The sequence below is a fragment of the Condylostylus longicornis genome, unplaced genomic scaffold (assembly GCF_029603195.1).
Source record: "Condylostylus longicornis isolate FDR11 unplaced genomic scaffold, ASM2960319v2 ptg000009l, whole genome shotgun sequence".
NCBI lineage: Eukaryota > Metazoa > Arthropoda > Insecta > Diptera > Dolichopodidae > Condylostylus > Condylostylus longicornis.
This window is the reverse complement of record NW_026577978.1, coordinates 3673754-3817932: the sequence shown is the minus strand read 5'-3', so window position 1 is coordinate 3817932 and position 144179 is coordinate 3673754. Positions and strand designations below refer to the sequence as shown.

Here is a 144179-nt window from a genome sequence, read left to right as displayed (position 1 = left end):
AAAAACTCTGTATTTTACTTATAAAACGTAAAAAACGATTATTTTACTTATAAAACGTAAAGAATTCTGTATTTTACTCAAGAACGTAAAAAACCCTGTATTTTATTTAAAAACGTAAATATCCTTACTTATAAAATGTAAAAAACTTTCTAATTTGGTTGAAAACATAAAAAACTCTGTATTTTGCACAAAAAAGTAAAAAAAAGGTATTTTGTTTATAAAACGTAAAAATCTTTATATTCTACTTATAATACATAAAGAACTCTGTATAATCCCAATAAAACGTATAAAACTTTGTATTTTGCTCAAAAACGTAAAAGACTCTGTAATTGCCTTAAAAAATGTTAAAAACTCTATATTTTTCTAGTAAAACGTAAAAAACTCTGTATTTTACTTATAAAACGTAAAAAAAGATTATTTTACTTATAAAACGTAAAGAATTTTGCTCAAAAACGTAAAAAACTTTATATTTTAAAAAATATAAAAAACTCTAAATTTTTCTCATAAAACGTAAAAAAACTCTACACTTTTCTTTTAAAACGTAAAAAACTTTGTATTTTCTTTATAAAACGTAAAACAATCTATACTTTTCTTTACAAAAAATTCAAAAATAAAGAAACAGTGAAGTTTAACACTATTGCAAAAAAAATTTGTTATGTCGCCTTATAACAAGGTAGCAGTTTGAACTGCATAATCCCAAAAATTTGAATTTAAACTTCAAGAACTTCAAAAATTTACACATTATAACCTATTATTAACAACAGTATAACACATATACTTATATGGTACTCGTATAACATTACTAAATAATTTTCTTTTCAATTCAATTAATTCATTTTACTAAACAGAAAAATTTGCTGCGGAACTAAAATTACTTATTATTTTTACAACAAATTCCTTTCTTTTTGGAAAAATTAAGTATACATATTATATTTTGTAATTTATAACCCACGTTGCTATAAAACCAATAAGTTATGACAATATAATTTGCAATTTTAATTGGTAAAATAACAGCCAATTTGAGTGATTCAATTGATATATTTTTTTTTGTAAAGAAATTGAAATTGCAATTTATTGTTTGGTGTAGGTTCAATGTGCCCAAATACTTGAAGACAAATCAGCTAGCTAATGTAAAAGTTTTTTTTTTGTTTTTTTCAATTTTCCACGATTGTTTCTAATAACTATTAACATCATTTAAAAAATTTCGTAGGAGAACACAATTAATTATTATTCCACTTTGAATTGGGTGGAATTGAGAAATGAAAATGAAAATCTAATTTTTTTCTCTCGGAATAGTACGTATTATATAAGAGTTTTAGTAATCTTAATAATACCGAAAATAAACAAAACAAAATTGTAATTTTCATTTACGTATTTTTCCACTTACTTGTATAGTATAACAATATTGACGTGACTAACATAAATTGAACTAAAAACGGTTTGTACACTAGCTATAAATTCTATTTAATAAAAATTTTTTTTCTACACAGGAATTTCTTAACTTTTGGTATTACATTGCAATTGCAATTTTTAATATTATTTTCTAATTTTTTCAAGTGCTTTCAACAATAATCATAAATTTGTATAACATTTTACTAAATTGAAATGCAAATTGAAGACAAAAACACTTAGAAAAGTATAAGCTATATACGATAAACTAGACTAAATAGCTATAACTATGTTATTCATTTATAGTTCGGATGATAATGAAAATATTGCCAGCTCTAATATTTGTAAGCAAAAAAAATAATTGGAAAACAATAGTTGACAAAAGTGTAAAACAGCAATTTGAAATAAATAGAATTGCAGTTTTCCTAAAAGGATTATGAAAAATATTCAATTCCTAAAAAGAATGTGTAGGAGTTAGAAGATATTATATTGAAAACGATGATTAATTTCCCAAATTAAATTACGGTACGATCTTAGTATAATTTAGCAATATTTTGGTAATTTTTGTATATTTGAGATGCTGTATTATGAATGGAAAATCGAATTTACTTTACAGAACGCTATATGAATAAATTAATATTCAATATTCTATACTAGGTGCATTTCAATAGCCCTAAAATAATTTTGGTTAGTAAAATGTGCACCAAATTCATTGATTTCAAAAGCATTGCTATGAGCATTTCAAAAATCCACGATTTACCAAATTCAAAAGTTCAAATTATACCCTGAATCAGATTTTCAAAAACCATTTTCAACACATTTTCAAAAACAATTCCTGCTGGGGTTTCAACTGCTCTCCAATAATTCATTACGATTGAAGAGTACATTGATGATTTGTCGATTTTCCCCCTTGATATATGTATAAGCCTCCGTAAGAAGAAGGTACAACATATATAATATGTATATCATGATACGGCCGATCGTATCTAATAGATCATAATTTTTTATAATTTGCCTTGCACAGCAGAATTTTGTAAGCAAACATAAAAAGTGTTTTAAGTAGCTTTAAATTTCACATCGCAATCGCAATCACTCTTTGAACTTTGATAAATTTTAGTTATTAATATTTGTTTATATAAATAAATATTTCTTGACAAGTTGACCGATTTAAACAATATTTTATAATCCAATTTTATATCTTCTAAGAAATCACATTAAAGAACGAAGAAATAAAACCCTGAAGGCATTCACTTTACTGAATCACAAAATTTATAATTTTTTTTTGTGTTGACAAACCAATTATTGAATGACATTTCAGTTGAATTTATTTTTTTCAAAAAAATTTCATGTTGTTATTCATAGCACTATTCTGAGTAAATTTAATTACCAAAAAAAAATAAGAAGAAACACAAATTAACTTTAATATTGAAAAAATTCCAATTGACTGATTGAATCGTTCACACTTTCGCATGTATTTTTCGCCCAAAATGAATTAAAAACGAAAAAAAAATGTTCTTATTTATAAGTTTTCTTCCACCCCCTCTTGTTTCAACCAAAAAAAAATTTTTACAATTTTTCATTCATTAGAATTTTAAGTACACACTTTTTGTTATTTTAACAATTTTTGTTTTTGTTTTTAGCGATTATTACGCTTACGGCAATAACAATAACAATAATGAGTAATGACGCTTAAAAATAGAAAAGTAATTTTTTGAGTACAAAATTTATTCTATGTTCACTATAAACTTTACGCAAAACCATTCTAGCATATTATTATACCCTGCACTTCGTGAAGGGTATATTAACTTTGGTATGGAGTTTGTAACTACTTGAAGGAGTCATCTGCGGTATGGACATATATATATATTCTTGCTCAGCGTAAAATTCTGCGTTGATTTAGACATGTCCGTCCGTCCGTCCGTCCGTCCGTCCGTCCGTCCGTCCGTCCGTCCGATCGCACGATAACTCAAAAACGAATAATGCAATCGACACCAAACTTTCACAAGTTGCTTCTTTTGTGCCAAGGACGAACCCTATTGTTATTGGACCAATTCGGACATCGGGTTCGGGTAGCTGCCATACAACTCAAAGAGTTTATTTTAATTATTTCAAAAACTAATAAAGGTACAAATATAAAATTTTGTATACATGTGTCCAATTATATTCTACATATGCTCTAAAAATTTTAATGAGGTAGCTACACCGGTTCGGGTGGCTGCCATACAACTCCAAAAGCAAATTTTTTATATTCGGCAAAATAATAAAGTCAGATTCATGAAACTTGGCAGTTGTGTGTCCAATTATAGGTCAAAGATATTTCTGAAGTTTTGGTGGAATTGCTTGACAGGTTCGAGTGGCTCCCATACAAGTCCAAAAGCTTATTTTAAATATTTGGAAAAGTAATAAAGTGAGATTCTTGAAACTTGGCAGTTATGTGTCCAATTATAGATCAGATATACCTGCGAAGTTTTAGTGGAATTGCTTGACAGGTTCGGGTACCTGCCATACAACTCCAAAAGCTAATTTTAAATATTTGGAAAAATGATAAAGTCAAATTTATGAAACTTGGCAGTTGTGTGTCCAATTATAGATCAGATATATTTGCGAAGTTTCAGTGGAGTTGCTTGGCAGGTTCGGGTACCTGCCATACAACTCCAAAAGCTAATTTTAAATATTTGGAAAAATAATAAAGTCAAATTTATGAAACTTGGCAGTTGTGTGTCCAATTATAGGTCAAAGATATTTCTGAAGTTTTGGTGGAATTGCTTGACAGGTTCGAGTGGCTTCCATACAAGTCCAAAAGCTTATTTTAAATATTTGGAAAAGTAATAAAGTTAGATTCTTGAAACTTGGCAGTTATGTGTCCAATTATAGATCAGATATACCTGCGAAGTTTTAGTGGAATTGCTTGACAGGTTCGGGTACCTGCCATACAACTCCAAAAGCTAATTTTAAATATTTGGAAAAATAATAAAGTCAAATTTATGAAACTTGGCAGTTGTGTGTCCAATTATAGATCAGATATACCTGCGAAGTTTTAGTGGAATTGCTTGACAGGTTCGGGTACCTGCCATACAACTCCAAAAGCTAATTTTAAATATTTGGAAAAATAATAAAGTCAAATTTATGAAACTTGGCAGTTGTGTGTCCAATTATAGGTCAAAGATATTTCTGAAGTTTTGGTGGAATTGCTTGACAGGTTCGAGTAGCTTCCATACAAGTCCAAAAGCTTATTTTAAATATTTGGAAAAGTAATAAAGTTAGATTCTTGAAACTTGGCAGTTATGTGTCCAATTATAGATCAGATATACCTGCGAAGTTTTAGTGGAATTGCTTGACAGGTTCGGATACCTGCCATACAACTCCAAAAGCTAATTTTAAATATTTGGAAAAATAATAAAGACAGATTCATGAAACTTGGCAGTTGTGTGTCCAATTATAGGTCAAAGATATTTCTGAAGTTTTGGTGGAATTGCTCTACAGGTTCGAGTGGCTCCCATACAAGTCCAAAAGCTTATTTTAAATATTTGGAAAAGAAATAAAGTTAGATTCATGAAACTTGGCAGTTGTGTGTCCAATTATAGGTCAAAGATATTTCTGAAGTTTTGGTTGAATTGCTCTACATCTACGAGTAGCTCCCATACAAGTCCAAAAGTTTAAATATTTGGAAAAATAAAGTCACATTCATGAAACTTGGCAGTTGTGTGTCCAGTTATAAATCAGACATATCCGTGAAATTTCTATAGAATGGTTTCACAGGTTTGAGTAATTGCTATACAACAATGAAAGGTGCAGGGTATAATTCAATCGGTTCATACCGACTGAAACGTTTTTACTTGTTTTTGTTCTTATTGGAACACGCAAGAAATGTGAAGAGCCAAAGACCCATTTGCTTTTTAAGAATATTGGCGTTTTAAAGCTTTGCATTTTTTTTTGTTTTTTGCTTTTTATTCAATAATGGATTCAGTTAAACATCATTTACGAGGTGTGAAAAGTTCTTTTTTTCTTTGGGAGAATATTAAAAAAAAAATACAACACGAAAACTAAAAACTTTCAATAAAACAGAACAAAAATATGTGAATTTAAAGAGAAAAAATTTTTTAAGAACTTTAAAATTAATGAAATTGTTAATAAGCAAAAAAATATGTATACAAAATTTTAGTAAAGTTTAAAGATGTTGACAAGTTTATTTGAAAAAACGGGATGTCCCTATTGACCGACTTGTATCTGAACGAACAATGACAGTCTGGTTTTTGTGAGAGAGTATTTTGAGCGCCGGTTGTCCGGTTGGAACGCGTTGACCACCTTAACCAACTAACAAATCAAGAAAATTCGAAAACTAAGTTGAAAAAATTTAATGTAAAGAGCTTCTTAAAGCAAAAAACAGGCATTTCTTAAGAATTTCGGCATATTTTTTTTCTGTGTATTTAAATATAAATATCTGATTATAGGATATAAATATCTGTAGAATGATTTCTTACAGAGTTGGCAATTAATTTTGTAAAGAACAGTTGTTATTGAATTGGAAAAAATTGGTTATTTTTAGAGTAATTGAATAATTCAATACAAGTTGAGTATTTGACTTCGATTATCAATTTGTACACATAATAATCAGGTAAAATTCTGGTTTAATCATTTATTGGAAATTAATAGAAATTTTGGGTACGTCAATATGGAACTAATGTTATGTGTGTAAGAAAATCTTGAAGATTTTTAAGTTAAGAAATCATGAAATTTATATCACGTACATAATATCGAAAACTAATTTGAAGTACCTACATATTGTTATAATATTAGAGTTTCACATGAAAACTTGTTATACTTATAAATAAAATTGAATAACTTTTGTAGTTGTAGCAATTTTTAACCTGTACATAATCCAATAATTGCAAAATAATCAACTTACAAATAATCTATTACATGTATTTCACATTGTAACATCATTGTAAACATAAACAGAACGGCATTAAGTCTTTGTGCGTATATAGGTACTCTCTACGCACTTTCATCTCATTTCATATACATATATGAAATACCTACACATTACATTAATTAATTTCAATCAGCAATAAATTAATATTAAAAATGTTTATTTTATGTATGCATGTACGTTGATGAAAATTCCTGGCTATATTTATAAAAATTAATTGAGGTTAAATTTTTCCAATGTAAATTATAAGTATATTTATTTAAAATAAAATTGAGTAAGATATTTTAAATTATAAACATTGAAAATTAAAATTTTGTTTAACTAAATTATAAAGTCTATATTATAGAATACTTGTGTATAATATTTTAAACTTACCATTTGTTGTTGATTTTTTGGTTTTTTAATTAAATCAGGTACTTTAAATGATGTTACAGCTTCAATAACATCAGCTAAAAGTAAACCATCACGACAATCAGCTGATAAATCTGTTACTTTACGTTTTGATTTAGCACGTTCTAAATAATAATTTGCCCAATCAGTATAAATCTGAAATAAACAATGAAAAAAAATGATTTAAATTATTTGAATAAAATATTAAAAATTGTTAGAATATCTAAATAATATTAATTTATTATTATTTTATGAGTTCCTGCAACTATCTCTAAAGTTAAAATGGTTCGCCTACTTTTATGAACCGGATCAATCACTGTAGGAATTTAAAGGGAGCTCATATCGGATGCAATTAATATGCAGTTAATCGTAAAGATCTCAATTAATTTTATATATAATCAAACCCCTTGGGAATATAATCAAAATTTGAATATATTAAATTAACCATTGCCTATACTACCTATCAAAAGTTTGGCAGCAATAAATCACTACAAGCCACTGAAAGAAGTCATTCAATAATTTTGTGATTCAAAGTTTTTGGTAACAAAACTATTTTTATAATACATGTAACTATACATATGTACAAGATATATACAATACTCGCATTTGTGTAATTCATCTAAGATAATTAATAGTCTGCACGGGAATTAAAATCCTTTTATTTAGGTATTTTAAAATGTTAATAAAATTAATTCCTTCTGTTTTATCAAATTACGATAATTTTTTAACGCTCAAATAAACACTTTTGCTTAATATAACAATAAAGTTTATATTTTATATAAGAAGAATAGTTTATAATAGGATATTGTGGTATATAATAATGACTCCTGTAACAAGTCATTTTATTCTTATATGTTTTTATTTATATATTTATAAAGTCACTGCCCTCTATTGTCGGGCCTGATGACATTAACCCGTTAAAATAACTCGATAATTAATAAATCTACTTCTTAACAAGTATATATAAATATATGTGCATATATACAGGCGTATGTATGGGTATATCACCTTCTCCCACCAGCATTTGTTATTTTCATAAAATTTTATCCTACGATATATAACACCAATTTAATCGATATCTACTTAGAAAACAGTTTTAACTATAAAAACATATATATAAATTTAGTACCGGGTGCTTACCAAAATTATTTCTATAGAGATTTTTGCTGACATTTTAATAGTTAATTTAAAGGAATATTAAATTCTAGAAAATTTTCGTAACTAAAAGAGAAGAATTTCAACAATATTTAAGAACTTCTAATTTTTATTAAAGATTTTTGATATTAATTTGAAGAATCTTTTGAATTAAGAGAAAAATTAAATAATTTTATATTAGTATTTCATATTATTAAAAAGGCTTAATTTTCGTTGACAGCCTAACCTAACCTAATAAGCCTATATAAATGCAGTCACTATGTTCTACCTAACGTTGAATAATTTGTTCATAAAACGTACTTGTAGTTCTTAATGGCACCTTTCTTTTCTCTCTCGATCGATCAACATTTTGCATTGTTAATAATGGCGTTTTGAATTTTATAAAATATATGAGATTTCGAAAATATACAAATAATATTCATCACAATATTATGCGTCCTTACGATGGTAACAACACGAATTCGGAAAATTGTAATTTAGACTGGAGATATTACCAAAACAAACTTCAACCTGTCATTTGTTAGATATGTATTGCCCCAATATTTCATTAAGCTATAAAACTTCGCTCATATTTTTTGAAACACATACTTGATTTTGCAAGAAATAAGAGCCTATGCAGTATTAGACCAATTTAACTGATTCATTTTACAGATTCCAGAGCTGTTATTGTATGAGAATTCTATTTTTGTAAATTGTTACTAGTATTAAAATTTTATAATAATGGTAATAACCCTGTACTTAATAACTAAATTTAATATTGTATACAAAACAAAAACAAAAAAAGCATACAATCATTTATAATTGTTCCGCCTGTTCCGCATTCTTTTTGTTTTTTAGTTCTTATTCATTAATTTTTATTGTGAATTCCATTTTTTTTTTGTGTTTTATTATAGGCTTTTTATTACCTATTACCGGTCTTGTTGGTTGTATATTATTTTCCCCATGTAATTAATGAATTTTTAACGTAATTTTTATTTTGTTTTTGTAAGAGTCAGAAAATATAAACAAAAAATTCAAGTATTTCGCGTAATCAAACTTAACTACATAATATATGAACATAAAACATACCATACTTTTGTGAATGAAAAATTGCACGTGGATATCAATTGCAGCAGGTTCTTTCCACCCTTTTCTTACAATTTTCACTATTAAGCGCGTATTAAATGAACAAAAATGTATAAAATTACAATCCAGGATATCCAAACCAATTTCAATATAATACGAAGTTATTTTTAAGAGGGTACAAATGTATGTTCAATTTTTTTATACTTGACTAAATGAATGTTTCCAATACCAAATACATAGTTGGAAAAAAAAAATGACAAAAAAAAAAAATTTAAAAATAAAATGTCGTGGTTAATCTATAACTAAGCATACGACAATTTAATCGCCTTAACCTAGATATTATTGTATATACTATAGGGTTCAAAGGAGCAAATAAATAAATTAGAGAGTGAAGTAAAAGAAAATATAAAAATATCTTTATATATTTATAGCACTTTTCAAGAAAAATATTTTGCAAAAAAAGTGATTAAAAATTTTTTTCTGTCCGTTCGTCTATCTATTCATGAACCCCGTTCACAAAACTTTTACATCTTTTAAGATAGACAACTAAAATTTTACATACAAATAGATCTTTACTAGAAACTTATTTCAGAAGAAGAATATTTTTACTCGTCCCCCTCCCTTAAAAAGTTATTGCCCTTTAAAGTCCTAAAAAAGCAATTTTTTAACTATTTATTGTATAACGAAATCAAAAATATTGCCATGCCATCCCAACAAAAGCGGCAAATATTTTTCTCAAACTCACGCTATTAACTGTGTTAAATTCAAGCTTTATGTTAACGCCTCTTTCAATTTTTTTTTTCCTCATCCTAAATGTATGCAATCTTAAAAATATTTTGGTATATGAATGAAAGTAATTTAAATAATGTAGTTTATCGGTAGATTGTTTTTAAAAGCAGTATTTTCAGTTGTTGAAGGGAAAAGTGCTACTTTACAAGCCATTGATTTATTCCAACTTTATTTTCCTTTCATGGTTTTTCTTTCCTCTTTTTTTGCTTTTAGTAAAGTTTATCTATTAACAGTGATAATCACCAAACGAGACAAAATAATATAAGAAAAATAATTGGTAAAAATTGTTCCATTGTGGGAAATAGAAAATTAATTAGAGGAAAATAAAAATTGAGTATATTTCTGCACTGCTATTAATTCTTTACCGCGATACACCAATAAATTACATGAATTTTTCAAAAGACAAAATAAGATAGAAAGAGTTTTAAGAGAGACTTGCATTTTGTTTTGTAAATGTAAAATTTATTTTGATAAGAAATGCGACGACTTAAAGTCTTTCAATCGATTGTAATTCCAAAAATTTTTCTTTTAATTCTTGGGTTATGTGATGAAGTTTTTATTTTTAATTTAAAGAAATTTTTAAATTTAATTTTTCACAAAGATTAAAGTAATTTAATATTATATAAAATTGTCTCATCATTGAATAAAGTGCAATGGATTTTTAATAAGATAAAGGATTTTCTTATATTGATTTTGTGATTCTTATATGATGGGGTCTTGAAATGAATTGGAAATTTTATATGAAAAGAAGAATGATTTTAGAAAGTTATTGAAAAATTCACGCAAATAAATTGGATTTAAAGACTATTTATGATATTTTAAGAGAAATGATTATTTTATCGGATTTGGAATTTAATTGGATTTTAATTTGTGAATTCAAAATAAATATTGTAGTGCTAATATCAGGAGGAATGTCTTTTATGATATTGTTTTCATTTCATTGAAAATGTTTTCATTATTATGAGAATAAAGCACTGGTGATCAATGTGATTACTCTTCTAGTAAACTGAAATATAATCAATGTATACCGTGATTATTCTTATTGAATTGAGGATCTCGCATTCTTTTCTCATTGTACATAATATGCTCATACAAAACAGTATTGAATTTAAGTGGAGGAGGACCAATTTACTTATATAATTTATAAAAAAAATCAGGGTTTTGTTTTAAATAAATTTTAATATACTCATATGAGCACAAGATAATAAAATTGTTAATGTGTTGGTGGTTCTAAATATTTATCACCATATTATATAAGATATTTAATATTTTCAGTGGAACAAATTATATTCAATTTAAAGAAAGCTATTTACTAGCATAGTTTATATGGACATCAATAAATAAATTGTTGTATTTTAAATATAAGCATATTGTACTTAAGGATCATATCTGTTATACATATAATGCAATAGTACTGCATGTGGTATTAAGCTATCGTAAATTCTATGTTATAATACCTATAGTTTGAAATTTCGATTTATATAAAATTCCCATATAAACAAATCATGAATCAATTATTTAATAAAACCATCGCACAATTTATATTTTGGACATAAAATTATAGTGAATATTAAGTTAACCTTCAAAATAATACCAAAATTAATAATTCATTTTAATATTGATTAATTTTCAGTAAAAATATAAAATTTATTCTACATAAATAATACAATAATTATTAAAAATAAAAAAAAATTAAAATTTTTAACATATTTTGAATAAGTTAACGATTATAATAACCGCATAGTATAATTACTTTTTTTATAATATTAAAGCACCGGGTAATAATTATAAAGTAATAAAGTCAGTACAGTGGTACTACCAGTATTGCGAAGCATCCGTTCAATATTGTTGGAATTCGAATGAAATTCAAAGTAGCGCAAAATTTGGGATGGGTATCTTTGGAAAGACATTATTTGTATATGAGTAAGTAATTTCCACTTTCATCTTCAATTTTAATTCACCATCTATAACCGTCCTAAGAGGATTTGTGATATGTCACTTTATTATTGCTATTAAATTTCGTTGTATGTTTTGGGCGTTTAGCGAATTTGTTCTGTGGAAAAATCTAGACTCTAATCTATTTATTGGGAAATTCGAATCTAAATATTGTAAACGTATTTTTGCTAACCCAAATATCAAATACCTTTAAAATTTTCATTCAATAATGAATTTTACATTTTATATTAAATTTCAAATGATAACAAAATAAATTTATTATCTGTTCCGTTTTTTCAAAACCAACTATATTTTACACAGGTGATATTTCATCGAATAAATTTTATCACTGATTTAATGAAATATAGGTGAATGATTTTTATTTAATTTTTTTTCTGGTTGTATGGCTTTTGTTGCTGTATGGTGTTACACAAGACCACAACATAAAACAAACGTAAATTATATAACAACAATTTTTTTTTTTAATTTCATATGCGATAACGGTTTGAAATGAAAAAAAAAATTGTATTATTACTTATTTATTACAAAACAAGAAAAAACAGATAAACAATAAAATAATTACATTTACAAAATTTTATGTTATTTACAAATATTTTGTGTACATTAATATTTTAATATTCTCATATTATATAAAATATTTATAGTATACAAACATTCAACATTGAATATTTATGGTAATAATCGAAAAATTACGAAAAAAAAAAAACGAAAGAAATCGTGTAAATAATTGGTTGATGTACAGGATTGTAGGATATTCGGATAAATATAAGATTGTCGGGTATGCATTCATTTAAATAAAATTGACAGAGGTGAGCTCTATTTCGAAAGCACTTCTTAAATTGTGTGTACGAAATTTCAATGAATTAGATCATGCAAGTTTGATTAGTTTTGGCAAATGTTATGCGTTAACTGCGATTTCGGTGGTATTATGGAAAATTCTGAAACAACTTGCTTTTAGTTATTTGTAAATTAGGAAAGCATTAATACATCAATTTATCTCAACAATTTTGTTTGATTAGAAGAAAATTTTACATGCAAAACATGTTTGATCTCAAATTTTGTTTGATAGCGAAAATTAAGTGCAACACAATTTCTATTTGGAGACTTTTGAAAATATTAAAATTTGGAAAACAAAAGTTTACTCTTCGTCACTTCTCTAGTCATTTTACTTGACACGAATCAAAAGTTTTATATGAAAGGAAATGTAGTGTGAAAATTGGGTACTGTAGCGGTAGTGAAAATAAAAAATATCAATTTTTTTTTCTCAATCATGTCCAAAATTTTAAATCCTTACATTCTTTATAAGCAAACCTTCGAAATTTTCAAAATTAACCTAGCTCTTCTGCAAAAGAGGAAAATATCAATTACATTTTGTGTCACCAATCAATTAATCTACATCTAAAATAGACAACATCCTCTTTAATACCATCATATGTGAAATTAGAAATTTATTATTACACAAATTTTATTTTAGAAATTTCAAAAAAATATTCATTAAACACACACAGCCCTTATACATAAAACATATATACTACATACGAATAGCTATATAAAAATAGAGTTTTCAATACTTTCACAATTTTGATAACACTGAAAATTGTATACAAAAATTGATGTTGTAATACAATATTAACATGGATACGAGCATATTTTTCAGATGTTCCAAAAAAAAGGAAAAATGTTGAGAAACATGAAAATTTACATGTGTAAAAACAACAAAACAAACAAATAAACAAACAAAAGAGTAAACATTCTGAGTGTGTATATCCGATATATAGAAGCATATAAAGAGGAAATTAAAATTTCATATTATAAATTTTTTTCTGTAAGAGAGAAATTTTAAATAAAAACCATCAAATTAGAAATTGTTATACAGGAGAATATGAAAATTACAAAATTTATTAGAGACGTTTTGCAAAAATAACTACAAAATCTTTTATAGAACTGATAATAGAATTATTAAGGTAAATATAATTATTGAAATACTTATACTAAATGGTGAAGCTAAAAATTAACAGTGGTGAATTCTGATGATCAGGACAAAGAATACCTTCTCAATACTAAAACAAAAATATAATTTCACTATAAATACGGATTGTGGTTATTGGTGATCAAAAGAAATCTGGCTGACCAGTACGAGAGTTTTTGGATAAATGAAAGCATACTTTCGATTATAAAATATTATGTGATTCATAGAAGAACTCAAAATTTAAAATTTTATATTGGAAACTAAACAGTAATTACGATTTTAATACATAACTTAATGTTAGTGTCGCATGTTATTGTTAATATTCGACAGAAAAGAGGATTAATAAAATATAATTCTTTTCTTACTCCCGATTGCTCATACTAACATACACAGGTATGTTAATTGCAATGAATTAGGCCCTGAATCTAAAATACATTATTACATTTAACAGATCTGTGGGAGCAGAAGGTATTAGTTATATGGTAAAGTGCAGGATTCATAAGGATTTACTGTTTATTATAGTAATACCTATAGCACAACGCAATATTAAAATGTACTCAATTGAAAATTTAATTGAAAATTCAATAAAATTTAAATTATTTGATTTAAATTGATATTTAACAAATATTTTATGCTTATAATGAAATTATTCAATTATTTAACTAAAATTTGTGAAAATTCCTTTACAGAATTCGTTCGTTCCTTTTTGTAAAACAGAATTCCTTTCCTTAACATTTTTAAAGAAAATTTTAGGAATTTTCAAATATTTCAAAATCATATTCATGTTAAAAAATTCTTCAATTCAGCGATTTTGCATAATTCTTCAAAATAATTCAATTTTTTTTTTTATGTTTTCATTTCAATTAAAGTCAAAATGATAATTAATCAACTGAAATTTTCTGAAATTTTAAGAATATTTTTCATGCTTAAAATACCAAAGAATTGCTATGCATTTTTATTATTTTTGTTATTTTTTTTTTTATGAAAAACCATCTTGCATTATAAAATTAATGCATTCGTTTGTTTGTTTGTCTGTGTGCACGTAACAGCTTGAATAATTCAAATTAATTTGAAAATCGATAATGGTTTCTCATTTATTTTTTTTTCTTAAGGATTTTCATCCTTTCATTAACTTTAAAATAAAAAGGACAAAAAGCAAAAACAGAAAAAAATTTATAAGATTCTTTTTATTCTTAGAGAATTTTTTTTTAAGAAATCTTAAGAGAAAGGATTTTTTTTTGTTGTTTTTTTTTTCGTAATTTTTTTCTTAACGTAAAATAATAATGAACGTTATCTTCCTTCTATTCTGTTTTAATAGCTTTTATGCATTATAAAGCATTATTGCACTATTAAAATTTCAGTATAAGGAATGAGAAACAATCTACATACTTAATATATAGAGAGTTTGCTTAGTTAATTTATATGCTCAGAGTTTATATCGTTCTATAGATGTTGCCACTTCTTGCCACCATTAAATTTTATCAGGAGGGAGAATGTTAAGTGAAGAATAGGAGGAATTATTCTCATACCCGACCGCAGTTTTAGATTGTTCCATATTTCAATTTTCAATTTAAATCTTTCTCTCTTTTAAAAAAAAATATTTCTCTTTCTGTATAAAATGAACTGTACAAATAAGTCAATACGTTGAGCTGAGCGGCGTGAAACAGTGTTATAGCAATTGAAATATTTTATATAGTAGTGTACATTTTTAAGTATTAGGTATAGAATAGGCGGAATATTTGGAGAATAATGAATTTGTTAATTGAATTTTTCTTAAATTTTTATTAGTTTTTTCTCCTGAATATTGGGGCGAGAATATATTATTATCAATTCAATTTCAATTCTCATTATTAATTTCGTAATAAAAATTTAATTTTAGCCGTAATATGCAAATATTTTCAAAATAAGACGATTTAAAAATATTCAAAATGCAGAAATTCATTTAGTTAGTTTTGGTCTTGTTATATTTAAAACTCATTCCATTTCGTTAAGAGTCTCATTATATTTTCATTGCCAATGAATTTACAGTCATAATAGTTCTTTGTGTTATGCAGTTTTTAAATGAAAATAATTCAAGGTTATAGACAAATAAATTTAATTACATATTGAAAATTCATTCACTCGTTCATATAGAAAGTGATGAACTAAGTGATGGTCATATATCTAAATAGCACGGAACCGCTTGCCGTGGTAAGAAACAGCTTATTTAATTGAAAACCATGACAAATTTAATTTAAATCAAGTATGGAAAGTAAGAATGACATAAACGAGCTCTAGCTCACCTGGAAAATCAAATTGGAAAATCTCAATTTCATATTCGGAATTTCCCAATATAATATTAAAATTTAAGAATCAGAATATTTAAAATATTTTAAAATATTTTTAAAAATGCCAAAGCAAACTTATAGTATTATTTTACGATTTCAAATATTTCAAAATCCTTTCAACACGTATAAAACACGTCAGTGTCCAAAAAATTCAAATCAAAGCAAATAAATTTCTATTTTTCTTTTTCTCAACTTTCATTCTTTCGCGTAAGTCCAAGAGAATTTCAAAAGAACCAGTACAGTAGAAGCAGAACAGACATACAAAATAATGTAAATTTTAGATAAGTGTGTACACATGTTAATGTATAGGTTACCGTGAATATATTATACCTTTTGATATTTCAAATATATCATCACTCACTATAATTATATAAAGACAAGTGAGTGCTGTCTTTTTTTTTTTTTTTTCAAAATCTCATCCATATCTCTGCTTTTATTCAACTATTTCGTATGTATATAATTTTTATAGATGAAGTACACGTTGTTTGTATAAGTGTATATAAAATGGATTTCAAACATACAGGAATAAGGTAAAAGGACTGCAAAAGAACGGGCTTTTGAAAATTTTATTTTCATTAACAATAAAAGCAAAAAAACAAAAAAAAAACTTATCCTACTATAATGATTATGACACCTTCTCAATCTACGCCCATCAAAAATCATTATCAAAACTTATCTCTATATATATATACATATACACCCCATGTTATAATAACAACCTTAATGCGACTTCTCACTCTCCATACTCTTAATATGTTTTTATTTTTCTTCAACATTTTATATAACACATAATACAGGTGAAATGTATTTACCTTTTCAATAAAATATTGTGTACACAATTATGTGTATACGGTGTACCTATACCATGCCTATAGTAATTCTTTTACAATTTAAATGACTCGCTTTATATAACACATAAGTAGGTATAATGGTAAGGTAACAAGAATTATAAGAAAGGGAAAAAGCAAAAAAAAAAAAAAATAACTGAAAATTTCCACGCGATTAGAATAATTAATGCGGTTATAATGCACAACTCTCTAATATAGTGTTTCCTATTCATATAGTACATAATACGAAGTACATACATATATACTAAAACAAGGTTGGAGAAAGATGTGTTAAGAATATTCACCAATATACAAAAAATAAACATAAAGGAAAAATATAATCGTTTAAATTTACGATAAAAGCGACTTAGACTTAGTTGAACCGGGGAGTATTCATATTATACATATAGATAATGGTTTATGTTTGTTATCGAATTTAATAAAAATAATTTTAACTGGGAAAGAAAGCCTATAATAATATTTTTATAAAATGTCTACATAAACACGGTCTATAAAATGGCACAGACGAAAAATTTGAATTCATAGCAGGAAAAATTTAATAAAGGAACACCAAGAATTTGAGTATAGGGCGAGAAGTATTTTAAGTTTGAAAATCACAGTTCAAACAATAGACTACGAAATTGCTGGATGTTTTTCGTGAAATAAATTTCTTTGCTGATTTCTTTATTATATTGTAGATGGTGGTGAAGCATACACAAATAATATGCAGTTATATTTAAAGGTACACGCACCTGATGATCAGATTATTTAAGAATTAAAAATATTTTTTTTCATAGTTAAAAAATTTTAAATTTTTTTTTTTTAAGTAAATGTTTAACTGTTACTGACATTGCTTTTAATGGTGGAAAGGTTGCCATCTTAAAAAAAAAATTTAAGGAGTTTTAATTTTTTTGCGAGGTTTATGATACGGCCAGCAAACTCATTCATTTGACTATATAAACAAAAACTAATTAAGTTGTTTAAAATATATCAATTAAATTATACAGTTTGTGCTTGTAGCCACTCCCGGCATTACGAATTAACATCCGAAATGAGTAAATACGAAATTTTCTTTTGAAAATCATAGAAAGGGTCTTCATCGTCTACTGAGACGATTTTAATTAAAATTTATTTCATTATACTTAAAATTTTCTGAAAACGTTTGCTTTCAAATTTTGTTAAGGTGGGAAGGAAGCATCAGTTGACCAAATTTGAAAGAAGCACAGCGTACCAAAAGATTTTTCATGAATATTTTTAATGAACTTCATAAAAAAAATAAACTGAACGTTTCAAAAACTCAAAGCCATTACAACTTCCATATAAAAACTCTGATAAAGAAACATAAAAGCCGGCCAATTTGACTTCGTATATGAGATATTTTCCTTGTAATTCAATTAGAAATCTTATAATTTCAACTGGGATTCGATAATTTTTTGTGCTATTCATTATATTCGTATGGAAATAAATATTGTATTTTGTCAAAATGTAATCCTGCATGACAAGCGAATTGTAAATTTGTGTAACAATATTTTATCATTTTATTGTATAGCCTATAAAATACAACAGTTTTGAATATAGAAGCCAATTTCTAAGTTCATTTTCATATTTACAGCTCAGCTAACTTATCAATTAAATTGCTGCATATGATGTCTCCTAAAGTGTATGCATAAACGCTATCAAAACAAGCACAGGTCAAAATAAATCATCAAGAACTGTAACAGCTTCAGTGCATTAACTGTTATTAATTATATAGGAGCGTTAAATTCACAAAAAAATAAAAATAAATATTGGAATTATTATTTAAAAAGCAAATGGCAACCTTAATTATATTTTTGTCTGTGGCTGAGAAAATTTTTCAAAAAATCTTGTATTAAATTTTTTTCTCCTTTTCTCAAAAACACACGAAAACAAAATAATTTTTGCATTTACGAATAACTAAAGGAACTAACGAAAAAAAAGCATTAAAATAAATCCTTTTGTAGGAGAGAAAAAATATTATTAAGTATAGAGGAAAAAAATATAGAGAGGAAAAATTGTTAAAGGATATAAGTTATATAAAAGGATTTTTTGTTAATAATTTTTTCATATTCTCAGTTTGGTTTTTTTTTTTTTTTTGCATATCTCAGATAAAGGAATTATGAAAAAATAATGGAAGCTGATGATGTTAATTTTTTTTTTTTTTTGGATTTTTCATGCCGTAAACTTGTAGGGTTCTATATGTTATGAACAAGTACATGTATAGTAGGTATTTTGTTCTGAATATTAAAACCACAATTTTTTTTAATGCTCTTATATTACCATAACAAACGCTATTATGGAAAAGGATTCAAATCTGTTAATTTATAAAAAAAAAAAAAAAAAAAGTTTAACATTTTTATTATATAGAAAATGTGTAAGGTGGATAATTTTTTAAAGAGTTATTTTAGTTTACTTATAAACATTTATTTTAAGCTCTAATTATGTAATCAGAAATCTATGTGAACGTATATATATAATTGCTGTATACGGGTATGAGTATGTACGTTTATATACTATGATATAAATGCTTATTATGCAAATATGAATAAAAAATGTTTACTTAGCATATTCATTATAAATATATAAAAAAAAAAATTAGGTTAAAAAGAATTACATAAGTATGTAAGTTAGCTACATTTTAGGTTTTTTGAAAAAATCATAATCTAAATTTAATGCAGCATAATGAGAATGAATAATTTAAAATGTATGAAAATTAAATAGTAAGTACATACATATATATATATATATATATATATGAATTTATTACAAAATTAGAGAAGATATAGAATTGACCCTGTCAACTCTGAGGTACCAGCAAGAACAAAGATACAATGAAGATGTGCCCCTATAATAGTGCAAGAAATTTTTATATTATAGATTCGGAGATAATTCCAAATAGCTTTTGAAGTTATATGACAACTATCGTGAGCGCTCTTAAAATCTCAAGAGCTGATAACTAAAATGGTGGACATGTTACTATATTTGTTAATACAAAATTTCAGTAATGTTCCTTCTTATACCTTGTATTGAAGTTGTATCGCAGCTACCACAAGGACTCAAGAAATTTCAACAATTTAAATCTCACATAACAGTCTCAAAAATATTATATTTACTTGTGTGAAATTTCAATATTATAGCTTCAATAACATCTGAGACATTGAGCCAAATGACTCTTAAAGTTGTATTTTAGCTACTTGAACCACTGCCACCGCAATTACATAAAATTTAAATAGGGTTTTGGTATATTTACAATCGTTTATGAAAATTTGATGATCTATGCTCAATTAATATTTGACTTATCACTGTTACGGACGAACAGACTGACAGACATGGTTAAATCGACTCAGAATTCGACGTTGATCAAAAATATACACTTATGTCTATGTTTCAGACCATTTATTTCTTAGTGTTACAAATGGTAAGACAAATTTATTATACGCTTCGAGCTTATACTTTCGTATGGGTATAAATATTTGCTTTCATTTGGAAACATATAGAAAATATTTTAAGAATTCAAGTGATTAAAAATATTAGTGCCCTAAAAATGAAAATTTTAAAAATTATAGATTATAATTAAATTATAATTAAATTTACTGTTTTCCAGTTTAGTACGATGGAAAATCAGCAATTATAAACGCGTGAAAAGTAAATCATAATTTTTGATAGTGTTTAATCTTTAGATCAAATTTTATTGAATCATAATTTTTGATCTTCCAATCTTTAATATTATGACTTAATATTTTTGTTAATGTAGTACTCGAATTCCATAATAATCAACAGAATAATATACGCTCAACAGAACAATTTACGTTCTGTTCAATTGTAATATTCAGGAGCTCAAAATGTTCTAAAATATGTTTCTTAAATAAATTGCATATCGCTTATAATTTAAATATTAAATTTTTTTTTATAATTTTAATCGCTATGCATTTCAAATTAATAACATATTTTTTTCTATAAATTAAATTTTACATAAAACTAAGCAATCACCTTACTCATATATTACCATATTGTACTTAAATATACATACACATACATAAGATTTAAATTTATTATTTTAAAATCAAAATTAATGTGATTTCAAAGAAGAAAAGGCAACCATTATGTCATAAAGTTACACTTAAAGTGTAAACTTATGAGTGTATATAAGAATTCTGTATAAATAGTGTATAACAATTTTTCATTTGATAATCTGATAATGTGTATAACATTAAAATTATGTTTTATACTATTTATTATTAATTATAAATTCATATTTACATTTCATATTTTTCATTTTTTATCTCAAAATTTATAAAAATTGCATTGCATTGCATGCAACCTTAAAAGCAAATATATTATAATGAAATTGGAGCAGAAAATAATAATGGAAAATGAAATATGAAAAAGAAATGAAAAAAAATTTACTTCGTATGCATGAATTTTTGTAGAAATTATATACACTCTCTATTTCACACATAATTTTATATAGTGAACCTATAGTTCACTATATTCATATTGTAATAAAATCAAATTTATTTTGGGCAATCACTTCTTGTATATAATATTGCATTAATATTGCAAAAGAATGAGTCTTAGATTTTTTGGTCACAGTGTTACTCATAAAAAAAAATTTCATAAAACACTAAATTCTAATATTTTTTAATTAAAATGTTATCTTGCGACAAATCTTGTCAAACATTGTAGCTAGAAATTAAACAGTATGACGTTTTCTTGGTTGTAAAAGCAATAATAAATTCAAATTAAATTAAATTTTTCTCTTAATTTTTTTTCTTATAAAAAAAGCTCTTTATCTCTAATTTCCTTTAAGAAAATCTTCTCTCAATAAAATTCTTATGATAGATAACATGAGAGTACAGTAACACATAGTTTCACTATTAAAAGATTAAATAGCAAAATACTCAAATTTTCTAACTATAATTAGCAGCCACTAACACCTATAATGTTATGACATTATTAAATATGTAAATATTTCCCATATGGTTTATGAATTATGCTATAACATTTTCTCATTTGCCATTTTTTTTTCATACTGTACGAATTTGTAATAGTAACGCTTTTATATTGTAATATTGAGAGTTTTCATTTTATAATTAAATATTATAGTATACAATTCAACTGTTATAATATGTGTTATACAGTATATGTGTTATAATAAATATTAACATACAGTATAAAACATATACTTCAAATAGTTTAATATTGTATTTAAAATTCTAAGTCCCATTTATCTGAATTTTTACAATAAATTTATAAATATAATTTAAATTACTATTGTTAATTTAATAAATTATCAATTTAATAACAATTAATCAAAATACAATTGTTATACTATTATTAGCACTGTTAGTTTTAAAAAACGATTAAGTAATTTTTATTTCTTTACCTTAGAATAATCAAATTGTCCTGTATAACAACCAATACTACTACGATTTGGATTTGCAATATTATCAGATGAGCCCTCATGGGCACTAACACATCTTCCTAACATTTTTGTAGTAAATCTTTTTATAATTTAATTTATATATTTAAAATTATTATATATTTTAAATTAATCATTAATAATTAATTTATTTATGCAACAATTCACATTATTTTTCATAAATAAGAAATAATTTTTTTTCATTTTTTAACATTAATTTAATATTAAATTGGAATTTTCACCACAAAATTTTATATGTATGTATATTATAATTAACATGATTTCATATACATATTTTATATTAACCATTATTAGGCCATTATAATAATTATGAAATATATATATATAGGATAGGATTGTATTATATCTTTAGTGTATTTGATATATCTTTGGTATCATCTCAAATATTTAATAATTTTTTATTTTATGTTATTTAAATATTATTTATTTATTTTTATATATACAAATATTTAATAATAAATTATTAATATTTTAATGATATGAAAATAAAGTTTTGTGTGCTGTACAAAGATAAAAATATTGTGTATAAAAGTTCGTCATTCATGTAAATTTTTTTATATTATTTGCATATATTTAGGCGACTCTTTTATAATACCATATTATACGTAATATATAGAATAACTTTTACAGACTTATTACAATTACAATTAATATTATAGCAAAAAAATATTTTTGCTTGCCACAAATAAAAAATCCATTATCCTTTTTAATCATTTTTTTTTTTTTTTGTTTTTTGTTTTTAATAATAATACGCTGTTATATGCCTATATACACATATGCACTTATGATATTTTCTGTATATAATTTCATTATTTTATTGAATTTATTATATAGATATAGTGTTATACGACACCTACATATACATAATATTCCGTTTAATTTTTTCACTGTTAATAATTTTAATTTTATATTTTTATTTTTTGTGTTACATGAATTTTTAATTGATTTCACACTCAATTTAATAAGTAAAATTATATTTAATTTCCTTTTTTGAATTTTGTTTTTTGTTTTTACATTATTTGCTTTGTGTAATTTTAATGTCCTCAATGTGGGTTGAATGCAATTACAGAAAAATTCATTATAAATATCTCAATTTTAAAATAATCATGTACGAGTATATAGTTACTATGGTTTTAATTATATAATAAATTGTGATATTTTTCCTTTTCAACCGTGTTTCTAGTGAATGATTTAATATTTATTCGAAAAAATGATTTACTTGATGAATTTACAAATTAATTTTATTTAAATTTTAAATCAGATTTTATTATAAAATAAATTTAATATTAATTTCGATTTTTTTTCTTCTAGATTCGAAATAGAGTGTTAATATTATTTTTATTATATTGTGTGTATGTCTTACTAGAAATTTATTTTAAAAGAATTTTAAAAATTGAATTGGATTATATAAAACGAAATTCTAGTTATTAATTATTAAGATTTGTATTAAAATATAAGTTTAATCAATTTAGAAATAAATTCAAGTTCATTTGTTATCCTTTAATTTTATATCATATAACCATAATTATTTAATATAGCAGAATACATAAATAAATGGGGGGGGGGGGGGTAAATAGCCGGAAGATACAATTGGTTTTTAATACACAAGTAACAAATGAGCATTGTGTATCTTACATTTGTACTTCATTCATAATTTGAAAAATTCTTACTTAAATTATAGGTTGCAATATTAAAATTTACAAATATTAAAATTTACATTATAACAGATATAGTTTTTATACAAATTATACTACATATTATTATTTTTAGAATAATAATAGTATGTGAGTCAGAATAAAATTGATATTGTCAAATTAAATTGATATTTAAAATTTAGCTATTTTAGAATACAATGAAATTAAAATTATAAATATCAGTAAAATCAACTCTAAATTTAAGAATATAATAATTAAATTCAATTTTATTCCTTGTGACGCAAAGTGACGTGACGTGAGTCGTTGCATCGGAATGACATATTCCAAAAAATTCGTAAGATCCTCCTAAGGAGGATGGAAGAGAGCTGTTCTCATTGAGTCGTCCAAATTTGAGGCTGGTGGTTAAGGTTCTCAATGGATATTGCCTGATCATTGTTTATCTGAAAATAATGGGCAAGGTGGGAAATAAGCTGTGTCGTTTGTGCTTGGAAGTCGGTTAAGGCTCAAGTGATGCGGGTAGGACTTTGTGGTCCCTTCGGAAGTGTCACTGTTCCAAGCATAAATAACACTGAGATTCGTACAGGTGTCTAGGAATAATGCTCATGTAACTGGATAGCGAATAATAAAAAAAATTTATCACTTCCGAATTGTATTTGCTAATGATAATTATAAGGATATAAGAACAAAATCCCAGTCCCTTGAATTATAAATCTACAGGTTTAATAAATTTTCACAATGATATTTAATGCAATTCAAAATTTTACTCTTTTAAATTTATGTTTGATTTGAAATCAGCAATTCAGACCTAAGATGAGTTGAATTACAAATACTCGTATATAACCGCAATAGCAGGAACTCAAAACTTGTATATTTTAAAATAATTTTCAAATTTAGCTCATACTTATATATAATTTTTTCCCTTTACAATTTTTTATATTTGATAATTAATTTAATATTGTTTTTTTTTGCTATTTATTTAATTTACTTTAAAATTCAAGGTAAAAATCCTTTTTATGATGATGACACAAATATAATCAAAAAATAAATATACTGTACTATCTACTATAGTATCTTCCTTTAACAATATTTAATTGAAAAAAAAATTTCTTATCTTTATATTTAGAATCATTAAATTCTAAATTTTATAGCTTAAAGTTTTGATCCAAAAATAAAATATACATATATTGTGCTTGGGTATGTGTATAGGTATGCAGGATATATATATGTATATATGTATACATTAGTGTGTGCAAAATTTTATTATCCTCCTTCAATTTTATTTTTAATTATTATAAATAACACAAGCTCTTTTATTTTTTTTATTTTTTATTTTTTAATGTCCCAAAATAATTAAAATAAAAAACATAAATGGTTTATTTTATTATTATACTAACGGTTTCTTAAACAAAAAAAAAACAAAAAGAAAATATAAAAAAACGGAAGAAAAACTTCTTAAATTTTTTTTTTTGCACTCAAGTCAAAATTAATTAACTTGATATGAGAAGGGATAAAATTTTAAGGATATAATATCCTTATATTTAATAATGCGCTGATAACGAGCGATATTTGAAATGGGTTTGATTCTAAAACCAAAAATAGGGAAAATATTTTTTGTTTTTCGTTTTCATTTTTATTTTGTTCATCATAATCATAAAATTTTTAAATACAAATGCAATGAAAGTATAAAATATTTTATGTGATGATTTTACACTCGATTAATGTCACAATATAATTATACAGGAAATGTTTCGGGGAATGAGATCTAATTGAATTCTGGGAGGAAAATTAATTGAATCGAAATTTTGTGGTCTCAAAATTTGTTGAATTTAAGAAATTCCAATTTTAAATTACTCTTCTAATTTAAAATAAATTATTCTCTAAAACTACTCTTCTAATTTAAACTACTCTTCTAATTTTAATAAATTTCATCTAATTGCCAATAATTATAATCAGGTTTTTAAAATAATAACTGAAAATCCAGATTAGTATAACTAGAGAATTCTATTGCCTATCTTTTTTATTACTAGAGACAAAAAAATACTCAAACAAAATAACCAGATAAGAGAGTGTTCTCTAAATTTGAAAATATTGTATTCGATTTATTGAATTCCTTGTGTCATCATAAATTATATGCTTCAAGTAAAAAGTACAAAATTTGAGGAGAGCACCAGTACAGTACACTTTAAATGGAATTTAATGAAAATAAAACGAGAGAGAGAGAGAGAGAAATGACATGCCACTGAACACATAAATTTATTGATATTTTTATTTTAAAATTTAAATAGCTACATTCTTTCGTGTATTGTGATGATAGTGGCCAGCTGATACTTGATTTTTTAAATATTTTTTAAGTATATTAAATTTCCCAATATTACAATACTTGAAATTAATTTTTATTATTTAATTCTCGTCATTTTTCCATTAACACATTCCATCCTACATTCAATATACAAAGAGAACGAAGTAAACAGTAGCGTAACAGCAACGCTCTCTTGTGTAGTTGTGCAGTAAACAATAAAAATTTTCATATCAAATGTACATGAAACCCATTTTAAATATAATAGGGAAAATTTGTAAATTATTAAAATAATAGACACCCTATTGAATTTTTTTTAAAGCTATTGAAACATAGTGATTATAATATTAATATTTTTGTTGGGACGAAGTGAGAGAAACGGTAGTGGTTTGTACACTTTGTAAATTAATTCTTATTATTTATTCTCCCTTTATATAAGTACCATTAATCGCAGAACATCCCGATTATTAATCCCGAAAAACAAAACAATATACTGGTTATCCTTCATTTACTCTCTGTATATCCTTTATATCCTTTATATTATTTAAAAATTTTGATTAGGAGAAATTTTTATGACATCCAGACAAACAAAAACAAAATTTCAAATAAAAACAAAATTTCTCTCTGACCCAATTAAAATTTTTTAGTATTCGTGTTTTTTTTTTTTCCTTTGTTTCGGGTTTTTATAAAATTTCAATTCATCCCTAAAAATCAAATGAGTTTTATTTTGTATTCTTTTCAACACAAATTCTATACAAGAATAGAAATCCCAAAAAAATTGTAAATGTTTTTTCCTATTCTCTTCTTCTATCTCATTTAACTTGATGATCTTACGAGTATGTCTTTGTCGCTTTATAGTGTAAATCGAAATTTTCCCAACAAAACTTGTCATCATTATAATCAACGGATTCAATGAAATTTGAATGAATCCTTCAATTATGTTTTTGATATTCAATTCAAAATTTTGGAATTTAAAAAAAAAATTATAAAATCTTTGGTTTTTCTCCCTATTTTGCATATAACGCATTAGAGCGTATAACAAAGATGAAGGACAAAAATAATTTGGTATATGATATGTGTACCCCAAAAATTCTTTATTAATTTCAAGGGGGCTATTATTTTATTTTAAATTTTTCTTTCGTTTTTTTTTTTGTTTTTGTTTTATAAGACAAAATTTCTATCATTATTAATATTATGACATCCTTGAATTTTCATACCACACTAACTGCGAGTATACAATATACATATACATAGTTAAATTTAATTTAATGAAAAAGGATATTCTAGATATTCTAGATAGGATAGAAAAATATTTTATTAATTTAAAAAAAAAAAAAATTGAAAATTTTCAAGAGGCTTTCAACGACGTCGAATGAAATGAAGGATCCAAATTTTTTCTTTATTTTATTTTAAATTTTTTCTAAAACCCTACACTACTCATATACACCTTACTCCTATATCTACTTTAGCAATTATTTTTTTTTGTTTTAACCAAACACAACAAAACTTCAAGTCACTTTGAATATTGACAAAGTATTCATTTTTTCTTATACTGTTTTTTTCTTTTACATTAGATTTTATGATGGAAAAGGAGAAAATTCAGTGATCCTTGATGATTCAATGATGGTGTAATTTATAGTAAAAAATTTTTTTTTTCATTTATGAGTGACAATAAATGGTTGGTTTTTCTTCCTTCTTCTTATTCCTTTTTTTTTTAATGAATGATTTTCATCCAATTCATTTTATTTGCTATAGGTTTGTGTGGTTTTATAAAGTAAGAAAATGTAAAAGAAAATTTGATTATTTCATTTTTGTTCCCGATACTAAGGGTGAAATACAGAAATTGAAGACTAATTTTAATAAAATTGTATGGATTTCAAATAAGACACTTTTCGAAGTAGTCTTAATTTTTCTAGAAAAAGCAGAAATTCTTTTGAAATAATCTATTGTAGTATTTCGCCCTTATTTCGCTTTGCAAAATATTAAGGTTCAAGTACTAACTAAAAATCGTATATTGAAGACCGATCAGAAGTGCTTTGTTACCCAAATGAAATCTGCCAGGTTCCATTCTTAAGAAACGAATAAAGCTCTTATATTTTGAGATATAAAATCTCGGTTCTAAGTGATATTAACGCAATTTTTGCCAAAATTAAATTATTCTAAAAATTAACCAAACATAAGCTTATTATCAAATTTCTTGTATTACATTGCCTTAATTAAATAATGATGATATTTTAAGGATAACATCAATTTTGATTGAACAAATAATGGAGATGATTGCAGTTTGACATTATAACTAAATAAACAACCTATTTAACACGTTCACGAACGTAAATGTTATAATAACATCCGAATTTCAGTTGCTGAAATTGAATGTTATAGGCCATTTGCCAATATATAAATAGGCCACTCGTCAATATTGCTACATATTTCTACTACTAGTTGTTAGAATATGTCATTTATATTTTGTACTAAATAGAATCTTTATTAAAGTATATTTAAATCAAATTTTCTTTCATATATGAAATTTGGAAAATTTATCTTAATTCCATTGGACATGAGTGCTGGATTCACACTATCTAATTTTTGAAACGAACCCTCAATAGATGGATTCAAATTTTATAATTCTAGATTTTGAGTTCAAAAGTAAGTTTTAAAAGAAATAAAGTTAAATTTAATGTACAAATATTTTTAATTTATTACTTTTAACAACAGCTTATCGGGAAAAATACGTCATTAAAGTCATTATATCCGTACGAACGTATGTTGAAGGGTATACTAAATTTGCCTTATTGTTTATAAGAAAAAAATAAAAAGAAATAAGTTTGTAAGAAGTTTACTAAGAACTAATAGTTTTAGACATAGACTCAAGCGTATGTTTTTGATCAGCATCGAATTCTGAGTCGATTTAGATTTGCACGTCCGTCCGTTCGTCCGTTCTAACGATAACTTAAAAACTAATTGAGCGAAGTTCACCAAATTACAAGTTCACAAATGTGTTATTATAGTAAATGCCAGAACCCTATTTAAATTGGATATGATCGGGGTATTGGTTCGGGTAGTTGCCATACAACTTCAAAATTTATTTGGCTATATTTCAGAAACTATAAAAGCTCTACTAATACATTCACACAAGCAAATATATTAGTAGGGCCGATGTATTTGATAAAATTTGTTAAAAATACTTGGCTCTTTCTGATAGCTGCTATACAACTTTAATAATAGTTTTGCAAACACAGTATTTTGAAAAACACAGTACTAGAATTTTGCATAAATTAATATGGTAATATGGCAACATTAAAGTCATAGTCTGTCCCATAGTCAGTTATGGCATATTTATTCGTACATAGGATAACAAATTCGTACGGGTATCACAGAGTTGACAAGGTCAACTCTATTTTTTCTCGTTTTTATTAAAAAAAATGCTGTTTTAAACTTTAATATTATTAGAATAGAAAAATTAATAAAACAAACAAAAAGCATAAAAGAAAGAAAATATTTTCCTAACTCAAAAAAATTTCATATACTTCAAAAAATTAACTTGACTTGACTTAAAAAAAAAAAAACATTCACTCATTTCTTCATTTCTTAATGCTTTTTTTTTTCATTTGTTTTTGTTTTCAAGAAAAGGATCTAAAGTATTTCCAGTTTTATTGCATTTTTTTTTTGTACATTTGCTGTTGGTGTCTACTTTTGTTGTCTTTCTTTTTAAATTAAGACTACAAGGACTTCTATATACTATCTTGATCCTTTTGATAATGATAAAATTTAATACGGGGATTTTTTATGTGATATTTTTTTTCTTCAATTTCTTAAATGTTTTGCATATAAACAGTTTTGACAGGAAGGAAATACTAGCAAAATAATATATGTATATAATATGTTCCACTGTATGTAAACAAATACATATTTCATCCTTAAAAAATCTTGAATCTTGAATGCATAAAAATGAAAGCTTAAAGAGGATTTTGTTTCTTTCCTCTGTTTTTCGTTTTTTTTTTTTGAAAATTTCTTAAATTATTTCAACGATTCCTTTTATACGTTTACTCAGTCATATTCAGAAAATTGTATTTATTTTTTTTTTGTCTCTACATTCTTGTTATTATAAATAATAAGACAGGCAGCAACTAGAAGAAGAAGAAGAAGTATGAGACATTAAAATAGTCAAGAATTTTCTACGAGTACTCGTTCCATTTTAAAGGTTCGTGTTTGTTACTGTCAAAATATTCTTAAATAAACATGGGGCCAGTCAAAACAAAATTATTAAATAATATTTGTTTTTTTTCATTTTCTTTTTTTTTTCAAATTTGTTTGTCGATTCCCTTAATATTATACAAAATAGATAGCTACAATATTTCAAAATATATAGAAAACACATTGAAATCGTTTTAATCATAAAATTTTACAATTTTTGATATTTCATTTTATTTTTTATTGAAATGTTGCACTTTACAGAAAAAAAAAAAATTTCATTCTGTAAATTGATTTTCTTTTCTATATAAATTTTTTTATTTGAAATTTTCTTCTATTTTCATTGTTTTGGTATTCAATTTACTTTCGGAAAATTTAATTCACTTTCAAGTTTTCTTATATGTTATTTTTGTGGTATATAGCTCGCATTTTACTACCTTAAAGTCAAAATAGTTGCAACGAAATATATAGTGAAGTTGTTCCTGAAGCTATAGAGCATATTTATAAATTTTTTTAATTGATGAACTCAATATTAAGGAGCATATTACATATAGGAAGTTTCATGTATAGTTACAATGTTAGTCATGTTTTCGGCATTTCCGACAATTAAAATGTTCTTTTTTTAATAATTTAACAGCCGAGCTGGTACAAAAAATGTCGTACATTATAATTTACGTACATTATTTTTACGTGAAAGTTGCAAGCAATTGTAGGAATACTTAATTGGTTTATATTTCGCCGTGTGAAAAAAATTGTCGAAATTAATGCTACAATAAATTTTAAATGTATCTAGATTTATAGATGATTGGTGTAAGCAAGAACGGTCGCAAATGACATAAAGATATTATGCATTACCCATTGTGTGTATTTCCCATAACCATAACATAGGCCTCACCCCCCTTATTCCCCCCCTAACTTCCACAGAATCACCTCTTGATGAACCTGATTCAACTGTTATGAGTTTCAGCAAAAGGCCCTCAAAATTAATTGTAATATAAAATCTCCTAATTCAGCAAAAGACCCTCAAAATTCCATTTGGCTTTCCATTTTCAGCTTTCTGATAGACTCTTTATAATTTAGACAACAGCTATGAGTCATGATTTTTCTTCTTTAACTATATCTAAACAATGTTATGCTTGGATTTTTCCTACTTCAGCAAAAGAACTTCAAATTCCATTTGATTTTCCATTTTCAGCCTCCTGACAGTTTCTTTATAATATAGGAGCGGCTCATAACTAAACAAGTTAATCGATTAAGTAACATTGCATTCAATTTTATATTCTAAATTTGAAAAACCAAAGTTCAATATACATAAATATTTTGCAATTTAAGCTCGTCCCACACAATATTTAAGAGTTGCTGCATGCCAATATAAAAAAATATAACTTGCAAATTTAATATTTTATAATTTCTTCAATGGAAACATTATGCCATTTACAAGAGTGTATATAAGAAGTAGCCGTGGTTTTTACTTAGTTTATGGTATGAGATGAAGTGAAAAAAAAAATATTTTTTAATATCCTCAATTTCAATTTGTTTTTTCGTTTGTTTTTTTTTTTCTTTTGGCATAGTAACAAGTAAGTGTAGTCATACATCAATATTTCAAAAAAATATAAAACAGTTAAATTTAACTGTTTTTATTTTTATGTTTTTATTTACCATACGTACAAATTGTACACCATTTTTTACTTACACAATAAACATACTTATGTATTTGAATGCTTACCTTTTGGGAGCTCATAAGTAGCAAAATTTATCCATATAAAATGAAAAATAAAAGAAAAAGGACAAAAATACTAAAAACAAAAATAAATAAAAACATTTCTCCGCCTTAACTCTGTTATATTACATCAAAAAGTGAGGGTGTATATCAGATCATGATTATGTTATACAAGTATAGAAGAGAGAAGAGTATAGAGAGAAAAGTGTAAACGAGGGAAGAGAAAATACAAGAACTAAGTATGTATTCAAAGCAAAATTCAATTTTTTTGAAAGCCCAAAGCATCTGCAATGATAACTTAGTTGCTTTTGTACTACATATAGATACATACATATTTTTTTGGTTAAATTGATATAACATTCAACTTTACTATACAAAAGAGGGTATATAATTATACACTACATTAATATTATATGTAAACCTTTATAGAAACCACTTGAATTTGCATTACCTATAAAAATAGTCCTTCGTCTTTCTTCTGTCAAAAAATTATAAAATACATAAAATAAATGGTACCAACAAAATTTTTTTCGGTGATGTACACCTACATACTTATATACATTAAAAAAATATACATTTTATATAAAAATTTATTTTGATAAGCAAATGACAATTTTTTTTAAAACTGTTATACTGTCATATGTACACGAAAATAATAGAATAAAATAGAATGAGTGAGACATTCTAAATTAAATTTTTTTTTTGGTTTTTTTTTTTTTTTTTTGGTACGAAATTACCTAGCATTCTCATATGTGTTGGTTTTACCGACTATTTTTAATTATATAACATTTAAGAGGTCTGCTATCAATAAATTAAAAATGGCAAAATTTGTTTTGTCAACTGAGTAGTTTACTCTTTCAGATTTTCCAATTAAATCGAGCTATAATTTTCTTGAAGAGTAGAGCAAGTTCCAGGTTAAGTTCCTTACAAAGTTGTCGAAAATAGTAAAGGTTATAATTAACATCTTAATATTCAGTCTCCGTTACAAAACGGTTATACCTTATGATACTGATTCTGGTAATTATGGAAAAATCTTATCCAATTTACGCTTTTGAAAAGAGGGTTATAGAATGATGTCCTGATACTGAAAAAAAAATATTAAATTGATGCACAGAGCGTTCTCTCTCCATTAAAAAAACATAAGTAGAAGTATTTTATTGCAAAATACTGGAGATGAATTATCAACAAACAACGCTGAGTTACCATAACTTTGTGAGGCTCCTAAAATGATTATAGTGGTAAACAGCACAGTGAAGAATGTTAGTTGGCTTTTATTTTCATATTGTCTAATCGAACCGGAATCAAATTCACGGGTACATAATTTTTGCAAAATTCTCGAATGTGAAAAGAAAATAAAACTCTAGAAGCTTTAACGTGTTACTGCCTGGTATTAAGGAGAACTAAGAAAGATAACATTGGTAATTACAATATTAAAGATTTGTCGGAGTGTAGCTACATTGAAACAAACAAAACAAGCAGAATTTTAACACAAATTTAAACTTCAATCCAAAATTTTACTCGAAAAATAATTCTACACTTTAAATAGCCGACCATTTCTAGTAAATAACATTTGATGTAATTTTATTGCGTTTTAACTCATATTTTAGGAACTTTGCCAAACAACATTTACATGAAACCAATACACAAGTTACTTTAGTACAAACCTATACATTTTATTACACTTTTTATAAATAATATATAAAAACAAAATTTTATTCAACTCCATCCAGAAGTATAAATTTATTTACAATCCCACCAAAAAATCCAAAAGAAAAAAAAAACCTTTTTCAATTACCATAACATTTTTAGTTATAAAACAGGAACAATTTTTAAAATATTTATTTATATCCTCTTTTTATTTCTATCTATTTATATTGCCTTTCGTCGTGTCGATAATGGAGCTTAATTTCCTCAAAAAAAAAAAAAAGAAAAAATTAAGCAGAAAACATGGCAAACATCGAAAAAAAAATTGAGTTTTTCTTATTATTATTTTTTTTTCTTTTTTGTTGTTGTTGTTTCTGATGGCTACCCATTTTACCCACACTCTTCTCCATTAACCTACACATACATATACATCCATTCATATTTGAATTTTTCTGTTTTTTTTTTTTTGTTATATATTTACGCCTTTTAATAACAATTTATTTTTAAGAGTAAATGATGTGTAACACAGCCAAGGAAGTCATTATAATCGGAATATAGAATGAACCTTTTGAATATGGTATAATTTATGTTTATATAATAATGCATGTTTGGATGTAGACCTAATGCTTTTTGTTATTATTAGATACTTGCGTTCTATTTAGAGAAGTACAAAAAATTGGAACTATTCCAAAGATGAACTCTGTTTCGTATGAGAATCTTCTTATATAAAAGTCAAATTTAGTTTGAAAAATTCAAATATGTATATGGGTTAAAAATCGGACATCTACTCTTATCACGTTTAGATTGTTATACAGTCCCAAATGGAACGTACGAATTGCTATAAATCTAATTTTTCATAAAATTTTTAACGAATTGCTATAAATCTAATTCTTTATAAAGTTTCTAACTACACCAGGTTGCCAGAACTCAACTCACTTTCAATAAATACTACGGTAGCTCTTTATTGCAGCAATTCACAGTTTTATAACAATAGTATAAAAGTTAACTGAAAAGTTTAACAGTATAAAGGGTAAGAGGATTTTATATTTTCAATATTTAAATTTTACTGTTTAGTTTTAATTTTACCCCGTATATAAATAAATTTTCACATACTAAACAGCGTTCCATTTAAAAACTATAACCCCAATATTTTCGGAGTAGCTCCGAATATTGCATACCATCAAATGGAACACAAGCATTACAGTTAAATTATCATTTATTCTGTTACAATAACAGTATTTCTCTCAATTTTCTCTTTTATCTTTTCTCCTTTTTCTTTATTTTTTGATTTTTCTTTAAAGGTAATATAGAAGAGTGATGATGAGACGACAGACAGATGTGAAATGTTCAATTTAATTCGGAACATAATGTTATACATATGTATAATAATATTACGTATGTATGTACATTGTATGTGGGTACATGTATACATTATATTGCTGTACAAATAAATGCTTTTGAATGCGGGCTATATAAAGTGGAAAATATGTGTGGGTTTAATTGAAGAAAATGAATGGAAATGAATTGAATTTTGTTATCCTTTTCTGATTGTTATTATTGTATATTGATTATTTAGGATAATTATGGGCTCATATATATATGTACACATTAAAAATATATTTTTGGGTAACTGGGTTAAGAGGTTATAAAAAGGACCTCTTTACATAATTGTACTTAAATACTTAATTTCACTGTAGATATTACATAAATTTTATATTATGAGAATATATTCTACATTATATATACCTTTAAAACCTTGCTGAAGTATACCATTTTTGTTATTTTGATTTGGAAATTTTTGAAAAAAAAATGAACAAATCTTTTTGAATTTTCCTTTTTAGATTTAGATTTTAACAAATATGTAAGTAAGTATGAGTACAGTAAAATAAAATAATAGTAAGTGCGGTGTTGATTTGTAAATATTTGTATAACAAATTTGAGGAGTTTTAATGAGTCTAAAGAATATAATTATGTACAAAATGTAAATTGTGACACATACAGAATATTCTATGGTTTTTGTTGTTCTCATTTATTGATTTAGGATTCTATAATATTAATGAATGTATAAAAGAAGGTTGAAAACTTCCTGTTTGTACCTTTTATTAATGTTATATTCTTTCTTGTATTTCAAACAATTTTTTCTCTTTTTTTGAATTTTAGTCCATAAAAATTCGTAAATTACTTTAAATTTTAATGTATTACAAACACTCCTTTTTCAATATACATATACATGGCACATATTCATGCCAATTTAAGTATGTATATACAGAATGTACCTATTTAAGGATAAGTGTTGTCTGATATTTTTTTAAGGACATTTATTATATTACATATAATAAAAGTTCATGTAAATATTGCTGTTTGTAAATTAATATTTTATGATAATATCATTTTTATACATGTATTTCCTCTCCTTCACATACATATTATATAAGTTTATATATAATGTTTAATCCTTATTTAAGATGAATGAAAGAATATGTTAGTATGTCGCCAAAAATGTTATGCTATTATGTGGGAGTAAATTTTGTAAAAGTTTTTATAATATTAAAATTTTATATTATGCATTAAAGTAAATGTTTTTAAGGTATAAAATGAAAATGTCGCATATAATTTTAAGTAATTTTCAAAATAAAGTAATATAAGTAATTTTGATAAAAATTACAAGCTATAAAAATAAAAATTTGGAATTAATCTCATTTTCTAAGAATATACACTTATTATACTGTTTATGTGTATATGAATATTTAATATATGCTTCTGTAAATTGATTGAAAAAGTTTAATAATTTTAAATTTTAAATATAGCATCGAATTTCTTGGGAATTCCACTGCAAGACCTAAGATTATAATCTTAATTATAAAGACCTAAGATTATAAATCTATTTTTATTTTAATGTACAAATATTAGTAGAAGATATTTGAAAGACTTCCCGTAGTTCCATTAACTTATTTAGGTCAATTAATTATTATAAAAAAAGGTCTCCTAATTAATAAAAAACTCAAAATTTTAAAAATAGTTATAGCTAGTTTTTGGCTATAACTATAAGAGTTTTTGGAAATAGTGAATTTGAGAGAAAAGTTTTAAATCACATTATCAATATTATTAAAACTTATACATGAAAAATAATAAATAAAATTGGGCATTTTGCCGAAATAAATTCCAATAATTTCAAAATAAATTGAGTACTGAACACTTACTATAAATTGTTTACCATTATACTACTTATGCCGTATACAACAACCGACATAACATAACTTTGTATTTTCTACTGGCAAGAAAAGGAATAGGCAGGAACAAACTCATTTTACAAAATTATCAGGAAATCCCAATATTTTTAACTTCAAAATTACTACGTAATGGGGTTAAAATACAGAAGTCATTCTCAAAGTCGGTAAAGAATACATCCATCTGAAAAGGTTCATCTATATTATTTAGAAAAATAGATGTAGCTTCCATCAGATTAGTCACCGTAGATAAAAATAAGACTGACAACGAAAATTTTCAACATAAAGAAATATTATTTAAAAAATTTACGACACATTGTCGTAACAAACCAAATCGTCAGACAGCTATGTATATAAAATCTTCAAAATTTAAAATTCACATACAATTTTTCATAAATAATAATTTTATATATACACATATATATGTATGGTCATAATATATATACTTCATAATATCATATATATAAAATCGTATGTATGATTTGTGTATTATCATTATAAAATCAAAGTCCTAAAAACCTGTTTAAAAAAATCAAAACAAATTATTAAATAATAAATAATTTTTGGCACTCTTGAAAAAACAAAACACTAACTTGTTTCAAAGAATATTTTTATAACTATATACGTGTGTATGTTACTTTTTATATGTATAAGAATATTATTCTTATAAATACTCTATATAAATAATTAACTATAAAAAAATTTCTAAACAACTTCCCTTTTATTTTGTCCGCCAAAAAAATATAATATTAAACGTCACATAATATAAAAAAAAAAAACAAAATATTTGATCTCGTTTTTTAAAATTTCATTATACTAAAAATCCAATTTTCCCTTTAATATTTTTATTATTCACTACGAACAAAGTGTTCCGTTTACCCATAAACATAGCGTTGTAGTTATAAAAATTTGATATTAGCAATAAAATACAGAATTTACAAGAAAAGGTGTAATGTCGCCTGAGCGTGGGTATTCAAATATTTATGTGGCAAAATAGTGTAGTTAGGCGACAATAAAATGTAGTTTTTTGAATTTTTTTATAACTGCTTTTCTAGGTGTTGAGATATAATATTTATGTAATCAAAAGCAGCTTTGGACTTTCCAATTTACTTTTTATAGGCAATTTACTTTTTTCATTCAGTAAAACTGCAGTTCGATACTCAATTAAGAATTAAAAAGCTTGAAAGTTTTCACATATATGAAATAATATTTATGACACAATATGGAACTGCATGAATATTTGAATCTCACATTCTAAGCAAGTTTAACAAAAATTCCAATTATGCTGGGTAATTTAAAAAAATAATTTCTGATTGTGTTGAAAATGTGTAAATCTGACACTGATTTGTATTAATTGTGAAATTTGATGGTCTTCAAGAGGCACAAATATTTCGAAAATTGCCTACTCAGTATTGAGGAACTTACACTAATTCTCTGAATTTTGATATTTCCGACTTTATACTTGGGATCTCTTGAATATAAGACTACAATAAGCTACAAGTTCAGGTGACACATCCTTTCCTTCGCCATAGACATGAAAATTCGGAGCCGGCATGCTTTGCCTATTTACTTTACCCACATATTATTCCTTAATAACATTTTGATGAATTAAATTATTACCCATACAATAATAACACGACACACCCTATACAAAAGCAACAATAATTTTAGAATTAGTTCTTATACCACATTATTATGTTAGTTTCCGTCCATTAAATTTCTCCCATTATAACTTATTACAATCGTTAATGTCAACATTATTTTATTTAATAATATTTTTAAAAAAAAAAATTGTTTTTTAATTTGAAATGGGGAAAGAAAGCGCAATCTGTTGAAAAAGAAGCAAAAATAAAATTATTTATGCTAATTTAACCATCACAATATACAAAAAATTAGTTGAAATAAATTTTTTATTTTTGGAAATTTTCTGAATTTTCAGAAACAAAGCAAAAAACAAGAAAAGGAAAAAATTGATTGCAACTCTCTGATTTGACCATAGCATAACAAAAAAAAAAAAAATTAAATTTTTTTTTTATAATTTAATTAAAAATGGTTTTTGTATTGCTATCTCTTTTTTTTATGCAAAACTCGATATTATAATAGAATAAATTACAAAATTTTTGGATTAAAGCCAAAAAATTGTATTTACAATAATGATAGCCGGCCGTACAGTTCATAAAATATAAAAAATGGTTTGCTAAGCGTTTCTGATTTTTCATTCAATTCCAAAAATACATACAAAAAAAAAATGGATTTTTTATTTAATAATTATAACGGAATATGATGACTAGAATAATGTGCCAAAAATTCAAGTGACTAAAAGACTAGATACTTAATAAATGAGAATTCGGTTGATTTTGCTGTCTTCTCCTCTATACAGTATATTGTCCCTTATACCATTCTCAATCAATAATAATAATAACAAAGCCTTAATCAATGACAATTAGTTCCAAGGAAATCAGATAATAAATATTGTTTATGTAAATAATTGTGAATGTAGGAGTGATTCGTAGACAAAAACTGAGGTCATATTTTAATTGGTTTCTTGTAATTGAATGAAAAATACTTCTAAGTGTTAAATGTAGAAAAGTGAGGTAAAAGTGGTTTTTTTTTTTTGTTTACCAAGGTGTACCATATATTTTTCCACACTGTACCAAACTATGTATTTCCAGAATTTTTTCATTATTTTTTGAAAATTTACGTACTCCAAAAAATATCTACCAATTTTCAGTTGAAATTTCACATAATTATGCAATGTGAATGTAAATATTATTAGATTGGAATTTTCATATGAAAAAACCTTGGTACAAAAATTTTTTTTTATTTGAATGTTATAATTTTGTTGACTGGTCCTGTAATTAAAATTCTTAAATATTAAGTTGAATTACAATACTTGTCGGGTATATCAAAGTTGGTTACGTTGAATAATAAATTAAAATTCTAAAATAAAACATAGTACTGGAAACTGCCAGCTACTAGTTATAAGAACGACTACTATTTCCGAGATTTATTAAAAACTACAGAACTTTTCTTTACGAAAATTTCAAATTCAGTTCAATACAATTTCCTTATGATTAACTCTTTTCCGTATTATAAATAACACGACCAAATCATTATTTGAGTCACAATTAATATGATTGAATTATTACACGTTTTGAAATTTATATGTGCCTACTACATATTTCTTTATGCATTTTACCAAATTCATCTAACATTATGAATCAAAAAACTCATTTATTATAATCTAAATTTATTTGACAATAAATTAACAAAATTATTTGGTCAAAAGAAGTGATGAAATCAAAAATAGTCACTCATATACTACACAAACGCATACGACACCCATATTTTGTTTTAGAACAAAAAAAAAAGTGATTCATTGAATTTCAAATAAAATTTAATAAATTATAATGTAAGATTTTTTGTTTGGACAAAATATTTTGATATTTAACAATATTCGAGTTGACAATTCAAATTAATCAAAAGTTTTTTATTGTAAAAGATAAAACCAAAATGTTAACATATAAAATTAAGTGAGATTGTCTAGTTAAATGACAAATTCTATATTGTTTTAAAATATTGTAGACTTTCACAGCTTGCATATTTATCAAAAATTATTAAGAAAATATTCTTAGTTAAAAAATTTAAAAATAAATTAAGTGAAAGTTTTGATAAATATAACAAAATATTTGGATATCTACTAGATTTGAATACACTTAGATATTTCAATAATAGCTCAGTAAATTATAAACTCAGTGGAACCTCTATAACTCGAAGTCGCACGAGAACTCTAAAACACTTTAAATTATAGAAATTTCAAATTGAAGAGAAAAAAAAAAGTTATGCCAATGTTCAAAGGAACTCATATGGCTTCGAGGTAAGGAAATATTCATATTGTAGAGGTTCGATTTGTGAAGGCTGCACTGTATTTATTAAAATAATACAATATGTTTTTATTTTTGTAGAAAAAATTATATCCCAAAATGGTGTTGAACTTAAATCATTAATATTATGACTCTTGTTCTTTTAATTACAGTACATAAATTACCACACAATTGGTAGCATTTGGCCGTGGAATTCTGAACCTAACTTCCATTTTTCTTATCTATTCATAATTGCTAAATTGCTCTAATAAAAGTGCCGGCCACTCTAAACGCTCAATACCGCTTTCACTCTACTCTATTCTGCTGTTGTTTTCACAATGAAAACTATGTCATATACCACGTAATAAATAACTCAACACACATGACAAACAACTCTCTTACACTAGAAGTAAATTCATAGTTATTGTAAGGCTAACAATTAAGCTTTTGTTTGCTACTAATTAAAAGGTTCTTAAATAATTTCATTTGAAACTTGTTTTTCATATCTAGAGCAAATAATTCAATTTTCCAATGACTTTTTCTTGAGAACAGGCCCACCTTTGATACAATAAATTAATTAATTAAATCAAAATATTTATTTTATATCGTTACGTAAATATTTTAAATTGTCAATATTTCAAAATTATAATCAAATCGTTTAAAAAATCGTTTTATGCTAAACAATTTCCATAAATAAAAATTTAAAAACACGAGAATTCCTTATTATACCCTGCACTTCGTGAAGGGTATATTAACTTTGGTATGGAGTTTGTAACTACTTGAAGGAGTCATCTGCGGTATGGACATATATATATATTCTTGCTCAGCGTAAAATTCTGAGTCGATTTAGACATGTCCGTCCGTCCGTCCGTCCGTCCGATCGCACGATAACTCAAAAACGAATAATGCAATCGACACCAAACTTTCACAAGTTTTTTCTTTTGTGCCAAGGACGAACCCTATTGTTATTGGACTAAGTCGGACAACGGGTTCGGGTAGCTGCCATACAACTTCAAGAGTTTATTTTAAATATTTCAAAAACTAATAAAGCTATAAATATAAAATTTTGTATACATGTGTCCAATTATATTCTACACATGCTCTAAAAATTATAATGGGATAGCTGCACCGGTTCGGGTGGCTGCCATACAACTCCAACAGCAAATTTTTTATATTCGGCAAAATAATAAAGTCAGATTCATGAAACTTGGCAGTCATGTGTCCAATTATAGGTCGAATATATTTCCGAAGTTTTGGAGGAATTGCTTGACAGGTTCGGGTACCTGCCATACAACTCCATAAGCTAATTTTAAATATTTGGAAAAATAATAAAGTTAGATTCATGAGACTTGGCAGTCGTGTGTCCAATTATGGCTCAGACATATTTCTTAAGTTTTGATGCGATTGCTTGACAGGTTCGAGTAGCTCCCATACAAGTCTAAAAGCTTATTCTTAAAATTTGGAAAAATAATAAAGTCAGATTCATGAAACTTGGCAGTCATGTGTCCAATTATGGGTCAGACATATTTCTGAAGTTGTGGTGGAATTGCTTAACAGGTTCGAGTAGATCCCATACAAGTCTAAAAGCTTATTCTTAATATTTGGAAAAATAATAAAGTCAGATTCATGAAACTTGGCAGTTGTGTGTCCGATTATAGATCAGATATATTTGTGAAGTTTTGATGAAATTGCTTGACAGGTTTAGGTACTTACCATACAACTCCAAAAGCTAATTTTAAATATTTTGAAAAATTATAAGGTGAGATTGATGAAACTTGGCAGTCGGATGTCCAATGATAGGTCAGACATGTCCGTGACGTTTCTATATAATGATCTCACAGGTTCGAGTAATTGCTACACAATAACAAAAGGTGCAGGGTATAATTCAATCGGTTTATACCGACTGAAACGTTTTTACTTGTTTTACTTTTATTAATTTCTATTCGTCTTTTTTTTATATTAAAATTTTTAACAATATTAAGGATGAAAATTGACAAAATTTATTGCATTCTTTCAGATTAAACAGATGTTTTCCGCTTTAAGTATTTTTAACAAGACATTTTATAAACGACTAAAATGGAAAAAAAACTCCCATACATAAATTCTGTTTTGAATTTTTTACAATTCAGTATTTAATATAATATTGTGTTCTAGAGTTTCATACATGCAACGTGAACAAATAAACTAACAATGTAATAATAACAACAACACAAAGAAAGTATAACAAACATAAGATTATTTTCTTATTGTATGCAAGATTTCTTGCTAAAAAAAACTAATTTGGTGTTGGATTTACACTAAAAATTTTTACCACAATGAATATTTTAATGCCATTGGTTGAAAATTGTTCGATCAAACCTCAAATGTTCAGACTCCTTATTGATGTTCTACAATAGAACTAAGAACAATTAACAAACCATTTTACTTTTAACAAAATCACCATTTGATACGAAAAATATTGTATTATCATAAGACAGTGTTGTTATACATTTAATTATAATTCGGATGAATAAATTATTGAGATTCCTACATTATAAGTATTTGTATGAAATTACAACGAACATGTATTATTCTATTAAATTGCCGCAAAACATGTATTTGTCGTATTAAATACAATCAAACAGAAAGTTTAATTCATTTATGATAATTCGGCTTGCAAATTAAATTTTCTATTATAAATTATGTAATAGGACGACATCAAAACAATATTGACTATATCAACCGTTATCAAACTTTTGTGGCTTACAGGCAAATATATCATATGTGAAATGTATGAGTATGGGGTCACTCGAGTTCTTTATATTATTAAATTACATGAAGAAATGACATTTTCAACTGACTTTATTTATTGTTTTGTTTTGACTTACAAGTAATAAATTTGCATGGAATTTTATGTATCTACATCTACTGTGTTTTACAGTTGAATGGGCCGAATACTACCCATGCACCGCATTTTACTTACGTCTGTAATAATAATAATATTATTATCATATTTTATTAACAGTATCAGAAACCACTTCCATACTGATAACTAAAAATCTATTATTAATTGTCAGTAATACCAAGTACATTACTTATCTCCTGATTTTATTATAATTTGCGCATTGACATACAAATGCATATATACTTTACAAAATGCATTTAAAAAGCAACCAAGGAATAGGAAAATTTTATTTCTATACCATGTTGCAATTGCATATATAACAATAATTACTAAAGCAAATAAAATATAATGAGCACGGCTATGGCACGCGTAGTTCGCTTACATTATTCAAACAAAAAAAATATTCTAAAAAAGTACCTAATTTTAAAATTATTTTAAATGCGCACACTCAGACACAGTAGAATGATTGCAAGGCGCGAATGTAAAATTACTTTTTATCACGTTTTACATGCAATATACTTGCATATACATACATACATGTTAAATACAAAATTAAAATGCGTACGCGTTAATATTAAGTAGAGCAATCATTTAATCTAAAATTAAGTCAGGGGTAAGAGTGTTTTAACATTTTGTTTTTTTTTTTCACAAGAGCAAAAAAAAAAAATTAAAAAACAATTTTTCTTTTGCTTTATTTTTAGGGAAATGCACATACGTGTTCCTGCTGTTAAATGTACATATCTATATATACATTGTACTTGTTCAAAAATTTCGTAAGCGCATAAAGGTGATATTGTGTTGAAATACGAATATTGCATACGGCTTTCATGTAAACACAAGTATACGAGTAGGAAAATTTAAAAGGAAAATAGAAGAAAAGAACTACAGAAATGATGGAGATTTTAAATGAATTGATATGAGGGAGAAAACTGCATATATACATACATATACAAATTTATAGCCAAATGGCATAGGCATATACCATATATTGAGTACATATTATAATAATTATTGTTGGAGCTATTATATACAATATATATGAAATTGAAATGAAAGAGCAATGAACTTGCTTTTGTATAATTTTCTTTCCTTACTTAATTAATTTGTAAATATACTCTTGTGCATATTACATATGTGTATATTATGCCCACAAGTATAATGTTTTCTTTCACCAAAAATAATGAAAATACTCGTATAGGATAGAAAAAAAAAATATATTGGAAAATTTGGAAAAAATCTTGTATTTGAGTACCTACTATATACACACACAAAATTTTAGATATTTTTATATTTTTATAAATTAATTAAAAATGATTGGGTAATAAAATTTTATTGATAGTTTTTTCAATATTCTTCCTCTGTATAATTTTAATGTATTTTTATGATTTTCCGATATTGCGATAGGCAAAAAAAAGTTTTAATAAAAAACAAAAATTTTAAAATGAATGATATCTAAACGGGAGTAAAATTTTATATAGACTATAGAAATTTCTATATTAAAATAAATAGTTCCCCCTATTGAAAAATAATAATATTATGATATAATAAGGAATTTTTATTTATATTTATATTGGAGAATTTAGAAGGGCCTATATAATTATGTATGAATCGGTTTCATCTAACATATGATTAAAAAATGATCTGAAGAAAAAGCTAAAGATTCAAGTAAATATCTCATTCGTTTGGTTGATTTGAATACGAAGATCAAAGAAAGTGTATTAGCTACTGTATTGGAAGAAAACCAAAGCTAATGTTATAATAATAAACTTGCATATAATAGAAATATTCGGAATAATAAAATAGTATGGCGTTGAATAATTGCTGAAACTTAATTAGTAAAAAACCTAAATTTGATCTTTGTTTTTAATAATTTCCAAATATTGCAGAGTATTTTCTAAAGCTTCTCTTTATATTTGCCAATTTTGGGAAAAAAATGATACTAATAATCGAAAATTGCTAAAGAAACTTCTAAAGAAACTTCCAAGAATCAAAGAAAATTCTAATAATACTGTTTCATACGAGTTTTTTCTTTTCACAGAAGCAATTCTAATTCGCTTTAGCAACTATAATTCGCCTTAGCAGATATAATTCGTCTTAGCAGATATAATTCGCTTTAGCAGCTATAATTCGCCTTAAAAAAAATTGTAAAACTTCAAAAAAAGAAGTCAATAGCTGCTCCTAATTAGTCAAAATATATAGAAATAGCTATACAATCTTATAAATTATATGATAATTGGATTATTTTTCAAAAACCACAGATGAAATTATTATTAATTTTGAATTTATTATATAAAATTTCAAAAATTTGGATAGAAAACGCTGACGATCAACAATGAAACTTAACTAAAATTAAACTAATTCTATTTTTTATTCGAATTATTCAAATACATACTTATTGTAGTTAATTCAAAGATTAATGTAGGTTCCGTTTTTAATACATTAGGGGTTTACTTGTAAAATTTTTCAAATAATTAATTAAGTATTGCAGTTTCAATAACTCATATGAACTGAAAGAATGAATAATTTTGCAAAATCATACAACAAAATGCTTAACTGGAAAATTTTATTAAATTATTTTTTATATTCAATAGAAAATTTTCCCCAAAAGCACTTAATATCCTTATTAAAGTCACAATAATTACATTAAAAAAAATTCCGATTAAATTATTTTCCTATATATTAATATTATTAATTCCCATAAATTACATGTAACAAATATTATGAACGTTAATTATTCTGCTCCAATTAATGTTACGTGTTATCAAACAAAAGTTCGATAATAAAAATATTTCATTATTTTTTTTTAAATTTAAATTTTTCTACATATTTTAACATAATCTATCCTTTTTTTTCCAATATTTCTGATTATAAGATAACAATTCCATTATGGTTATTATATAAAATCATTCATTAACATTTTTTATTTTTAATTCTGATAAAATATTATAGATAGATTAATGAATTTTCATTGCAGTTTATCAAAACCAGAAAAAAACAAACAAGTGAAATGAAAAAACCAACCATATTTTAACACATTTACAATTTTGTCCGAAAATATTTTTGTTTTCTGCTCGTATATATACCCACTTTGTGGTTAAAGATAAAAATATCAACTTGAATTTAAATTATTTTTGAATAATGCAAATTTTATAATTTATTTTAACTATGACAATAATAGGAGCTACCACATCTACCGAAATATCCCAAAACTGCATTACAAAATTGAAATTAATATCAAAAAGCATTTTATTAGATGGGAAAACTCTAAAATTCATAATGCAAAAAATGATATGAATTTGTGAGAGAAAACTAAATTATAGGAAGGTAGCAAAAATTTCAGGATTCATCATTAAATTTTCAATATTTTCTTTCAACAGATTTAAAATTAAGAGACCTTATAAACAAGTTCACTACTCATATCCATTAATTTATAATTATAGACAATACACAAGCCACCTAAAATTATTAAATTGAAAATATTTAGGCATAATACCATAATTTCTCAACTCTTAAAGAAAATTAATTATAAAACAAAAAATTTGCATTTTGAATAAATTAAGTTCAACATTTAAGTTTAATTTTACACAAAAAAAATTGTAATTTTAAGGATAATTTAAGACAAAATCAAATAATTTGTATAAATTAGAAAAAAATATAAATTATAAGAAAAAATCAAGTTTTATGATTTTAGGACACATGCAATTTCTAGTCTTGCTATTATTGATTGATTATAAGAACGGAACGCGCGTATACGTTTAAATAACTAAACCATTGCGTCAATTCAAATCGATTGCGTTAACTAAAAAATTACAAGCTGTTCGATTTAAATGCATGGCAGTTGTATGGTATTTGTGTTTGAATATGAACTTATGACATGAACTTGCCAAACTAAAAATTGCATATCAGAATGAGCCCTTACTAAAAATGACAGATGACAGATGACATGTGACAGATGACAGATGACAAATGACAGATGACAGGTGACAGCTGACAGATGACGAATGACAGATGACAGATGGCTACTTCTCTTCTAATCTAATTTATTCGTCCATAGTTAAGAAAATTGTTTAGTTATAATAACCAAATTTTTGATAGAATTTAGATCAAACTGAAATATTTTATAGAAAACTTCAAATTGGCAAATTTTGTTTTAAGCCTTTTTTGTTACAAGCCCAGATTTGTAAGGATATAATTTTATAAATTTGAAAAGAAATTCATAGCACTTAAATAAAACTTAATAACAATAGTATCTACATTCACTAAGATTCTAAAGACTCTCAAAATTTTTCAAGTGGTTTTACTTAGCAAGTTTTATAATTCCCGCTAATTAAGTGTTATAAAACATTTTATTCGACAAAATTTATTACGGCACTGCCATATCCAATTCAATTCTTAGATTTCCTTAAAATAATTTTTTTTTTTTAATATTTTAATTTGAAATTATCACCATTCTTACTGATTTCATGCAAAAACTTAAATTTAATTTAAAAATTAAATCTCTTTCTTTTCAATTTTTCATATAAATTTTGATTTTATATAAAAAATTTTCACAAAATCTTATTTTTTTTTGCATTATTTAATTAAAAAGTAGAATTTTTACAAATTAAATCCTTAATTGGACTAACAATATTTTGTTCTCATTAACCAATTCTAAATAACCAATCAAATTACTATAATTAAATTCCACTAAATTCGAAAAATTCTTATTCATTTAAATTAAATATTAAAAATTCCAAAATAAACACAATGGTGACCACAATCTGTCCGTGATCGTACATACGTCCGCGAAATATTTAAATAATCACTTTATACTATTTCTGTTTTTATTGTTTTCTTTTATAACAATATTATTAAGAAATTTTTTTTTAATAAGGGCGCCCGATCCCACATTCAGCCCGCAAAAAAAATCCAAAAACATATGAAAAATTTTTAAATTTTATTCGCTTTATGAATCAATCGTATAAGAGAATTTTTTAAAGACTGGAGAGGACGACGACATTTTCTTTATTAAAAACTCAAAAAAAAATTTTTTTTTTCTTCTTTTCTTATTATTTTACAATTTTTTGTTTTCAATGAAAAATCGAATTGAAAATTCATTCCGTTATGGAGAAAAGAAGAAGAGTACAACAACACAAGCTTAACTAAGAAACTATAAGAAAAATAAAAGCGAAAATTAAATTTAATTTCTCTTCTAATTTTTTTCTCATTTTTATTAACTTTACAAAAATATTAGAGTCTCCATAATATTTGTAATAAATATAAATATAGTCCAAAAAAAAAATTTTTTTTTCTTTTTTTCTCAAAAAAAAAAATTACACAAAAGATTGAGATTATTTTCTATATAGGATTTGGATATATAGGGTGTTTTAATTCGAAAATATTTTTTAAATTTTGTCAGATTATCATATTAATCGTTCCAAATTTTAGCTATATTGTGAGGCTACTGAGGAACAGCATCATGTGAAGCTGTTACATCTATATTGCTCAAGGAAATTCTTCTCAGAGCTGCTTAGTGTATATCGAAACCGGGTTCGTGCTATTACTGGTTTCTTCACTGGGCATTGTTTACTGAAATGTCACTTGCATAAACTGGGCAAATCGGACTTCCTTTTGTGTAGATTTTGTCGAATCGATGAAAAGACTATACATATTATGTGTTACTGTCTTGCTGCTTTCTTGGTGTATCGGAACTTACGTTCAACTCCCTGAGGGATATTTCCGGGTATTTACCGTACACCTCTTTAACATTACTGATAATATTAATTTGAATCACCCTATCACTATAATAAAAAATACTTTCTATCTCATTACATTCTCATATTATGCCTTTTTGTAATATATGAAAGTACATCAATGCCGTGTAACAAAAAACAAAAAAAAATATTCAAAAAAAAAAAAAGGAAAAATTTATTTTTCTTTTCTATCTGACGAAATGAAAATTTACGAGAAAATTTTTCACTCTATACAATATTTTTGTTATGCTTAAAAGAATCATGAATTTTTTCACTGAATTTACACATACGTCCGCATAATAATAACAAAATGATCGTGTCTAGGCGAAAGAGAATAAAGGAATTTCCTTAAAAATTGAACAAAACAAAGAAAAACAAGAAATTGGAAAAAAAAATATTTTTTTTTTTGTTTTTATTTTCTTTTCATTGCGTATAGCAATTACGCGACGCACACGTCATTTTTTTTTCGTACGTTTCTTTTATAAATTTATTTTGTTAATTTTTTTCATGTTTTCTTTATATATGTACATGTGTATATACAAACTCTGCAATGGTATAAGCACAATATACTTGATGTTTAGTTTTTTATTTTAACTTTTTGGATCTAAAATTAGATAACGGACAGCAGCTAAGCTATAGTAGTACAGAAAATATATATACAAAGAGTGTGTATTGTATTAAGCTTACATGTCTGCTATATTTGAATAATTTTTTGTTTTTATTTACAATGACTCTATTTTAAAATTAACAATTCGTTTCTAATCATTTTCAAAGAATCAAAGAAAATTTAAAACAAGAAATGTGCAACTTAATTTTCTCTTATTTTATTTTTTCGCTATTTTTTACTTTGTACTTCTCTAACGAAAGCGAAAATTTATTATTAGAAACTATATAGAATAATTTTATATAGAAAAGGTGGAGAAATGTTAAAAATTAAATTCTAATGATATGCAAAATTCATAATATACGAGTAATAAATTCGTAAATTACCACTGAAAATTGTCAAAGACAAAATGTCAATGAGTCAGACAATTCCTACAGAGAGTTCCCAAAAATTTATTTCTCTTTCATACAATAAGTATAATATAGCTGCGTTCTTTTGTAATACAGAACAAATTACGAGCTGCGTTTTGAAAAAATTATAATTTTTGTAGTACTCGTACTGTTCGCAATGCAATTTTTTATGATCTCATATTAATATTAACTTTATTTTCACTTAATGAGAATTAAATACAAAATATATACGAAATAAAATTTTAAATTTTAAATAATACAATATTAATAAAGTACTGCAATAAATTAAAATTTAAAAAATAATTTAAATATTTAGAATAAAAAAATTCTGATTATTTTAAGTTTTAAATATACTATTTTCATATGTGAGAAGTTCTAACAAGAGAAATTTGTGGTAAAAAAAGAGAATTTAATTTAGAGAAAATTTTTAAGTACGTTTATCTCTTTATGTAAATAAACAACAAAAAATAAATAAATTTAACATAAAGCACAATTGAGATTATAACGTATAAAATACTTTCTCAGAGTAAAATTACTGTTAAAACTTAATGCAAGTTTATTGGCAATATATATTCTTCTCCAATATGTGGCTAGACACATATATCGCTCTTGGCCGATTTTAATTACAGTGGAAAGTATAAATGTTGAAATTATCAGTTAATTTATTTTAAATATTTCATAAATAATTTTATTTATTTCTTATACTATATGGAATCGAAAAGGATGTGTTTTTCATGGACAATTTTCAGTAACATTATCATAACATAAATTCTTACTGCATGTGACAAGAGAAAATTATATTGTAGGCAACAATGTTTACTGCATAAATTTTAAGTATAGACCAATGATCGCAATTACGTGGCACGCGTGCGAATCTTGGTAAGTTGATATTGAAGAATATATCTGATATTTTTGTTTTTATTTTTGTTGATTGAATATTTTTAAGTTTTTTTTATATAAATTTATGTTTAAATATAAATAAAAATAAAATAATAAATGAAATTCTGATTTTTCTGATTTTCAATACTACTTAATTTTATGGAATAGATTCGGCACGCCGAAATATTGGTTTGAAAAAACACGTCTTTTTTGGCACGATACATAAAATCTTATTGCGACCACTGGTATAGACTTTAATACTCGTATATAATATGGACACATTTATTTGCTTCCGTTTTCCAATATTACATTGGGTTTGCGAACACAAATGCTTCGAATTTAATACATACTAGAATAAAGTTATTATTTTATATATGTATAGATGTAGTTACTCTAGAAATAAGTCCAACACATTATAATTAAAAGTTTATAGACTGATATAATTCAAAATTATTAAATTTAAATATGAAAAAATTAAAATATTGTAAGATTTCATAAATTTCTTAAAACATGATTAATTAATTAATTTATTTTTTCTTTTCACAATAATTGGGGGAAATTATTTATTTTTTTTTTCTTTATTCTTAAATTTGCTATAATTTTTTCACCCTTTTTTAATTGAAAATTGTATAATAATGTTTTACCTTTGTTGTTAACATTAGATATAATTAAATCATTTCTATATCAAAATATTTTTCAAATTAAAATTTCTAAGAAAATTTAATGCCTATTTACAGAAAATTTCTAAAATTTAATATATGTATGTATGTATGCACACATTATGTATATTTTCGTTGAATTATAGTGACAAGGAACTCGTCTTCGTAAATGATTGAAAATTTATGTGTCTTACATAAAAGTATAGGCATACCATACAGAATTATAGTGATGTTGTTTATTTTTCTAAAAAAGGAGCATTTTGTAATATGTAGTAAAAAGGAGTAAATTAATAATTTAATGCAATTTTATTTTATAATTAAGAGAATGAAAACCAAGTGATATAATTATTCGGTGTCTTCAAAATGAATATTTTTGTATTATAGTTAAATTATGTATAATTAGTTAAATTAGTTTAGGAAAATCATAACTCAATTTGGTTTAACAATTTTTCTACAATTGTAATTGTGATTATCTACAATTCTTTAAATAAAACATTTTTTTTTTGGGAAGCATTTGATATTTTTGCCCAAATAGGAGAAGAATAGAGTATTAAGAAAATTTTTTAATATTATGTGTACGTAGGTACTTCATTTGTGCCTGAATTCCATCTGCAATAGGTACATTATATAAAGTTAGTTAATAATTCAGTTGGTACAGCGGTGGACTGTAGAACGAATTTAACAAATTTAATTAATCGTATGATTCTCTGATATAATTTAATTAGACCTGTTATATTATTTGATTACCAATATTTCAATATTCAATGATTTCAAAATTAAAAATATAATGCAAATATCTGAGACAGTTTTAAATTAATTTTAAAATTTTATTAAATAAAATAAAATCCTTTCATAATATTAAACTAAAAATAAGAATATTACAAAATTCAGTACCAAATTATTCACATAATATACCAAAAAACAAATAAAATTATAATTATTTTAAAAATGTCAATTTTATTAAAATTTAATTTCTATATGATTATTTTGACAAAATAGAAAATTTTCCATTCTTTCAAAAATTTTAATATTGTCAGAAATTTCATTTTAGAATTTTTGCGAATTTACTTATTTAATTGAAATCTCACAAAAACATTTTTTTAACACTTATACAATTCTCTTGAGATTTTTATGTATAGTAAAAATTTTTGCTCTCAAATTAAATTTTAAATGCATACATCGTATATAGTCAAAAGTAAATCAATTTTGTGTTGTCATAACAGTCTACAGTCCAGTGTAGCACATGTCATCATAAAAAATAATTGCTATCAAAGAGAAATTTTATAATTTCTCACAGAAATTGCATGATAGTAGAATAAAATATACTAGAGTGTACACTGTAGAACAAATTGTATAAAATGTATATGTATATTATGTACAGTATAGTAGTAAGAACACTCCATAGGGAACTAAAATGGCATTTTGGTATTTTAGTGTGACAAAAAACCAAAATGAGAACAAAATAATAAAAAAATTAAGAGAAAAAAATTTTTTAGTTCCCTTTAATAGAACATCAAAAACACATTTTGAAATTTGTACATAATATGATTGTTACGGAAATTTTACACATGTTATATAAGTATATTCTTATATACGAATTTACATATTGTATGTATGTACATATGTTTTTATAATATAAATTTAAAATACATCTAATATATCACGTTTTTATAAAAATGATATTCCATCTCAAAAACTAAATTTAGATTTAAAATGAACAAGAAAAAACAAAAATAAAATAGGAAAATTTATTTTATACATGATTTTCTTCTTTAATTTTTCATTTGAGGTAGGAAAAGGTTGAATTTTAATTTACAAGATCACATATAAAAAAAATTTCTTTTTTTTTGTTTTTTCTTTTTTTTTATATATAGAATAACAAAATTTAATTTTAATAACACCTCAAATTTAGAATAAAAATTGTTTTATTTTCATTTTTAAATGCAAATACTTTATATACATTATGATATACACATACATATATACAGGATGTAAAGAAAATACAGAGATATCTTCAAGTATAACAAGTGTTAGAGCATCATGTGAGAGATGCTAGTACTTAAAAAATAAATTAAACCACATAAAAAATTCTTATGATTTCCCTCATTTTTAAGGTGGAAACACCAATCGGGAAATTTTTAGTATTTCTTGCAATATAATTTCCCTTTGTCTCATTATGAGTACAATAAATAGTTCTATATAATTTTAACTAAGTGCTCGTTAGAAAATCTCATTTAGCAATCTTCTTTTATCGCATCTCGAGATCTCAATGTTTTTCTAAATAATTAAGGAAGCGAAGAGTTACCAAATTCGATTTAAGGATCCCTCAGGTCATCAGTAAAGACTGGCGTATACAAAAGTTTTGTTCTCATATGATGTCATATAAGATACAATACTATTCCTTTAACACCCTGTATATTTTCTTCAATTTTAAAAATATTCTTTAAATTTTTTTTTATTATTTTACCCCTATACACAAATTGATATTATTTTCTTTCCTATTATATACATAGGTATGTGTACTTAAGAAAGCATTCAATAGAAAAGTTGACACTAAAAAGTATAATTTGTGTCGGTTGTTAGGCAACAATTTATCACATTGCATCCAATTAAAAATATTTCTATTTTGTTTTTTTGTTTTTATACTATTCATATTTGGTTTAAATTTAAAGGTAAATGTACTGAAAATAGCAACAATTATAATAGCAACTATATACATATAAGCATATACCTATATAATATATATACAAATTCAATATTATAGATGTTAATTTTTATTAGGGGGGTTTCCTTGGATTTTCTTTTCTACAATATTTTTTACATGAACTCTTTATTGATGTTATTAATAAATGTTATACAAAGTACAAAAAAAATTTAGAATTTGTTCTTTTTTTTTCTTGGTTCGTGAAAATTATAACAAGAAAATTGTGTTTATTTTATTATAAAAATTATTTTGTTTAATGTTTTAAGAAATTCCAGATTTTGAGCCCATTAATTTGATTTGAATGTAAAATTTTTGTTGATAATTTCGATGGAAACATGACAAAAATCTGTAACTAAAAAACTCCTAAATAATGAATGTTTTTAATGAACAAATTCACTACAACTTTTCTTTATTCAAATTATTTAAATTCTGCTGCAATTTACACATAAATGTAGTTAAAATTCGATTTAAATTAATAATTTAAATATAAGTGAATTTTTCAAAACATTCTGGCCACTTTGTGATTCCATAAACATCGGTCTTAATGTTGCTGCAACAAACTCTTCAATTTACCAAGTGTTTTATGTATTTTTTTAATATCAACATGAATGTTGTATGGCGGTTTATTAAAAGATTCTACATTTTAAATTTTCCAATTACTTGAACAAATATCCAGTAAAATAAACTGTTCCATTATTCTCCGTAATATTTGTTAATGACAGCATTTAATTTTAAATACAGAAATTAATTTCAAGATTATCAAATTCATCAAATTTAAAATAATCACACTAAAATTTTAAAAATTTTGGTTCGCATCTTCAAGAGTATTACAAAAATCTGATTTCAAATTCTTAAAGGAATAAAAAGTAAAAATTCATACATACATTTCATATGCACTCAAAAAACAAGTACCTACTCAAATTTAAAAATTTGTAGATTTTTACAGCGCCACAAAGCATCAAACCAAAGAACAACACAAAAAAAATTAAATTGAGCAAAACATAAAATAAAACGATAATGGAACAACTTAATATGATTGATAGAGAAGGAAATAAAGTAAAAGTGCATTGCATTAAATAATATTGTTTACATTCACTTCTCTAGCATGTTACTTGCTCCTCCAATGTTAAATTTCTTGTATTTTTTTTTTTTTTTTCGTTTTCTTTGTCAAGTTACAGTTAAAGAAATTGTCGCCGCATCTCTACTCTATCACACATGATCACTTACATTTTTTTTTTTCATTCTCATCTTTAAATCAATCTTGCTCTACTCGTTTCTACCCACCCCTCTCATAATACAACTAAAGCAAGAACATGTCGAGTAAAAGAATAACAATATTTTTCTTTTTTTGGTATATAAAAAGTGTCACTTTCAGTTTAACCAATTGTTATTATTAAAAGAGTGGAAAAGGAAAAAAAAATAAGATATAAGAACCACAACAACAACAAATATACTTTTCTCTAGAATAAAGAATAATGTCCCGACAGTGAACTTTAAACTGTTTACATAAATTATTATCTATATAGCTTAAACTATCACAATAATAATATTATTGAGTAGGGTATGTACATTTAAACACAAGTATGTACATTATAAGTGCAATATGGATGAAAATTTCTGTTATACAATGTTATACACTATACTTATATATTATACACAATAATATTATTTTGTTCGGAAAACTCTGATGAATTATAATGATGGCAATACAACGAATGACATGCAAAATAAAAATATGATGCAACAAGATTATTACGATATTGCAGTATAAATTTTGATCTTATTAAATTATTATTGAAACAATATAGTATTATGGTAGCTCAATTTTGTAATATTCTATTTTTTTATTGTTATATAATAAAAAATAACTCCCACGTCTTCGTTATTATATCATTATTTATTATACACTCTTTAATATACATAAAATTGAGAGTATATGAAGGTATTTATGATAGTTTATTTTATAACATTTTCATTAGATTATGCAAGTAAATTCTATGCAAGTAAATTTTTTAATGCATCTATTTTGTTTTCTCATATTATGCTAGTAAAATTTTCATCAATATACATCAACTATTTACTCATAAATATTTTGTGGCTTGTAATAACTGGTGATTATTCATGATATCACAGTTAAAGAAAGTACTTTCATATTTTTTGTATATGAACTCTTATAATGGTATAACAGCTATAAATTTACGTATTTTCAATAGTTGATATACGAAAAAATACAAGATCGAAGGAAAATTTCTAAGTAAATTGAAATTAATTACAAGATTATCGGCAAATAATTATTGCTTCAAAATGGTTAATATGTTTTATATCTAAACCCAAAATATAGATGCATTTATTTTCTGTTCATGTCTTAAGCTTAATCTCAAAATGAAAAACAAAGGATTTAAGGAATAGAAAAATTTGTTTTTGAAGTTTGCCTTTGGTATTAAGATATTTGATTGCTGCAATTGATTACTGAGTATTAAAAGTAAATAAAAAATAATACTGTCGTCCTTAAATTTTGAAGTAAACAAACAAGTTTATTTGCTGGTATTTGTAAAAACCTGCCACTTAATTAAATATTTATATTATTTTCTTAAAATTTTTTCTGTAACGTTAATACGGTGAGGCAATATTATTGCAGTATACTCGTACATTATAGAATTTGTTTCAAAAACTAAATTTTTGCATTGTTGAATTTTGCATAATATCTTAAATTTCCGACTTTTATTTTATTCATTTACTTTATATTGTAGCAAAAATTCTTTAAAAAATTCCCAAGAATATTATTCTACTGGAAATAATAACAATATTTCATATTTAATTTTTGCAAATAAATTTCCGTATTTCTATAGTCAAATAAATTTTCATAATCTGAATCACTTTTAATCGGATATAATTTAAAAATCCTATTACAGTATCTCAATATGGGGATTTATATATATATATACATAATGTTGATGAAATTTTTAGGCGACATCATTTTTTACTATTCCATTTCCACATATGGCAAACTAAAAACTACATTAAACTTAATTTTCTAATTTTGAAAAAACAAAATTCACCTATATGACATAATTTCCTGCATTCTCTTATCAATTTTTTAAGTTTTTTCTCTACATACATATGTATACATATTATGTATATATAATGTATTTATTCTCTTCCTTTATAACAATATTCTAAAAATTTGTCAAATTTTTCACTTAATTGTAGATGTTGAAATTTTCCTTGAAACTTGTTGGCTTTTTTAAATTTTACTTAATTCCACGTAGGAGGACAGCAAAAAAAGAATCAGGTTTAACTTTTCTATAACCTGTAAGAACTACATCTACATCTACATAAAGGATCATTTTGTATAAAAAAATGTATTTTATAGAAAATTGTTGAATAATACTTTAAATAGTAATTGACTTTATATTTCTTAAATTAAATTGAAATTGTGAGAGTAGAATTATGGTCAGAGGTCTAATAAAAAGTACTTGAACTTCTGGCTTACATACATGTACATATATATTATAGTTTAATTAATTCATACAATATTATATAATAAATTTAATTAGTTGCTCAGTTGCATCTTAATAATTTATTGCGACTGTTTATCGAAAGTATTATGTTGTGATACTGCAGTTTGCTGTTGTAATGTTAAAGGTGCAAATGGCTAAAGATCATCTGTTATATTATTATATTAATTTAAAATATTGAAACAACCCACTGTACGAAGAAAAAATTCACTAGAATTCCGATAATTACAGGTTAAGATTAATATTAAGACTGCAGCTCAAACATGAGAACTTCAAGATTTTATTGCAGCTTACCTGAGAATGTTTCGATTTCAAAATATGTACTTACATACACATTAATTGTAATTTTAATAACTCAATCAGTTTTAATAAAATTTTTATGAATTTTAATGTTTTTCTATCACATTATAAATACAAATTTAATAATAATAAAAAATTCTTTGATAAAAAATAAAAAGGACACTCATATTACATTAATAAAATTACAGTTGCATACACTACACTTATCCAAAAATTAAAGGTATAATTTCTATATTACATATCTAATTTTTACACCATTAAAATTTTCAAAAATTGCAGTAACAAATAAATTTTAAAATATACGGGTATATATACATATATATGTACATACATTCAATTTAAAAAATGTCCAGCATTACAAAAATTACACATAATATATTAAATTGTAATATGCAATCGAAAGGATATTAAAAATAACTATCTACGTATATACAATTATTTTATCCTATATCTACTCACACTATATATATATAGCTAATTCAATATAACAAAAACAATAATATAAGCAGATATATATATATGTATATAATTATAATAAGAATGCAGTGACAAAGAATGAAGTAAAACAACTATATGGAGAGGTATAGTTCGAAGGATGAATGAATAAATATTATGGAATTGGAATAAAATACAAAAAGCAAGAGAAATCATATAATAATATCCGGTTGAATAACTTCAAATTGAGAAAATTTGAGATATTCATCTAGTATATTAAGAATTTTTGTATATTCCAATAAGAAACGAAAAAAAAATATTCTACTCCAATATACTCCAAGTATAATTTGTATGAGAATGGGGAAAATACATAACAGTATGTATATGCATAACAGTAGACGTAAACACAACATACATGCATGTACATTTAGGCATATAAGTATGTAAATATCCCTGTTGTTGAACATAAAGAACTATAGTGCTCTATTAGAGAGAAAAATGGACATTTATTTTTTTTTTCTTGTCCTTTTTTTTTTTCTTGATTTTGAAATGGAAGACCATCATCAAAATAAATATTTAAAGATACGGTATTATTGGTATAGTATTGCTACTCTAGTATTATTATTGTCCTTTCGAAAAAGGACAATTCAAAAAAATAGGAAAAAAATTTCAAGAATTTAGAAATTTTTTCTTTTATTTTACGAAAATTTTTTCTCATTTTTTTTTGCCATATGTGCATTTAAGATTGGCATTAAGTCCACATTTATGTATTTAAAAAAGAGAAAGAAAATATGTGATTTTTTTCATCTTCCTTTTTGTTTTTTGACTTTTTAGTTGTTTTTCTTCATTTTCCATTCGTATTGTAGAATCCTTAAACAATACTTATATGGAAAATATTTTAAAAATTCCTTATTTTCCGTTTTTTGTTATTCTTATTGTGTATGTGAAATGCTTTTCTGCAATGTTTCAAGAATAAGGACGACGTTTTTGCTTTTTTCTTTATTTGTTTCAATTTTTTTCTTTTGCTTTTTTTTTAAATATTTTTGTAAGGTAGTGTAAAGAAGAGAAGTTTATTTGTGTGTATGCACCATTTTGTGTTGAGTAATGCAAATATATATTTTTTTTTGCTCTCTGTTTCTTGTATTTAAACTTAAAGGGTAACATAGTGGAAAATTTTTATAAATTATATGAAATTATTTTTGATGATGAAAAAAGCAAAAAAATGAAAATTTTTTAAAAGTTATTTTTTCTTTTTATTTTTTTTTTTCATATTAAACTTCTAACACAGTAAACTGAGATTTATTACAAAAGATTTTTGTTTTTTTAGAGTTTATATGAAGAAGATTGGAAGAACGAATTTAAATTAAATTTGAATAATTTTTATTTTTTGTTGGAGTTTTGGAATTTAAGTGTTGTATGTAAATTTTTGTTCACTTTAAAGATTTTATTTATAATTTTGTTAAGAAGTGAAGGGATGCTGATTGTATATTGTTTGATTGTATAGTAGTTAAGGATGAGTTTTATCTGAGAATGATTTGTTAGTAATATTTCCAACTTCTAAATTTCTAAATAGAGAAAGCAAAAATATTAAAGATCTTCGAGTATCAATTTGAAAATATCATACAAATCATGCATGTGTCATGCAACATACTGTTTGTTACATATTTTTTAAATTTTTAATGAACGATCATGAATTACTGTTCGAACTACTGTTATCAAAACTGTTTTTTTTTTTTGTGCAACTAATTGTTATGAAGGTAATATTCATTTAGCTTCCTAAATTCTTAAATATAACACTAGTAACTTATTATTTATGTGAAATTTTATTTCATACATTCGATTTGATTTCATACATGTTTTAATACATAAATATTTATTTCAAACAATTGATTTCAATACAACGCTTTATATAAAATTTTATTTCAAACATTTAATTTGATTTCATACATATTTCATACATTTGATTTCAAACAAGCTTTAACAACATTAAAGGATGAGGCTGACATGCAATTTTTAGTTCTGCAATTTTATTGATTGCAGAATTGTAGCGAGCACAAAAACAATAAAACTATTGTGTCAATTCAAATCGAATGTGTTAAAAAAAAATTATATTCAATTTGTAAAAAAGACAAACGGTTTGATTGTTTAATTGCATGCGATCATACAATTGCATGTGTGCCCACTTGAATATAAATCCATGGAATATAAATTCCTTATTTGCTTCTAAACAGTTGGAAACCTTAAAATTGCATATCTATCTGAGCCTTAATGTTTGCAAGTAAAACTATTTGAATTTCCGGTCGGAGGTTATTACTCATTTCGATTTAGTTTATAATAAATTCAAAGTCAGTCAATTACAATTTGTACTCAAAATTTGTGTTCAAAAATTTTCTATATCAAAATGTTGTCTTGTTAATTTCAAAAATTTTTTTATTAAAAACTTGTTCATTACAAACTCTCAGGACCTAAACATTACCTTAATTCTCAAAAACATACTCAGACATTTGAAAATTTATTTTATGAAAAAAACCACTTTTTGAACAGATTAAGAATTTTTTGAGTTTTGTCTTCTATATCATTCAACTCTTACCTTATCAATAGAATTATCGAATAAACGTAACATTATTGAGGGCATTTGAGATTTCGTTAAAAAAATATATTGCAATATATGACTGCAACAATATATTGGGAATATTAATATTCAATTTGGATTCTGTTTATTTAACATGCTTAGTTTATTATATGAGTTCTAAAAAATTCTCTTTTATAATCAGTGCCAGAACCTTTGTTTTTTTTTTTAAAATAATAAAAAATCAATTTTAAATATTTAAAAATTTTTTAATTAAAAATGAGAGCAAAGTGTATTTTCTTGTGATTTTTCTGTGTCACATAAAGATAAAAAACTATACCAGGACATGAAAATATTCTCTTCTTTTTTTTCTAAATTACATGCATTTAAAATATAATTTTATTTTTTTTATTTACAGACCCAAATCTACTAATATCCTATCTCATATACACACACATACACACACATACATATATACACACACATACGAGTACATAATATGTACGAATGTACAAATAACATGTTTCTTGTTTTAAGAAAATTTTTTGAAAAATTTTATGAATTTTTTAAGCAAAATTTTTCACCATCTTCTCTCGAGATGAGCATAACCTGAAAAATTTCAATTTCATAATACAAATATAACCAATTAATATTTTCAATGGATTTATGAACGTATATATATATATCTGGTTTGTACATAATAATGTTATTTAATATAATAATAAGGAAAACTTTTAAAAGAAAATTTTCTTAAAAGATAATAAAGGATATTATTTTCTATATTATACAAATTGTATACATACTCGTATAACACAACCACATATTCTATATATCTACATGTAAAGGGTAATTAAGAGATAAGTTATTAACTCTGTTTACAATCTTAATATGTTCAGAGAAGAATGCAGTGGCGGCTCTTACATAATGAACTATGACGACGAAGTATGAGATCATAATGACTCTCGAATTTATATTAAGACTTTATTTTATTTAATATACTGACTTGATTTGAACTGATAATTATGCCTAAATTTTTAACAAATTTTAAGAAAAATGTCAAGAATATTGTATTAAAAATATTATATTTTGGTGATCTACGAGTACTACTCGTTCATTCACTGACGTAATACATAATTTAATTTGAAATAATTGATTTTACAGAATTTACTATTGAATATTCTATAAGATTTCCATGTATTACATTGGGCAGTGATACATTTTTTGTAATTGTAAATTAAAATATGTTGAAGTACCTGTATCACCCTTCATATCAGAGGAGTGTTTTAATTTCTTCTCAATTGTATGCAAATATATATGAAAAATCGCGAATGACAATTCCGAAGGAAAATTGCTCGGTATGCCTTTAACCCATCCATCAAATTTCAAATGTTACCAACCAGGAACAAAATCACAAATGTATGAGAATTTAAAAATTTTGTAATTTTCTAATTGCATGAGTCACCACTGTTTTCATATTCTCTATTGTTAAAAAAAAATCCAATATTTGTACAGAAGAAGAAAAACATTAAAATTAATTTAGATGTTCATGTTTAGTTATAAAACCTAATTTAAGTTATAAAATCCTTTCCTTTCCTACAAAAAAAAAAAAAAATTAAAAAAAGGGTAACTATAAAAATTTTAAAATGGAAAATTAGAAAGTGTGATAAACTGATAACCATCCAAAAATATTATAGCAAAACCCACAAAATATTATTAAGATTTTGTTGTTTTCCTTTCTTTCTGTTCCAGTCAAAAGTTATTAAAGATATTATAAGGTATATAAGGGAAGAAAATCTATTAGAAATTTAAATAAACAAAAAATAAGGACTAAAAAATTTTTTAAGTTACTTTGTATGTTTTCCTTTTTGAATTTTCATTTATTAAAGTTTTCATTTATATTTTGTTTTCATTGTGCATGTATGTATGTAATATACAGAGCACATATACAATACCTATAACTATAAGTTCATATTAATTTAATGGATACAGGATATGAAATTCAACATACATACAACATAAAATGAATTTGTTATTTACCATTAAGGGGATTATACAAATAAAATTTTAACAAAATATTTTAAAATTTTCATATATGTTGCAAGTATATTTTATAAAATATATTTAATAAATATTTGACGTAGAACCAGGCCCGGTTCTGCCTTATTAAGCGCCCTAACAGTTTCGGTTTCTATAAGGTGTCCCTACCCCCCTTTCAAAGCAATGAATAATATTCAATAAACACTCCTCATTGCGAATAATAAATGCGCCCCAGTTCGCCGGCGTCCATTTCATATGCTTACTTTGCATATGTATGGAAGATCCGGCGCTGTATAGAACCCTCTAGTTGTACTATATATGCAATTAAATTGAGATGAAATTGAAAACGATTTGTTTTAACAAAACAATTTTTATTTTATTTTTTTACTCATTTTTTTTTTATGATGTTTGAAGTATAAAATTAAATTGTTTCTTAATTGGTTTTTAATATTTTGTGTTAAAAAATCTACAAGGATTTTTTTTATCTGTTTAAAATCTTAAATATTAATCTTTTAGAAAATCTTATTTTATTATTTTTATTTAATATTTATTTAATTTAAGAATTTTGGAAATTTATGAAGAAAAATTTTATAAAAGTTTTTGAAGATTTTTAGAAAGTGTAAATCTTATGAAAGGAATTTTAGAAATTTTTTATAGTTACGAATTCTTTTAGAAATTTCGTATAGTTTCTAATACAATAAATGATGAAAAATTTAGATTTAAGTGAAAATATGAATAATTTGAATAAAAATTTTCATATAATGAACGCTTTAGCATTACCATTGCTTGTATAGCTCCCAAAATTGCCCCGAACTATGGTATCAAATTTCAAAGACTTCCGATATACAGGAATTTTAAAAGATAGTTTTTATTTGCTCTTATGTTATCCGGTTTAAGAAAGAAGACACTGGCTTCAAACAAAATTTTCTCGTATAATGTCAGAGCAATTGTATTAGCATTAAATTTTATTAAAATTTAAAATTAAATTTGTATACAACATGAACGTACGCTTTAAATGCTCGTGCACTTAACATTCTTTATTTTTTCTTTCTGTCTTTATTAAATTTCCGTTTTTTCGCTTTTTTATTTCACTTAAATATAATCAAATCATTATTTCTCGTACTCGTATATACCCAATTTAGTCTTTTACAAAAGAAACTTATTATTAAATTTTAGACAACAAAAAAGTAAAATAACCGCATATACTTTACCTAATTTTACACAATAAAAAAAAAACAAAATATCCTTTTCAAAGGAAGAAAATCTTTAACGAACTACAAGAAAACAAAAAACATTCTGCATCAGTAAAGTTTTTTTCCTTCACAATAATAACAACAATAACAATTTCCAAAACAGAATCAATGTAGCAAGCCACTAACCCAAAAATAAAACAAGAAAGAAAAACGTAGCAAAAAACCCATCATAATTTTTCTTATTTTTTTTTATTATCTAATTTTCAATTTTTATCCTGCGTGGTTCATAGTTTTCTTTAAGAAAGCTGCTTAACATTACCCCGTAATTTTTTGCTGGCCTTCTACTCTAGCAAAAATATTAAAATTGAAATAAAATTTGGTTGTTATTTTTTGTAAATTTTATTTGTGGCCATTTGAAAAAAAAAAAAAAACAAAATTCGAGAAAAAAACCTCTAAAATCGGGCATAGGACTAACACTATGTTATGGAGGGAATTTAGAAAGAGATAAGAAAGCATTCACATTAAATACACAGAAAACTCAATTATTGTATATGATTTTCAAAACAATTCTACAGCGAGCAATACAACATAAAAAGTAAGAAAAATAAATTCTTTTAGTTATTCATGCTAATCATAGGAAATGTAATATTAAAAATTTTACATTTTTCAAGATTTTAATTTCAAGATTGCAGTAGTAATAATATTCATAGTTTTAATTAAGTTTGAATAAACTACTCGTATATGTATAAGATGTTTTGCAATAAGCATTATTGAAATCAAGAAAATTACAGTTTGTTAATGTTATATTCATATTGCCAATTCATTCAGCATTGGATTGAACTCATAAAACAAAGAATCGCTGCTAAAGCAACAGCAGCTTTACTGTATATTCAGTTGTATGACAGTGATCAATATGATACACAATTAATATTTCTTTATATTTATGATTCTCTCGAAAATAAAACTCTTAAAAGTTCGATAATAATAATAATGATTAATTAGTAGTAAATAAATAATATTGCTTTGCTACAAAATTCAGCAACAGCAACTTTATAAACTGAAAAGTTCTCTAGTACCATATTATTGTAATTTTGTAATCAGTGTAAAATGTTCTTGTAAGTAAGCTTTTATGTGCAATATTCTGTTCTTCATTTCATATTCTCCCCTTCCCCCCTTTTTCCTATAAATTATTTGTTAATATCTCTCTGAGAATTTGTTACCTAAATAAATCACAAGTTATTCTCTAATCACATCTTAACTATAACTTAATAAGCAACTCTCTATTTTTTTTTGCAAAATACATTCTGTTATACAGTGACAACTCTCTATATTTAAAAATTTTATGGACGAGTGTTATGAATTTTATTTTAAATATTGAAAATTCAAGAAACTGTTCATGATGTATGTAAGTGTTATACATTTAATATAAAAAAAAAAATTTTTATATTTCTCATTTTTTTCTGTGCTCGTTAATGTAATAACGGTAAAAACGAAATTTTTTTCTAAAGAAAAAAAAATTAGAAATAATTGAATTTTTTTTTTTTTCTTTGTATAACAATTTTTTATATTTTTATATAGAGAATTGATGTGCACCTTTGCTAAAAAAATATCTACATACTAACATTGTATAAAATATATAAAAAGTTTTTATAACATGAATAAAGAGAGAGGACATTGTATAGTGTCAGATATAACAGTAAATATAAATAAATATAAAGATAACGGTAGAATATAATTCGTAATAATATGATAACGGTAAAATTGTAAAAATGAATAGATTCACTTTTTTTCTTTTTCTCATTTTTTTTTTATTATATTTTGTTTTCATATTTTTTTGGGGCTATTGTTGTTATCATTATTCGTATTTGGGTTACTTTTATATCTTCTTTTTAACAAAAGGAAAAGAAAGAGAAACGAAAAATGAGAAGAGAATAAAATAAAAAATAAAAAATATAAAGGTATACACCTATTGTATTTTGTTAGGCGCTGTTGCTTCAGTACAAGTAATACGAATATAGACATTGTGTTTTGTGAGGGTGGTTGGTGGATGGTGGTAGTGATGGTAGTTGTTGTGGGTATTAAATGAGATCTGGGAAAATATTTTATTGAAAATTGGCTAATTTTCGTTATGAATTTTTTTGTTTTATTGTATACGAGTATATACTTATATTTTATATTATAGTTGGAGTTATAGATATGGGTTTTTATTATATAAATTGCGGTGAATATTGGTATGATATACACAAACCAAATGCAGAGAAGAATGTTAAGAATAAAGAGCAGAAAAATGCCTTTGATGTACGTTTATATTTAAATATAAGGGTATGTGTTCTTATATAATGTAATTTTATTGAGCCTACTGGGAACTATGTATTGTAAATTATTTTCTTCCTATTTTCCTTATAACAGTCAGGGTTTTTTTTTTCAATTTTTTTTTTATTATTTTCAGTCCAATTTGATATTATTGCTGTTTCTTCTTTTGAAGTGCTAATTTCCTATATATTATTATATATAACAAGCTCTATTATGCAGGGGTAATATTTTGCTTACACAGGTAAGAAATGATATTACGAGTATATATATTGTTTAAATAAGACAATGTCTTTTATCATACCATCTTAGATTTTAATCATTATTATTATTCAAAGAAATTTTTCAATAAATTTAATCTCACAATATTATATATTATATAATATAGGAAGTGTATAAATTATTGAAATATTTTTTGAACACTTGTTGTAATTTTGATTTTTTACTACTAATTGATGATTGTTACCAGATTAATTACAATATTGTTATAATGAGTAGGTGATTAATGGCGATGATTGAAGCAAGAATTAATAATCGATCAATTTAGGATAAATAAGCACTTTTCAAGCATACATAAGGACGGGAACGGTATAATAGGAAATTTTCAATCTAGGATAATTTTTAAAATTTTAAATAATTGTAATTGAAGAATTGATAAACTTAATTGAAAATGAGAGAGAAATTCAATTTGAAAATCAGAATTCTTATTCAATACCTTATTTATATACAGATTGTTGCAATTACATATATATTTTTTGATATAACAATTATCGTATTACACTAAACTTATCAGGAAATAAATGCTTAATATCTAGTTATCACAAGTATTGGTAAAAAATTTTAATATTTTCTTATCTAAACTCTTATTTAATAAGATTTTCAATTAGGGCAAATACTTTAGCATATTAGAGAAAATACGAATAAGCGTATACCACCTAATTGTCAAAATACATTGTGCAGACTGGATAATACATATAATTTTCACTGTTATACTAATTGTTTTTCAATTTGTTTTAAATACAATATAGGATAGTAACAATATTTTCCAATAAAAATTTGATATTATGAAACGGCAAGCGAGTAATATAAAATTCTCATGAATTATGGCAACTCTTTTCTATAAAAAAAATAAATAGAAATACTGATAGCAAGCATTTAGAAGTAAAAGGACATTCTGTTTTCTTAGTAATAAATTTATTTTGCTAATGATGAATTTAAATAAATTTTTGTTTTTTTTGCTGATTTCCTCATAAATTTTTCAATTTCAAATTTAATTTTTTTTTCATTTTCCTTCCTTTTTATTCCTTTTCTAATAATTCATAATATTGTATTTTTTGGACAAAACTTTATTGAATTCAATCATATTCTAATTTAAGCTGCAAAAAGCAAAAAAGAATTTTTTTTTCTTCACTACCTTCCAAACATTAAAATTTTTCTTTTATGAATGGAAAATTGTTTTCTTTATTTATTATTTTGGTTATGAATTTTCTTTTAATCGTAAAATGAATTTTGATTACAAAGCACACCTGGGTACCTTAAAATAAAAACAAAATATTATGTACACTTTTATATCTACAATCGTATATGATTCATGGAGCGAATAACAAAAGAGTATTTTCTTCTTATTATACGAGAGTAACAAATCTTTTTCTTTCTATTATATATATTATATAACATTCATTCGTAACTGTTATACAAAAATTTTTAATATTATATTCTTAAATATATAAATAAAATAAATTAAATAATAACAGTAAATATTGGACAGTAAAGTGTTTTTGATAAAGAGATGAATAAGAAATCATGAGAAGAGTATAGGGGGGGGGGGGGGGTGGGGGGGAGGGGGAGGGGAAGCGGTGCGGGAATATGGGACACCATTGTACAATTGTATTTTATAAGTCGTTTTTTTTGGAAATAATTTTATTAATATTGTAAAAGAATAACAAAATAATAATGAAATAACGGGAGAAGAAGAGAAAGAGAAAATAAATTGAAAGAAAATTGTTGAAAATTGAAAAGTAGATTTGAGTAGATTTTTTCTCTTTACAAATTTCTTAGAATAAAATCAAGATTTAATAGACAAATTGTACTTAATTTTTGTATTTAAAAAAGAACAACAAAAACAAAACAGAAGAAATTTTATATTTGTTTCTTTTAAAAATACAGGACAATAAGTTAATAGAAAACTTCCTTTAAAGAAAAGGACAATAAAATAACCATTTAATAAGTTTTAAGTGATTTTTCAAGTTATTTTTTTTTTCTCAAAAATATTTTCATGTTTCATTTAAATTTTATTGTATATTTTGTATTTGTAAAATTAAATTTATGTATACAAATTGTTGTTTTAATTTAAAATGAAAGAAATTGGTATAACAATAAATAGGACAATTTATGTATTTAGTATAATTGAACAATTATCACATACATTTTAATTGGTATATTGTTGATAGATTAATTATTAATTTTTCGGCAAGAAATATATTTTGATATTAGTAATGGTAATTCCTAAGAGTTTTTTTTTAGAAAAATTCATTAATAATTTTACCATTAACATTGTTGCAAGTTTCCTAACAGCCTTCAAGAAAAATTTATGAATAATTTCATACTAGCGTTGTTGTAAGTTTCTTATCAGCTCGTCTAAAAATATTTATTAATAATTTCGTCAATGTTGTTGTAAGTTGTTATTTTAAACGTTATTTATATAGCCTAGTTTCCTTATAAGGTTTTAAAGGGTTCTTGGATATTATCTACATTTATTTACAGATATGAATTATAATTGTCTACAATTATAACTTTACATTGTTTAATATTCGTTATAATATTGTGTAAATTAGAAAAAAGGAAATAAAAATCAAAATTTATTTCAAAGTAGTAACAAAGTGAATTAAGTGGAGCGGAATTAAAGGAATTTTTTTAAAAAAAATTTTGAATAATTAATGAAGACAAGATTTTATTATTTAATTCCAATGGAAATAATATGATTAAGTGTTAATTTATAGTGTAAATATGTCACTATGAAAGGCAAATTAAATTAATGTAAGTATGTTAATTTATGTATAATCAATAAATTTAATATGTTGAACTATACATTGTGTAGATTTAAGTGCTTCTTAAAAAATTAACCTGAAAATCTGTGTGATTTCATTTGTAATTTTCTTTTTGAAATTAAGATTTGCACTACTTAAGCTTGTCTATATTTAAGATTATTATTGGCAAAAAGAAATCTATTGTTAAAATTAATTAATTACCCTCAAATTATTACATTATATTACCCTCAAAACAAGGACTAAGATCAATTCAACAGTTTACCATTGAATTTATTGAAATATATATATTTTAAGAATGAGGCAGGTCTATTTAAAAATATTTTCCGCAACTATATTTTCTAGTACAAATAATATTCTGCTATTCAATCTAATTAATTTAGAATCAATTTAATTAGTTTCTTATATAATACCCAACCCAATTGAAAAATATTACATTGAATTTTTAAAAATTTCAATAAATATTTTAAGTTGTATAACTATTAAAATTTCTAAAATTTTAATATTGTGACTATTATCACTTAATTCAAAATATTTTTTGTGTTTCTCATATACTACTAAAATCAAACCCTTACTAACCTTTCCAACACTTCCTTTGCCATCCTCATCAAATGATGACGATTTTGTTAAGAAAACTGAGAGCCGCATTTCGAGCGCCTCAACTCTAAATGGTGTAAATATTTATTGCATGATAATTGATAACGCTATTCGCTGATATAAAATGCTTTTGTACTTAAATTACAACTCGGTGTCACCATGTGTAATGTTTAATTCTCATTATAATTGTAATATTTTTTTTTAATTTTATTATAATATAATAATTTCATTTTAAAATTCAAAATTCTCCAATATAACTCATAATATTTAATTGAAAAAAAAAATTTGTACTTATATTCGACAGCATATTTAAAAAATATTGTTTATTATAACAAATGGTCCCATTTAACTTTATAATGCCATTATCATTATTATTATCCTTCAAAATAATTAAAATATAACTATATAATATGCAGGTATAAAAATAATATTATAATATATAAATATTCAATAAACCACTTAATGTTATACATAAAATGAGTACCATAATATACACCAGCTATAATGCACCCATATTAATGAAAAGGATCACTTACACCAATGTACATAAAAATATTATTTCACTTTAGAAATAATAACAAAAAAAAAAATTTTTTTGGAATAAAATATTCTAAAGTTTTCGTTTCTTTTTTTTCTGTTTTTCTATAAAAAAAAAGCATTAAAATACACTACTGCCCTCTATATAATTTCAACAGTACAATGAAAATTTTTTTTTGTTATTTTTATTTAGTTTTAATTTTCTCTTTAATAAAAAAAGGAAACAAACACCAATTTAATATTATTTATTACAATTATCCTTAAAGGACAATTTATTCTATATGGCTAGTATAAAAAAAATGTAAAAATAAAATATGTAACACTTTAATTCTTAAATTTTTTTTTTTTGGCATTGTTATTATTTTATGAAAATACACTCATTGAAATTTTTCGAAACAGTCATTTATTGTCATCTACCCTCTCATGCACCCCATATCTTCTATATACGTTTTGGTAAGTTGAATTTTATATTTTATTTTTGTGCTTCATATAAGAGGACTTTTTTTTGGGAAGAGGACATAAATTATTCCTTTACATTTTTATTCATAATAAATATTAAAAAGAATAATATTTTTTTTTCTCATATACATTTATTTTTAATGGGACACAACAAAAAAAAAAGACCCTGGACACTTTGAAAAAAAATTTATATATGAAATTTTTTTTGTTTTGTTATTTTATTCTTATATCCTTTTATAATTGACTTACATATTTAATTTCAGTTATATAATATTTTTTTGGCTAGTGTAGCGTATGTACCTAAAGTGCCTACTAGCAAATACGAGTATTGATTGCATATTTTTATTTTGTTTTGGTATTGTGTTGATAGTTTTTCTTTTTTATTTTCTGGTTCATTATAAAACATTGACAATTTATAGATTATTTTTTCATTGCGTGGTTTTGTATATAACGTACAAGTCTAGAATATTATATTTTTACAAAAAACGGAAAAATATGTGGAGCAAAATGATGATATTATATTTGTATAGGGTATATTAAGTTTGTGAGCAAGTTTACTGTATAAGTGCATGGTTCGATCAATAATTTTTTTTTTAATATTTTATGGAAATAGTATTTTTGTGAATATAAAATTAATATTAACCATGTTTGGCAACAATAATAATGACCCGGTCATTAAGATTTTAATTAAGAACTCGGGAAATTGTCGAAAATATGAAAAAACTTTAAAAAATTAAATATAAAAAATTGCATATATTTAGGCGAACAAAAAAATAGTATGAAATAGTACAATATTTTTTTTTTGCTTTTTTGATTAGTACAAAAATAGTATGATTTGAAAATAAATTAGAATTTCAAATTTTAAATAATATTTCTCAGAAAATATTAGAATACAATAACAAAATTTTTTTTACTGCTTTGAAAATTTTCTTTGATTCTCATATAAAACTTATAATTATTAAACTGTAGGATATGAAATATCAGAATTGAATTAAATTTTAAACATGAGGTTTGAATTTGAATTGAAATTTTCTAAAAAGATTTCAATGCCCTAAATTAGTACAGTTATTCCTCATTTTACCTATTGTATGTTGGTTCAAAGCGTTTTTTGTGAACTTTCCTAGTATAATTAAAAAGTAGTTTTGAAAACTATTTTCATTTCAACTGAAACTATGGATTTAATAAGTCTTAAAGCATTCCTCTAATATTTCAGAATATTTCATAGTAATTTTTAAAATTTATAACTTTTTTGCGATTCCTTACCCATATACTTTATTCTAATTTTAACTCCCAATTATAAATTTTTAAATATTACAGGAATAAATAATAATTAAAGATGGCTAATGTCCTAGAATATTGCAAATATTGCTATAAATCGCCACATATTTCACCAAAAGCAACAGTTTTTTTTTTATTATAGACGCACTGTATATCCTGTGCGTCTTTTTTTGGACAATAGATTACTAAAATTATATTTTTATAAAAGTAATAAGCTTAAGCTGCCGGAAATTTTTTGGCACATTTGTTTTTTTTTTTTTTTTTTGTTCAACTCTCCAAAAAAATTACGTAACTTAGTAAAGACAAAACATATTGTAATATATAGGACCAGTAATTGGGTGTAGAACAAAAAAAAAAAACAAAACAAAAATAAATAAAAATCGAATATATTGCAAAATTATCTTATTGCAGGGTACAAAATCGCTTTTGTTTTTTTTTGGTTATTTCAATAGATTTTGAAAAGGACTCTCGGGTATAATAAAACTGTTTGCACTTTTTGTTTTTGATATTTTTCTATTGTAATACGATACTAGACCATATAAAAAAAATTTATATCCTTATTTAGCGATTTTTCTGTAATATTTTTGTATAAATATTCATATATAATATGAGTGGAGTGTATATAATATCAAGGATATGAATGTCCTTTTTTTTTCTGCATATACAAGAGCATAAAGAAAACACAACCAACATCATTATTTTTTGAAAATTATTTTATGTTTTTGTTTTTTACTCTTTTATGTTCTGTTTTTGTTCCAGGATATGTCATTTTTTTGTTAGAAAAAATATAGGACGAAGGATATGCATTTAATGAGTTTTCGTTTTAATTTTTTTTATTGTTCTTTTTGATTTTTGTGTGTGTGTGTAATTGTTCTAGGAATAGAAAAGTTCATTTTATGTTTTTTTTTTTAAAGTTTACAAAAATTATAAACTAAAAGTAATTTATTGTTTGAAAAAAAAAATAGCATTATTGCAACTTTTTAAAAAAAAAAAATTTCAGAAGAAAAAAGGATTTTTTTGTTGTTTCTTTTAAAAAATACTACACAAAATTGTGGCAATGTTGCTTTTCTTGTTTTTTTTTGGGAAGGTTTACTTGAATTAAATTATTTTTTTAAATTGAAAAGTTTTGATGTGATTAAAGGTTTTTGCGAAAACAATATTAGAGTTCAAAAAACTTTTACATATGAATTTTACAAAAAATATTCTGTGAAAATTTCTCATATAATATTAAAACAATAGTTTGTAGAAATATTTTAATTGAGATGTACGATTTCATGTATATGTGAGCTTAACTACATTACAAATAAAATTTAGATTAGTAATAAGGATAAGAATTATTTAAAATTTGAAAATCATCTGAATTTTAACTATTGTCAAACTAGTTGAAGTCAAATAAATACCAAATTACTATTATTGATTTTCAAGTTCTAAAATTTAGAATAAAAAATTCATTTATTTCAATAACATACAAATGACAGCCATAATTTATCGGATTTGGGACGATATTACAAAAATATGTTAAGCTTTATTTCATACTCGTATCTGCCAATAATTATCTGTCATTAAATATCTGCACAAGAGCCTGTTCATAATTCTTTAATTGATAATTTTGCATTTTTGAACTAATACTATAGGCTTTGAGCTAGTAGGCTAATTTGACCTAAATTTTTTATCATCTGTAACAGCTACTACAATTCTTTGAATTAAAACTGTCGCCTATATGGTAAAATATTATTTAAGTGATTGTCTTTACATTTTATTGCATTTTCAACCAGTTTTTGCCGAGCTTTAATCTTAAACAAAATTTTCTTATATAATCAATACTTTAAATAAGAAACTAAGAGTATCTTCTAAATAATAAATAATATTTTCTAAATATTGTTTCAATTCCATAATATGGCATGTATTATACAACATATAAACAAAGATATATATATATATATATATATTTATAAAATTTTGCATAAATATATTATACACAATAAGAACGTGAATTTATTCCTTAGACGATATTGAAATTTTCCATAAAATATCATTTCTCTTTAATAATATTTCCCTCTCCCGGTTCTTTCTTTCCCCACAGAGTACATAACACACTACACAGCATAACTTTTAATATAAAAATTTGAATTTAAACACTGTAAAGAAAATAACATAAATATGAGGAAAGAATGAGAGTACGAGAGAGAGAGAGATAAAGAGAATAAGAATAAGAAAAAAAGCATGTCTATTTCAATTTTGAATGCGAGAACATGAACTTGTCATTTCAAATTTGTCTCAATTAATAATATCCCTTGTATATTTTTATTATATGTTTTTGAAAAGAGAAATTGACTTTTGGTCCTAGATTAGAAATAATGAAGTTTTCATTTGCTTTTTCTTTGTTTTTTCTGCTACTGTAATATACGAGTATAGTATCGTATTCTGAGAAAATTATATTTTAGTAAAAATTTACTTTTACTCTGTTTCTGTTTTTTCTTTTGCTGTTTGCATTTTAGTATTATTATTGTTCTCTTCCTTTACTTTCTAATACAAAATGTGTTTATATATCCCTAAGTAATCGAGAGACATTTTGAAGATTGAGTTTTTATAGTCTTAATACATCGTAATTGAAAATGGAATTGAGTATAAACAAAATATATATAGAGAGAGAGGGAAATAGTGAAAAGGGAATTGCAATTTATATAAGATAGCATTTTAGAAATAGAATATGTAATTTTTATAAAATATTTTATTTCAAGAATTTCTCCCCAACCCAACTTCACTCCAATTGTATTTTATTAAACAAATTTATTTTGTATCAAGAAGAAGAATTTCAATTATTTTCTAGCAATAATAATAGATTGGGATGGAATATTTTACTTAATTCTCTTTTCCCTTAAATGTAAAGTGTTATTATTTTCTCTTAAAATGGTCTAGCTTAAATTAAGAAGATTCAAATTCTATTCAGCTGATTCTAATTTAATTTAAAAATTATAATTTTTTAAAAAATTATATTCATACAAGCTTTTTTTTGGATTTTTTATATATTTTCAAATTTATGTTATTGTTATAATGTGCTAAAATGAAATATTTATTACTTAATGAAATCGCAACACCTAACAATAATTGCAAAGTTAAGCAAAGTTGGATAATCTCGTATGCGAAAGGGTTTCGTTCACGTCATTTTTTTCAAAAATTTGCAATTATGATCTAATTGGTGTAAACATGTGCAACTGTGTTAATTTTTAAAAACTTGTTAAATTTAATTCTAAAAATTCTTTGATATTATTGAAGAGTAAAATCGAATTAGTACTTAAAAAATTTCAACTAGTTTCTAAAATTAATTAAGAATCCTTCATTTAATAGCATAAGAAAACAATACACAAAACATTTTGAGCGAAATTAATTTAAATTCAAAATTTTTGTAGAAAATCCGATTTCCTATGGGGTATCTGAATATATACACTTACAATTTTAAAATAAAACAACATTCACTTGAATAATTAATGGAAATTCCTTTATGCAACTGCAGAACATATGGATAACGCAATGAAAGAAACGAATCAAAGCAGAAAAATTTTATTAAAAAAATTATTTTTTTCTCCTCGGACTAGACTCGAACAAGTGACATACCGCTTTTTAGGTGGTAGAAAAATTGAACTACAGAGGTGTGAAGAAATTACCAGGAAACTGTTCTTAACATTGCTTTATACATGATATACTCTTCTTAATATTGGCTTTCTCTTAACATTACTGTAATCTACATGATATACTCACATTATTTTTTCACTAATTACAAAATACAAGCTAGAATTTTAAGTACTGGCGCTATGTTTTATATATCAAGCAAATTCCATTAAAAAAAATTCACATAAATTGTATTTTTTTCAGTAATTTATTAAAAAATTTTATTCCTAACTAAAATTTCATTCAATATATTTCAAACACCATAACAATACAATTAAGCTACCCCAAAAATTCACTGTTATTCACGTTTCCTTATAGTAACACCCATACTGACAATAGACTAAGCTTTACAAGGCAAGTAACTGTAATAAATAAATATTCATGTACTCATATATTAATATTAAATTTGTGTAATAAATTTTATCCAATTAACAAAACTAAATTAGAATTAGTTTTCCCCCCTAAAATTTAATAACCTAAAATATAATTCATATTTAAATTTTAATATGTGATTACTTTTAAAGTGTTATATTTATTATATTTACATATACATATTTGATTTGACAAAGTATATAATAATTCTGATTATAATTTATTTTTCCCAAAACAATATTTCTATTTTTATAACATTCATATAATCGTATATGTAGTAGAACATTAATTTTATTTTATATGCACAATTGTAAATTTGAATTTCTTAAACAATAATTAATGTTAACTAAAAGAACAAAAAAAATTAAATGTCATTTCTTTACATGTTATACATAATTATGTTTAAATAAATTAAAAATCATTTCTAGTTTTAACTGTTATACACACAGAAACACACACACTTTCTCTATAATACAAACTAATTTCTTCTTATTCTTTCTTAACTCTCATATTTATGTATTTTGTATACAAGAATTAAAATATATAAGAAATTGTTTCAAAATTATAATTAAAGAATAAAAAAACAACGAAAATCATAAATCACAAAATATACTAAAAAAAAATAAATAAAAAAAATTTAATTTAACTTTCTTTATTAAAGCCGTTTTTTTATTATTATTATGACAATTCCCAATTCAACTCTTAAATATATTCATATACCTTCAAAAGCCCCCCTTCCCCCCAAAAAAAAAACAAAGCAAAAACAAAAAAAACCAACATAACCGCACACCAACAAAAATATTAAAATCGTCAACGTATAACAAAACGACCCACCAAATATAACATTAAAAATATAAACTTTAATTTTAGACATGCATGCACTGATCATAATTAACAATTTTAATATATTAATATTATAAAAAAATAAAAACAAAAATAAAAACAAAAATGAAAACCTATATAATATATGTGATGTATAATGTGTGTATAACAGTTATAATAACATGGAACAAAATATATATATACATATATAATACAAAACAAAAAACATAAAAAAATCCTTTTAAAAAACATAACAGTAGTACTTATGCAAAATGAGATGTTCACTTCAAAAACAAAAACAAGAGAACAACAACGAAAAATAATAATAACAACAAGAATAAAAACAACAAATAAATTCGCGATATTACCAGTTAAATATAAAATAAAAACAACACGGCCATCAAAAGGATATCAAAACAAAAAAAAAATAAAAAAATAAATTCCTTAATACAACAACTTTATGACTCTAATAAAACATGAAGAATAGCATGTCTCGGGACCATTAATATCCTGTTTTTATAAATATATTATTATATATATATATATATATATATATATATATATATATATATCCACATACATAGCAGTATTATATTATTATATAACATGTTATATCTTAAATTGCCCCTATAAGTATGCTTCAATTTTGATTTTCTTACATTTTTTTGGGGAAATTTTTTTTTGTAATACACAAATAGCTAGTTGGCTTGCTTATATCTGAATTTTTTTGTATTTTTGTTTTAATTTTTTCCTGTAAATTTTTATTATTTTTTTTTTTTTTGTTAAGACAAAATGCTTCACAAAATACTTCAAATTATTTATATGTGAGTGTACGTAAATAAAAATAATAATAAAAAAAAGTATAATAAAAAAGCAGGAAAATAAAAAAAATATAAACATATAGATATACTCACTCCTATTTCTATAATACACCGATATATAGCTATAATATAACAGTTTTTATGACATTCTAAACATTCATAAATCTAATTCATAAAAAATCTTTTGTTTTTTCTTCTCGAAAAACTCTAAAAATAAAGAAATTTTGGAGAGTTTTTCCTCATACCTCATCATATTTTTTGTTTTTTGATTTTGCTTCTTAAGAGTTCAAATTGAAAAACTCTTATTATTTCCGGGAATCCAGAGAACCAGATATATTTAAACAGTTTTTTTGGAAATAAAGCAAATTAGAGCACATTCTCCTAGATAAGTAAATAGTGTTTCGCCATTTAAAACTGAATTGGTAATGAATTTTTCTAAGATTTATAGCGTGATAGTCAAGTTTTTTTGTGACAAAATTGCAAGATATGAATTTGGACTGCATATGGTTTCAATAAGACGGTGCCACATGCTATACAATCCGAGAAACTATTCAATTACGGCATGAATCCTGCTCGTGTAATTTCCTATTTTGGTGATCAGAATTGGCAGCCCAGACCATGCGATTAGTGTCGTTGGATTTTTTCTTTGGTGTTGCTTGAAGTCTAGGATTTATGTCAACAAGCCCATGACCATCCACGCCTTGAAGGAGAAAACTGAACGCTATATACACGAAATTCGGCCATATTTTTGCAAAACAATCATAGAAAATTTTAACAAAAAGAATGCATACGTGCCAGCAAAGTCTTGCAGGCTATTTACCAGATATATGCTATTACATTCATAATCCTATACTATATACTATATAAATCAATGAAAAATTTTACAATTTTTAACCATAAATCTGTGTTTTATATTAAAATTACTTCGTAAGTTTTGGGACATCCTTTTAAATTAAGTTATGTTAAGACCCCTTTTAAGTTAAGTTAAAACATTATTTAAATTAATAGTTAATTATACTATTCAAAAATTGATTAATAAATTACATATGTTATTCTATGATTAAGTAAAATTCAAAAATATAAAAATTTTTTGATTTGTATATATCCCTAAAAATATGTAATTTTCTACCATAATAATACACATTATGTGGAAATTTTGCTGAATCAGAAAAATATGTTCAAATAATTGAAATTTCGACTGAATTTTTATAAAATATTATTCAGAATTATATCATAGATATTGAAGTTGGCGAATGCCTCAACAATATTGCTGAAATTCTAAATCTAACCCTTAGTTTTATTCAGAGCTTCGAAATTATTTTATAAAATTTTATTCACATAGCAGCAAAGTTGAATTCAATTAACAAATCTTCAAAACTCATACTAAAAATATGACAGTTCTTGCCTAAATACAAAGAGTAAAATACAACTTTGAAGATCTGTGCATATCCCCAAAAATATGCAATTTAATTTGGAGTTTATTATTCGAAAATAATCTGTAACCTCCCATTATTTATGATTTTTCGAGATTTAAAAATTCACAATATACCATAACATTATTATTATAACACATATTATATAATAAAAATTTTAACAGATCATAAATCACATTATATTTAAGAATTCCTGTTTAATTCTACATTTTATATATTCTTTTATTATAGAAATTCTTCAAAAAAAAAAAAACATTTACAAAAAATTCTTTAAATATTAATTTAAAAATTTCTTTTGAAATTATACCACACCTAATATCATATTTACAACCACCTGGACACACAACATTTTTATACATGCAATATTTTAAAAAAATCATATTACAATTCAATATACATATGTATATAAATATCAATTTTGTATATAAAGAATAAAATTAGTGGAAAACCACTTTACATTGTTGATATTCTCTAAAATTTTTTCTTTTAAAAGAAAAAAACTTAATGAAATTATACTCGTATACCATTATTCTTTAACATGATAGTAAATATTATAAAAGGTACATAAAGTTAAGCATTTAAATTGTCCATAATATTAATAGTATAATAGTACACAATATATATGTTCATGTATACATTCAAGTAACATATATTTATGCTATTATAATAATAATAATAAAAGACTTTAGAATTTAACACCTTAAATTCGCACCCTCTGTCTCTCTATGCTCTCAATAGAACGCTTATTATTTTTTATATTATTAATATGAAACAAAAGAATATAATAAAAAAAATGAGAAGAATTTAACAACAACAAAAAAAGTATATAACAGAAAAATATTTTTTTTTTTTTTGAGTTTTTTTATATTGAACTAATAAAAGTAAAATTTAAGTGAGAAAATATAATAATTTTGATGGTTTTTAATGTAAAATGAGAGCAGATATGGAAAATGTTAGGTTAACTGTTAGCATTTATAGAGATATAAAGTAAATATAAGAGTAGATATAAATAAGAGTAAATTTAGAGTATGAGCATAATAATTTAAAGAATGTTATAAAAAAAATGAAAAAATAATAAGAAAAGAGATAGAGATTTTAGGAGTTTAAACATTATATTGAGAAAATGTCTACAATGCAATGCAATCTAAAAGAGCATGTTATAAACATGATGTAGGCGTGAATTAATAAATGATACAAGAACAAAATGAGTTGAATTCGAATGGAATGAGTATATTTTATGTAATATACTATAAAGTAGACGTACATATGTATTCTGTTAATGGAAGATGGTGAGTTTTTCTTATATGACTTGATTTAATATCATGTTTTAGTATTATTCTATATTTACGGTCATATTTTTTTGTTATTTTAAATTGTTTTGATTTTTATGTGATACAATATACATAATGAGTTATCATGTTTTATGAGGTTATTTATTTTATCTCATTTTCTCTTATTTTTGGCCCCTAAAAATAAAAATTTATATGTTGTATAGAAAAAATTTTCTTTTTATATTTTGATATTTTGTATTTTGTATACCGAAAAATATTTAATATGGAAATTTATTCCTTATACATGATTTTTTCTATAATATAGTAGCAAAAAAAAAATAAATTGAGAATCAAATCTATGATATAATATTGAAAATACATTGAGAAAAAGGAAAAACCAAAAAAAAAAATTCGAATACAATAATATTGCATTTCTCTTTCGCACTCACCCCACTCTCAGATCATATTTTTAAAATTATATAATCAGTGCTGCCAAATAGAATAGCTCAAACATCTTCAGTTTTCAAAATAAAATCTTCATTTTGAAAAATTGATACAAAAAAAAAACAAAATCTTCACAAACGATTTGAGATATTCAATTGAAATTTAATTTAAAGAAATATAGAAAACCAAAATATCGCGATTTCAATTCGAACCCAATCAGACACCAAACATAAAAATTAATGACATACAAAATGAAATATGATGTCATAAGTCATTTAGTGAACGCGTCAAGTCATCTAATATAAAATTCAATAAAATATCAAAAATTTTCTGTCATGGATGTAACGTTACCATATACGTTGCCTATTAAATTCACTTTTTGGTCAAAATGTTTTATTGTGAACTTTGGAAAATATGTAAAAAAGTGTTAAAAATTTAATTTCTAAAAAATTTCAATAGCATTAAAACCTTAATTTTAAAAATATTTTTTATGAAAAATTTAAAAATTTTAAAAATTTTATTTTGAAATTTTGCACAAAAAAATATGACCAAAAAGCCTTCATTTTGAAGATAAATCCGCACCTTTGGCAGCGTTGTATAAAGTCTCAAGTTTTTCATTTTTTTTCTCTGTTTCTCTCTCTTTTTGTTTTTTAAATTCCAAAAAATATAAAAATAAAATGTAAATTGTCTCATAAACCTGTAAATCTTTTAAGAATCCTTTTTTTTTTCATTTATTGTTTCCTTTTTTTTTGTTATTATCCTTTTTGTTCTTTTACAGTAATTTCACATAGAAAAAAGAATTGTATTTCATTATTATTTTGTAAGACAAAAGGTTGTTTTTTTTTTGTGTTCTCTTAAGATTCTGTTGTATAGTTTTTTAAGTTAAAACCGAAAAATTAAGAAAATAAAAAAAGAACAAGAGCAAAAATAAAAATAAAAAAAGGGAAACTGATTTAAGAATAATTTAAAGGGAAGTCAATAAAATTGGCTGGATAACAGTAAAAAAAAACAACACAAAAGGAAAATCGAAAATAAAAAATGAAAAAAAAAAGTCAAGGAACCCAAAATATTTTTGTTGTTTTTTGTGTAAAATCAAAAAGAAAAGAAAAATATTAGTCCTAGATTTCAGATTTTCTCTTTCTTTTTAATTTTTCTTCTTTTTTAAAATCTATGTAATAATATTATAAGAAAAAAGGATTGTTATAAGGATACACAAAGTTATTTTTAGTAAATTATCGAAAGAATAAAAATAACAGAAAAAAAAAATAAGTGAAAAATTTGTGGAACCTTTCTTTTGTATTCAGTTCAAATAGAGACCTACTTTTTATCATGAGCAATTCATAATAATTGCGTGTAGGTTGTCATTTTATTAAAAAAAAATTTATCGAATTCATTAAATTTGACTTGAACTTTAAAATATCGACATGATTTTTTTTTAAATATAAAATATTTGGAAATTTAATTTAAAACCAAACCGTATTTTTAAAAGATAAAGCTATTAATTTTAGGAACAATGCTCAGACAATGTTCAAAATTCAGACCTTTTATGGAATTTTGCAAATATCGTATATGCTACAATTTATTAAACAATTTAATTAATAATTAAGAAATCCATTTCCTCAATTACAGCTAAATTAATCTGAACACTTTTGATCCGGCTGGTACACATATATACTAGTGAAGTCCAAACATCCCTAAAAGCTTAAACTGGTAATGTATTTGTTTCTCTGTCGTTTTTACATGATTGGGTGAATTGAATTTGAACGCGACTTTTTTCATCATAGACAGTTTCTTTTATATAAAGGCAGCAGATTTCACATATGAAATATCTGCTAATTACACTATTCGAAAGCCGGGTCGTTAGGGTTAAGGTAATGAAACTTAATAAATTATTTTGACCTTAAATTTTGTATACACAGATAATTTTCTTTAAGATTTTTTTAAAGTACTTAACTCCTATACGTAATTCGAGCATTTACACCTTAAAAATGACAATATTATTTAATATAAACCTTAATATTCATAGGTTTTTTTTCGTAAATATAAAGATGACATGAAAAAATAATTCATAAAATTAGAAATTTATTGAATTAATTGCGAATAAAATGCAATTTAAGAGCATAATTAATATTTCTCACATTGAATAAAAAAATAAATCAAAATTTTGTGTTACAATTGAAAACCACAAAAATTATTAAAAATTGTAGCACAAACTTGAATTTCTCATTTTTCAAAAGAAATTACTCTGTTATTGGTAGAAACAACTACTTATATAGCAAAACTAAATTAAATAACCACAATTTGTTTTCAAAAGTTTAAGCCTATTCCAAATGAACTACACCTATATAATAAGCACCTTGCTACACCTCAGTACCCCACTATATTTCCCAAATGTCATCGAAAAATATTTTCATATTTTATTATAAATTGTCCTTTATAAAATTTTGCCAAACCAAAACATAAATTTATTTGAAAGAAAAAAAAAATATTTTAAAAAAAAAGTTAAAAATTTAAAAAAAAAAAATTTCCATAAAAATCCTGATAATCCTTTTTATTCTTATTTTGCTTTTTCTTTCATTCAAAATCTTCCTCTAACATTCACATAGCAATGCATTAAATTCCCTTCCTCTTTCATTAAGTAAGTATATGTAGGTATGTATCTAAGATTTTTGGTTAGTAAATCCTTTTGATTATTTTTTATTATTTAAAAAAAAAGCAAAACGAGTAAAAACAAAAATTCAAATGAGAAGAATGGAACCTAATCAAATCACACCCCAGCTAAAAAAAAAATCGAAGAAGATAAAAAAAAAATAAATTATAATAAAAATATTTGAAATGGCTACCAAATACAGAATCGTAGTAAACGAAACTTTCTCTTCTTCAGCCCAATATATACATATATATATATAAATTGTTATCCTTTTTGCAATAACACAAAAATTTTAAGGCAAAAAAAAAATATTATAAAGAAGTGGCATTTTTTTTCTTTTTTTGCTCATTTTTATATTTCTAAGGATACGTTATCCTTTTTTTTATATATATATAATAAACACTCTATACGTTTTATTGTTTCTTTAATAACATATATATGTATTATATATGAACATACCTCAATATATCCTTGAATACTATCACATTGTTCTAACATCAATAAAGCTGGATTGAATTTCAATTCATCTGGTGAATTTGGACTTAAAAAACCACTATCAGCATCACTATTTGTTGACAACGGTCTTGGTTTACGTATTTTATATTGATGTTGGACAATACCATTACAATTATTTATATTTGTATTAGTTTTTATTGTTTGTATCCTTTTATTATTAATATTATAAATTCGACCCGTATTAAATAAAATACAATTTGATTCAATTGGTATTGTACGATTACGATAATTTATTTCATTTGTATTAGAACGTGGTACTAAAATAATACGTTGTATTGAATGTTGATGTTTCTGATATTGTTGGTCTTGCTGCATTTGTTGTTGTTGTTGTTGTTGCTGATGATTTTGATATTGATTATTTTCATTATTATAATAATGATTTGCTAATGCATAACGTATTGAATTAACATTTGAAAGTGATTTACTTAATATCATTGTATTTAATATAATTTGCTGCCGATGTTGTTGCTGCTGATGATGGTGTTGCTGTTGTTGTTGTTGCTCTCCTTCTTGCTGTTGTAATTTATCTTGTTCATTTAATAAATTATTTTCATTTTCTAATAATTTACAATCATTTAAATTTGTTGAAATTGTTGCATTCGTTGAACTTTCTGTTGTTGCCAATGATGATGATGATGTTAAATTCTGATCATCAACACTTGATGTTGTTGATGTTGCTGATGATGATGTTGAAGATTGTATTGATGTTGATGATATTTGTTGTTGCTGTTGTTGAACTTTTAATAAATTATTATCTAATATTTTCGTATTATTTTCAATAAATTCTTTTTGATCTTGAACACAATATGATTGATTATTTTCATGTTGTTTTTGTTGTTGATGATGATGTTGTTGTTCATCATTTGATGATTGATTTTTAATATTATCAATATCAATTGTAAAATAATTATGATATGTTGAATCAGTATCACTATGATGTCCATTTTTTAATATATTTGTATAAATAGCTTCATCACTACCAGCTGAATATGCATCAGCTGTTTCATCATATATAATTTCTTCAACAAAATCATTATCATTATTATAAGGCAAAGAATTTATTGGAAAACATTGTAAATTTGAATCTATTCCACGTATATCATTATTTCTATTATTACTAATAATATTACTATTAATACTACTATTACCACAACTAACACCACCACCACCACATGTATTATCTAATAAATTTATATTATTTGAATTATTTTGATAATATGATTGACGTTGATGATTATCTAATGGAAGCTTATAATCATTACTTAAACTTATTAATGTATTATTAACACAACCACTACTAATTGTATTATTTGTAGTACAATAACTACTAATAATACTTGCCGCACCACTATTATTACAACCACCACCAATATTACTATTTAAACCAATACCAGATGTACTTAATGATTTTTCATTAATAAAATCAACACTTGGATCAAATAAACAATAATTATCCATATGTTGTATAACACTTTTCTTTTGTCTTACCGGTAAATTTTTTAACATACTTGAAGTAAATTCCGGTTTTGTCAAAATATCATCTGGTGATGTACCATTATTTTGATTTAAATTATTGCCAATATTACTTGTTGAATCACAAATTATATAATCATTTTGTAATGAATTTGAATTTGGTATTAATGGTAATTCATCTTTAATATTATTAAAAGATTTTAATGATGTTGTAGTAGTAACAGCAGCAGCTACTGCATTACTACTTGTAGAAATTCCAATTGTATCATTTTCATTAATTGTTGCTGATGTCGATGAATTTTTTATTGTCGAATTTGTTGATGTCGATGATGATGATGAAGATGATGATAATGATGATGATAATGAAAATAAACCACGACTATTTATTTTTGCAATGCAATTTTTTAATTCAGAAACACGTCCCTTATATGATGGGCTACTTGAATTACTTTTTGTTGCATTTTTTGTTGGACTATTTTCAGTACTTGATGATCTTGATGTTTGACTATTATTATCATTAATTGATTTATTAATACTATTAAAACTACTTATACTACAACTATCTGAATTTGTTATTGTTAATGAATTAAATTCATTTGAACTTAAAGATGATGATGAAGGAAATTGTATTGTTGTTGTTGTTGTTCCTGTTGCCAATCCTTGTCCACATATTGTGGTTGTTGTTTGAGGTATTAATGTTGTTGTTCCCACTATTTGATTTGAATTATTTCCAGTTCCTGATGAAAACGATGATATTGATATTGAATTCGATGATGATAATGATGTTGATGATTGATGTATTGATGATATAATTGAATTTTGTTGTAAACCATTTTTAAATGATTCAATTTTTTCTTGTGTTACTTTAATTAAATTTTTTTTATTTGAATTTTTTATATTATTTGAATTATTTGTTGTTGAATTTTGTTGTTGTAATTTATGTTGATCATCTGATGTTGATGATGTTTTTGTATTATTATTAATATTAATACGATTAAATGATGGTAAATGACTTATTGGTGGTGGTGTTGGTGGTTGTGGTGAATTTGAATTTATTATTGTTTTATTATTCTGTTGTTGTTGTTGTTGCTTTGAATTTGTTGTTGTTACATTTGTATTTAAATTTAATTTTGCTGTTTGCATTTTAAAATAGAAAAGGAACACTTTTAATTTTTTAGTTTTCCTTTAAATTTTGAATCAAAATATTTCGAATGAATTGCATTATTTCTTATATGTATATTGGGGTTCACTTTTTAATAAAATTTTAAGTTTTATTTATTTTGAATTGCAGCAGATCATTTCTTAAACAAAAATCGGAAAATTAGCGAATAATTTAAAAATTTTAGAAATTTTGTTAAAAATGCGAAAATTGTACATAAAATAAATTAAATGCAAGTGTAAAATATTAAAAAAACATTTTCGAAATACACTAAGGGTTTGAATAAATTCATGCACAACACCCTATTTAAATATGCACTTTTTGTAAGTAGTAATTATATTTTCAATATGAGATCCAGACAATATGTTATTCTTAAAATAACAATTATCTAATAATAGAATAATTATAAAATTACTAATATCATTTTTTACTTTTAAATTATAATAGAGCACTCTATACAAATCACTTGAATTTCATATTTTCATTCACAATATGATCTTATATTTCGTATTTTAATTTTACATAAATTAAATTTTAAGCATTTATTCTTAAATTCACAAAAATTTAAATTCATATTTCATATACAATTTAATTACAAAATTTTATTACACATTATATTTATTTTACAAAATTTTCAATATAAATTTTTTGTTTGATTTTCCTTTTTTTTATATTTAATTATTATTATTTTAATTTTCTTAATATCAAAATTATTAGTTTACATATGGACCATATTAGTATTATTCATTCTTTAATTAAAAAATTAATTTAATATTATTAGTTTTTAAAAGGATAATTTTTGCAACTAATGAATTGTCTATACAACTTCATATGGAATGAAATTAAAGAGGAAATTAAATTTACAATAAAAGAGAGACAAAAGAGAGAAATATTTTTTAAAAGAAAATGAAAATTAATAACAAGAAAATTGGAAAAAACAAACAAAGATTTTTTTCTTGTCGAGAATTTTCAAATATTGTACTAGTCCTTTCTTTGGTCCTTTGCATTTTCTTTAGGTTTTTTTTTTTTTGTTACTACTCGTATCATATATGCAATTTCAATTGTATTATTACTATTGTAGTAATAAAATTACTAGAGATAAAACGCAAAAAAAACAAAAATTGTTAAAAGAGTGAAAACAAAGCATTTGTTTTGTTTCACTTTAATCGTTTGCTCTTTTTTTATTCTAGTATTCTAGTATTGTGCTCTTTGTTTTAATTTTTTTTTATTTTTATATTGTCCTCTCCTTGTACTTTTCTTTATAATACTGAAGGAAAGTTATTATTTTTTTTTCGCCTCTCTTTGGAATTCTTGAATTGTAAAGACGATTCAAATCGATTGTTTACTAGACTGCGACAGTAGTAATTTTTTCTGGTTTTATGTGTTTTACTTGTTGTAGTCTTTTATTATAAGAGAAAGGGGAGGATGAATTTTTTTCTCTTACAAGTTATTTACTTTTCTGCTCATTTCTTCTTAAGTAAATCTTTGCCTTTTTTTATTTTGTTTTTGACTCTATTTAGAACAAGAAAAATAAAAAATTAATAAGAGAAAAAAAAAAGTTCAAAGACTTTGTCCTTTTTTCAGTTGAAATCAAAGTTCGAGGTTAATATCCTACAATTTTTATTTGTTTTTTTTTTTTTTAATGTGATACAATAATCGATGTTTATTTTGTACAAAATTTTATGTTCACATTAAAAATTACTTCAAGATTCAATTTAATTTAATAAAAAATTTTATTATTAAGGTCTCTGTTTTATGATTCTAACAATTCAATTAAATTGTATGCACATTAAATTATAAAAAAAAATCTTTACTCAAAAATTTCAATTTTTAATTCATTCCACTTAATTGAATTTGTTATTTTAAATTAATTTTTTAATAATATTTTTTAATAAAAATTTTATTGTATTTGTAGGATTTAAATTGATTAATTTTTTTTTATTTTATAATTATTAGAAAATATCATATTATAAATTTAGAACACTTCACAATTTTAATCTCATAATTTTTAACATACCTCATTGAAAATTAAATTAATAACCAATTTTTCGTAAATATTTAATAAATATGGCTAATTTTTTATTTAATTTTCATTAATTTTTCTTTGTTTTTATTTTTTTTTTTTGACAAATTTATTGAAATTTATTTTTAAATATTTAAAATTTTTTGAATACAATTAATTTATTATTAATTTTTAATTCAAATATGATAAATTAATGGAGCTATTAAAAATAATTGCATACTATTGATTAATATTTAATCTCAAAAAAAATTGCATACATTTAGGACGATATTGGAAAAATGCTTATTCTTTCTAGTTGAAGGAAGTTATAAGAAAAATTTCGCAAAGGGAAAGTAATATTAGTGTACTATGCGGTTGGTTAATTTCACTTTAAATCTTGAAATGTTATAGTGCAATTAGAGCTACACTTTCTACAGAATTCTAAAATATAGAGAATTTGATGAGCAAGAACAGCATGGACGATCTCTTTTAATAGTTACAATAATTTGTGGCATAGCACTCCTACATAATAATATGACAATAATGCGATAATATAAAAGATTATGAATTTAGTTATTCTTTAAAGGATATTTGATTGCAAATTCAATGCAACACCATCGGAGCACTTAACAATTTTATACATTTACTTATATTTTTGAATTACATATTAGTTTCTTACGAAAATAATAATTAGGAAAATATTATTACAACGCATTTGAAAAATTAGAAATTTTCAAAAAAAATTGTCTTTATTTCTTATTGTATAAAATAACTTTTTCTATTATTTTCGAATATTTTAATTTTTACAATATATTCAAGCACTTTTAAATTCCTTGAATAACTACTGTTTTTGGCACACATTTAATTTTCAGTTGAAAAGAAAGTTTTAACCTCAATTTATAACAGATTTCATTAACAATTATTGTTATATCATTTAAAACTGAAAATTTTAAATATGTACATTTCAGATCCAGAAAATTTCTAATTATTAATTTATAAAGGAAACCGGTCTTAAATTTCGATTTGAATTTTCAATAAATCAAAAATTGTAATAATAAATTATGTAAATAAATTCAAATTAAATTTTTAATTAAAAATTTTCAATACAATAATGCTTAAGATAAAACGCCTAATGTAAATCTTATAGTCGTCCTTAATTAATATCCTACTAACGAGTATATCCTACTAACTATAAAATAATTAAAATAGTATAGATGTTATAACTTATATGTTTAGTTTTAAAAATTATTTTCTAGAATTCTAATTATATTTTATATGAAATGCTACATAATATACACAATATTATAATTTTCTTCTTGAATTATTTTAAGTCCTTGTCAAAATTTATTATAGAATAATTATTTATGAAATCATTCAAGTAAGAATTTTAGCTATAGTAATAAATTTTATTGCGTATAAATAAAATTCTCAATAGAATTAATGTTGTAACAATTAAATATTAATATTATTATTATCATCTTTGGGAATTTATTTATTTAAAATATTATAATTAACAATATACGTATGTAATATAAATTTGAAAAAAAATAATTCTCGAACAGATTTTGAGAATATAAAGGCTGAACCTTTATACAAATAAGATTCGAAAATCATATGAAGGTTTTCTAAGAATTATTTTAAAATTTAGAGTAATGAAATTAAATCCATTTTAAACATTGTATGAGGGATATTAACCCAAAATATGAATACCATTCCAAATTGAGCAAAATTAAAGAAAAATCCTTATGCATCCTAATTCGAAATTTGTTAATTTAAATTTTGTTAAATCTAGTTTAATATTCAATTTTAATACTCCATTTTCAATTAAAGTGAAATATTTTGAAAGAAAAATTTTAATTCATTCTTGCTTTCACTTAGTAATTTATAGATATCAGCTAGCTAGAGCTTTAATACTAATAACACTTAGCACTAATACCCAGAAGACCACTAATAATTTAAATATTTTTATGAAATTTCATTTCGATTTCTAAATTTCTGAATTGTGAATGTGACCACAGTACATTTAATGCCTTAAAAGGATATGATCTCAACTATAGTTTTTGAAATATGTACTATGAAATTTTCGAGGTTTTAAAGCAGCTACACGATCTTATCAAATCTATAACACTTCTAGGAAATATCTTAGTTAAAATTGGCCACATACATGTCAAATTTTAAATAGCCAGCTTTCAAATGTTTAACTTTCATATATTTCTTTCAAATATTTAAAATCATCTTTTAGAATTGTATGATATCTATCCGAAAATCAGTAATTTTCCATAGTATCAAAGATAATTTCATAAATTTAAAAAAAAATGCTCCAATATTCCTCAATAATTTAATTACAATATGAAATTTTAAATTTTATTCCAGCAACTTCAATAATTTTAACCACAATTTTTGATAAAAAAAAAAATATTATAATATTTTTAATAATTTAATTGTACTCAAATTATATTATTTAATTTTTGGAAAATATATGGAAAAAAAATTATTGCACACGTTTATTTTTGTTGTTTTTTTTCTGTATTTTCGAATATTTAAAATTCTTTAAATTTTAATAACATGCTCATACTTTATTAATGAAAAATTTAATAATGTTTTTGATTTTTTTTTTGTTAGCTTTTTTTCGATATTTTCGTATGCCACTAGTCATAATTATTATTTATTTAAAACAATCAACCATAAAAATAAATAAACAATAGCAATATTGCAATATAAAAATTTTAAAATGTTCTCCTAAATGTATGCAAAAAAAATGTATGGTTAATATTTTAATATTCAATAATAATATTGCATATCCGATATGAAATTCACAATAGTCGTGTATTTTAAATAATGTAAATTTATTTATGCAGTTTCTGTTTCCGATAATTAATTTTATTTATTAAAAATGTATTTTTTTTTTTTTTTTAATAAATCAATTTATTATTTAATTAAAAAAATTTTATTTTAATTTTGTTTCTTATTATTATGTTTCTCAGCATTTGTAAATTTTTGGTAATGGAAATTATTGGAATTATTAAAATTTTAATTTTTTAATAAAAAATTGCCCACATTTCTTTTATTTCATAAATCTTAGTTAAAAAATAAAAATATGTACTCAAAGTAAATTAATAAATCTTTATATTTAATTCGAAAGTTGATGTTATTTTTAAATTAATTTTCATGCTTTTTAATAATATTATTTGGATTTCAATAATTTTTATTGAAATTAATTATTGAAATCCAAAAATATCAATGAATGAAGCAATTAAATTAAAAACTGAACAATAATAAAAATTAATAATATTACAAATATTAATTATAATAAATTAAAATACGAAAAATTTCAAATTTTCTTATAATAATAAAAAATTAAAAATTCGAACGATAATTTCCACCAATCTAAATTTTACTAATAAATACAGCAAAAATACGTATAGTAACAAGATTCAAACTATTTTCTCTCTTCATATTCTTTATTAATATTTTTCTGGTACAAAAATTAATTTTCTTCTATACATTTCCATTTTCTTAATTGTCTTTACTCTAATCAATTCTGCCTTTCATTTCTAATCAATATTTAAGAAAAGATTTATTGTCTCTCATATTTCATATTGACGACTAACTCTCCTCCTTTCTGTCAATATAATTTTAATCCTTTTTGTATTTTTCTTCTAATATATAATTAATTCCTTGAGTTATGCTTTGTTTTTTCTGGTATCTTTTTATTATTTATTTTGTTCAATGTTTTAATATTGCTATATTATGGTTAAAATAAACATACAAACTATTATACTAGTTATACTAGTTAAGCATATCTTAACTATTTTATTTTTCTTTTATATATTTTTATTATTATTATTAATTTTTTTCTATATTATTTTATTTATAGTTTCTTTTTTATATTTTTACAACTCACTTTTTAAAAAACTTAAGCATACTATTATTATTATTATTGTATTTAAGTAACAAGAAACACATAAAAATGCGAGTTTTTCAACACAATAAATAAACATAAGAGGGTCAAAGAGGAACGGGAAACAATCAGGATGGAATAAAAATTCGAAAAATGCAAAATGCGAATCACGCGAACTATTTTTTTATTATTATTATTTTTTTTATTTTATTTTTATTCCTCTTGCAGTATTACTTATTACTTAATATTATTCATATGTTTTTCTTTTTCATATTATCCTTTTACTCCCCAAAAATGAATATTATTTATTTAACAAATTCGGGAATTAAGGGAAAACAAAAATTAAAGAACACGAAAATTTTATTAATTTTTCAATTTACCATTTTTTTTTTTTAATTTTTACAATATTCCTTGTCTTATATCATTGCCATATTTGCAACTATAATATGATCCTTAATATACTTAATATTATACGACACTCGTACATTATTAATAGACTATTATAATTTGATTACAATCCCAATCGAATTCGAATTTTATATTATGAATGATTGTAATAAATTGTAGAATATACAAACGATTTATTTTTAATATAAATATAAAATTTGAATATATACAAACACACATACACATAAAGAATACGCGTATTATTTCGAAATATAAAATATGTTTTTTATTATAACAAGGAACACACAGAAAATTATAACAATTTAATAAAGCTATTTTGTAGTATTAAAATGAAATGGAAATGAAAAAAAAAACAAAAGGTAACGTAAAACAGAGAATTTTTTTCTTTTTGTTGAATCACAACAAAAAACAACAATAAAAATAACAAAAACGTAACATAAAAATAATTTTTTTATAACGGTTATTTTTTTTTTCTTTTCTTTTTCGTCCTTATATTTTATCCTTTTTTTTTATATCCCGACGGTCGACTTTTCAATATTTTTATACTACTTTTTTTTTTTTTTTTTTTTGTTCGCTTCTTTTCAAAAGTGAGACATTACACGTTACGCAGTCCGTTATAAACTGAATTAAAATATTAAAAAAGGAAAACTTTGTTTCAATATAGAAAAATTTTTCATTTAATCAAATTTTTTTTTGGGAAACGGTAGAAAGAAAATAAGGAAAAATACTGAAATATTACAAAATAAAAAATTTCCCTTAAAAATTGAGTGGGAAGGGGATATTTTCAGGATATTTTTTCCATACAGTCTTATACAAGTATTTATTTATAAACAAATCTTCTTAAATTTTTATAGTATATAGTAGTATACAAGTATGTATTACATTTGTATATTTAAAGCGAAAAAAAAACAAAAAGGAAACCCCGATATGACCTAGAACTTAAACTCTTACAACACTCCCACCCTTTAATTCATATTATACAATTGTACAGCATATGCATTTAGTTTGTCTATGAACTCAAATTTTGAATCAGTAATAAATAAAAATTATAAAATAAAGAGAAAACAGAATAAAAGTGTGAACAAAACAAAATATGGGATATTTTTTGAAAATTCTCATTTTATGACGTCATAATGAGAAGAATAAAATAGGAGAAAAATATACCAGTAAAATATTTTGGGATATTTTAATGAAGTTGTGAATATTTTTGAAGAAAAACTATTTTTCTTTTTAAGTACTAAAAATAAAAGTACCATTAACCGTTGGTATTTTTAACATTATAAAATTTTGGGAAATTATTTTGGAACAGAATAGTTATTTTTTGTTCTAAAATGACGAAGACATTAATTCTAGTTCAAAAATTCCCATTATGGGTACTAATTTGCGTAATTTTTTGGACTTAATTTTTTGAAATTTCAGGAATTTTTTTAAAATTCACTTTGAGCAATTTTAATTTCCACAAGGAAGAAATTTTGGGAATTTTTTCAAAAAAATTAGAAAACGTTTTTCTTTTTCTATAACTTTAAGAAAAATACTATTTTTTCGCTTTCTATTCGAACTTCTCGTTCAATACAAATTTTTTTTCTAGCAATACTGAGAAATTTTTCATGAATCACATAAAAAAATTTTTCATATATAATATTTCGCTCTTTTATTTTATTGTGAATAGTTTTCGAAAATAATAACGTTTCGTGTTGAAAAAATTTTCGCATTTTCGGTTTGTGAACTTATTTCAATTCACAACATTACATTAATTTTCACCACAACGATTTTAACGTCTATTATTTTCTAAATTCACCATTCACCATAATCAAAATTTTACTTGAGTTATTAAATATAAAATTAAATTTTGTAATAGCTTTTGTATAAAAAATTTTTGGGAGCGAAGCTGCATAGCAAGTTTATTGGAAGAAAATAGATAATTTCTTAATCACAATAGCTACTCGTATTAAGTCGAACGATTGCATTTACAGACTAAATCAAATCTAAATATTGCAAATTGTACTTCATTCATTATTTCTGAACTAATTAAAGAAATGAAAAAAAAAAAAACCAAATATGAAATTCTAAAGAATTCAAATTTGGATTAATTTGAAAATTGACTTGAACTTTGAAATTTATGTTTGATTTATATATTTCTCTATAACTCTCGAACTGATTATGATATATAAATCCAGTTTTAGCTAATTAGCCCCAAAAAACAAAAAACAAGAAATTTAATTAAAATTAATAACGATAAAATTAGACTTAGACAATTTTCGTTTGGAATCACAAAAATATGATCGCGCAGCCTACACATTAAGTTACTCATCAATAATTACTCATATTGGCACTGTTTTTATTTTATGAATCCCTCAACTTTAGCACGTTCCCTGCCCCAATACAAAAATGCAAAATTTAATAAATATTTTTTCGTATGTCCCGACGTTTTTCTTTATTTTATTACCGTAAAAGCACGTCCAGTGCAGAAACTGTAGTACAGTTCCGTTACGTTCAGTTGAATAATTTGCTTTAGAAGTTTCATATACCCCTTCACGCATATATAGCTCAGGAACGTATCAGTGCTTATCAAGCGCATGTTTCCTGAACCATATATGGCACAGCGGCAGGGAACGTGTTAAACTTGTGTAAAATTAATTTAATGTAAATCCCAAGTAGAAATCACATTAAATTTTAGTTTCAATTCCAAATAAATCACAAAATTACCAAAGTTACACTTACAATTTATTACTTAAATAAAATTCTTATAATATATTGAATAAAATTTTACTTAAAAATAATATTATAGTATTGGCTTTTCATTAATTATTATAAATCCATTGATTTAAGATAATGTATGTATACATTATAATGGAAAAGAAAAAATTTCAATCATGTTTCATAATCCATAAAACCTGAATATAAATTTCAAATATCACGTCTTTATTACTTAAATTGACGGTGGAAAAATATTCATACATATACATATGTATAACAATATGTGTGTATTATAAATATAATATTGAATAAATTCAAATCACATTATTGTAATAACATAAATTTCAATAAATATAAATAAAATTTTTATGGTTTGTTACTTGAAAACATTTATATAGTTGGATAAATATGTATACGATATATAATTCGAAAAATTCTCATATACAAAATAAAAAATATATCCTTAAAATATCAATAAGCACGTTCCAACGTATACACATTAAAAAATGAATATATATGACATAATTCAAAATATATGATGTAAAATAAAAATCTTTAAAATTACAGATAAAAATTTAAGAATAAAATTGTAATATTAATATGTATGTATATATAGGGATTTAAGATTGTAGGGGTATATACTCTCGTATATATACATATATATATTTTATACATTTAAACATAAGCAAAATGTTTTCATAATATCAAAATCAAATTATCAATAATATTTGCTAAAGTTTTATCCTTTAAAATTTTATTCTTTCCTCACCATGAAATATAACAATTCTTTTTCTAGACTAAAGATTTTGAGTTTTATTTTAAAACACTCTAATTTTGTACATAAAAATTCCAAATCCGGAAAGAAGCTGGTGAGAATCAGTTCCAAATCTAAAAAATATCAAAAATTTGGGACTCCTAAAATAACAGAACAAACTATCCCAGTACTAATGGTTTAATAATGAGACCTCAAAATTAAATGAAACAATTTTTTTCTGGGAATTTCCTTCATTCTATGCCCAATTCAAATTGAATTTAAATTCCGTAATTCTGTGGTTCTGTGAAGAATAATAAACTTACGTTTTTGGACAAAATTACATCCAAATTTTAGATTTATTTTTGTATAGACAATAATATGATGGTACTAATGACATACATACTTGTAGCTTATCAAATTCTAGTGATAAAATTTGAACAGAATGTAAAAGTATTTTAAAATTTAAAGAAATTCAAAAACTTGAAATTCTTGAGCAAATTATTTGATAAATTTTTAAACCTCTTCCTCCTCTTTCTCATAATTGATTTATAATTTTTTTCATCACGGCACGAAACAATCTATTCAATGGCTCATTCCTACCATAATTTGTACTGTAAGGACGAATATTGAAAAGCTCTACCGACATTAAACTGTTTTAATTCTCCCTAAAATACATCTGTTCCAAAAAAAACCGATAAAACAACGTTCCCTCAAAACAAGTTGATGAATAAAAACTACAGCAATTATTCTACGAAAGTACACCGTTGACAAGCCGAACAATAGTAGCCTAGCTTCATACGACCGCAATCTGAGAGGATCAGACGAATACAAATCACGCAATGCGTAACGGAGAAATCCCTTTGACCGTTAAATCCATATTCAATCGTTGAAATGTTTATCGAACAATGAAGCGCCCAAATCTGACACCCGTACTCTAAAATACGCCAAACATATGATTAAAAAAAGATGCTTCCTAATGAAGGGCTTACATTTCTAAGAGGCACATTAAAGTATTTTATACGTAGCCCAAGGATTATAATTAACAACTTGATTTTGTAATACACACTATATAAAAGAAATATTACAAAATTTTCATTATAAAATTTTAAATTTAATTTTACTCATACAATTCCTACGTAGTTAAGACCATTTCTTACACAAAAATTTTAGAAATACAATTTTACTAAAATTAAAAAACAAAAATTTTCTGATTATAAAACTTTTTCTATATAATTTTCAAAAATTCTTTTCTGTATACCTATTCTATGTGCATCTTATCATTCTATATGTTATTTAACTTTGAAACTTTGAGAAAATTGAAAAATTAAAAAGTTCTTCATCTACAATTTTCTTATTATTTTAGAAAATATAATTTTAAAATCTTCAATTTTTACTCACTCCTTCCATTTGTAAGTATAATTCGTGTCTTTTTAACTTTAAAGACGCAAAATTTTCAAAAGTAAAATAAAATTTTCTCTAGATTCTAGATTCATTTAAGTTTTTTTTTGTTTTTTTTTTGTATTACAATTCAAATTTCTTATTAGTCATACTACATACTTACAAAAATTTTTATTTATATGTGCCTATATTTTACGTACATACGTATAACAATATTATGTGTATGAGTGAACAAAATTCATAATAATATCCTTGAACTTCACAATATACAAAATATACCTATACTGATATACAATAAAGAATAATAATGTTATATATATATAGAGTAATGCGCTCTAATATAACAGTGATTATCATTAAATCGTCATCGTCTAGTCAATTTTTGTCATATACTATAAATTTTTTTTTAAACACATATATAAAGAAATAATAATATTTATAGACATATATGTGTATGTATTCATAAATATCCTTCCTGTATAACAAAACAAGAAATATAGAAAAAATACAAAACACAGAGAAAAAAACTTTTTCATGTCATCCTTAGATCTTTTTAAAGAGTATATAAAAAAAAAACAAAGTCATATTGCTACTTTTTCTTCTTTCATGTATATGTATAAATATATATATATTTATATAGCTTTCAAGGACTCTACTTTATTAGACATATTATAATTATTATTATGACAAGTACAATATATACAAAAACTTTAAAAATTGCCTTTTCTGTATAACTTTTCTTTTTTTTTTTTACAAATGAGAAAAAAGGAAAACTGAATTTTCTTGTTTTTGTTGTCTAAAAGTGGAATAGGAAAAAAATTTAAAATGACAAGTATGAGCATTTTATGAGGTCTGACGAGGAAATTTTATTTTTCTTCTACTTTTTTCCACATTTCTTCAAGTCAATGAATTTTGAGTATCCTGTACGTATAATATGTAAGAATAAAATTTTCCTTGATTAGAGTTGCTTATTTTTCTTCTTCTTTAATACAAAATTAAAGGATAATATTAGCTATATAATATGTAACTGGAAAAAAAAATGATTAAATCCTAATTGTTCTGAAAATTTGTAATTTGAATAAGAATGCAAATATATTTGAAGAAATGCGATAAACGTGAGGTAATTAAAGTAAATTTCTGTATTGAATTTAATAATAAGGAAAAAAAAAAATTTTAAATCTATTGCATAATTACAGGATGAATTTATTTAAATGCTTATAAATACTTACTGTAAAGCAGAAAATGAATGAATTTCCATAATTACCAGTGTAGAATTTTTTTTTGAAAAAAGATGAAAAAAATATTTATCTGAAATTACATACTTACAAGAACAAAGGGTTAAAATTGTAAATATGCAGGTTGTTTCGCATAAGGTGGCAAATAATTACAAGAATAATTCTTTGATCAATTTCCAGCAAAAAAATTGTAGGAATTGGGGGCTGGGAGTGTGGAGAATCTTCTCTGAAATTATTTTCCACCTTACGCGAACCACCCTGTAAAGCGTAAAACCTAAATTATCATTAAATTAAATTAGTTTTTCTTCCTATATCTTGTCTATTCTATAACAAATGAATCTTCTTTGAGTAGCTAGCTATTTAAAATTTTAATGTTATTATATTATACCTTTATCGTTTATTTGTGTTAAATTAGCTGTGATGTAATAATCTTTAAAATTAATCTTAGTTATTATACTTATATACAAATTATATATAGATTTTCATTTTATTTATAGGGAATATAAGGCCTTATAGTTATACTAAGATAAGCTATTATAAGAGTTTTTAATTAAAAATATATAGAGTAGCTACAAGTGAATCAAATTTAAAAATTTTATTGTCGTTTCTTAAAATTAGACGAAATTCATATAAAATTTTTAATTAACTCCGAATTAATTCTAAAGTTTTTGACTATATTACGAGTACTTTTTCTTTATTTATATTACCTTATATAATTCATTTTCGAAAACCTATTTTTCGATAGCTATTTTATCTTGTTAAGAAAGCTAGATAGTTTCAAATTTTAAACTGTGTTCGACAAAACCGTGTACTAAATTATAGAAAATTCGATTTCTCAGATTTGAAATATTTTTATGTGGCTGTACTGTATAAAACATATGCCTTAAAAATTACCGATTTAATTATATAAATGGAATCCAATTTTATATAGCCTTCAAAAATTTTTAGACTAAAAGCAAATTTTGCAATTTTTTTTTCGAGTTAATGAACTTTTGATGAGGGTGTTAAGCAGTTCTTTTGCATTGAAGAAAACTAAAGAAATGCTTTCAAATGCAAAATTCATAAATATTTTTTCTTTATATAGTGCTAATAAAATAATAATAGAATTCTTTAAAAATAAGAAGTTTCAAATTCAAAATTAATGCAGAAAAGTTCAATTTACTAATAAACCCTGGATATCGTAAATCCCCGATTGAGTTCTTTATGTAGCAAAGCCATTTTATAATATATTCAATATCGCTACCTAAATAAAACAACTAGAAAATTATTGGAAAATATTAAAAATTTTCTTCCTTAATGACAATGAATTTTAAAATTTTTTTTTTTCAACAGTATCAGATTATAACACACTCAGTTTAATTTTCAAATCACTTGAAAGTCCATTGACTCAATAATTTATTTCAATTATGGATATATACTAGTACATAAATAGCTACTTAAATATTCAAAATATTTTATATCTTAAGAATAATTTTCATATACTAAGAAATATCGTATTTTAAATTTTCCAATATAACTTTAATCACGTTCTATTCCTTTAAACTATTTATATTGCATATACTGGTATATATCATATACATATATATATATATAATAAAAATAAATAAATAAAAACAGCATTTTCTTCAATCGATTTCAATTATTATTGACAATGTGTGTGTGTGTGTATCGCATGCAAAACGTTCATTTTCTTTTCTTTTTTCTTTTATTATTCAAACAAAAAGTTCTTCCCTTTGATTTGTTTTCGATTAAAGCTGTACATACACGTTAGTTAGAGGAAGGTACGTGAAAGACAAAAAAAAAAATTTTATATTGAATTTCCTGAAAAAAAATTGATAAAATTCAAATTTTACCTTTCCAATATACAAATTTTATGTAGAAAAAAAATAATAAAGACAAAAAATGTACATTAAATAAAATGAAAAGATAACAATGAAAATTGAAAGGATATTTATTAATGTATTACATACTTATGCAGTGCATAATATACTGAAGGCATAAACAAAGGGTTTTCAATATAAGTACTGGATTTTGAATTTTTTGAAAATTTTCAGTTTTGATAAAAAAAATATTCAATCCGCTAAAAATCACTCTTTGAAATGATTTAAAAATATTCTGAGAGAAGATGGTTTGAGACTAAACTATATAACACGGTGTATCAAAATGAAATCTTGGCTAATTACTTTAAATGCAATTAGATAAGATACATTACAATATTGTAGGGACTTATCAATACCGATAAAATCAAAATTCTGATAATTTCCTTAATAAATGCAACATTATTAATATTTGTTCAATGATCACATCCTGCGCATCCTGAATAACCCTATATATAACATTAAAATAGATTTCTCTTATTTTTTAATAATAATCATCATTGAAATTGAACATACTTTAGTATTAACAATCACCCGTACTTTTATAAAAATTACCCAATTTCAACTCAATGTATAAATTTCTTCGCACACTTAAATTTGGTATTACATGTATAACTACATTCGTATTATATACAAGTAGGTTTATGCGTTTTGTTAAAAGCGAAAAAAAATATATATAACAAATCCTTATATTATGTTTTCTAACTTTCACTGCTTTTCTTTGTAGTTGTTGCCCCCCCCCCCTAACTCTTAATTTTCAATCTCCCCACATTATACCCATTAATAATAGAAAAAAAAAACGTCGTAAAAGGGAGGTAAGCTAAAGGCGAAAAAAAAAAATGGAAAAACAAAAAATATTGTGTTTACTTTTGTTGTTATCCTTGCTGTTATTTCTGTTATTTTTATTATTTTTGTGCTTGTTTTTATGCATTGAAAAGTAGAATGAATTCGATTTTATATTTACCATTTTTTTTTTTAACTAAAAAATATTTTGTTAGTTTTCTTTTCCTTTTATTTTTTTTCTTATTCTTTTTCACTGGCATTATTACCATTTATTATTATAATAGTCTTCTTTTTAATAGTGTAGATTTAAATGTTAATGTGGCTAGACGCAAGCGCATATAAAATGCACGTGGTGTCTTTCTTTTATGTCTAATGTTTTTTTTTTTTGTATTAAACAAACAAAAATTCAAAAAAATTAAACAAATTCCTTAAGATGAAGATTTCTTCTCAGTTGTTTTTTGGATTTTTTTTGTTTTTGCCAATTCGGCAAAAAGGATGTGCTCTTTTCTGTTTTGAAATTTTTTAAAATTTGTATGGAAAGAAAAATTAATGATACTGTGTACATACTGTGAAATCACATGTTTTTTTTTTTGGAGAGTTTCCAATTTTGGAGATTTATTTTTTAAGAGATTTTTTGGTTCAATTCTCTCAATATTTCGATTTCTGTGGAGCTTTTTTCATTCAAAAACAAATTTGGATGGAGTTTGAAAGAAAATAAAGAGAAAATTTTTGATACAAACTAAAAATAACGATTTTAAAATGGAAATCCAGAAGAAGAATTGTATTCCTTGTAATATCACTCAAAAAATAGGGGGATTATTCACTTTTATATCATAATTTATTAATATTTATTATAGCATTTTTAGATTCTTCATATTAAAACAACGAATAAGTTAAGCCATATTGTAACTAAAATAAAATACGTATTCAGATTGCCTCAATAATTTCTTTAATTCATGCATTCTTACCAAACAATTTCTGATTTATATTTACCTATTTTTGATAGATCGTATATTCTACTATACACGTACTGTAAATCCTATGAGAAGACTTCAAAATATCATTTGTTTTCCAATGAGAATAACTACTTTCTAAAAACTATACAAAATATTAAAAAAATCAAAAATTTTCTCTTTCAAAATTCTCCAATAATTTTATTTCTCTCAATAATTCTCCACTATTTTATTTAAAAAGCTCTTTCAAAATTAAGAAAATAAAGAGAGCCAGAATTTTTTGAAAGAGAATTTTTTTCGTTTTATTAAATTTTGAAAAGGAACAATAACAATCAGCAGTATAAGCACTCAGCAGGTAAAGCTTAAATTCATAAAATTCCATTACAAAAATGTTCTCTAGTTTTTACTCAATTTATTTCTGTAACTGTGTATAGAGTGTACAAATTAGTGTTGATTTGATTTCAATGTAAAATGAGAGGTCAAAATTTACTCAATTTTCTCATTTATTTTGAAATTTTTGTTTTCATTATTAAAGGTTGAGTTTGTTTACATTTTCGTAAAAATTTTCTCCACAGGAGTGATTTTTTTTTTGTTTTTATATTTACAAAGTATTTGCATAATTCGGTAAAGTTTGTTTTATGTTTTTTTTTTATTTTCTTTATTATTTTATTATTATTCATATTATTCTTCTATATTTTTGTTATTATTATTATTTTTTTTCTCTGTATTATTTTTATAGTTTAAGGATTTTTTATTATGTTATTCGTTTCGTTTACTTTGTCCTTTTTTTGTAGGGTTTTTTCGTCTTATTCAAAAAAAAATCGAACTTTTCTACCTTACCAATTGTTACAAAGTTTTTGTATTCTGATTTGTTTTCAGTTTCGTTATTTTGTCTTTCTCCCTTCTCCATTAGTAAATTTTTGTTTTTTTTTTTCTTTTAAATATTGGTATGTGGTACAATTTGCTTGTATTATATCCTTTTAGCAAAACAGAGCACAAAAACAAAAATCTTTAACAATAACATACCCAAAGGGCATCTGTCGACATTTTCATTTTCCATTTTTATGCTGTTATTTTTGGTTTTTTTGTTTTTTGATTCTTTAAATTTTTTTTTGGTAAGTATTTTAGAGGGCAAATCAAGTTAGAAAAAGAAAATCCACAAATTGACTGTGCAATGATGACTCAAAATAAAAATTGAAAAAAAATGAATATTGTAAAAAATATTAAAAATTTTTTTTGGGGATGAAAGAGCAAAAAGCAAAAGTTTAAAAAAAGATATGAAAAAAAAAAGGAAGACGGGTTTTTTTTAACATCATGTTTAACATGAGCCTTTATATAAGGCTCATCGAACTGAGGGATAAAAGAAAAATTAAAAAAAAAAAAACAAAACTACCATCATCCTTGTTTTAATACTTTAAAAGTGACTAAAAAGTAGCTTTAACGCAATTTGAATATTTTTTTGATCCTTTTTATATTTTGACTGTTTTTCTTTTTTTTATATTTAATATTTAAAAGTTGAATATTGAATATGCGATGTTAAGAGGCAAATTTTTGCCTTCTACCTCTATATGTTTTCTATCTATTTTTCTCTTGGTTATGCTTTTTTAACGTTTTAATATTATCGCACTTCTCTTTTACTTGCATTTTATGGTAAATTAACTACTTATATACTTGTATAATATAAAAGTAAAAATTAAGCATTCTAAAAAAAAAAATGTTAAAAGTTAAGTAGCTTTCATTGTTAAAATTGTAATATTTAAAGATGATCTCTTTAAATATGGTAATATTATTATTTTTGAGGGCGGAGAGGACTCTTGTTGAAAACGATAATTACAATATTATAAAGAATAAAGAGAATATAAAATTAGAAATTTTATTACAAAATATTCAAATAGGAACAATATTATATTTATAGAGGATATATGTATAGATAAAAGGTAAAAACCATAAAAAGCATATTAAGAAAGTAAACGAAGTATAAAATTAATAATAAATATTGTGTAGACTGAAATTCATTGAAATAAATAAATTGATAATATTTAAAATTATTATTTTAAACTAAAATCACAAATTCTCTTTGCTATATTTTACAAAAGATAATGTTAAATTTTAATGAATTTCGTAAAGTAAATTAAATTTTCTATGCGTAATTTTAATATACAAAATATTTATATATTAAATAATTTATAAATTTTTGTAACCCGAGCGTGATTCAAATTGCAAAGCAAACATCTTGAACGTATTAGTCAAAAAAGAACTTACAAAAAATATAACATACAAAGATGAATGCTTAGACAAGAATGCGAAAATTAGGCAAAAAATAATTTAGAATTGAAAATTCATAGAGAATGAGCATAAATCGTTAGCAAACAAACATAACAATCAGTTAGAATATCAGCAGAGTAAATATTATAGCAAACCATAAACATGAAAACAATGAAAGACAAACAACATTAAATAGTTGAAGAAACAGATCGCATTGTCCGAAATTTCAAAAAAGACCCAGCGGACAGAAAAACAGCAAATTATCTAAAGTAAAGAATTTGAGCCTTAAACGAAAATTAGGAAGAATTTGAAAAAAATTAAACTATAAACAAAATATTCGATTTTATCTTAAATTTCAAACACACTCATAAAGAAATTATATAAATTTTTGGAAAATTTTCTCGCGAAATCAGTAAAAATGAGAGAATAACTTTTTCAATATAATATTATCTCGAAAATAGCAGAGACTCCTTAAAGTATGCAAAAATAGTAAATTCCAAAAATTTAACAAATTATATTGAAAAGAAGCCAGACTTTTTTAAAATTTCATAAAAATTATTTTTAATATATTTTATTCTAATATTTTATTTCGGACACTTGAGAAATGGCCTAACATTACGGAATATTCTATTATTTAAATTTAAAGTACCAATTTTGGATTTTAATTTAAAACAATATTTTAAAATTCTTATATAAGTGGTAAAATTTCAGAAACTATTCTAAAAGACACAACATTTCACTTTATTTAAAGTTCAGAAATATCCTTAATCTATAAAATTTTAATGAAATTCTTTCTTTCATTTCAAAAGAGAAAAATACTTAAAAATTATTTAATATTAAAAAATTCCAATTAGTTGAACTACAGATGTAGTTATATATAAACTTCAATTATTTTCATTTAATTTATTTCTAAATCAATAAAATTAAATTGATATTTTGCAATAAAATTTTATATTAAAAATATTTCAGTTCGTTAAACATAATTATAATGCTCGTAAAATGAAATGAAATTAGATTGACACATGTTACTTATATTCTAATCAAACATGTTTGATAATACAAAATTAATTCAAAAGGACGGGTCAGTTATTCGGATATGCTATAAATTGTTTATTCACTAATTTTAATATAAAAAATTTACTAGAAATACGTAAAGAGAAATTTAAGAAAATTTTTTATTGACAGGATACCTATTTTCCGAAAAATAAGAAATTTTGAATTTGAAAACGTTTCAAAATCACATAATTTATCACACAATTTAGCTCTTCTTTGAATTATAAAATTTGCCGGGAATTAAATTTAAGGAGCACATAATATGAATGTAATTCCTAATGGATCAATTTCAAAAACTTATCGTTTAGTAGAGTTGTTTTTTAATATAACAAATATTTTTATATAAATTATCTTTTCCCACCTATTAATTTTATATAAAACTTTTCTTTAAAAAAAAATATAAAAAGAGTGACGAAGAAAAATCAGCTCCTTAAAGTTTATTCCTTTTTTTTTTGTATTTTAAAGCGGAAATAAAAATAAAATTTTTTAAATTCACCAGAAAAGAAATTGTCATACTTCATTAAACACAAAGAATAGGTGAATTTATAACTTAAAAAGTTTTAAATTGCCGTCTATACTATGTGGAAAATTTACTCCTGATTTACTGCTACCACACATCATTTAGAAAAATTTTCCATATATGTTACATTAAAGGAACAAAATAGCAAGAAAAAGAAGAAGACAAAAGTGAAAAATAAAATAAAAAGTTTCATTTTTTTTTTCTTACTTTTCTTTTCGCCTCTAAATTATCCTTATACCCAATTTATTATAGTATGAGGATTGTTTACTTTGCGAATTTTTGTTTGTTTTTATTCTCTTAGTTTTTATTCTAGAAAAATAAGCAGAAACATAAAGCAGAGAAATAAAATCAAGAAAAAAAATAAAAAAACGAAAAAATAAAATTATATTTAGAGTGGAAAAATTAAATCCTTCCAATATTATTTTTTTTTGTTTTGTTTTTATTATTTTTATAGCAGACACTGTGCTTAAGAATTTTAGTTTCCTTAAAAATTGCTCGATACCCTAGAAAACTATGCTATTATACGATGAATGAATATTGAAAAGATTTGAAAAAAAAAGATTAGAAATGTTAGAGCTTTAAGCTAAGATATCAAACCGGATTCTTTTGGAAGCAAATCAAATCCATGAGCCTATTGCGAAATGGTCGCTCGAAAAATTATGATGAAATTCTAATTTTTCTTTCAAACGTAAATTACCTTAATTACAAATCCTATAAATCGGATTAATAAACGAATGAAGATGCTCCCATTCGTTATATATCTTATTAAATCTTGAAGTTGAACCCATTTTAGCAACAAATTTTAGAAAGAGCTTACGCCATAAGAAGAGGCTAATCAATATTATGCAAATTTTTCCACAATAATTGAATGAAAAGTATATATAAGTGAATAGATCATTCAACCACATATCGTAGCCAGTGCTTTATCTCTTTCAATCCTGTACAAAATGTCCATTTTAATCCTGTACAGAATTTCATCTCTCACTGAATTTGAGGATGCACCTCTATTAGTCCTGTACCCATTTTTTATTGAATTTTCTTAAAATTATATTTGTGTGATAATTAATCAATAATTTAATAATTCGCAACAAACGAATAAAATTTCCTAATGTTGGTATTTTGCATTCTTAAAACATCGACAGAAAGAGGATATACTCGTAATTTACTTATACAATCGTAAACTATTAAGTAAGAGTAATATTTCTCGTATTCTGTCCATGTTGATCTTGTTTATTTCTAAAAATATGAATGATTTGGTATGAATAAATATATGCAAAATAAAAACGACTAAAATTATTTTAACAGAGTGATCTTAGTATTCAATTAATGTACAAAGCGATTGAGAATAGTCTGATACTCCTCAACTAATTCCTTTAACTATAAAATATTTTCTAAAAATAAAATTTCATACAAAAGATATGTATCTTCTTCCTTTACGTTAATTCGTTACTATATTATATTTATTTCCTTACAAAATAAGGAAGCAAAAAAAAAAAATTCAAAAAAATAATAATTGTCTCAGCTGTTTCTTAAGAAGAAATTCTCTCGTAAAGGATATTTTCTACTGCTTTCTTCTCTTTATTTAAAGTTAAAATCATATGAAATTAAAAATATACGCTATACAACGTACAATACTATAAATATAGCTAGTATATTTTATGTAAGTGAATCTCACTTATTTAATATGTCAGGATGAAGCTTTAAAATTTTCATTATGTTATTTAATATTTAAAAAACGAAAAAGAAAGAGATACAGGTTTCCGTTTTCATTATGTCAACAAAAAACAGAAAAAAATACTTAAAAAAAGAAAATGGAAGAAAAAATAAGGAAAATAAAAATTTTAATTTACACTTTTCTTATACCTACACACGTACACACAGTCATACCCACAACTATATCCCCATCTCTATAATAGTAATTATCTTAGATTGTATATTGTAGTTCCCAGACAAAATAGAGTTGAGTCGCTCACTCCCAATACATACGCGTATACGTTTATTATCTTATTTACCCTTTCTCGGTGCCCCTTTTCTCAATAAATATTACAAATTTATTTGTTTCCTTGTTTGCAAAATATTTTTATTATAGATATATGGAAAAAAGAAAATTTTTTGGTTTCACTTTATTATTTGTACAGTAAATTGTTAATAGCATGTTATGAGATATGAGACAAATGCATGCAATCTTAAATAAGACGCAAATATTTATTATTTTTATTGGATATTTAGGTCTTATGAACCATTTTCAATTTAAATTTTTGTCGCGACAAGTCAAAATTTGATAAAATAATATATTTACTGGAATTTAAAAATCACAGGCACATTTTTTTAGGCACTTTGTTAAAGATGCTTAAAAATAAAATTGTACCCCATAAAAATTTACCGATATTATCCGATATGTGGCTCGAAAATTTTTTTTCTAAACCTCATTGTTTTTATTCTAATTTATTATAATCTTAATTTTTTTAAGCACATATAAGCCAAAGTCTTTCATTTTTACATTATTTTTGCCGAAATACTAATGTTCTACACATAAAATCTGGTTCACCATTTAGAAATAAATTTTTTATTTCGAAATTTCATTTTTCGAAATTGGACGACTTTGGTTCTTTAGGTCTGTGTAACAAACTGCTAATCATTGAAAATAATGTTTTAATATTTATCTAAACCAGTGGTTCCCAAAGTGATCTATAAGAAGTAGGGTACCTATCAAAAATTGAAAAACAAGACAAGGGGAATACGAAAGAAAAAAAAAATTTCGGAACCTGTGGTCTAAACTTAGAAAGAGTTAGGAGCATATGAATTAAGAGAATATTACAGTAATTTATTCTATTGTTTATTGTAAAAATATACTTAATCACATTACAACTGTAAAAAGTGCGGAGAAATAATTGTAGCAGCAATATAATTCTAAACAATAATTGAATTTGTTAATCTTAAAAATATATCTAATTAACAGAGAGAGCGAGAGAGATTGTCAATATAATTCAAAGACACCGTAACATATTTTAATTCATTCTCCGCTCTACTTTTGCTCAAAATATTTTCAATTATATATTTGATCATAAAAATAGTGATCGCATTTATAAAACTCAAACCTAATTTATTTTAGTGAATGAAAGGTAATTATAAATATTTTGTATGTTACCTAAATTTATATTCTGCTTACCTTAATGCTTCTATATATATAACTATTTAATCATATCTATACAATTACATCTTAAGTAAATTTATAAAAATAATATAGAGAAAAGGTGACAAAATCTTCATTGCTCTCTTATTCTCATTCTATATTTTGTGTGCTCTTAAATACTTTATTCATTTTGGTTTTTTCTTGTTTTGCTCTTATTTTCTATATCACTCTTTTATATTCAATTCTATTACAATATTATAGTGATATCCTAGTATCCTGATTATATGTATATTTTATGAGTCATTAAAATTTTCCAGTGATTTTATTTTATAATAAATATTTTTTATATTTTTTCTTATATTGTGTCTTATTATTGAGTTCAACCTCAGTTCAGTTTTCAATTCAAAAGTTTTTGTTACCAATCTTTATAAGAATTTGGTGTATGGTGATGATGGTGATGGGCGAAAAGATGATGATGAAGATGGTGTGTATGATGATAAATATTAAGGACATTTTATTCTTAAGTTTATATTTTTTTTTTGTTCACATCTTTGGATAAATAGAAAATAAAAATAATCAAAAAAAAAATATTTTAAATAAAATTGGAAAAAAAATAATATAAAAGAATTGGAATGAAATAATAAGCTTTATATAAGAGTATAAAAAAAATAAGGAAGTGTCGTTTCCATTTTATGAGATTTTTTTTGTTTCGAATTTTCTCTACTTCTTTTGCTTATTCTATTATTTGTATTATCCTGATGAAGACACAGCATATTTAAATTGAAGTTGAATTAAAATATAGAAACGAAAACAGAAAAAAGGAGTATAGAGCAATATGTTTGAATTGGAGCGGAAAGTGAAAATTAAAAAATTAAAAAAAGAAAAAATTTGTTACATATAAAAAATAATTATTGTTGATTTTATGAGATTTATTTAATAATAAATGATGAATAATGTAAACGATGAGTGTTTCTGGTTTCTTTTCCTTAATTTGTTCAGAAAATTTAATGAAAATTAAATTCCAGAATTTTCACATTAATCATTATTCAATAAAATATTTATTATAATAAAATTAAATTATTGATGATGGTGTTATTGATGAAGCCTATCCATTAACAAAGTGATTATATTAACAAGATATTTGAAATTTTAATGGCTTTGGCATTGGCATGCAAATAAAATTAAAATTTATTTTTCCAATACAGTTCAATCGAATTTTCTCGGTATTGATTGTAATGTTAATGTCATTATCAAGGATTTTTTTTTAAAAGTATAAATTACCGTAAAAAACTGATAAATATCGTAAAAAATTTTATGAAAATTTATTATTGTTATAATTACAAGGGCTGGTTTTAATTTATATATGATAATTTTTAATATTAATGAGATTTATATATTTATGTATATTGTATTGTTGATGCAGTAGCGGGGTAGATTGCCAATAGTGGAATTGAGATATTTTAAATTCATAAGATATTAGATTGTTTTTGAAAAAAAATTAATAGGCAAGGTAAAAGATTAAAAATTAATTTAGTTATCATTAATCGATTAATTTCCCTAAATACTTTTCAATGATGTTTACCCTACATTGAATGGTTCCGAAGTTATAAACATTTACGTATTTATATGCAGCAAAAATCTTTTACCGTTTTTAATTTTCAACAGGCTGTAGCTCGAAAACGTGTATATCTGCCCCCTCCCCCTCACAAACTATTTTTTGTCAAAGAATCATCCCTGTCATCAATTAATCATCAATTAATCAAAGAATCATCCCTGAAATTATTTGTTACCTTATGTGGCACAGGGTGTTAAGTATTAAATGCAAATAAAATTATAAACGGAAATAATAAGTCCCCTATATTAAAACTTTTTAGAGCATTTTAATAAATTTTCTTTTTTTTTTCAAAATTTGTTCTTAAAAATTGTTGAGTTTCCATAGTGTACCTAAAACAATATAATTTTAATGTCATAATAATTCGTTTTATGCTCAAATGTGCAGAAATTTATTATTAAATGCTCCTTGTAGCATAAACGATTTTCCAATAACATTTATATTAATTTAAAATTCTATAAGAAAAAACATAAGAAAATATAACGAAATCTCTTCAAGGACTTTCACATTCTAATAAAACTATATGAAAGTATTATAGTTTTACTGAATATATAAAATGTAATTAAAAATTCTTATAATTTTTAAGGTCTAAACTTCATGAAAAACCTCAAGAAAATTCTTTATTTTTTGGTCCTCAGGCCAAATTATTAGAAAAAATACTAACAAATTAAATAAATATTAATATCCTTTATTTTGAGAAACTAACATCTGTATGTAAAATATTTTAAATAACCTTAAAAATAATAATAATTTCAAAAAGGTAGCAGCTATATCCTTTTTTATTTTATGAACAAAAAAATTTTCTATACTTTAATAATTTTATAATTTTTTAAACTTTTTAAAAATGAGTGTTAATTTCAAGAATAAATAATAAAATAAAATATACAAAGAAATTTTCTTAAGCACAAAGAAAATTTATATTTTAAATTATTCAAGCATTCCGAAATAATGTCATTAAGCGGCTATAAATTTTTTTATTCAACTGATTCATTTCGTATATATATATGTATATATCGCCTCGCCACCATTATTATAATTTCTAAGTCCTATATTCCTCGTTCTAACCATTGAAATATCCTTTTATAGTATTATCATTATAGAAGTTTATAAGAAAAAGAAAAGGCAAAATTATAGAAAAACCAAAAAAAAAAAAAGAAAAATCCATTAAAAAATTAACACTTATTTCTTATTTCAAACTTAATCTACTTTGACTTTTCACATTAATCCTTAAAAAAAAAAAATAACATTTTTATTCTCTTCACTTTTTTATTTTATGTTTTTTAAATTTAATCTCATTCTCTCTTCTGTACAACCTCCCTCTCATTTATTTTCTTGTTCAACATCACCTCATCTCATTCGATTTAAGAAAAATTTAACTACCATTAACAATAACATAAATATAGCAACAACAACAAAAACTCTAATATCTTATATTGAGATGAGATATAAATTGCTCTTTCTCTCTCTCTTTACATCCATATTTATACAAAAATGTATAATTACTCTTAAAGAAAAGTTTTTTTTTCTCACACAAATTTTTTATCGTTGGTTCATTGCTTTTTTGTACCGACTCTACGGTATACAGTAAGAAAGGCTATGTGTTGGTAACAAATTTTTTACGTCGAATTTTCAATAGAAATGCGTCTCTCCATGCTAGGGAAATGTCAATAAACAATTTTTAGCCGATTGTCAGCTTGAAGGTCTGCCTAACAGTGGGTCTGCTGATGTATTTGTGCTTGTGTATGACACTGATCCGATTTTCTCAAAATTTATTTCCGAGTTTATATTGTTGACACGATATCTGCCTTTACACCCCATACAGGGTTGAAAAAATTTGATCAAATTTAGGGATATATAAATCTCGGGAACGGGCTCATTATCACGGCTCATATTTAGAACAAAATAATCAGCGAGTAATTTCTTAAAATACTATATACAGGCACTGCCTATTAATATGACAAGTGCTTTCGTTACGTGTCTTTTCGACCAAGTGGACTTTTGACTTCCAACTAACGAAAATTAAAATTTCAACACAGAGCGTTAAAACAACGAATTAGTAAATTTTTTTTTGGGAATATCAGGGCTCGCAGACAAAATTTTAATTAGGGTAGGATTTTTTTTTTTTTACCATATCTAAGGAATTTATAGACGTCAACAAAATCACATGAAAAATTTTGCAACAAATTCAGATCACACGAAATAAGCCCCGTCTAGGAACTTACATTGAACTAAAAGGCCTCCATAGTATTTTAATTAATGTTGAAAAGACACCTGACACAATATTTTATACAATATTTTTAACGATACGGTTCGGTTATATGCTGTTCACATCCTAGTTTTTTTATTGTATGCCCCGAGAAGATTTCTTATTCATTTCATTAATATTCTTATGGGCGGCTTAAAGTTGCTAATACAAGAAACAGTATTTTAGAGAAGATAAAAAAAAAAAACAAATAAATAAATAAATAAGCACTTTTTTTCAAAAATTTTTTGGAAAAGTGCTAAAAATATGTTTATAGGATCTTATAACGATTTTAATTGCTCAATTTATTTCCGAGACGACGAAAATAAAAATTAAGATGAAAAAAAAACTGAAAAACAGATTAACCGTTAATTTAACAGTTAAAAAGTATATATGTAAGTATATATGTATATACATAAAACAAAAGAGAATTTATAAAATAGATTAAATGTTAACACTTACCTGAATTGTTTCTTGGGCTGAATATTTTCGATTATCTGGTATACTAGCGTTTGGCATTATGACAGTAGAACAGTAAAATATTCTTTTGGCTTTAATATTGAAGAAAACAGTAGTAGTTTTTCTTTTTTTTTTTTTTTGGTTCCGGAATGAGAAAATTAAAACACCTTCCTTGAATTTTTTACACAAAACAGTTTCAATATTTTCAGTGTAATTGTTAAAGTACGGAAAAAAAAAATGCACAAAACAAAATTCTTATTATTGTACGTGTTAAATTGTTATCACACTTAAAAAAAGGATAACAGAAAAAAATACAAGTAAGTAATAAAAATATTAAGGATTAACGTTTAATGATAATAATGCGATAAAAATGGCCACCAGACATAAAAAAAAAACACGAATAAAAATAAGTGAAAAAATCGAAGGTAAAGATGAAAATAAGAGGAAAAAAATGGTTTCACTTTTATAGTTTATTTTTTTTTGTTTTGTTGTTTTCTTCACTTTTTAAATTTCGTTTCTTCTCTTTTTATTTTAGCTTTTAAGACTATTTTTTTTTCTCACTTTCTTTTACAGCTCTTCACATAATATTTTTTTTTTTGTTGTATTTGGATCATATTAATTTGAACACCAATATTGTAGATTTAAGAATGCTTCCAGTTAAAAAAATTTTTAATAATTTTGTAAAATAACACTGAAATTCACATATTCGAATCATTTTTTTTATAAAATTTACTATAAATTTTATGAAAATTTTAATTTTTATTATTTAATATTGCAATTTAAATTTAGAAATAAAATTGTTATCCTTTAGCTCTTGCATTGTATTTGATTTATATTCTGCTTTGTAATCCATTTCCAACATTTATTTCAAATAATTGACATGAATCTGAAATAAATAAAAAAAATTTTATTATAAATTAAAATCTAAAAGCAACTGTGATATAAAAATGTAATATTAAATATATAAAAATAATTCAAGAAGTTCATTCATACTAATTTCAAAATTTTCTTAAACTCAATTTAATTACCCAAGTAGTCAATGGAATTTTGTTCGATATCACATAAAAATTTTTGATTTTTTTAAAATTTCTTATATGCTATTCACATTTGATAAGTTAGAAATGAAAATTTAATTATCGTAACCGTAAAATTGGCCTCTTAATTATTAAAGAAGCGAATATAAATCGTAAAAAAACATCAATAAAATGAAAATTTCGTCCTTTAATTTAATTTCTTTAAATATTTTGAATTAATTTTCGCTTTCCTTCTTAATTTTCTTGGTAATTGTTTAAAGGATCTGAAAATTTATAATGAAATAATTTAAGATTAAATTAAATTAAGCATTATCCAATATTTTAAACTATGTAATACTGTCAAAAATTTAAACTATTATTGTAAAGAAATGTGGGGAATACTAGAAAACTCAAATTAATTTTAAAGGCAGTAATATGTTCAAAAGCAATGAAATCACTTTAAATTTTGGAAACATTTAAGAAATAGCTTTGACAGAAATAAATGTTAATACTGAAGATTAGGTTTTGAAGATTTTAACTGTATATTTTCAATTACAATGAACAGAGAACTTAACTTCATATTGGAATCAATTTGATTTTTCAAATTTGATTGCGCTTTTAAAAGCAAAATCTAATTGCTTCAGATCTGAATAGACAAATAACTGATTATTATAGTTACCTATTACAAATTAATCATTAAAAAATCTCCATTTAAGCCCTAAACTATAATCTTTTATGTTTACCATATTCCCATTTCAAATATTTCTATCACCCTTTAGGATAATATCCAACAGAGATTACTTAAAATTTTTAACATACCATTTAAAATTTTATACACAATTACGATAATTTGCTTACATGTAAGCATGTAACTATAAAACACACAATATTTTAAAATCAAAATTACTTGAAAATTCAATTTTGTCATAAATTTACAATTTATAAAATGCAAAGCAATAGAAAAAGCAAAAAGAAAGACATTAATTTTATAACCGGAAATACATAAATAAAACAGGAATAACATTTATTGACACCATTAAAAATTATGAACACCAATCATGTTTTCAATCTTTAAATATATTATTAAAAAACTCATTTAACACCCTTGTTTCTTAAGCTACATTAAACATTTTTTTTTTGTATATAATAAAGAAGGGATTTTCGCGATATTTTTCTAACCTTATACATATAAATAATATTATTTTGTTATATATAACAACTCAATCCTATAATAAATTGATGTTAATTTATTTTAGCATCATATCGTGTACATACAATCACACATTTATATATACAAAAAATTTTTTTTTTTATTAAAAACACCCTCAAATTCATAATATTGACCCTTAAGTCAATTTCACTTCAATAATAATATTTCAAATTTTTCCATTTCTGTTTGGTTTGGTTTCTAAACCATCTTCATCTGGCACCATACTCTACTATAACATTCCCTTATACTTATTGTGGGTAATAAAGAAATCACCCCTTTTTTTTTCTCCTCACATGAATTGCTTTCTTTAATTTTTATTTTTTTTTTCTTTTTTGTAGTTTTCATTTTCTTTTTCTACAATTTATTTTATTTCTAATTTTTATTTTTACTTTTCCTCAACATTCCTTTTACGAATTCTAATTTTATTTGTTTTTGAAATGAACTCGTAATCAATAATTCACCCAAATATTTGAATGGGGACCAAAAGAACACGTTGAAAAATACTGTAAGAGCAAGGAAAAACAAAAAAAAATATTAAAAATTAAAGGAATGCAACATGCAATTTTCATTTCAAAAAATAAAAATAATTTTTTTCTTGGTTTTTTAATGCTTTCTATTTTTGCTCAGTTTCTCTTGCTCTTAATGATTTATTTTGATTGTCCCATTGTGGTAGAATAAAATATATTTAAAGGAGAGAAAAAAAATATTGCACTTCATTTGAACGTTAAAATTGCCATAGTTATACTGAGCAGCCAAAAAAACTAGTCACTCTTATAGTCACCTTTCAGTGTCAGTTTCACTAATCACTCAACTAGTCACATTCCTCTTTTGAAATTAGAACGGATTTTAGAACCATTGTATTAATTGGTACACGAGTGAGGCACGCAAATCGTAGTTAGAAAATCTCATATTGTAATATGGTATGGGCAAATTTATAAAAACAGGCGGACAACGCAATTCAATCCAATATAAGTTGGATCTATTACAACCATCCCACCCCCTTTCATTTAAAAATTAATTCAATTTGACTATGACATATAAATCAAATTGTTCTTTCGTTATTGATTAAATTCTAGTTTAAACCATATGTTCGAAAAATATCGTAAATTGGTTTAAATCTTTAATATCGGTTCTCGTCTTATTTAAAAATCGATTCTCTTCTAAAAAATACTTATTATATATAACTGTAAACAAGTGTTATACCGCGAATATAACACTTAAAAAAATTATTCAATATGAGGACAACAAGAAACATGAGTCTACTGTATACATTTATAAGAAAATTTCATAAATAAATGATAAAAATCTAAAATTAGAATATTTAAGATAATTTACGTATATTCTGCCAGAGTGTTATTATTTAAAAAATAAAAGGAAAATTCATAATTTTTTCATTGCATTTTTGTTTTTGTTTTCTTCTTTCATTTGGGAATCGTTATCGCGCTATATAAACCTTCCTTTTGTATATTTCTCAATTCTCCCGTAACCCCATTACCCAAAAAATATGTAAGAGAAAAAATATTTCTGTTTTTTTTTTTTTTAGATTTACAAGTAGTAGGTACGTACAATTTGTTCAATTTTTTTTTCTTATTGTTAGAAAATGTCCTTTTCTATATTTTCTTAAATTCTTAAAATTTTATTTTTGTTTTTCATTTATTTCTAATTTTGTTTTTGATTTTGTTTCTTCTCTCTATTTTCCCCGTTACTCTGATATGCAGACGTTTTGTTAAAATAAAATGAAATAGGAATTTTCGTTTTTGTTCTCTAGTTCATGTTCTGTTTTAATGTTTTTATTTTCTTGTTATTGGGGATGCCAAACTACCAGTCACTGGGGAGGCAATAAATTTAGTCCAGGCACGTACATTTTTCATTTTATACAATTTTTTGTTTTTAATTTTTGTTTTTGTTATTTTGTTTTTTTTTTTTTTATCTCCACCTCACTTATTCCCCATCATTCACAATTTATATAGTAGAATATTTTTATATACATCTATCTTTTTCTATCATATTGATTCATCATTTTCGTTCTTATTATTATTATTGTCGTCTATTTTAGAAAAAAAACGAAACAAAAAAAAAATAAATAAGAAATAAAAAGAAAAAAATATATATTTTTTTTGATCCTTAAGAAGGATATATGAGCAATTTTTACTTATTATTAAAATATGCATGTTTGTAAATATGTGTACCACATAATAAGAAAATTATCATAACTTTGTCTTGGGAATTTTTCTGTTTTCCGGGTTTTTGTTTTGTAATTTTTTCTATTTTTTTTTTTTGTGAATTTAATAATATGATCACCCTTCAAGAAGAATTTAAGTCATCATTCCTGTTACTTGTGTTATTATTATTACTCTTGTTGTTCTGGTTATTGTTGTTGCAGTTCTTATTGCTGTTATAGTTGGTCGTCCTTATTGTTTTATCTTATATATATTATTGTTTACAGTATTAAGCCTATATAGAAAAAAGAAACCGAGGGAGTTAAAAACTTACCAATATTTTTGTGTTAAAGGGAATTTACAAATTATATTGTTAAAGAAGTTTTTTTATATTTTTCAAAAGACTATATATAAGAAATATGTAGAGGAACAATGAAAAAATTTCAAAAACGTCTATAGTAAAAATAAGGAAAATTAAGATATGTACACAATGGTCTTGAAGAAAATTTTATTTCGAATATATTTGGTATACGAGTATACACAATATTATGATTAAAGGAGTCATTTAAGTTGTAAAGGATATAATTTTTAGTAGACCAAAATAATATAGAAATTATTTAAAAAAATATTTTGTGGTAAATTTTCTTATTATTTCTGGATAATATCAAGGATATTTTTTCTCTCACTTTTGTGTTTATTTTATGTAGATGCCTTTATTTGGAATATGTTTATGAAGTAATTTAATATTTGTACAATTATTATTATAGTGTTATAGTTGTATACATAATATTTATAATAACATATATACTCATAATTTTATAATAAAATGTTTATTTATTAAATATTAAAATTATTTTCCTATATCCCTATATTTTGATTAAGAATATGATGTAATTTCTATGCAAAATATGTTATTCAATATAACAAGTTGTTGATTAGAATATTCTGTATAGTCATATAGGCATGTAAATTTATTAATCATAAAATAAATATTCTGTATATGACTGAACTGGTACATAATATTATTAATAAACATTTTTTGAATTCATATGTTGATTCAATTTCTTCTATATTATTCTATTTTATGTATAGTAGCAGTAGCAACAGAGAGAAGTGAGATAATTTTGAAATATATGCAAATTTTTTTTCGTTTTTTCTTTGGATTCTACAATTTTAGAATATATTGTGTATAGAAAATGAATTTTTGTGTAAATTTTTTGAATAAATGAAAAATTTGTTATTTGTAAGGATGTAATATTATATATAGTTAATAAGCATAATAAATTTAAATAATATGATGCATACATAGTAAGTGATATTCCTATCCCTATGCATATTTGATATGTAAATATTCAATTACTTTTGAGGTTTGTACTGAATGAAATGATAAAAAAAAAGAAAACAATTTCTTTAATAAGCAACAACCATGGTGTCATGAAAAAATTTTCCATATACATAAAGGATATTTGAAGGATATTTGCTTTTCTGAAGATGACAATATTTTCAAATAGAATTATGTATCACATATGAGTATATGAAAAGGTTATGTAAATTATTCAATTGATAAAGAATTTGGAATATTGTAATGTAATAATTTAATTTTTGAAACTTTTTGTATGGTAAAATATTTCACTTACAAATGATCTTAGAATTGTGTTACTTAAAATTTGTTTTTTTTTTTTTGGGTATTCTCTTGATGTTTTCGATTTTTATGTAAATAACCCATAGAATTTATTATACAAAGAAATTAAATTGTATGAATCAAGTATATTTATAATTTTCTTAAAAATTTGAATGAAAATATGTGGTACAACAACGAATTTCGAAATTACCAGCTAAACCTTATACTGGAAATCATAAGATATTATTAATAGCTGGTTACAACGTATATCCTTCTATATATTTACACACAATAGCCAAATATAGCTAAATAAAAGCAACTGTACGAAGCCCATTCCTCAAATTTCTGGCAGAGTGCACACAGAGTTTAATACAGGAAATAAAATCTAATAAATCTACATGTATCTAATATTGAGTGAAATATTTCTGGTCTTTTATATAGGCTTGATTCGATTAGAACATTATCAGTTTGATGTTGGACTCTTGGAAAACGTTTTATTTGAAAGTTTAAATCCATTTATTTGGAGTAATATAAAATAAATGGCTTTCATGCAATTATCACCGAATATCAAAAAGAGCAACAAAATTAATGAAATCTTTAATTATTTAATTGTAGTATATGAATTTCGAATTAATTTATTACAGTTACTTTTTAGTACAAGGCCATATGGCATCATATGAATGACTGATCTTCAAAAATTTTTAATAATTATTATAATGAGTAAAACAAATACATGGAGAGTAAACTATTATTGAGGAACCACAATTAAATTTTTAGTTTTCATCGCATTCCCCAAAATAATTTATCTTAGCTGAAATTGGAAAAAATAATATAACTAAATAATTTTGAATAAAATAATGATTTGTTTTTCAAATGACTATTCAGTTTCCTGGTGAAAATCGTAACAAATTTTCGATACTTAAAATCAGATAAAATTTTTCAATAGAAATTTTTTTTGTCTTCTATTCTTATCATCAAATTTAAATGCAATCCAATAAAATGAATTCTTTTTTGTTTGCAAAAAAAACATCAAATCAAATTAAAATAAAAATTCTTTTATTCATTTTTATCTTTATTTTACAATTAAAATTTCTATTCTACTCTATAGAATTTAAAAATAAAATTTGTGGCTTTTTTTTCAAGTCAATAACCCTAAATAATTGTTAAACTAGCAAAAAAAGGACATTTCTATTCAAGTCGCGTTTTTTGCTTTTTTTTTTTTATTAATATCCCTTTCTTATTTCTCTTTTTCATTTTATTGTCCTCTTTAATATTTAACACAAAATTATCAAATGTTTCACAATAATATTATATAACAAATATTTTAAATTAAGATTTAATAAATACGAAATAAAAATAATCTGAGAAATTAAGTAGAAAATTTTTTTTTAAGTAAAAATAAACCCTAAACAGGAACTGTGAATATCTTAAAAAGGATTTATTTAATATAAAGTACATGGGAGTTTTAATATTTCATATATAACTGTGAGTTTTAAATTTAACTTATATTTATGTGTGTACGTGTACATTATGTTCATATTATATTATGAGAAGCCCTGTATTTTAGAATGCAAATAAAAATTTATTCAGAAGAATAACAATAATATCCTGTTAATATTTTCAGTTTTTAAAATATGAGTAAACTAATTCACATTCCCCATTTCTTTGTTTTTCCCTTCACATTGTGCCTCGCACCCCACTTTCACAATTTCATAAAGATCAACTTTTGATCATATACACATAATATATAAAGAGTCTCAGTTCCCTAATGTCCCTTCAAAGAATATTTCGGTTTTTTCATTCATTTTTCTTCCGTTTCTATTCTTTTTTTTTGTTTTTTTTTTTTATATCATTCAATCCCAGTAAAAATATTTCCTTTCTTATTAAATCTACAAAATATTGTGCACATAAATACACATACACGTACGTTTATGTATATTTGGGTATATTTACCAATTTTATAATTCGGAAAAGATTTTGATGGTTTTCTCTCTCTATACTTTTGTATTTATGCAATATTTTCTTTACGTTTGTTTTCGTTTTGTATTCTATTTTGTTTTTGTTTTGTTATATAGATGATAGCAGCAAAAAATATAGCAGCATTTTTCCATTCTCTTATCAAAAACTGTCACGTACGAATTCATGACATGCATAGCATGAATTTTTCACAATCATTTAAAATAAAAGAATATTATATGTATACTAACAAAAAATAATAATAATAATGATAAGAACAACAAATAAGAAAAACAAGTATATAATAAATGAAAGAAAAAGAAGCAACAGCAAAAAAATAAAGAAAAATTGAAGAATAAAAAAAAATTTTTTTTTTAGAGTTGATTATGGCAATTATAGGACAACATATTGTAACAAGTGTATACCTACACCAATTTTTAGAATGAAGACAATCATTCTTAGTAATGAGTTCGAAACCCTTCAACCAATTATATTTTCTCTTTTCATTCGAATGTAGAGCCAATCAGATGTAAATCTGAAAAGGACTAAGCAAGAAACAGAAAAATTAAATTTTTATTTACAAAAAAATCAAGGTGTTCGAAATTTTTTAAATGTTCCTGAAATTTGAGCGGGACCGAATTTGGTCCTAAAAGAATTTTTCGAAATTTATTTTTGGTTTAATGAAAAATTATTAAAATATTTTCGAAAGTTTAAGAGTTTGTCCCATGGTATCTGAGCATTCGAAAAAGGTTTTGAATTCGTTATCTTTAAGTTAATTATTTTAAATAAATTATTTCAAAAAAATTAATTTTAAATTGGCGTTTATTTAGTAAAGATTAATATGAAACTTTGTAATTTACTAAATAATAAACTCAATTCCATATGAAATTTAAGATGCGTAGAGTAAAAATCTCAACCCTTTCATGTTGCATACATTTTTAGAAATAGCTTATCTTTCAAATACTATCTAATTATTTCGTTTTCCTACTTAGATCTTCGTCCTCCAGTATATATACATTAATTTGCTTCCGTTTATTGAATGAAACCTCCATTTTGTAACTATGTAAGAGCGAGCACTAAATTAGTCATTAATTAATTAAACAACCATTATAGATGAAAATCCAAATCTCTTAATACCTTTATCATTAAAAATTTTTAATATAAAAATATTATAGAACGTTTATTAAAAATAAAAAAAAAATACAAAATACAAGATGAAATCTTTACTTATAATTCCGCATATTATTCGAAAAAAAAACTCTCCATCTTTTCTCCAAAAATTTCGTATAGAATTAGAGTATACATACATATATAGAAAAAAAGGCTAGACTTTTACGCAGACATCTTTTATAACCAAGCTATAATAATATTATATAATGTAGACTACACACATATCCACATTATATAAAAAACATATTATATAATCAAAAAAAAAAATTTTTTATTAAAAACAAACCCGAACCAAATAATATTATAGGTACATGTATATATTTAAGAACAAAAAAATAAAAGCAAAAAAAGGACGATAATTCAAAATGGAAATAAAAGTAAAAAAATCCAAAACTTTTTTTTAAGAATGGGGTAAAAGCCGGTACGATAATTCGAAGAACATACACGAATACAAAAGTCACACAAACAAAAAATAAGAACACTAAAAAGACAACATTATAAGGATAATAGTATATAAGGTTTCAGGAAGAAATTCCATTCCATATTACCGGAATGAGTCTTTAAATAAAATAGAAAAAAATAAAAGCAAAATGATATTCAATAGAAAAATTGAACCTCAAAACAAAACTGAACCGGATATCTAACAAAAACAACAACAACAAAAAAAGCACATAAGAAGAGCAATAGAAAAAACGAGAAAAAAATAGAGTTGACCTTGTCAACTCTGTGATACCCGTACGAATTTGTTATCCTATGTGCGAATAAAGATGCCATAACTGACTATGGGACAGACGATGACTTTAAGTTGCTGTATATTAATTTATGCAAAATTTCAGTACAATGTGTTTTTCAAAATACTGTGTGTGCTAAACTACTGTTGAAGTTGTATGGCAGCTACCAGAAAGAGCCAAGAAATTTCAACGACTTTTATGAAATATATTGGCCCTACTAATATATTCGTTTGTGTAAAATTTCAATACCATAGCTTTTATAGTTTCTGAGTTATAGTCAAATAACTTTTGAACTTGTATGGCAGGTACCAGAAGGAGCCAAGTAATTTCAACGACTTTTATGAGATACATTGGCCCTACTAATATATTCGTTTGTGTGAAATTTCACTACCACAGCTTTTATAGTTTCCGAGATATAGCCAAATAAATTTTGAAGTTGTATGGCAGCTACCCGAACCGGTACCCCGATCATGCCCAATTTAAATAGGGTTCTGGCACTTACTACAATGAATCATTTGTGAAAATTTGGTGAACTTAGCTCAATTAGTTTTTGAGTTATCGTTGGGACGGACGGACGGACGGACGGACGGACGGACGGACGGACGGACGGACGGACGGACGGACAGACAAAGCTAAATCAACTCAGAATTTGACGCTGATCAAAAACATACACTTGAGTCTATATCTAAGACCGTTATTTCTTAGCGTTACAAACGGTAAGGCAAATTTAGTATACCCTTCGAACATACGTTCGTACGGGTATAAAAATATTTATTAAACTAGAACAAAAATGAAAATCATGTGAGAAGTCCTTAAAAAAATCCTTTTTTTTTTTTTTTTTTTCTTGTCTAAAATTTCAATTTTGTGTCCTTTGTATTATTTTTATTTTTTTTTCATTTTATAAACGGTTGAATGAAAATATAAAGTTATTATTGCCTTTTACGGTTTCTTATCACTTTAATTCTACCCAAGTTTCACATATTATCAAAAAAAAAATAATAACAAAAAAGAAGAAAATCTCATTCCAAAAATGTCCTTAAATATTATATACAGGAATTTACAGTATTTTGTTATTATTATTATTTTTTTGTTTCTATTCAACAATAGCGTAGTTAAACTCGTATGCTATTGTTAATCATTAAGATGGTCAATTCAACCAAGTAAAGCTTTTTAATTCCGAAATATTAAATTTGAACTTAAATTTGCTAAATAATAAATTCTTCTTTCTTATATTCCTTATTCCCTATAGCCTTTATAAATAATAAATCTAAGCCTTGAACGTGATAATTATTGTTGAGATCAATTTTGAACCATAGAATTTTGAATTTTAAGAATTTTTTTTGCAATCCTGTGTTAGAAATTCTATTAAAACCACGTTAACTAAAATTAAAACGCCATGTTAATTAAAATGTTAACTAAATATTTAAGTGATATTACAGTCCCGCTAATGACATTCAAGTCCCTTAACAAAATTCAGCAGATCACCCACGGGTGCACCCGCAAAGGGTTCCAATTTGTCAATCCTCCCATAAAAAACGACCAGCCTCCTCGCCATACTAAGTATTAAAATGCGATCATATCCCAATAATCAGATCCGCCTTGCCCAATGTTTTATTATGCAAATCGTCAAGTAATACAACTTAATCATACCTAATCATACAATCAAATCATAAAATTTATCTCTTTATATACTAAGATTTTAAAATTAGCGTTTGATTTATGTAAATAAATTTTGGTTTACATTGAATTACAATACTTTCTGTTTGATACTAGGTATAAACTTGTATGAATTAGCCGTTTCAAATTAAATCAAACTTTTAATAAGATTGCTCTTCTTTGCTTTACGATATTAGATCATCAAAATTCAGTTGAAATATTTGCACATAAATTCTCAAGTAGATATGCATACTGTATTACGATACAAAAAAAAAAATAATATTTTAGATGAATACTCGTATTTCTCATGCTTCTCCCATAATTCTTTTATTTTTCTTAAATTAAATTGCATTATTTGAATATTAAATATTTTAAAATCCCAAAATGATAACGCAAATCTTATATTGAATTTCTCTTACTTATGTAATGATGAAATTTCATTTCTGTATGATTGTAAATAAATTTTTTTTGTGTTCAAGAAATGTCCAATTTTAAATAAGTATAGTTAAGTATAGTGGAAAAATTCCAATCCACAATTTACTTAAAAGCATGAAAAACATGAAAGTTATAAACATTTTTGTGGAAAATATTGAATAATTTTTATTTGAATTTAAAAAAAAAAAAAAAAATTTATTGGAATATTATCAAATATGTCAATTAGAAAAATACTTGAATTTTTTTTTGTTTTTTGTTATTGCAGTTTTCCAATTGATTTGTTTTTGGCAAGGTCCTTAAATTTATATGTGAGCATAGTAAATATATACACATGGGTAGATTTTAATATTGTATTTTGTTATTATTTTGTTATTAAAACTGATCAATATTCCGAGCAAAAATCCAGAAAGGAATTTGAATTTTTAAGTTATATAAAATTTTTTAAAATAACCAATTTTGTTTTTTTGGTATAAATAGGACATTATATTATTTGCTGAAAATTTTACGTTAATCTGTACAATATTACAATTGAGCAATGGTTTTTCGCCTTTTCCTGTTCGCCGATTTCTCTAAAATCGCTATGCGATTTTAAAAGTTCATTTGTACCAGATGATAGAATACCTTTCCAAAATAGTCCCTTTCAAATAATCCCAGTGACGCGAAATTTCCACAAAAAATATTACATTGCATACTTGTTGGTCGATTTTCGGGAAAATTTTAAATTTCCCATATATGCAAGCAAACGGAGAGAAAAACATGTGTTTTTTTTATTTGTATTTCGATTGATAGAGATCTTATATATAGACAAGTGATAGAAAACCTATTAGTCTTAGATTCCTCTAAAAATCTAATTGTAAACTTTAGACAAAATTTTACTCAAAGATGGCATTTTACTATTTTTAAATTAAGAATTTATAAATTTTGTTGTACAGTCTCACACAATCTGTTTGATAAAATGATTTTATCAAACTTATCACAAAAAAATAACATTTAAATTAAGTAGTTTTGACTTTTCATTTTTTAATTTAATGGCTTTTAACATTTTTTTATGACCCCGCATATCTTGTCATTAAACAGGAAAAGGATCAAAAAGCCACACAAACAAAACACACAAAAACTAAAATTAAAAATAATAAAAAAAAAATAAAAAAATTACAAGAAAAATCCCAATAAAATGAAAATTTAATTTTGAAAAAAAACACAAAAACTTTTTGAAAACTTTCAATTACTCTTCTCATATTGTATGTATGTGCATAGGTCGGTTGAAATCCTTGTATTAAATCCGAAATTTAATTGTATAATACAACGTTGTTATGCCTGTAAAGAAGTGGTAGCACAAAAACATCAACAATAACACTCTATCTGTAATGATATTAAAACTGAAATTACGTATACAATACAACAATCATTGTATATTGTAGTTGTTGTAGCGTGTGTACACGGAAAGATCCGCGCTATTATCGACATGTCTATTCACATTATACACACATATAATTGCGTAAAAACAAAAGCTATAAATATACGTAAAAATAAAAAAAAAAATACTATTACATCCCTTAGCTTAAATTCATCAGATTTTATTATATCAGACACCATACGTGAAAGCCATTAAACTATATTATTGCAAAATACAAAGAAAAAAAAAAATAAAAAGGCAAACAAACAACACCTAAAATAAAATGTTATGATAACGTATATAGCAAAGGTATATACAGATTTATTTGTATATATATAAAATCAACATTTTTTAGCTTTAAAAGTGATTTTTGAACACCGAACAATCTTGCCATATAAGCCACTTGATGATATACCAGTTCTATACTTACAGAACACAATATTATTTTACTTTATCAATAAAACAAAAAGTAAAAGCCTTAACTACAGTAGTCAAAACACGTCGTATCCAAAACACACATATCGCGCATCCAAATGGCCAAAAAATTAACAGAGAGTGAAAAAAAAAAACAAAAAGAGAAAATTGGTAGACGCTTTAGGCATCTCATAATATTAAATTACTCGCGTTACATTTCAGATTTTTATCCTTTTTTTTTCCCTCTTTTTCGTAATTTTTCAAAAGAAAAGTCCTTACTAGTTTCTCTCTGTCCGTGCATCCATTCGTTCGTGTGTCTGTTTTCAAACCTTTATATACCCTTAAGATAGGAAGCTGAAATTTTTATATGTAAATAGATTTTTAGTAAAAACTTATTTCTGTAAAAGGAAATTTTCGACTATACCCCTCCAACCCCACTAGTTATAGAACCTTAGAGCCATTAAATTGCTTCTTTTACTTTCAGTTTACCACTTGCACTTTACCTCATGGAACTTGCAAAATTTGAATTTTCGCCCCGTTAAATTTCTGAAATTGCAATATTTTCAAATTTCTATAAAACTAAAAAATTAACGGTAAGTGTTATGCCATCAAAAAATATAATTAATAATTTCGGCTTACGCAATTAACCGTTGAATGCTACTATCGTATTAACGCTTCTTTAAACTTTTTTCATCCTGAATGTATGCAATAATTTTATATAATTTATATAATGTAGTGGATTACTTTTAAAATCACCATTTTCACTGATGTTCAATGCAAAAGGACTACTTTAAAAACCATTAGTTCGGTATCCAACTTTATTTTTAATTTTGTTTTTTTTTTTCAGGTTTTTATGAGGATTTGTTTCCGCATACTTTATAAATGAATATGGTAGGAGAATAGAGGTCATAAGAAAAAGGTGAATATTTATACGAGTTTTAATATCATACTAAAGAAAATTTGATTTGCTCAGTCAATCTGTAAACGCAATACAACCAAGTAGTAAAATGAACAATACAATATAGAGACGTAGGCAAGCACATAAAATAAAAGGATATATAGTAAAGATAAAATGATTACATTTTCATTTTTCTAAAAAAGTTAATTGACCAACGAAATTTTCATGTCTAATGGATTAACTACCATTCCATATATATAAGCACCAGTACTAAATATACTTACAGGTATGTAAGAGTATAAAATAATTTTCAATTCAAAAAGGCTTCCATATATCACATAAAAGCACTTTTATATATACCATATAGAAAGTATGAGAGCCGGAAGTCGAAAAAATCATGAATAAAATTTTAAATGAATATTTGCAGGCCAATATGACGCTGAATAACTTGATCATTATTTCCATTACACATACATATATTATATTATATAATAATATATATAATAAATGCATATGGATGAAGGTATGTATGCGGAATAACATTGATGCAACAAGGTACTTACATTTCATTCGCACTTTAATATTCGTAAATATTCATATTTTGTTATTCTAATGGTGTACAAAATTTTTAATAAAAATAAAAGCTATTTGTATGAATAAAGTTACTAAAAAGCGTAGCATTCTCGACTGTCAATAAATTTTAAAGACTATTCAACCTATAGAGCATATTATAGCTAAATAAATGAATGATTTAGAACGAATATTGCATATATTCTTACAGAATTTAAGAAAAGTGAAATTTTTATAATTTATTATGAGGCAAAAAAAAAAAAAGTAAATTGCAAAAACCAAATTTTTTTTCCTATTTTTGTCCCGGCCAACAGAATACTTAACTTTATTATAGCCAAATCTTTTGAAAAATCACAAAAACCACCACAATTTAAGCCCAAAATCAATTAAAAATTTTAAACTGAATTCAAATACTTCAATTGAGATTTCATTCTGCAACTATCGCGTAATTTACCAAAAAAATTAAGGCTACTATTTGAAAGCTACTGACAAAAACGAAATCGTGATGATGACAACTTTTTAAATTTCTTTCATAACACTTAGAATTTCAAATAGCTTTTCGTTAATTAAATATATTTAAGTTTTAATTTCACAATATAGCTTTCGAAACGCAATCAAATTAAAATCTCTTATACACTAGAACGCACATAACATAGGTACTCCATGGCCTCTTGGAAAATATTATTAAAGAAAATAATAGAATCGTGCTGGAAAAAATCTGAAATTTCGGGAAAAACAGAAAAAAAGGATATTCTTGATTATTAAAAAAAAACTACATTTTTGCCATAATAATCGCGAAGGCACCAGAGTGAGAAGAAATTGCAACCGAAACATTTCTCTATATTTTTAATGGAAAAGGATGTGTGTTACCCATAACCGGTATGTGTTAATTAAGCTCCTTCTATTTTTTTTACTTGTTGTTTTTTTTTTCGTGAATTGCAAAAATAAATTAAAAAAAAGCGATTGTTTCCTTTTTACGGTTAATTTTCTTTGAATTTCGGGATTTTCTGTTCTTCTGTTTTTGTTATTATTAACCTTTTTTTGTTGTGTCCTGTTTCATTTTTTGGTATTTTTTGTTTTCATAAAAATGTTCGCTCTCTTCTCTTTTATTTTCAATTAAAGTTAAAATTCATATTAAATTTAATGTGTTTTATTTTTCGATCTTTTTTTTTTCTTGGCGAAAAAATAAAAATAATGATTTTTTGTTTCATACTCAAAAAAAAAAGTTTGAAAAGCAAAACAATTGAAAAAGGATATTTATATCCTTTCATTTTCTTTGGGTTTTTTTAATATGGAGTTTTTATAATATTTTTGGTTTCATTACTTGTTTTAGTTAACTTTTACTTTGCTCCTAACTATAAAAGATCTTCATTAGAATTGAGTCCTTGTAGTTATCGTTATAACACTGTAGAAAAAACTAAGAGAAAGTTAATTATAGTTTTAGGATCTATTGTTTCATTAAATATTATAGGTAATTAAATTTAATTTCACGAAGTCTTTCGTTTTTCGTAAAAGAAGGAAAAGTGAAAGGATAGTTTGAACTATTTTGTAGTTTAATTATTTCTAAAGATTACAAGGGTTTTCAATTTAATACAAAATTTCAAAATCAAGTTTATTATACATAGAGTCAATTAGCTGTATATGGTTAAGTGAAATTTATTTTCAATAAAATAGAAAAAGTAATTAAGAAAAACATGTTTAGTATAGAACTTATTATGATGAGAAATTTAACACATTGTTGACCGGTCACAAGTTAACTTGTGTTTTTATGGCAGAACGTTTTTGAACGATCACAAGTTAACTCGTGATGCGTTTTTCTTTCACATCGCTGTTGCTTTCTTTGTTGGTGAACATACAGTGCAATTGTTGGTCGTTATACTGACAAGCAGTTTCTCATGCCTATAAGACCCGTCAAATTTTTGGTTATAAAAAATATTTAATAATTTAAAAAATTTAAAAGAAACGATGACGGATCGTAATGAAGAATCTTTCAATGAGTTACATGCGGATGCTTTATCTGATTGTCCAAGTGATTATGAATCAAATTGTGGTAACTGTGAAAATAATACTGTATCAGAAGAGAGCGACTCTAATATTAGGCCACCAAAATATCGAAAAAAAAAATATATAATAGCATCAGATAGTGGCGAAGATTTGGAAGGACAGCGGAACGAACATGATATTACCACCAAACTTACAGAATTATTTAAATATTCTTGGTGCAACACTATTGAACTTGGTGACGCTCCGACTATCAGTATAGGGTAACTGCTTTATTTTTGATATTAGAAAATTTATGTTTATTGTTTTACTTCCACATCTAATTACGAAATAATAGCCGGTGATATGAAATAAATTTTCAGTAAAATTTCCGGTCAACAATGTGTTGAAAATTAAATGAGGTTGAAAAAGACATGAAATTTTTAAAAAATTTTTAATATCTTTAAAAATGTATTTTTCTTGCTAAACCTGCAGGAATAAAGATTTCAATTACTAGATATTTTCGGAAAATTATGAAAATCTATAAACGCATTTTCTTTCTAAATTAGAAAACATTGAGGCTCTTGTGTATAATATTTGATTTTAAATAGATAATTCTCTAACAGATATACGGTTTCTTATTGCAACGATTCCGTCACAAATTTACAAACGCAAAGCTGCATAGAAAATATTGAACCTTATTTAAATTTTTCTATATCTTTTAAACTACACAAGAACCACAAATTTTTATAAAATATATTCATTAATTTCCAAAAAAATTTTCATAATTTTAAAATTTAAATTAATTTTTAAGTGGTAAACTTTTTCAAACACAATAATTTAAAATTCTTTCTTGAATTTTTTTGTTAAAAATTGCAGATAAAAAAAAGTTTCGGAACGTCTACTAAAATATCAAGTTAGCTGTAGAACAAAAAATAATATGAAACTTGTTAAAACTTTAAAATCAAATTGTCAACTTATTGTCAACTAAAAACAAAATATATTTTTCCTCCACTGCGGAAAATCTCTTTGAAACTAAAGGAAAAATTCTAAAGTGGCATAAATTGTAATTTTTAAGATTGCTTTATGATGTTTTCGTGTTTTTCAAGGTAACAACTACTTGACATTTAATTATTTTACATTGCTTGAGGAACATAGATATTGCTATTTTCTAAAAATATTTTTGGTTTTTCCCGCAGAATTTTATGCCTTAATTCACATTCATTTTTTCAAAACAAATTGTTCACAAGCCCTTTAAATTTTGAAAATCTTACAAATTTTTAATTAGAATTGCATCAAATTCCTCTACCTTAGTTATCTCTTAGAGTTTTCTATATAAAACCTATCCAAATATTCTACTTCTTATTTTAATCTCTCTTTTAAAGCATTCAAATTAAGTAAAAATATTAAATCCTTGCCAAATTATTTTTATCTCCTCTAATACGTATACAATATAAGAATGAATTGCACCTGTTCCCGCTTCTAAAAATAAAATTTTTTAAATTCTCTTGAAAATGCTAATCTTAAATATAAAATAAAATAAAAAAAAAACAAACAAACTCTTATTACAAGGATATCGATAGATGGTACAAACAAATAACCAAGAAATAAAAAATCAAAAGAAAAAAAAAACTATTTCGAAGGATTACAGAAATATTTAATGCTTTTTTTTCTACTTTATACCTGTTTCCTTTGAAATCTACAAAATTTATCTTACAAAATAATTCTTAAGGTGTGAAATAAAAATTTAAAGATGCTTGTTTTTTTTTTGGTTTCTTGATTCAAAAGACAAAACCTGCATCAGCAAATAACGCTCTCTAAAAGATACAAAATATATAATTTTATTAGTCTTTTAGGATCAAATTAACCCCCTCTCGATTCTTGATCTAAATCTGAAAACTGATTTATTTGGAAAATTTTTAAAACTTTCTTTTAAAAATGGAAATTTCGGAGAGAAAAAAAAAACATAGAGAAATATTTTTATATTATTTTTTACTCGCGTATACTTAAAAAAGCATTGCGTTCCGATATAGGCATATAAAAAATTTTATAATAGGTAAGCTATCAAAGTTTCACTTTTATATTTACACCAAATTTTCTATTAAAACATTTAAATTCCGAAAAAAAAATTCATAAATAAAATAAAAATAAACCAAAAAAAAATTGAGATCAAATTTCAGACCATTTTCTCTCGTCATCCTTCCTCTCACCCCTTCTACCACTACATAATTTTTAACAGTTTTCCAAAATATTAAAAAAAAAAAAGGATTATTATAGTTTAACTCTGTCTGTCCGTCCGGTGACATGTTTACAAAACTTATACACCTTTGAAGACAGAAAGCTAAAATTTCATACGTACATAGATCTTTAAATGTAACCTATTTCCGTAGAAGAAAATGCTTACTTATCTTCCCCTCTAAAAGTTATAGCTACTCAAAGTGCTTAAAATGTTATTTTTTTACTATTTATTGCAGCGGAAGAACAAGCATTTTTTCAATTTTGCAAACGCAGAAAAGTAGTGGTTGCCTTCTTTTACCGCGGCATATCATATTTGAATTTTAAAAAACAAAATGGCCCCTAAAATTTATCGTTATCTTAAATCCGTTTTTTTTTTTCATATTTTTAATATCGTTTTTCTTCTAGACCACCGGTTGTAGGAGTCTAAAATTTTAGCAGATTTTAGACAACAATTGCTAGTTCTAGAAACTAAAAATTTTCTTTCATTTGAAGAAAAGTTTTTTCCAACTCCACATTTGGAAAATTTGAATTTTCGACATCTCATGTGTATTTTCGAAACTACACGTTTTTCCGAATTTCTATAAATGTAAAAGGCTAACGATAAATTCCATGCCATTATGAAAAAATATAATTATTTTTCTTACGAAAATGCAACTAACCCTTAAATTCGAGCATTATGTTAAAGTCTCTTTAATTTTTTTTTCTTTTATTTCAAAGAATGTCTACATTGATCATCCTAAATGTATGCAATTTTTGAAATATATTCGTATATGAAGGAAAGCTATTTTAATAAGTAGCTAGACTGTTTTTATAAGTACTATTTTCACTTTTTGATGGGAAAAGTGCTGCGTTACGAACCATTGGTTTGGCCAAACTTTATTTTTTTTTCTTTTTCATTTTTCAACTCATATCATTCGATTTCGATCTGGTTATAAAAATTATTGCCCTTTTACGAGTTAAGAAGAGGTACAAGCAAAAAGAAATAAATGCAAAAAGGAGCAAAAGAAAACATTTTTCCTTTCTATTCCTTTTTTTATTTTCTTTATTCCCTTCTGTTTCAACTACAATATTTTACGTACTGTTCCTTTTATTATTACATACAAAGTATCATCACAATTTCTTTATAGAAACAAAAAAAAAAAAAAACTTTGTGTATTCCTCTGCTCGAAAAATAAAAATCGATATCATCTGTATGTATATAACCTTTTCTGTAACCCCTTCCATCGTTGCACACATTTATTTTATATATTATTATTATATTAAAGTTTCAAGTTAAAAGAAAAAGAAGTAGAAGAAGAAGTTTGAAAAGCATTGGAGGTGAACAAGGTGTCGTAACCGCATTAAATCATCTTGAATTGCACAAGAATAAGAAGAATAAAATAAAAATAAAAAAATATATAAAAAGAGCCAAATATTTAGAAGAATATTTTTATTCCAATTTTAAGATAGAAAAAGAATGAGGTTGTATATGGTTTGGTGTATAAAAAGTTTAAAGTTGGTAGGGTATTTTTTTTTATTTTCTTTATAAAATTGGAAATGAATATAAGGTGCATATTGGGTGAAATTTTATATTCACTTAATATTCTTAATGCCAATGTTTATACACATGTTTGTATAAATGTATAATAAGTGTTTGAGTTTTAAATTTGAACTTTTAGATAAAAATGAGGAAAAGAAAAAAATTGAAAGCAAAAAAATTCCATTAAAGAGATGGGCAAGAATAGGCGTGATGTCGTAATGATTTTTCCATTAAGCGTAAATGAATTTTCCCGTTTTTGGTCTAAAATGAAAGTTACGGAATCGAAGAGAATATGAGAAACTTAAATAATATATAAATTTAAATTACCTCATTAAAGGAATATGGTGCTGGTAACGTTGTCGTCCATAATATATCAACTGTATTATACCGAATAAATACTTAAGAGGACTATTGAAAAATTGTAAATGCAACTTTATTTCGTCTTTGGTCGTCATCTTTCAAAATTTTCAACAATATAACGAATAGCTTTAATTTATTCAAATGGTAAATCTTCGTAAAAATAAATTAAGGCTGTACAGTTTTAATTGTAATGGTGCCTGATCATGGGCCACCTTAAAGTCGAATTAAAATGTACTTCTAAGTTACAACTCACTGTCATCTTTGATATTTTTCTTATCATCTGTATATAAGTGTTAATGACACTTTCTTTAGTACAAGAAAATTGTTTTAGTATTTATTCAAGTAAGATTTGTATTAAGATGAAAGAAAGAGGTTTTTTTCCCAAAAGGAATACTGCACAAACAAATGTGAAAAACATAAAACATAAAAACTATAAATAAAAATAAAATTTTAAAATTAGAAAAATTGCGTACAGAATAACATTCAGACAAAAAATTTACATAATTATGGTGATATTTCATAGTGTGAATTCAAGTACATTATTTACATTTGGGACTTGCATATAATTATAATTAAAAAATCAAGAGTAAGACTTCAATAAATATTAAGTACTCGGTTAATTAAACTATTGCAATTTGTGAAAAAATTGTTGGTGATTAATCCACAGTTTGCAAATTAATCCACACTTCATAAATTATTTCTTAATAATATAGAAACACAAGTACGCACATTACAATCAAATCTCAAATAGTTAACTAGAGCATGGAATAATTAAATGTGGTAGATTTTTAATAATACCCAAATTTATTAAGCAGTTATACGATAGGCAGCGACGGATCTATCATATATGCAAAGTAATGCATTTGCAAAGGGCGCCAGAAACAGGGGCGCCATTGAAAACATAAAACTAAATTAAAAAAAAAACATTTTTTGCAAACATTTTATTCTTTTTATTTAGAGTGAACTTAACTTAATGACATGTACCTGTATACAAACACTGCAAAACAAAAAGATGATTTATTTAATTGCAGGCTTTAATTCTATTACTAATCTTGCACTTAACATAAATTTTTTTTTTTCAATATGACTGAGATTCAGCAGAAATAAATTTATTGAACGTAAATGGTAATTCTTATTGTATTGTGTTCATTGCTTTGAAAGCGAATTGAGGGAAACCTCATTTTGGAAACAATCGAGTCTGGTGGCAGGGCAGAGTTCTTATATTGCAATATCAAATTTTTGCTTGGAAATCAATCAAGATAATGACTTTTCCAAATTTTTCATTTGCGACATTCAACCGAAATTTACATGCTCTTACAAAACTCTTAAAGAATTTATCCTTGAATCTTGAAAATTTTAAAGAGTTGAAGAATTCTTCAATAATTTTTTAGATTTTTTTTTTAATTAAATCCTTTTTATTTTATTTTCTTGGTTTTATTAAAATAATATTTTGCTTGTTGTGCTCTTTTTTTATTTTCTTTTTTTTTGTCTTCAAATTCAATTTAAATCCGAAGGACCAAAAAATATTTTGATTTCCTTTCAAATTTCTTAACAAATATTTTTGTGTTATTTTTTTTGTTAAGAAACCTATTTGCTTTGGTAAATTGTCATTGATATTTTTTGATCCTTTTTTTACCCAAAAATTTTCTTTTTTTTTTTCTATGAATTTTTACTTATATTTTTCTAACAGCATTTTCTCTATGTACCATATGGTTTAATTTTCCCTGCAATAACAACAAAAAGGAGCAACAACAAAAAATTTTTTTCTTTTTTTTTTTCTTATATTTTTTTTTTATTGAGTTATGTTACAACTTTCTTAACTTGTACTTGGGTTTAAAACTTTTTATTTTTTTTTTCGTTTTGTATTTTTCCATGTAAGTTTCTTTACTTTAGTGTTTTTTTGCTGTTGGAATTTTTATGTCTACTTTTACTCAGATTATCACTTTAAAAATGTTCACCAACTCTTAAACTTTTCTATTGTTATTCACTATAATAACCAATGTCATATCATTTATACCCTGCAGGCGTACTGTTGACGAATGTTTTTAAAAAATTTTATGAATTGTTTTTTTGGTTTTTTTTTTTTTGTAGAGAAAGAAACTTGAAATTTAATTTCAGAATTTAATGAAAAAAAAGAAAGTTGAAGAGTAACTAGTTAAGTGTGAGATAAGAATTGAGATTATTGAGCTGAGCAGGTTTCAGTACATAGCTCTCTAGACTAGAGCTATTTTTATATAAAATGTTGAAATTTAAAAATTTAAGGAATTAACAGATCATTTCTGAATTTAACCGAAAAATTTGTTATTATGAGTATACAAGAAACGAAATAATTTTTACATTATTTTAGATTGATTTAGTATTTATCCATGCAAATTGCTGCTGCCGACTGTAGTAATCTCTAATACTTTTCTAAACAACTAAATAAAAAATAGATTTCTAATTTTTTAAGGAATTTTAATATTTAATTTTATATCTCCATTTTGCAAACCATAGCAAAATAAAATAAGAAGTGCAATTTAAGAACGAATAAAATTTCATCCATTAAGAAAGCAGAGGGGGTATTGTGTAACTATATATTATTATTTAATATACAAAATATATATGTATACATTTACATATACGAATGTTATTATATACATACACTTTATATATTATTAAATTCAATCTATGTATATTGCTTACGAACCCGTCATCTCCCCATAATTTCTAATCATGTACACTTCTTAAAACACAATTTACGCACATTTTATTGTACGAATACTATACACCATATAGCATTCAATTGCTGCTCCCCAACTTTAATTTTGTTCTATTTTAAAAACTTTTGCTCTTTTTTCCCCCTCTACACAATAGAATTCATGATATTGAAAAAAAAAAAATTATTACTACTCCTGTTGTTACCATTGTTGTTGTTGTTATTATTAGTATATTGTTCTTATTACTGCCATTGTTACTATTGTTTTTACTATTACTCTTGTTATTGTTTTTCTTTCTCTTATTGCTATAATACTTTCCTGCTTTCTACAATAATATTATTGTTGTTGTTGTTGTGTTCCTGTTACCATAATAATTTCGAATTAAAAAACATTTTTCCGCTCCAGTTATATATAAAAATTTTTTTTTCTTTTCTTTTCTTCTATAAATTGATGATTTTTGGTGATGTTACCATATTTAAATAGCTTAAATTTTTTTTTAACCCACATTCACAAGGATAATAATAAAAATTCTATAGCTTACGAATATTTCTAAGCTATATGTATAAGAATTTCATAATAATAGAAACTTTTTCTAGAAAAAAATTATAAGAGAAATCAAAATTGTTTAAGAAAATATAGCAAACACTTTTTAAATGAATTCCATTACGCTTCAATTTTTCTAATTTTCACTCTTATTTACGCACAAAATTTTTATTTCATATTTTCATTAGGAGTAAATATTTTTTTGTTTTTAAAGTTAAACACAAGAAAATAATACGAAAAAAGAAAAAATAACAAAAAATTTATTTCCGTACCACTTTAAGATAATAGTAAAAATCCTAATTTGTTTTGTCGAAATTCAAAATAGTTTCTTAAAAACAGTTAAAGACTCCAAATTTAATACGTAAATAGCAGAAATTTGCTAAAATCTCATTTCAAATAATAAATTTCTAGAATATTTCAGAGACAGTATACTTAAACAAATATCCATAAAGTTATCTAATTAATATAGTGCAGAGATTTGAACGACGTTTAATCTTAAACTGCACAAAACAACTTCCAGTTTTCGGATCTAGTGCAAATAATATTCTCCTTTGAAGCTTGTTTTACAAAATGTGCATATTTTATTTGTGAATCTATTTCAAATGAATGACGTCACCGTTTTCTCACAGCTTTGTGCAGGTGTAGAAAAAAATAAAAATTTTTAAATGACTTCTCTGCTTTTGATTAGCAAAGTTTAAGTTAATTCTCGAAAATATCTCGTTCTGCGTCTATTTAAGCCTCAGAATATCTTTTATGGCTTTCATATTTTGGAATACTTTAATAAATTTAAAACTTTTTTCTTTAAAACTAAAATTTGCAATGTTCATACCATTTCCGCTCAATTTTCAATGTATTTGTTCTAAAATTACAAAAGAATTATGAGAATTTTCATTAAAAATTTCACGATATTTTTATACATTAAAAATTTTTTTACTCAATTCAATGAATTCCTCAGGATATGTTTAAATACAAACGATATTTTAAGATTCCCCGATAATTTTCATTAAATTGTTTAATACTTCGCATACTCTTAAGCCCTAAAACTTCTTTTTCCATTGATTTTTTATGATTTTTATATCACACTTCAATTCTTGTCGTAATCTACACAATTACCAAGAACATTTTCGAAATTTTCACACTATTTTATCTTCTGCTCAAACCATGTAATTTTAGCATTACAAATGAAATTACAAAATTCTACAATTTCCACATTTTCTAATCAGAAGTTGGTTAATATAAAAAAAAACAAAGTTTCCATTTTTAGACGATAATGTACTTTACTCTATTTTACTTTTTTTTTCTATATTTTTCTCTCTTGTTGTCATTCTTGATCCCTTAAAAATACTTTATTTTCGTGGGATAAAATAGGCGTTTTGTAAAATTGTATCGGATTTTAGATTTTTCTTTATCTTCCTTTTGTTTTTTATTATTCTTATTTTTTTTATATCTATTAAATGTTTGTCTTTAGACACGAGCTAGAACAAATTTCATAAGGGAATATCTATTATTCTGACAAAAAATAAAAAAAATAAAAGGATAATTCCCAACAGGTAAGTAAGTGTGTATATTTAGCCTTTTTTTTTTACAAAATTTTTCAAATACATTTAATATATTACATACGTACCTATATATATAAATTTATTTTACTTGTAGCACGTACTGTAACAGCAGTTAAGAAAATTAGGTGCTCCATTATTTTATTTTATTTCATATACTATAAAAGTGTATATAGAATTTTTGAGATGATACGAACTTGAAATGAGATGAGAATATTTAGGGATGTTAGTAAAATGGGAGAGCTATTTCTATATACTCTATTTTTAACTAATAAAAATGGTGATTATAGGAGTTAAATTAGATACTAAAATTACATTTACCTATATAATATTCATAGTAGGAATAGAAATTAAAGGTAAAGGAATGAATAAAATGAAAATTAAGACATTTTCAATGAATAAACGCCTAAAGGTATGCCGTTAATTGTTTATTTTTTCTTTGTTTCGTTTTTTATTTTTTACGTTGACTTTTATGAAATTTTAACTATGAAAATAAAAACATGGTGTTAATTTTATTAACTCTTTTTTGTTTTAACGCTTTCGGGGGTAAAATATTATATTAAATTTTGTCTTAATTATGCGTTATATAACATAAGGTATATATATTGAAATATAAGATATAATATTCATCTTTATTCATCCGAGTTTTATATAGAGTCTAAAATATCTGAAATTTAAGAGAAACCCTATTTTGCTCCTTTATAACATAATATAGTTGAAATATTCTAATAACTTTTAAATGACTACGGGGAAAATAAAATATAATTCACTTGTTCGATGTTATTTAGGTGCTAGTAAAATTTAAATATGTAGTTAATAAATGTAATTAATATAGAAAGCGTGTTTAAAACCGTAATGGAATAATGGAACGAGTAAATATTTACATTATTTCTTTTTATAGGTTGCTATAATATTTTTGATGAAAGCTTAACATGAATTTTTTACAATATTTTTGGAAAATCTAATTATGTGTACATGACTCGGACACATACGAAAAGCACGAATTTAAAGAAAGTGAATTTAAAAAACATTCATATTGAAATTTCAATATGATTTCAAAATTGAATTAAATTTTTTGGAAAAATACTAATACATTTATGGAATCTCCGAATTACGAAAAATTTCTATGAGAAATTCAGAATGGTTTCCAAATGAGAAGTCTAAGAAATTTCCGAACAAAATCTAGTTTAATTAAGTTCAAAATACAAATATGCAAAAGTTTTTTAGAATTTCCTTTAAAGAAAATAGTTCCCTCCGAACATCAATTCCAAATGCTATTTATAATAGCAATGTTCCAAAATTTCTTCAGAAAATGTTCTGTCAGAATATTTATAATAAGGGCATCATTAAAGAAAATAGAAGCAACACATGTGCAAGCGATTGAAAAATTATAGTTTGAGAACAAATTTATAAACTTTTTTGATTTTAAAAATTACAATTACATTATAGCACTGCCATATTAATAATAATAACAATAATTAAATAATTCGACTAAATATTGCGGAGATTTATATGCCTTATAAAAATTTCTTGGCAAAGGTTATTTCATATCGCAAATAAACTTTCCAAAACCTCAAAAAACAAAACTTTGCCAACAATACTAAATTTAAATTTCTTTCATATTGTTCACAACTGTGAAGAGCTCAACTGTGTTTTAAATAAGAGAACACCTATTCGATACTCTTACCAAAAAGAAGACGTAAATGAGGTTTCATTAAATAATTTGTTGTAAGAACAATTTTGAGATTCAGCTATAATGATCTTTACCTCAACAATATAAAGAGAATATTAAAAACTTTTCAGTAAATTACTTATAAAAATAATTTCATCTGACATCATTATTGAATTAACAAGCATAACACCGTGAAATATGCAATTTTGTTGAATACGAATTTTGTCGAAGTAAATTTTTTGATATTATAAAGACGCAGATTACACTTAAATTCAATTAAATAAATTAATTTTAATAATATTAATTCTTAACTCAAAAATTGTATGGTAATACCATCCAGTAGAATGGTATTGCCATACAATAAAAATATAACAATATTTTAATTATTTCTAAATACCTTTTCTGTATTCGAATTTAAAAAAATCGAACTTTACAAATAACCATTCGTTGGTATTTATGAATTTACCTTCTAACAATTAAATATCGTACTATTTCTATGCCGCACCAAAAAATTAGAAGCTTTAATAATAATTAACATCGGAACTTAATTTATACAAAATTCTGAGTTTTTAAAAGCATACCTTCTTACAATGTAATTATAACATTTACTATAAAGGATAAGTAAATCAAAATATAAGGGCTTCTTGAGCAAAATCAAATCAAATTATCATATTGCATTTTAATTTATTGAATTGAAAATAACCATCTATATACACTTGTACATATACATTTATGTGTGTATATAGTAAAAGTAATTTATTTTCAATTTCCAAAATTATTCAAAATGAAGTACAGAAGAAGAAGAGTAATGTGTACTTTTTTTTCGATATTTAATTTATTCTATATAATCTAACTAATTTTCTAGGTAAATAACAAAAAAAAAAAAAAAAACAAAGCTAAATTTAATGAAAAAGAAACCTTAATAATAGAAATATACACGATTCTCCCCTTTATTATTTATTGAATAAAAGTTTATATTATATATAAGGGTATATCGATGCCTATATGTAATAATTATGTATATGTAGAAATCCCAGAAGCAATCAAGCATTCACTAATCAAATTACTTGATTAATAAACTTAAATTTTCTTTGTATTTTATTCTTCTAACAAGATTTTTAGTTATAATTATCAATTTACCTTAAAAAAAAACAGGATAATGAATAAAGGTAAAAAAGGAAAAATAAAATATTTTCTCTTTAGTTTTTATCTAGCATTTTTCTTCTTTTATACTTCTAAATTACACAAATTTTGAAGAGATTTCTTTTATCTATTTGACTTTGTTTTTTATGAGTTTCCCTCCCCATAATAAATATTATATTATTGGTATCAACCAACTCTACATAAGAATAAATTCATGTCTGCTTGAATCTAATCAATTTTTATATGTGCATTGTAATTAAGGGAGAAAATGTTTGTTGCACCACTTTAGAGAAAATAATTGCACTGGGAGAATGAATT

General features: G+C 24.1%; 1 protein-coding gene across 1 annotated transcript; it reads right to left on the bottom strand.

Annotated features, from left to right (window-relative positions):
• Positions 1–58306: 58306 nt before the first annotated feature.
• Positions 58307–104551, bottom strand: LOC129618558 (ras guanine nucleotide exchange factor Q-like). The gene is made up of 9 exons (XM_055533367.1): positions 104482–104551; positions 86924–87211; positions 86228–86758; positions 85934–86086; positions 85610–85738; positions 85492–85546; positions 85157–85218; positions 84945–85093; positions 58307–58381 (listed from the first exon to the last, which is right to left on the bottom strand). Exons 1-9 carry the CDS (start codon positions 104549–104551, stop codon positions 58307–58309), a joined length of 1512 nt encoding a protein of 503 aa, XP_055389342.1.
• Between the last annotated feature and the right edge of the window lie 39628 nt (positions 104552–144179).

What these genes read in the sequence shown, in the direction of transcription:
- LOC129618558 (XM_055533367.1), bottom strand. Translation starts at nt 104,551, where the DNA reads ATGGAGAAGGGAGAAAGACAAAATAACGAAACTGAAAACAAATCAGAA. An exon ending in AACAAAAAATGCAACAAAAA is followed by an intron (nt 86,759 to 86,923) that starts GTAATTCAAGTA and finishes CATCGACATCAG; the next exon opens with CAACAATTAATGAAAATGAT. An exon ending in GTATTCAAGGATATATTGAG is followed by an intron (nt 58,382 to 84,944) that starts GTATGTTCATAT and finishes GATGATCTTTAG; the next exon opens with CCATTTGCACCTTTAACATT.